At 39.3% G+C, this 144,179-nt stretch overlaps 1 protein-coding gene across 3 annotated transcripts; it reads left to right on the top strand.

Moving 5' to 3' along the window:
- Positions 1-70,793: 70,793 nt before the first annotated feature.
- On the top strand, positions 70,794-137,212 carry htr1fb (5-hydroxytryptamine (serotonin) receptor 1Fb). Of its 3 annotated transcripts, none has more exons than XM_069197623.1 (3): positions 70,794-71,025; positions 131,946-132,099; positions 133,757-137,212. In XM_069197623.1, the coding sequence occupies exon 3, from the start codon at positions 133,839-133,841 to the stop codon at positions 134,838-134,840; it is 1,002 nt and encodes a 333-aa protein (XP_069053724.1). In that variant the 5' UTR covers positions 70,794-71,025; positions 131,946-132,099; positions 133,757-133,838; the 3' UTR covers positions 134,841-137,212. The 3 variants fall into 3 exon arrangements, with proteins under 3 accessions (XP_069053724.1, XP_015216983.1, XP_015216984.1); XM_015361497.2 differs by having other exon boundaries at positions 133,739-137,212; XM_015361498.2 differs by having other exon boundaries at positions 131,946-132,129; positions 133,739-137,212.
- The last annotated feature ends 6,967 nt before the right edge of the window (positions 137,213-144,179 follow it).

Here is a 144,179-nt window from a genome sequence, read left to right as displayed (position 1 = left end):
GTATTTCAGAAAGGACACTGCTGTTGCTGTTTTAGCAGAAGTGAAGTGCTTTAGAAATGAAAGCATTACCAGTCGTTCGACTGCCACTCTGGTCTCTTTACTATGTGTGATGAAAGTGTCTGGTGAAATTCATGTTTCCCCTACTAAATGCCAGGAGTAGTTCATCGAATCCCCTGTCACGTCATTAATTCTCCCATGGAAGTACTCACATTGTAACACACATAAATCAAGGTCTGGAAAAATTGCCTTACCTTAATCGAACCATTGATGTATGTGGAATAGTTTGTATTCTAGTCTTTGTTCTGCATTTGTTCTGTTATGGAGTTTTAGGCATTTTAAGAATCACAAAACCTTAAGCAGCATCTAAGAAAGACTAGAAAAGGTAAAGAAAAACAAACATACAACACTAGGTTTTTCTTTTATTTTTACTACACTGTTTCTACTTCAGACGTTAAGAGCTCTTGCTGTGATAACACTGTCTGAAATGCCTCCTAATTAGTAATTTGCACGTCAAACTAATTTCTGTTCTGGATCATTAATTATGTCATTAAAGAACGTGAACACACTGAATTGATTTCTGCAAATGTTTAACATATAAATATGTAATTTTATTTTTTTATGTTGATTTTGTTGGAGTCATATGAATAGAGAGTGCTGTCGTTATACAGAGTTACATTTAATTAAAAAAGAAAGATTTGATCTAAAATTATTTATTGCCCTTCTGAGAGGTGTGTGTTTTTCAGAAAATCTTTTCTTTTTAGGAAATCAAAGCTCAGAGTATTATTCATGAAACTGGACCTAGTATGTTTGTAAAAAGGATTTGAAATTTAATTTTGAAAAGTGCAAATACTCTCCCATACAATGGTGATGAAAGCCATTTTTACTGTAGGTGACAACGCTTGACAATCGATATTTAATGACCATTTCTATCTATTAAATCAATCTTTTATTTGATACTGTACACCATCTTTCTTAACAGTTTGCCAGAAACATACATAATAGTTCACACTTTCTACATTCTAGAGTTATACATGTGAATACCTTTCTCGTGTATTCTGTTTCTTCTTATAAAAAACTGCAGAGTTTAAAAATACCCTCTCCAGCAGACAACAGTAGTGTCCTATCTGAGATTTAAACCCCACTCTTTACCTTTTAGAGTCAAGAACCTTAATTAGAAGTTAAGGTTTAACATTTCAAGAACTCACACTTCTTTTCCACATGTTTCCAAGTAGCTACTCTACTGTACTGTAATTTTCCTAAACACATGTTTTCTTATTTAAAAAATAAAGTAAGAAAGCCCAAAGCTTGTGAAAGAGATCAGGAACCATGCCTGGGCAGTTATAATTCCAACAAGAGATTAATATAAATTAAGAATTTGAAAGCTTCTGAAGAAGAAGGTCAATAAAGAGAAGATTAATTACTTTTCATACAGTAGGATAAAGGTCTGAAGCAGGAGTCAGAAAGACTGGTCTTTGGAGATCCATCATCTCCTAGTTTCATTCCAGGAAAGTTCTGAACCATGTTATTGAATCAATCAGTTTCCTAATTAGTAAATGTTAACGAGCTTTCCAGATCTCTTCTGATTGATCCATAAAATCTGGCGGATCATGCTTCTCCAGAAGCAGGGATATAGAAGCCTTGTTTAGACACAACAGTTTGATGAGAGTGCTCTGTTCAAAGCCATCAGCATGGTGGCTTTCAGGAATAAACTGAACTAAATAACGCGTTGTTTCTGGGAACCTTAAATCCTTTTTGCACTAAATTGGAAGAGAAACGAAGAACCCTAGCTTCCCTGTAACAGCTTAAAGCTACACATTCCTAGACTACAGGAGCAAAGTATCAGTTAAAGTAGCAAGAGCTTTTTATTAGGAAACTGGAATGTGTGTTCTGCATGCAGTCAGAAGGAGACCCCAGGATATTTCATTTCACAATCCAGCTATTCAAATACTGTGAACAAACACAGCTCCTTATGCTTGGCTACTAAGATCTCTATGTTAAAGTCCTTGAGATGCTTTGACATGGGAGGTGGGGGGACTTGAAGAAGCAGCAGACTATCGTAGACAGCACTGCAGCTTCAGCCTTCCCTTCTCCACCAGCAGGCAGTTTCATCTCAATAATGAATCAAGTGTCATTACATTATTATGAGTCATCAGGGTGAAGACATCTATAATCTAGGTAATTGGATAGATCGCAGTTTCTCAGACGGCAGGCAGTTTTTTTTCGTAATTATGATTGAAAACACAGAGAGATGGTTTAAACTTTGTCAGCTTTTGCCCCACAATTCCTTTACAAAAGGGGGGGTCTTACCTGGAGTTTTGTGTAAACTGAGAACTTCTGCATCACCAGTGGAGTAAAGGCCACCATGTTTCACATCTTGATGATTTTTATGTAAACCAGAGAGGCTTAAACATCCAACTGGGCAATTTCTTAATTTACTGCTTTATTTATCTTGGTAACACAATTGAGAACAAATTTGCATTTACAGCGACAGCTGGGGAACTACCTATTTCTACAGCAAGGCATTTACTGGAGTAATCTGAGTTTTGTATTTTGCACAGAGATGCAACCACAGTGTCACAGCTGGGATTTGAACCCATGGCCCTCCATTCCAGGGTCATACTCACTACTCAATGCTGCTAGGTCATCTATTTTACAGCAGCAATTGTAATTTATTCCCTGTCCTGGACTTATTTAGATCACTCAACATTTTTTTGAAGCGGGGTACTCTGTAAATTCATCCATTCAGCAACAGGGCAACATACTCCATCCAGAACAGGGCAACTATAAGTGTGGAGTCTCAAGTGGCTCTGCCAGTGGAGATTCTTGCTCAGAATGCATGTTCAAGTCTGAGACCCAAACAATGGTAGTTTAAGCCACTTGAGTCATGACCAATGGTCCATCTTATTATATTAAACACTGTAAAAACGACAGTCTTGTGAGCATAAACGTCAGTTCAGAGAGCAACTGAAGGGTGTGATAAATGTGCTAACTCCCAAAAAGTATATACATATTATGGGACAGTTTGATTCAGTCGTAACCTACTTTTATTTAATATGCAAAGGAATAACAACACTTATTCTTTCACATAATTAATAATGAAAGGAAATGGATATTTAAATTCAGTTAATACACTAATGTTGCCTGGACCTTATATTTATCTTGTACTGGGCTTGAGGAACAACACATATTTTTTTAGAATTCCGCAGTAGAAGATTTAGACCAAATGGCACAGTTCCATATTGAGAAAAACAATTACTGAAACAAGTCTGAATCATTTTTAAAACTAAATGGAAATAAGAAGAAACGATGTACAATCAATAATGGTCATTTTATTTCTTCCACATCGAAAGATATGCATGGTTTTGTGAAAATCCCAGAAGAAATACCATATATAGTCTTATGCTTCATGAGAGTTTTAGATCTGTCACACACAGTTGTCTTTTACAAGGTAAAATGGCAGCAAAACATAAATAATAAACATGCCAAATTTGAAAAAAGTGCACTCATTCTATTAAATGAATCATTATATACAAACCCATTCTAGTAGCATATTAGGTAATAAAGCAACAGCATAACATCAAATTTAGATTTTTTTGTGGGGACAAACATCTCACCAATGGTAAGGCAAAACAAATAATAGTACTAATAGAAATAATAAAACAGTAACATCACAGTTTCTCAATTCCTATTTTAGATTTTAGAACATATCAAATCAAGGTTATTGTCACAAACCGCTCACGAACACTTAGACATCACCACATACTCATGAGCAGTTCTCACCGTAAAAATGTCCATGCACTAATTAATCAATTATCATTCCACACGCTCTTCAATATTTATACCCTCTCACTCCACTCAGACTCTACTCACTATTGACCTCTTCCAAGTTCTTTCCTAGCTTTTCCCTTTGGATTAATACTCTAAATCTTATCATCTTTCTTGGCTCTTGAAATTCTTGCTCTGTCCCTGGACTACGACATCACTTTACATTTTTGGGATTTGGTAACTAATTTGGAACTTTTTGGAACCTTTTCCGGGATTACTCTACTGCAGCCTTGCATAGGGTCCAAACAAGCTGCCCTGCGGTTACCTCCTGAAAGTTATTAGTTAATATTTAACAGTTGAAAAATAATGGAAAACAAATGAACCAGCTAGATGACATCACATTTTGTTATTTACCTAAACTAGTGCATATTTACATTGACAGCTGAAGACAGATTCTTATCTCTGAGCGGATGGACTTAGTAAATCCAATGAAAGAATCATCCGGGGACTTGTGAATCTATTCAATTGATTCACTGAAGATGCTAATTCAAAGAGAATGAGTTGTTCACAAGCAGAGTATAATTTACCAGCATGATTTATGTTTAAGTGTGCAAGACCTTCAAGATTACTGCCCAGGTGTACATAACATGTGCACATAACAATAACTAGCTGCAGTTCCTTAAGGTGCAGGTACAGTAGCTGAGTGCCAACAAAGCTAAGCTGGCTGAGGTGGAGATGAGTTTGCCATAGCCAAGGCTATGGCGTATACTGACTTCTGTGATTTACCACAAGCCTGCATGCTTGCAGTTACTTCATCATTTAGATGCTCTGTTCCAATTGACAGTTACTCTTCTGTCAGACACTGTGCAGTTCTCAGCATGAAGGATGATGAATAGTTCAGCAGGCAAATGTCTTGGAGGTACCAGAGCTTGTACGGTAATTCATTTTCTGCTGCACAAGAACAGGGTGTTGTTGCCAAATAGGGGAGTCTTAAAACAATTGGCAGCTCTAAACTAAAATTAAAAGTTAAAAGACACCTCACTGATCTTGGAAACAAGGAAAAAGGTAGAAAAAAGGCATTGCATTTTGGTGAATAGCACCATGCACTTTAAATGATCAGATCAATTTGTTCCCCAGTTTCTCCGATTTTGATGAATGGAAATAAAATTATTGTAGCACTCTGCACTTGTGGAATCCTAATGATTTCCAGCTGCACACTGGCCTGGCTAATAAAGGGAAGAGGTTTATATGTGCTTTTTTTCAATATTCCTTTGGCCTCGGTAGAATTACTCATATAATTATTCAACAAAAGCTTAGAATAACTACCACCCACAGAAGCTAACAATGCTGTATAAATCATGCACATATGAGTACATTAATGGACATACAGTATGAAATCACATTTGCTAAAGGGATAATTCCCTTCAATCCTGCTAGTCAATCTTAGAAGACAGCTGCTTTCTGTGACCACCTGTCTCTCAAACAGCATTTACTGTAGGAACACCTGCACATCTACCCAGTGTAGGTGATGTGGGGTTTTATTTTTTGTAATAATCAGAAATTGTAACAGTAATTTGTGAGAGTACTTATCGACTTTTAGGTATCAATCAAACATAATTTATAGAACAAGTAATAGGTTTATTCCATGCTGAAAAAAAGAAGAGAGAAAACAACATTTCGGCCGTGGAGCCTTCTTCAGGTGTGTCAAGAACCACACCTGAAGAAGGCTCCACGGCGAAACGTTGTGTTTTCTCTCTTCTTTTTTTCAGCATAGAATAAACCTATTACTTGCTCCTTTGCAGCCTATGCATGCTGACGCATCTACCCACCTGAACTATAATAATTTATGGTTTCACACAGGGATTCTGAATGTACATGTATTAATATAACACCAAAAACATAACAGTATCAGTAATGATCTGCTGAGATGCAAATGGTTGATCGTTCACTCAGGTATTACAAAGATAAGAGTTAAGAAAATATTGACTATAACATGTTATCCTCTACCTTGAAGGTTTGATCAGTCTGATATAATTACATCACATTTATTTTCAGATACCAAGTAAATATTCTCTATAACCTTGAACTAACATCAAACATTTGTTGGAAAAATAGTTAAACTTTCTAGAATTATAATGTGAATAAAGAAGTTTTATACTCAGAGATCCATTGGCCAAACTTTCTTCATGAGTTTAAACTTCATGCTGGTCAGAAGGAGCTTGGCAGAACTCAGTTCTTCCCAGTTTTAGTTTGTTACTGAATATGGTTTGATATATAGTGTTGACATAAAATGAGTCCAACTGTATTATTTTGTTGATCAAGCAAAAAGTATGGTGGGTTCACAAACAGAAATTTTAGTCTATTTGAGAAAGAATACCTTGGGTAAAATTGTGTACTTTAGTAACTCACTCTCTCAGTCTGGCGTCTTGTAGAAAAGTTCAAGTCCTGAGTCAGATTGCTTGAAATCACATGGTTGGAAATGTCAGATTGCCAGTTTAGTTGGAAAGAGATGAGGAGCCAGTGAGTTAACCAATGAAAATGAGCCGGGTTACAGTTTTTAAGGCACGACATCACAAGCTGGTGATTGGTCAGTGTGCTAACGGGTATAGTTGTGGTATACCGCTCTGCAGACCCCCAAAGTTCCTTTGGGTGATGAGCAGTTACCCTGGCCCATGGTCTTGGGAAGAAAATAGACTATAGACTGACCAGAGCCCATCTGCACTATATACAATTAAAAAAAAGCTTTTATACAGCTTTACAATGTCTATTAACAGAGGGGCCTACTTAGCCAAGTTCTTCTGCATTTAGAGAGAGAAAGCTGCTTGGTCAAGGCATAGAAAGATTATAAGAAATCCCTACACTGGAAATTGAATTATTTTTTGGACTCCCTAAACTGTGTATGACAAGAACAAAGAAGCAGTGTGCATCACTCACGTAGCTGCCTGGAAAGAAAACTCCAGAGCAGTATTCTGGCTCTGATAACACCAGATGCATCTTGCAGAGCTCATATAACGTAGCAGTGAAAGGCCAGCACTTCACAACCAGGGATGTTGCTGTTGTAAATCAATTAAACAATGTCTCATTTTTTAGAAAGAAAAGACAGAGTTCAGTATTAAACATTTACAGTAGACTTCATCCTTAGCTACCACAGTTTAGCCTGTTATATCAGTTTAACAGACCAGTGAATATATTCTTTAAACACGTAATTAACAGTCAGTTGATCTGATCCTACCAGGTGTAAATAAAAACAGTTTTTTTCTCTTTTTCAGTAAATATTTGGAAATCCTTTTGCAGTATTTCATATTTATACAAACTGATAAAGCTCAGCACTTATTCCTACTCTTTAAAGGAAATACCCTGTAACAGAATATATAATAGATTTTTTGTAGTTTAAATAATAAAATTATAGACTTCATAAATGTTTTTTCAAATGTAGAAATAAAAAAACAAAATTTTGAATACCATATTCCCTTAGTTTAATGGACTAATGAGACAAACGTGTGTCCAAACACTATTATATATTATGATAAATATATACATTTTTATATATATATGCTTTATGGATTTTTGCCTCCTTTTTTTAATAATTACAATCAATTCAATCAATGAAATTTTTCTCCTATGTCTTTTTTGTCATGAATACACAAGATTAGTTCACTTGTTTCATGTGTCTTAAAAATACTATTTAAAATTCTCTAAAGCATATGAAACACAAACAAAACCCATTTTAAACAATTGATCTATACGGGACTATTGATATGAATGAATTTTAAACTTATGTGGTTGTTATTTCTTACTAGTATTATATTAGGTAATAAAGCAACAGCATAACATCAAATTTTGATTATTTTTGATGGAGACAAATGTCTCAACAATGGTAAGGAAAAAACAAATAATCAAGTACGAATAGAAAATAATGAAACAGTAACATCACAGTTTTTCAATTCCTATTTTAGATTTTAGAACACATCAAATCAAGGTTATTGTCATGATATTGTTTTCCTGTTATTGTAGGGTAAGTCTGGTATTTGACAGATTTTGTCTATTTAATCCACAATCTGTTACAGTGAAGTCCATTAGAGCGTTTATTAACATTGTAGCACATGAGGTGGGAAGGAGATCTGCAACCACATTTTGGTTGATTTCCACTCTCATATAATCAATTAATTTTAATGGTGTCATACTTAATTTTTGCTAAAAAAATATTCTTAATAGGTACAGAGCATGTGCAAAGTTATATTCATGATTGTAGGTAACGCACTATAAGGAGACCCATCCCTTTCCCAAGTACAGTAAATAAAGCACAATTTAAAACAGGAAAAAGTGTTTGTGTACCTTTTACTCAGAACTTAGAATGGTGTGCTGGAAAGCAGGTCTTCTGATTCTGAGTCTATTAAAATAAATATGGTCACTGCAATTCTGAAGATGGAGGCGAAACACCCATCCATTTTCTAACCGCTTCTTCCAATTCAGGGTTGTGGGAGAGCCAGACCCTATCTCAAAAAAGCAATGGGCACAAGGCAAGATACACTTTGAATGCAAAGCCAGTCCATGACAATGCAGATGCAGACACAAACAAACATACATAGACTCATACCAGTACCAGTTTTGTCAGAAGCCAATTAACATACAGTACCAGTGTGTCGTTGGTCTGTGGAAGGGAGCACCCAAGGAAACCCACAAGAACACAAAGAGAACATACAAATTCCATTCAGATAGCACCCCAGGTCCAGAATCGAACCCAAGGAACTAGTGCTGTGATGCTGCAATGCTAAAGTTACCCTGAATACTAATTATGAGCACTTTGATCAATTGTGACTTACAGTAAACTGTGAATACAAATAATCTACAAAAATGCACACATACTGTATTAATCTGATTTTATAAGAAATTTACATGTTTACAAGAATTGCAGTACCCATGTATACCAACAGTATGTGTGGGACTTTACAAGAAAAAACAAAACAAGCAAAAATGAGAGAAAAAAATCAAAATAACATTGTACAGGAATAAAAAAGAGATAGAACCGTGGAAAAAAGGAGAAAAAACAAAAGTAGAGTTAAAGTCATGGAGCCTTGAACATGGTAAAAGTCGAGCAGCTGGGCTTTGGACCATTTGAAGTTTGTTTAGGGAGCAGGTAGGGAGACCACTGTTAAGGCTTTTAGAGTGATGCTGCAAAGATGTGATGAGGGCACTGCAGCAATGTAATTAAGAAGAGACCTGATGCGGGCAGTGTTTCTGAGATTAAAGTATGAGTCTTTACAGGTGGATTTCATTTGTGCATTAAAACAGAGCTCAGGATCAAACAAGACCCCCATATTCCTCAGAGTAGGGCAAAATTCGACACAACTTTTTCCACGTTATAGGGAATTTTAATAAATGGGATGTATTGTTCCTGGGATTAACACACTTCCAACTCTTTTGTTGTCATATTTAAATGGACAGAATGTGAGCCAGCTGTTAGATTTCCTCAGATACTTTAATTATAAGAACTGTTCCTTGGAATTAAATGAGATTGTCTGTTTGAAGACTTTCACAGGCATTTAAGCCTAATTCCACACTGAAACATAGAAAGAAGAAACACAACAGGAAAGGCACGCAGGTAAGCAAGAGAGTCCACAGGAAGGGAGATATGGGGAAGAAGTGTGAAAAGATAAGTTCTAAAGTAATGGAGAGAATTTAAAAAGAAATGAGTCTTTCATTGAAAAGAGGGGAAGGTGTGATCCCAATCAAGGATTATCCTGGCTTCTGGCATCTTTCTGAAGCACGAGTCCTGAAACGCTTGTAAAACGATGCTGTTATAAAGGTCACTGAGATCATGATCAGCAGGGGCGAAATGGGGAATATTATCTTAGACAGATCTTTGATCGTACCTATTCTTACGTGTTCCCCGAAACAGTCATTAGAGTTTAGCTTAGCCTTGTTGTCATGATCATGATGCCTCTTCTTAAGGGCGCTCCGGCCCTTTCGTAATTTAGTTGATTTCATGCACCTGCACCCTGTTTTGTCCGTCTTTATTTAAGGCAGGCTTTCCCGCTATGCCGGGCTCAGCATTGGAATACGGATCCTGTTCCGGATTTTAACCATATTTGTCCAGTCACGGATTGGATCTCCCAGCTACCTGGACTTTGGATTGCACCCTGTTTTTCCTTTTTGGACTCCCACTGGACTTGTTCACCTACACCACGCCCCCTGGGCACCAGGAGTACAGCCGTCACACCCCATGTCTGTCTTCCCATCCTGCTCCTGCTGTGTTTCCCTAGAAGTCTTTTTCCAGTCACTTCTGGATTATACCATCTGCACAAGGTCCTAAACTATGCTTCGTGACACTTGTCTTGGAACATCTGAAACGTTTGAGAAAGTTTGAGACTGCAACCTTCATCTATTGTTTCTCTTCCCAGGTATTTTGTGAGACTGACACCATTGTTCCTGTTGCTAACTTGCATTTTCTCCTGTAGCAGTCGTATATAGTATTTCAGCGGCTACTTGATGGGCATAATTAACTAAAATGTTAAATAAAACAACAGGCACTGACAGCACAGCTGGATCTCATGAGAGTCTCAGAGCTCTTGTTCTTCAAGGGCTTCTGATAGATACTTTGAGTAACTTTCGTGAGTAATTTCTTCTATAACTGTGGGAGTCCCTTTGATAACACACTCATTAGAAATTATTGTTACTAATTATTTAAAAAATGATATAGTTCATCCAGTCAGTGTACTGTATCATTCTGTTCTTATTCTGTGTCTATTTTATCTTAATGTACTGTATTCTTTGGGCACAGTGTCACATTGGCTAAACTCAATCAGTTTAATAAAACTCTGCATTCCAAGTGAAAGAGAATGTGAGGTATCTGTGTGTTAGATTACTAAGGTATTTTCAATGTTTTATCATAATCTTATGTATTTCTTCTTGGACAAATGAATCAGAATAAGCTTGTGGCAGAATCTGAATTAAAATAAAACAGGAAGAACAGAGCCAGTGAGATGCAAATAATAGTAGAAAAAGCAAGGGCCTCTAAGAGCAAAGGTCTTTTGAGGGTCCAAAACTGGTTTTCTTAAAGTGAATCAGCAAGGCAGCCTGTCAGGACAAATCCTGCATACAGTACATAGTATCTGCCTAGTCCAGGGTAGAGGAGGGAGGTGTTATCAATGTGGTGTGTTGCACTTGCCAGTTGCAATCATTCTGTCTAAAACTGAACAGAAGTGAGTGATTCTAAAAATTCTCAAAGAACGTGAGCCTAAAAAAACTTAGATTTCCCTTCTTTTCTTTCAGCCTCACTTGATTGATATCTTCACAAATTTTTCACTCTGAGAAATTAAGAGTCAGCTTGCTAATATTGGTCCAGGAAATGTGGCATGTCATTAATCAATTGTGAGCTCAATATGCCAAGAAAGTCATAATTGCTGAAGGGCGAACATTCTCAACTGAGCATCGGATAATATTTATCAGATTATATTATATATGATATTAGATCAGATTATATAATATTAGATCAGATTATATTCCATTTTTTTGCTTTAAAAAGCCAGCTGTGGTACAATACCGGAGGTGCAATAGTAATAAACCTGAAACAAATAAAGGGAATCTTTAATCTTTGTAGCCTCCCAAATAAACTAGCAGTCAAAACATTCAGAAGCACAAAACCTGGACTGATTCACATGACTCATCAGTGCAGTGTAACCACATCTCGACTGTGCCTCCGCAATTTTTTGCTTTATTATTTTTGTGGGTTTTGCATTCATGAGGTTATCAAAAAATAAAACAAAAATGCTGTGTATTATGAAGTGAACCAACTCATTTCAAAAGCAACATGCTACCCAAGAAAGAACTATAAATTGGATGACAACTATAGAATGAAAAGGAATCTTTTCACTTTCGTGTTGAATTTTTAATAAATTGCTGTATCATCCATTTGATATTAAGTGCTATATTCCTGGCAAGGAGGATTTGGAACAGGTGTCGAGTAGGTTTGAATAACAATTGAAAAGGTTACTGTCAAAAACAGTTCTTTCTGGGCCCTATGCAGACGACACAATCCGGAAGTGAGTGAGGAAATGCTAGGAAAATGTCATGCAGGAGAGGGTATGGAGACAGGGGGCGTGTCCAAGGGGTGCAGGTGTCCAGAGACAGTGAATCCGGAGCGAACAATCCATAAGAAAACCCAAACAGGTAATCCAAGATGGAAGGTAGAGTCCAAAGCCAGGGGATCCATCCAGAGAACAAAACCATGAACCGGGTCGGGACCGGCGGGGCGGGGACTCAGGAACAGAGGGTTAAAAAAAATAACGGAGCCAGCCGCAGCAGGACCCTAGGCTCTCACAAAGCGGAATTCAATGAGGAACCTTGAGTGACGTCTGCGTCTGGCTTTTAAGGGGGAACGGAAATAGGAAACAGGTGCAGGTAATGGGGCAGAACAAGGAAGGGCTGGAGCGCCCTTAAGAGGAGGAGTAGCGATCGTGACAATTACGTGGTATCCTGTTGTACATATACAGTATATCCATTAGTGTTTTAAAAGTCACAGGTTGGAGATATATTAATTTTCACCTTGAATCTGAATTGAGATTTTTCTCTAATTCATTTACTGTGTGTTTTGTAACATAAAAAATGTTGTCCTCCTATTTGATTACTTTAAAGGGATGTAGTGCATATGTCAATATATCTAAACACCATGATATACCTAACAGGTGACCTTGAGAATTTCTAATTCCCCAATTATTTATACTTTGCCAATTCTCCTTGTAGTACTGTAGAGCAAATTGCAAATTACAAAAATGAATTAGCTGAAATTGAAACTTAACAATTGGTAAATAATGGTAATGAAATTAAACAAAAAAGGTTCTTTATTTAGGATGAAAAGAACAAAATTAGACTTTTAAGCATTGCCCATGGCTTTAAATGACACAGCATTTCCACAATGCCCATGCTGTGCAGTAATTCAGCAAGGCTGCATTTAGGAATCGATTTCAATTTAAGTGCAAACTGTAAGAAGTTTCATTTCTTATAATGGTAATACTTGTGCTCAATCATCTTTGCAAATTACACCATTTTCCCTATTAAAAACATAATGGCTGGCTTTTAGAGCAGTAGATTTTGTGAGCATATATTAACACATTAATTTCTTACATGTTTATATTGTAATGGCTTACTGTCATCTATCATTTCTCTTTTCATTTATTCATGTTCAGATTTTTTCGCATCTACAGTTATTCTATTAGATCTACTGTACTACAGTAAATCTGCATTTAAGTAAAATAATCTTTTAAAACAGTCACGCTCACAATATGAGCAGAGGGAGTGTCATTTCTGTGTTTACAACTGGGTGCCTAACCTGGACAAATTCAAATTTCATCTGAACCCTTGACTTTTTTCCTCCTGAAATCTACCACCAGTTCCTTTGTCTTTGTTACATTCAGTTCCAAGTGGTTCACCCCACACCACTCCACAAAGCTGCTGACCAGTCCTCTGTACTCCTCTTCCTGCTCACCCTTGATACATCCCACAATTGCAGAGTCATCTGAGAACTTCTGCAGGTGGCATGACTTTGAGTTGTACTTAAAGTCCGAAGTATAGAAGGTGAAGAGGAATGGAGAAAGAACTGTCCCTTGAGGTGCCCCTGTGTTACTCACTACCTGTTCAGACACACAGTTCTGAAGTATCAGAAAGGTTTTGCGGTGTGAAAAAAAGAACAAAGCCAAAGCCATCTTCTTTGGATTCAGAAAGAGTGTATTCAACAGCAACTCACAATTTATGGATTGTCAAGTGACTCAAAGTCTCGATTTAACTTTAATTTAAGCCATTATCCACCAGCAGCCTCACTACACTGCAGATCAGGCAAAGAAGTAAGAAATTACTTCACCAATTGAATGAATGAGGAGATTTGGGAAGCCAGATTGTATAATTACAATATAAAAGTAAGTGGAATTTAACCAGGACACTGGGGTTAACAAGCTAACTCTTACAAACAGTGCAATGGGATCTTAATTAACAAATCAGTCATGTCTCCATGTTAAATCACATCTGAAGAGCAGCATCTCCTGTATAATAGAGGAAGAAGAGGACCACCCACTGTCCACAAAAAGGACTTACAGGAGCAACTGTATTCCAGCCTGGAATAAAACTTTGTCTAACTTTGACAAGATTAGGTTGCAAGGTGATAATGTTGGTGTAGTACAATAGGGATGGCAAGTAAAAAGAAATATCAGTCTAGCAATTAAAACTATTAAACTACTCTTACTGGTTGAATAATGTGTTTTAATTATAGGATGATACATTATAAATGTATATGGTCAGTCCCTGAAAATCCCTGATTTACAGTAGGAATTAACAGAATAGTAATGTGGCAGAAGGTACTGGTACAGTATAATAAAATATGCATGACATAATTTTTGCTTCTGATCATGGTTTTTCAACACAGCTCCCTGCTACTGGTAAGAAGTAGAATTGAGAGCTAATTTCTTTGTCATTATTATGCAATTTGTATGCAAATGCCACAGCTTTCTTTACATTTCCATCAGCTAAATACTCATTTAGAAATCTGGGATTTACAGCCAAACCACTTCTGCAACTTTTTAAGGAACGGTTTTGCTCTAAATTGACTAACTCTATGGATATATAAGAGAATATGCTTGTGCTTGTAAGTGCATTGCAGATTAAAAGGAATGTACTGTGTCACTCACATTCGCCCTAATTTTATTTTGACTGAATTTATTTTTGACAAGCAGTGAATTCACAATGCTGTGTTATCCCACCTGTTTAGATCTTCTCCAGAGCTTTCCTGACTTATCTACTATAGCTCTTCTGCTGTGGTCTGTTTATCTGAATGCAGACAATCCTCACCGAATAAATATATTTTACTAAGGAACAAGGTTTATTTCATGCTGAAAAGTGATGTAAAGAAACATGTTGGACACCTTCAGGTGTTTGACACCCAAGGAAGGCTCCTCAGCCAAAATGTTTTTTTATTTTCTTCTCTTTTCAATGTGTAATAAACCTTTACTTGTTCCTTTGCAGCCTACACATGCTGACGCAGTGTCACGGACGTCCAAAGGGCCTAACCATGGGGAGCAGGAGAGCGGAAAAAGACCCATATGCGTAGCGGCGAGACGGGAAAAAGGCCCGGGCTCATTAGTGCAAAGAGTTCAGGAATGCCGTATAGAAACCTTTGCCCTCAGGGAGCGGACGTGGGGTGCCCTGGTGCTAGGCGGGTCTCAGGACATCCGAACATCAATGCTGAGCGAGGACAGAGTGCAAGACCCGGAAATACAGTGCCTTGCAAAAGTATTCGGCCCCCTTGAACTTTTCAACCTTTTGCCACATTTCAGGCTTCAAACATAAAGATATAAATTTTTTATTTTATGTGAAGAATCACCAACAAGTGGGACACAATTGTGAAGTGGAACGAAATCTATTGGATTTTTGAAACTTTTTTAACTAATAAAAAAATGAAAAGTGGGGCGTGCAAAATTATTCGGCCCCCTTGCGTTAATACTTTGTAGAGCCACCTTTTGCTGCGATTACAGCTGCAAGTCGCTTGGGGTATGTCTCTATCAGTTTTGCACATCGAGAGACTGAAATTCTTGCCCATTCTTCCTTGCAAAACAGCTCGAGCTCAGTGAGGTTGGATGGAGAGCGTTTGTGAACAGCAGTTTTCAGCTCTTTCCACAGATTCTCGATTGGATTCAGGTCTGGACTTTGACTTGGCCATTCAAACACCTGGATACGTTTATTTGTGAACCATTCCTTTGTAGATTTTGCTGTATGTTTGGGATCATTGTCTTGTTGGAAGATAAATCTCCGTCCCAGTTTCAGGTCTTTTGCAGACTCCAACAGGTTTTCATCCAGAATGGTCCTGTATTTGGCTGCATCCATCTTCCCCTCAATTTTAACCATCTTCCCTGTCCCTGCTGAAGAAAAGCAGGCCCAAACCATGATGCTGCCACCACCATGTTTGACAGTGGGGATGGTGTGTTGAGGGTGATGAGCTGTGTTGCTTTTACGCCAAACATATCGTTTTGCATTGTGGCCAAAAAGTTCGATTTTGGTTTCATCTGACCAGAGCACCTTCTTCCACATGTTTGGGGTGTCTCCCAGGTGGCTTGTGGCAAACTTTAGACGAGACTTTTTATGGATATCTTTGAGAAATGGCTTTCTTCTTGCCACTCTTCCATAAAGGCCAGATTTGTGCAGTGTAAGACTGATTGTTGTCCTATGGACAGACTCTCCCACCTCAGCTGTAGTTCTCTGCAGTTCATCCAGAGTGATCATGGGCCTCTTGGCTGCATCTCTGATTAGTCTTCTCCTTGTCTGAGCTGAAAGTTTAGAGGACGGCCAGGTCTTGGTAGATTTGCAGTGGTCTGATACTCCTTCCATTTCAAGATGATCGCTTGCACAGTGCTCCTTGGGATGTTTGAAGCTTGGGAAATCTTTTTGTATCCAAATCCGGCTTTAAACTTCTCCACAACAGTATTACGGACCTGCCTGGTGTGTTCCTTGGTCTTCATGATGCTCTCTGCGCTTTCAACAGAACCTTGAGACTATCACAGAGCAGGTGCATTTATACAGAGACTTGATTACACACAGGTGGATTCTATTTATCACCATCAGTCATTTAGGACAACATTGGATCATTCAGAGATCCTCGCTGAACTTCTGGAGTGAGTTTGCTGCACTGAAAGTAAAGGGGCCGAATAATTTTGCACGCCCCACTTTTCATTTTTTTATTAGTTAAAAAAGTTTCAAAAATCCAATAGATTTCGTTCCACTTCACAATTGTGTCCCACTTGTTGGTGATTCTTCACATAAAATAAAAAAATTATATCTTTATGTTTGAAGCCTGAAATGTGGCAAAAGGTTGAAAAGTTCAAGGGGGCCGAATACTTTCGCAAGGCACTGTATATAGCCCAAGGGAAAGAGAGGGACCGGAAGGACAGCAGACCAGAAACTAGGGACAACACAGAGAAGGAGCGCCCCCTGGCTGCAGAGGGCATGACACGCAGCTACCTATTCAAAATATTTGGTTAAGAAGTTTCTATTTAAAAATGATGTAATTTTAATAACATTCTTACTTTTATTAAAACTTTTTCCCATCTTTGTAGCCATCTTGTCTTTATATGCAACATGGGCTTTTATTTTCTCTGCTGGATTTTTGAAACTTCATTGTTGTTTACCTATGCAAATTTCCAGCCCACAAAACAGGAAACTGGTGCATCATATTCCTATGGGAACCCTTCACACTTCACACAACAACAACACAAGGTAATTACGTTATGCAATTGTAATCTGTATGATTAAAAAGGACTATAATTAACATTGTCAAAATTAAAATGTCAGCTTTTAGATTTACAAAATTAATTAAAAATACAGTAGCAAAGCACACTTAAGCTTTCAATATTGCTTAATGAGCAAATTACGAACTGGGTTAGGCTGTGGGTGTTTAATTCAATATCCTGTATTAGAAATAAAAGCCAGAGGATTTGCCTGGGCCAATAAAAACAGCAGAACGGTGTCATGCTGTCATTGTGATTACAGTCACTGTAAAGCCAGCCACTGAAAGGCCTTGTAAATACCTCAGCACTCTCCACAAACAAATACAACAGCTCTTCAATCAGAGTGAAAACGGTAAAGAAATTATACCAGTGTATGGGTTGGATATAAATTAGTATGACTCAGAGGTTGTCAGTTTACCAAGAAATTGGTTCTTAAGCTAAATCTGATGAGAACTGGGATTTGATTTTCTTCAGAAGTCCAAATAAAAAAACAATACAGTGTAGTTCTCATTTCTTTTCCTTAAAAGGTGTGGTTTGAATAACACTATAGCAAGAACTGATATAGCAAAGATTTGTGCATAGATTGTATGGATGGTTTAAATAATGCTTAAAAAATAGTTTTGCAGGAGGTCTCAGTCAAACATTATTGTTAAACTGCACAAAAAGATCAGTCAAGTAAGATCTCATGCAGTACATACAGTATGTCATGTCATTTGCCAAACCGCTTTATACCACATGGTGTCATGGGAAGCCGGAGCCTACCTGGCAAGCAACGAGTGCAAGGCAGGGTACACCCTGGACAGGGTGTCAGTCCATCGTGGGGCAAGTGCAAGTCATCATACATGGGGACAATTTGGAGGCCACGGTAAAGGCCAAGGGGGGAAATTTGAACCAGACACTGGGATAACTCCCTACTCTTATCGAGAAATACCTGGGGATCTTTAATGACCACTGAGAGTCAGGACCTTGATTTAACGTCTCATCCAAAAGACAGCGTCCACTACAGTATAGTGTCCCTGCCACAATACCGGGGCATTAGAACGCACACAGATCACAGGGAGGGCACCCCCCTCTGGTCCCACTAACACCACTTCCAGCAGCAACCATAGCTTTCCAAGAAGTCTCACATCTAGGCACTGACCAGACTCAACCCTGCTTAGCTACAGTGGGCTGCCAATTGAGAGCTGTAGGCCGATATGGCTGCTGGCTTGTCAGTACATATGTGTGTTTCATGTATTAAATCTAAATCGAGTCGATCCTTCTGATGAATCTTATCAGAAGATCACTTTTAAATTGTACAAATGAATGAATTTTGGATTGCTCAGGTCGTGTTAGTATCTTTACCATCTAATTTGCTGTTATGAATACAATGAAATGACTAACGAAGTGAACAATAGGATCAATTTCTACATATTGTATGTTCTCAGTTATACAGCCGATGCCAAGAGAAAAACTGCAGGTCTAAAAACAGTAAACTTACTTTACCTATAAAGTGTTAAATCAAATTTAATTTTGCAGCAGTTCATTTATTGACTTGTATGCCTAGAAACAGACAAAACGCATCAAAATAAACAAGCATCGGTCAAGCCTGAAGAGGGGGACAGAGATAAATTATTAAGCTCCATGTCTTGGTGTATTTATGTGTATCATGTGACGGGATGGAACAGTGGCAAATCGGTTAGCCTTGAGGCTCTGGGGCCCCATGTTCAATTCCAGATGCAGGGAGCAACATAAGTGGAGTTTTTACTTTCTCCTCATGCTCTCATGGGTTTGCTCCAGGTGCTCTGAATTTCTCCCACAATCCAGAGATATACTCTACTAGTAGGTTAACTTCTGGGAAAATTGGCCCTGGTGTGAGTGTGTCCGTGTGTGCCCTGCAACCACGCCTGGCATGGCCCTCTGTAACCACAAACTGGAAGAAGCAGTTAGGAAATGGATGAATGGATGTTGTGTGATATTTCTGTTTCTTATTTTACATAATCCCTAGGGCCATTTGTCATTTGCAAAAATATCCCTCCAGCATGCTGATAAATTAAGACATCATATTGCATGGCAGGATTATTCGAATCACTCTAGAACATACCACTAGACTCAAACTTTAATGTGTGAGAGGAGAAAAAAAATAACTTAAAGATCACAATCTTTGCAAGGGCAGGGGGATTAAAAATGGAATTCAATTTGGTACAGGAGCTTGCGAGAGAGATTTGGAAGGACAGGTTAACCGATAACACTTACAGAGAAAAACAAATCCAAAATTTCAGCCGTTTTTATGCTGAAGCAACAGCTTTCTGAAACTTTCAAAAACTATAGAGTTTTTGTGCCTGAATTATAATGCATTATATTACAGAGAGTGCTACTTTGTTGTGTTTCATTCAGTTACGTTGAATTTCATTCATTTTAATTTTTCCAAAAAGAAAATAATTAAATGTATTTTTAAGGCTGCTGGCCAACAAAAAGCTGTCTGAAATAATAAAAAAAAAGATTTGACAAGTCTATCCATCCTTTTTCATACAACTGTGGAAAACTGGTTATGGTTTTCAATGTTCTTAAATCTTGATATAACTATACTCACAGAGTATCCTCTATGCCTTAATTTGGCCTCTTATGGAGTAGTCATATTGTTCTGGTGAGATTTCTTGTTCCATGTGTTTTTGTAAGGGACAAATTCTTGTTCTCTTCCATCTGTGACTCAGGTCCCACTTTGCACAAAACTACTTATTTGGTCTCAGCTGTATAGTACAATTGACTATTATCCTGCTTACAAGAGGTATAATCTGCAATTTCAAAACTGATATCCTCTCCCGAGCTTGTTTCCATAATGTATTTTTTGTTCTTTCTGTTTTAACCTAATACTGTATGTGTGAGATTTCTTTTTATGTTACAAAACCAATAGTGAAACAAATAAAAATCCAACCAACTGGGATTTGTATACCCTAAAAAAGCAAAATATTAGTCAAACTAATGTAAAAAGTCACATACAATTTAGGTTATTTTAGTCACAAAATTAAAAAAGGAATGTTCATGTATTGTTAAAATGCACATTATTGTTGAAAACGTGTTTCATACCTGCATATACAAAAGTGAAAATGTAATAGATCAGGATTCAAGTTAAAAGATTGTTTCCCAGCTTTCATTCAGTAGTTTTAACAGTCAATCAGCTTGGCCATGTTGTCTTTTGGTCACATTGCATCTCATAGTACATCTATTTTGAATTTCAAATGTATCTCATACACAAGTGATTTCCTCTAAAATTATAAATAGAAAGGACACAAATGGAGGTACAACGCATAGAATATTCTGGACAGATACTGTAGAAATGTTTAACTGAATAAGGTAAGATTAAATTTAGGAAAGCAGAACTATGTTGAATTTTCTGGGGTTTTCTTACAATTGCATTAAGAAAGAAAAATATTGGATGTTGTCAAGCATATAAGAGTGGACATAAAATCAAAGAGGTGTACAAGAACTGGAAATCCACACCATGAAAGCTTCAAGAAACCAGCATAAAAAATCATCTCCAATCCCCACAACAACCAGTTCCCATCACATCCCAGGAAACAAGGTATTGATATGGTTGTGTTTTCAAAAGCCTTTCTTGCTAACAGTTCCTTTTTCTCAAAAACTACAGAATGGATTTCTTGAAATCACCACAAACCAAAAAAGAAGCCAATCATATCCTTGAGACACAGTTGATCTCCATGACAAACCCTTCTCTTTTCATCCCATGAAATGGAGCACTACCACATAGCTTTAACAATTCTGAGGCTCAAACACCACAGAGCATGCAGCTTAGAATCAGGTACTCTGTTGAATCTAACTCTAACACAAGTACGCTGCTGTAAAGAGCTTTTAATGACAGCACGTCTTTCCTTCAGAGTCATGCAAGCTTCAAACTGTCCTGAGAGCACATAGAGATTAGGAGCTCTCAGTTCGTTAGGAGTGTTCTGACGTGGTTCTTGAGGAATGTACAGTAGATCTCCAGTAATCAGATGTCTTGTAAATGTTTATTGAGAATGATAGGTTTTGGCTTAACCCACTTGGTTAAGGGGTAGCTGTAACGAACAGTTCTTTCCGGACCCTATGCGGATGACACAATCCGACGGAGTGGGGAAACGTCATGCAGGAATACGGGGCAGAAGACAGGGGGGCGTGTCCAAGGTGCGCTGGTGCACGGGGGAGGTGTGGCCGAGGCGAACAATCCGAGAGAGTAGTCCTAGGGAATATCCAAAACACACGAGTAAGTCCAAAACCAGGAGATCCATCAGAAGGAGGAATTAAAAACACGAAGGCCGGGTCGGAACCGGCAGAGAGGGAACGGGACCAGGCGCTTCCAGGTCCCGGACTCGCACGATATGGAAATCAGATGCAGAGCCCGGATGAGCGTCAGCGCCTGGCTTTTAAGGTGGGCTGGGAATGGGAAACAGGTGCACAGAATAGTCTTGAGTGAAAGGGCTGGAGCACCCTTAAGGAGGGGGAACTAATATCGTGACAGTAGCCTCCTGGCCAGAAGATGAGGAGGCTTGAACCCCATTCAAAGAAAGGAGTTAACCAAGGGGAGCTGCAGTGGAGATGGGGTGGTGGAGAGACACGATGCACAATTGGAGAACTGGTGTTTGCACGATATGTACAGTATGTTCCGTATAGCAAAAGTTGGTGATGATTGTGATTGGAAACAGCTGGGTGAGATTGGCTTTGTCTGTCGTTATCCTTCAAGAATTTCAGTAAGAACTTCTATTAAATGTGATTTAACATGAACTCAAATAGCACAGCCACCCATGCAGTGCACATCCAGCTATGCTGCCTCTGTTAGTTTCCAGGCCTGTCAACTAAATTAGTTCAGGTTCTTCATGTTCACAAACTGAGCTGATTGAATTGACCTGCATACTTTTAGAGGGTTAACATTCTCAAACATAAATGGCCATACCCTCAAATTACTTTCTTTTTACTAGATAATGAAACATTTCTTATCTTTACAAGAAGGAATTGGTTACTGTGGGATAGCTGTGTTGAGTAAAAGCATATACTCGGCAAAGTGTCCATTACCATAGATTAGAGAAAGCAGCTAACCATAGGTAAAAAGTGCTCCTGTTGATGAAACTGAACTTCAGGTTAGGCAGTTTGGAGTCTGGAATATAGACTACATCCAGGATAGTATCTGCTACTCCGGCAAGTTTCTTTTGCAATAACTTTTGCATTTAGAAGCCTACAAAGCACCTGTGTCCTAAATTGTTTTAGAGAAGAATCAGGTTAGATAGTGACCCCGCAGATAAGTGGTTAGGGGTCTGGACATCTGACAAGGGCTTCAGAATTGTACTTCTTGTTTGGTTTACTATGTTATATTCTCTGTCATCACACAATACAGGATGCAGTCATGCTGAAAGCTGAAATTATTTTTAATATACCAAACTTAACCTTTTAGAATCATTAATATTTCTTGTTATTCTTTCCTCTGTAGCCGAACTATTAACTCCAATAAAATTTATTGCCCAAAGGCTCAACTAAACTTCGTAGGCATTACTGTAAGTGTAATAGGTAGCAGTATAGCTAACCCTAGTCAGATGTCCCTGTTAGATTGATAATGATCAGTGCACCTGTCAGACACCTCGTAGATGCTTGTCGATATTAGATTAATTGACAAACTCATGTCTTTGCTATCTGAAATACCACGTGAAGTAATACGTACTAGTATTACTGTACTTACTAGTATAACAGTATTTTTGACGATCCCTCCCACCCTTCCTGCAACCTCTTTGCCCTCCTACCATCTGGTAAAAAGTATCGCAGTATACGGGTCAGCTCCACCAGACTCCGTAACAGCTTTTCTCCACAGACTGTCGGGTTCCTCAACACCCTGGTGCCTACTGCACCTACTCCAAATCTTGAAACTTAGTTCTTTTTTGCCTAATGTCAGGCATACTGTCTGATGTATTCTTTCCACAACTCTTTGCACAATCCTGTAAAATAAATTGCACTTTAGGTACCCTGTACCCTGTCAGAAATGTCTGTCTAAATTGTCTATAGCATTGTCTTGTCAGTGTGTTGTCTGTATTGGCACAGTAGACCTGGAGAATGATATCTCGCTCCTCTGGATTGGCTGGATTGACTAATAAACTTGAACTTGAAGTAATATTCTGGAAATTGTAGAATAATAAAGTGCAAAGTGTGCTATGCATCTAAGAGGGGACTTTGTCAAATGCCTCAAGGCAGCCAGTGTTTACCCAGCTTTCACAGGCAGTACTGTTAGTTGGTTATAGGGCTCACACCAGCTGGGGAGAATACACTATCACATCTTAAAACGTCTTAGCTGTGCCCCACTAAAGTGAAATCAATAGACGACACCCCCTTGAAGGACGATTGCACTGGATCAGAAGCTTCGCAAGACTGGTGAGTATTGGGATGGAAGTGCCAATGATTTCCACCCCAAGTGATGGGATGGAAATAAACTAGGCAGCTGCTGGAAGTGGTGCTGGTGGACAAGTAGGCAGTGCTCTTACCTCTGATTGTTACAGATCACAACAAATGAAGGCATTTGTGGACAACCCTCTTGCTCATGACTTGCAATTATTTGAGACCTGTAAAGACCTACAGAAGAATGGAGATACTGTTAACTGTTTTCCACAGGCTTTCTCACCCTGTCACAGTTAACACAGTAAGCAAGCAAATCTGTGACTGTTAGCTGGCAGAACTGTACAAACCAACTGAATTGATTCTTTACTTAAGATGCAGGGTTTACTTACATGCTTTTTCAGTTGTCAGAATGAAGAGAATACAATACATGGCACACTGCACAAAGTGAATTCATCTTGAATACAACAGACCTGTGCACACCAGTCACTTTCACTGAACACTGCTCACTATGTATTTCTGTTAGCTCCTTAATGGAGATTAATTTATTGTGCCAAAACATTTTATGCCTAACATACTCTGTTAAAAATAAACACTTCCATGTAATACAAGCTCAATTAATGTGCATACATACAGTTTACAGCACCTAATGCATTCCACCTAAAACGAGATGAGATATTTCTAGAACCTAGTATTTATACACATCACAATTAAGCTATTATATATGAAGTACACAGTAAGTGCTTTACCTGAAATGATATTGTAATTACTGCAATTGCTTTTAAAGTGCACTGTAATGAGAAACACTTATAGTAAAGTGGAACCCTTGGTGTTTATATAGAAGTCCTAAATCCTGGCCTGTTCAGAATGTCAGGAAAGGAAAGTGAATGAAAGGCTGCAAAGGGAAGCAGATAGCTGCCTAATGGAAAGAAGGTATTTCATTGCCTGCACTCTGCATTGGTGGCTAACACAGGCATGTGAAGTAGAAAATTGAAACATACTGTCTTCTTGGAAAGTGTGAGGTGAAAATAAGCTGGTAAATGATAATAGCGAGAACATACATAAGGGAGCAGATAAGGACTTGGAAAGTCTGGAAGATAATAGCTTCTCTCAGATGCCCTCCCAATGTTGGAGAGCTCTCATTAGCTGAAATTGATTGATTTGCTCACAGGTACCCATCCCAATGTGAAAGCCTTCCATTAACTTCAGGGAGGGCTGTTCTTGCTAGAATGAGACAAAGGTGAAGCCTTCCAGAGCAGTAGTTGAACTGCAATTAATGGCAACCTGCATCAGCTTTAAGATGCAGGAGCATCTATAATTTATTTTCATATTGTTACATTCAGCTGCCTTGCTGGAAGACAGTCCAGCACGTTCTCTTACTGAAACACAGGGTCCATATTCCCATCACAGATCAACCACTTCAGCAAAAACAAGGTCTTTTGAAGACATCTATAGCAGATCATCCCTGAGGATATGTCTTTGAAGTCTGAACTTTCACAGGTTGAGAAACAAAATCCAGGTTTATACAATGCCATTAAAAAGAAACCTTCTCAGCACATGGCTCAGCACATCCCTGTCTAGGATAAATCAATACAGCTTCACTGTTTTAATGTAAAACACTAAATTATATATGGACTTACTCAGCAATTCTTTGAAAATGGAGCCGAAATGGAAATAACCTCTCTACAGTATATCCTATTTCAGGCCATTACGGGGCACAAGGCAGGACCACACCCAGGACAGGATACCAGTCCATTTCAGGGGACACAAAGCAAGACTAAACCAGTCCATCACAGGGTAAAAGGCAGGACCAGACCCTAATGGACACCAGTCTATCATAGGACACACACAAAAGTAGAGATTTACCAATACCAATTACATTGTCAGTATGTCTCTGCTATATATAAGTAAACCAGAGCACCCAGAAAAAAGCCTACAGTACAGTATGTAGACAAAAGAATAACATGCAAACTCCACTTAGAAGCCACAGATTTAGAAGCAAAGAGCTAAGAGCACTAACTGGCATGCCATTAGCCACCTGCAATTCAGAATAAAATAAAAATAAAGAAAGTCCACAGGGTGAAATTGCAATTAAAATTGAATTAGTGCTGTTGCCACACTAATTCAGTGCTGTTGCCTCAGGCTCTTGTCTGCTTGGATTCTGTATGTTCTCTACATGTTACAATAGGCTTTATGTGGGGGCTCCTATTTCTCTCACCTCCTTAAGACATATGCCATAGGTTTGAATGCCTGCTTTCAAAATCATCCCTTTCCGTGTTCGATTTTCTTTGCCCATAAGAAAGGGAGCATGAAAGCTCACCTCAACTTGAGTACAAGATGAATACAATAGACAAGACAGGTCAAATTACCTCCTCTTAAGTATAACCTTACTTTAATGATTTAATCTTAAATAAAAAAAGGCATACAGAGATAATCAGTAATCGGGAAGTAATATCGGCCTTAGAAACTGTTTGGATGTCTTAGAAATGATTATAGTTTGGAGAATGCTTGTGTTAATCAGTGAAAAAACATTTTCTGCCTACAGTAGGTAAATTGCAATTGAATCTTAGATCTTAAGATATCTAAGACATACCCTATACAAACACTTAAAAGATTTAAGACATTTCAAACACGCATGGTTGTGAAATATAAAATTATATTTTCGTTGTATATTATGCATCAATAACTTAAACAGTGGTGATTGTGTAGTTGTCATCACAATGAGATATCAGTTATCAAGAGTAAACAAGAGAGAGTGAAAATGAACGTTTACGTTTTTTAGAGATAAGGATTAATATTAAGTGAGTAAGTCCACTAAAAGAATCCGAAAGTTGTGTGAAACCAATCTGAGAGTCTGTTGCAAAAGATATTTTGGCACAAAACCTGCTGGCCTCTGTCAGAAAGCTAAAGATGAAGAGGAATTTCACCTTCCAACATGATAACAACCCAAAGCACACTTCCACGTCAACCAGTGAATGGCTTCAGAAAAGGAAGATCAAAGTCTTGGAATGGCCCAGTCAGAGCCCACAGAGCCCAGACCTCAATCCCATAGAAAACCTGTGGAATGACCTCAACAGGGCTGTGCACAGGAGATCCCCTGGCAATATGAAGGAGCTTGAACTTTTTGCAAGTAAGAGTGGGATAAAATTGCAGAGTCCAGGTGTGCAAAGTTGATGGAGACTTATTCACAAAGAATTACTGCTGCAATATATGCAAAAGGTGCTTCCACAAAGTATTAGTTAGGGGGGTGCACACCTATGTGTTGTAGAGTGTTGTAGGTTTTTTAATTTCAATTATTTTTCTTAATAATTATCTATTTGTTTTTCTCTTGAATTTTGTTGGTTGGAAGGTCACATTAAAGATGGAAAAATGTCTGATATGATTTATCTTGATTTCTGGCTCTACATCACAAAACCTGCAATTTCAATAAGGGTGTGTAGAATTCTTATATCCATTGCACATGCCTTTCTGTCATTAAGATTAGACTACTGTAAAGCCTTACTGACAGAAATATCTTCCAATCACTACATGGGTTTCAGAATGTGGATTTATGCTGCTTGAATGCAAACAAGTGTTTTTCATCAGCAACTAACTCCTGTCCTCTGAAAATCTCTGGCACCTTAAAGTGGATTTTAAGCTTGTTCTGCTCATGCATAAGACACTGACAAACTAGCCCAGTTTTTATTTATCCTAAATAATTAAACTAGAGCATCAAGCTAAAATTTAAGATAAAGAATGTATGTTTTGAGTGTTGGCCACACTGAATCTGAATCTGAAGCTCTTCTTACTTACTTACCAAAGACCAGCATCTACTGTACAAAAAGGTTGAGGAAGCCTTCGTCTGCAACTCAGTGTGCGTATCTATTTGATATTCTGGGACTTTTGATACTTTAATCTGTCTTATCTTTTCTCTATATATTTTAAAGTACAATTTAGTTTTATGCTTAGTTTTATGAGATGTTGTGCTTTTCATTTCTCTGTCTTTTGATCACTGTTCCCACTGTTTTACTGTATGTGTGAGAAGTTGTTCAGCACTTTGAGTTGCTTTGCAAAGTGCCTATAACTATATTTATATAATTAATAGGATCTGAGACCTGCTCCTTTCCCCCTCACTGCAGCCTGTAACCAGTTAGAGGCAGTGAAGGGAAAATGACAGTGTGACAAAGGAGAACATGCAGAGTGAGAAAAGAGATGATGGAAATATAACATCATGACATTTTTATTGGAAACACAGCTGACCTGAAAAATCAAGTCTTCTCTGGCTATGCAGTATATTCAGAATTCACCTCAGCTTTCGTTTTTGCCTTGTAACAGAACATGTTCATCTTTAAGGTCGTTAATTTGTTTCCTAACATTGTGTGTCATTGCAGATGCAGTAACTCTACTGCCCAGGCATGAGATTGAAGGGAGAGGTCAGATTCTATATCCCACTGTCACGCTCTTAACGACAGATCTCTTGAATAAGTGATGAAGAATGAAGAATATTTGATAAAATATGATTATAAGTATCAAGGGAAGGTTGTATGCCTTTACTGGATCTGTGAGATTAAAATCCACCCAGGGGATTTTGTTGTCAAAATATGTTTACAGCAGCGCTTTGTACACTAATCACCAACTATAACTGCTACGCTATCCAGAATGAACCAAGACCTAGATTTCCTCAAGATTGTAACAGAAAAACTCTGAAACAATTGCAACAGAAAGATTTTGGAAAATGTAGCCACCATTCTAAAGGAACACTGCTGTATACTCAGATAAATACACACTAAGGTGTGGTAAACTGCAGTGAAAATGTGGTAATTCATGGATATACAGTATGTGATAAACTATTGCAAGCTGTGAGCATAAAAGAACCATGGTAAAACTCCCACATAGCACGCATAGTTAACATTTTAAATCTTTGGAAATTTGTATCAAACGATTATAGCAGTAAATTACAACTTCCTTCACAGAGGCTTAAGTGTGATCTGTGAAATTCTTGTCACAGCTGGGAAAAATGACAAAAACTGCCTTTGATGTATGTGGACAACCTGAGTGCCTGTCAATGTGTGATAAGACAACTCTATTCGTCTTGAGGGGAAAAAATGCCGTCAGCTCTTTATGAAGCTACTTTTCTGATGTTTCATTATATTAAATTATATTAGATTGGTACAGTAGTCGTGTGGCATGGTGGTGCAGTTATTCAGGACCATATGCAGATGGTATAATCCGGATGTAGTGGAGAAGGACACAGGGAGGAGACGACGAGGGTCAGGAGGTGTTGACAGACAGGGGGGACTGGCTGGTAGGCGGGCTTCTGGGGGTCCATCTCCCAGTGCTGAACCCGGAATAGCGAGAGTGCCAGGCTTAAGTAAGGAGGGGCAGGATTGGGGGCAGGTGGATGGAATCAGCAAAATGTGAAATAGCTCAAGAGGAGGGATTACGAGCGTGACAGTTTCTGTGTTACCTCTGCATTTGCGCGGATATCCTCTGTGTGTGCCCTGTGATGGCCTTGTGCCCATTGCTTGCCGGGATAGGCTCCAGCTCCTCCTGCAGCCGTGTACTGGATAAGCAGATGAGAAAATAGGTGGATTTTGTTGGTATTCAAGAAATGCATACGGACAGATTTAAGGTCGTTGGTGAAAATGTAAAGAACCCTATTGAATAATGTCTTGGGCTTCCGTGAGCAGGGAGGAAAGTTTGGACAGCATTCCTTGGAGCAGGGATGCCTTCTGCTGAGGTTATGATGAAGGGAATGGGGCTCAACATGAGCGAGGATTAAGTGTCACAGTTACTACACAGTGAGGCACGTGGGAGAATCAATGGAAAGGAGAAGAAGCATCTTGTCTAAGGGACAAGTGAAAACGCGATGGGATGCTAGCCACAGACTGCTACATGCGAATGGAGGCCTATCGTGCTGATCCCTGTGGAACGGTCCTCCATCGAATTTACAGGATTTAACTTCTTGCATCGCTTTAACTATGGCTTCAAGGCTGTAGTGTTTACCACAGAAAAATGTTTATTTATTTCTCCTAATTTGTGTTTTCTGCCACTGCAACAAATGTTCTTGCAACTGCCAGTGAAGGATCATCCTGATTGACATCAGTCTCTCCCTCTCTCCTGGCAATGGCTTAGTTCTGCTCTTTCTGACAAGGAGGAAACGTCAAGGATGTCACAACTTGCATTAATGGAAGCAACGTGATGAAGCACACTTAATAAACTACAAAAACAGTTCTTTTAAGGGAAAGCTGTCATACGGAACTGAAAAGAATGGAATGTGGAATCTACAGAAACATTTGCATTCGTTTTCTGACCATTAAAATACTTGCCAGTGCATTAGTTTCATAATGGATCCCAGGAGGCTGTCTCATTTGAAATTTACAGTCACTTTTCCTTTCCTTAACCAAGCACTCTTATACAGTATGACATGCGGATGCTGTTAAGTGTAGTCAGTAAGGTGATATATACTGTATTATTCCTTCCTGAGGGAAACATCAAACTGTATTTCTCTGCACAAATGCAGTTATATTTATTAATATGGATGACCTTATGAACCTGCAGAGCCATAGTGTCTAATGTGGCCTGTTTACATATTTGGTGTTTAATAACATCTTTGAAATACAAACAGATCTACTATAATAAAAGTGAATGGCTTACTTGAATTTAGAATGAACAATTCTGTTATGCCACTTACAGACCCTGAATTAAACTCATTTTGAGCTATTTTTAGATTGTATTAATTCAAGTTTTAAAAATGTAGTATTTAATAATAATAAACATGTTCATATCATACAGATAATTAATCTGAGTTCTCTAAAATTCATTCATTGATTATTTAAATCTCCATGGTATTCTGATCCCAAGAATAGTTTTAAGAAGCCATTCAGTAGTTAGGATAATTAGTATTTAATGTCAGGTTTGTTATGATCACATTCTTGATCCTTTCTGAGGCTAAGCGAAAGTTTTAAGTTAATTAAGCATTCAAAGTTTAGTTTTCAAAGTTTTCCAAGTTGAGTCAAAGTTTAACTGATGGACATCTTATTTAAATATTTTCTTTCCTCTATGTGAAAATGTTTTGTGGACAATTAAACTGTATAGTATTTGGCAGTATTTTTAACTAATTGTGTAGCTAAATTGAAAATAAGTGGTCCAAGGAATCTGAGGTCTTTGGTGATTGATATCGTATTTTGAATTAATCCAATCAGTCAGACCAAGTCAATTTCAAACATTAAGTACAGTAGGTTTGATCCATTTTATACTCTTTTTTACTGAAACAAACAGGTCTGCCAACAGGGCATGTTCTGAATTTTTTTATTAAATTATTTTTTAAAGAAATAATCATCCTGATTAAGAAATTTCAACCATTAAGGAATCTTTATTAATTAATTATTTTCTCAATTATGTTTCAGTGAATTTGGAGATAGGCAGTGGTATAGGAAATGAATGATGTTACTACATATTGTTTTGTTGTAATTTATGTTTAGATGTGCTTTTCAGTTTAAAATATCTAAAATATTTAGTTACAAAACAACGTAAATAATAAAAAGAAGCTTTTGCATTACTTGTTTAATGTTTTCTGCACATGAAGAGAGGGAAATAAACTTCTATACCATTTAGTGTATTATTATTCATTATTTCCAGTAAGTAAAAGGGGACATTTATAATTGACGTAAGGTTATGATATTTTTGCATTCTATTATTATATTCACATTTTCTTGAAAGTTTCTTGAAAAAAATATTATGGAATTAAAAATGATTAAAAATGTATAAAGGAGTTATACATGCATATGATAGAATTTTATTTAGCAGTTCTGAATCATGTTCCTGCAATATAAATTCAACATCTTGTCAATTACAGTACATTGACAGTGTTCATTTACTACATTATAATATAAACGTACAGTACTTGTAAAGTAAAATATTTGATAGCAAGTTAAAGGTGCTCAATATGTATAAATTTACAAAGATTCCAGCTTTTTAATGCACAAACGAATCTTACTTCATTTAAAAGCTTAATAGATACATATTATAAGATAAAGTGTGACATAAATCTTTGGGCATTTCAATTTATGTCTATGCTTATTTCAAGACTTATCCTCAGCCTCAGCAAAATCCTGAGCTATTTGTAATGTTTTTTCATGACAAGGACAGGTCTACAGAATATGTATCTCTAGATGTAAATACAGCTGATGCTGTATCATCAATCAATCACTCATCTGCAATCATCAATCTTGCAGAAACCTGAAGTCTACATTTTAACAGTCACACAGTGAAACAAAACTTGATCTAATTGTATCCATGCCATACTGTATACAGTGTAATATTGTTTGTCTAAAAGTCAAATTATATATATATATGCAATTTAATTGTTGCTGTTGCTATATTACTTAGTAATCTGCAGTATGCTTAAAAATGCACAATCTACAGTACTTATGTACCAAGCAGTGTCAAAAGCTTAAGTGAACTATGCACTTTATGTATTAACCATTCCTCTAGAAAGTGGTGCATTAAAAGCTGAACTAAGTAAATTGCTTGCTATGCAATTAAGTGGTTTATGAAATGTGATAAGCAAATGAAATGAATGTAATGTACACTGTTCATTGAGTTTCTGCATGGATACATTCTTCCAAGCATGTCTTGAGTCTGCTGCTGTAGAGGGGGAATTCCAATGCTGCAATCAGTACTTTAAAAACTGCAAAGCCTTGCAAACTAGTTCTCTAAATCTCCTCCAGTTGCTCAACTGAAGTACAGCCCTACAGCATTAGATAAGAGGAGCTCATCTTCTTCTCCCATGAAATCTGAATTTTTGGTGGATTCAGAATAGCTCACTTGTACAAAACAGTGAGGCAACTGTGAGGAACCTGCAGCATTTGAATGGAGTTCCCAGAAGGATCTCATTGGTGAGCAAAGAAGGAAGAGGCACAGTGAAACTGCATCGTGTCTCATGGCACACACACCTACACACACTCTCGCTGCAGGTGCTTGAAGGGGTCAGGAGGAGGAGTGTGACGAAGGCAGCCTCATTGACGTCAGAGGTCATGTAAACCTGCCTGATACCAATCAGCACAGGAGAAATCTAATTCCCCAGGATGGAAGAGCAAAAGAATGGAAATGAAAGAATGTAGATGAAAAAACACATCTTTAGTCCTACTGAATTTGTGTTAATAAATATTGTAATATTACGTCTAACCTTACATGAGGAGTGACTCTTGTTGTTCCTGTACAGTTGCATTAGTTATGTTTTAGCTTTAGAAATCTGAACACCGCTGGATCTATTTTCTCTTGGTTATAGATGAAGATTAATAAATGCTCAAGTTACTGTTTGTTTAATAAAATTTAAATGCCTTGAATTATCCACAGCTCTGTCACAATATATTTTTGTCCCTTTGATAGCTCAGTTGGTAGAGCAGAGGACTGTAGTAGAAACTGCTGGGAATCCTTACTATAGATCCCTGGTTCTGATCCAGCTCAAAGGGAGGCTTTCTTCTTTAGGGCAGAGAGGTGGCTCTGTGGCTAAGGATCTGTGCCTGTTGCTGGAAGGTTGCTGGTTCAAATCCTGCAGCTGGCAGAAAAAATCCTACTCTGTTGGGCTCCTGTGCAACACCCTTAAGCCCAGGGGTGCTGTACAATGGTTGACCCTGTGCTCTGACCCTAAGCTTCTCTCTCTGTCTGTGTCTCATGGAGAGCAAGTTGGGGTATGTGAAGACAAACTCCTAATACAAGAAATTGTATTTAGCTAATAAAGTTACAGTATCGTATATGGATTTTTGTTTTGTATCTATTATTGCCACTTCTTCACTACAGGAATCTGGGCTTTGTTATCGCTGCCAAAAAAAATTGTGTTGGGAAAAAGCCATGCAGTAAGATCCTCCATCATTGAAGAAGTCGATGTTTAAGTTGTTAAACCAAACTGAAAGAAAATTGTACAGCCTGAGACTCTGGGAAGAATCAGATCTTTTAGTGGCAAAACATTCAATAAAAAACCCTGCTTTGATTCTGTCCAGTGAGAGAGCATCTCCCTGCATGATTTTGTTCATTTCTTATACCAAATCAGCAGCAGAAAAGCTCAGAATCTTATTAAAACATTACGTGAGAGCTGTTACACACCATCAGGTGCCAAACCATGAGGTCATGGTCATACTGTTCCAGTTGAGTGCAGACAGGGGTCTTTTAAATGCTCAGACTCTTACAGTAATATCATTACATTTTCCAGCCGTTTTCATTTGATTTACTGTATATTTGTTATTCAGCTGAAACTCTAAAATTGTAAATAATAAAAAGCTGAGTGAAGTTTTGGCATTCATTGCAAAATCACAGGAAAATAAACAAGTTTGTACTGTTTAATGGTATAATTTAATTGCATTATATGTTTGTGTAAAAAAAAAAAAAGAAATTTAAGTTGTCTAAATCACTAGTTCAGCCAGAAGCATTAAGTGGCTTGCCAGCAGAGGGCAGACTGCTGAATTAGGCCTCATACCCATGTTTGTTTGGCTGATACAGTGCATATAGCCCATGTTTGCTTTCATGTTTTGTGAAATTGTAAGTAGACACCTTTGAGGTATATTTGGCCATGACTTGTGCAGAGAATAAGGTCTTCCTTATTTTTTAAAGATTCTGTAGCTTAGATTGTGGTGCTCAAGTTATCCATTGATTTGTTTTCAAGTATTCCCTGCAATACTGTTTCAGACCATGAAAGTAGTTACAAGTTGGTGCACTCGCCCCACAGCTACAACTCCACTCCCCCTTGATCATTGTCAAGACAGCTGATGCAGATCACCTGGCTATTGTGTGAACTCTCCCAGCAGCAGGTGCTCTGTAGGTATTTAAGCGCAGTCTCTCATCGGCAATCCGAAACTGAATTTCCATCACTTCACAGCTGAGCCATCTTCCAGCATCCAATCAGAGCCCTTCCTGTTCCAGGTTTCCAGGTCTCTTAGGCTCCACCTGGGAGCTCTGCCTATGTCTGTGCAGTGCTGTCCTGGGCTTCAGCAGGCTGCTGAGTGTGGACCGGTGGTTGGGATTCTGTTTTAGACACGGACCTCAGAAGATGATTCCCTCGTCTCTGTCGGAGGTGTGTCTTCCTATTCCTCACTGACCTTGCGTGGTGGCCAAGATGAGCATGCGCTGTCTGGTGACAGATACACCTATTGGATGACCGTTCAGACTGAGAGAACCCTGCCTGGCTTCAGGACCAGACCCTCGGCCCTGTGCTGCTCTGTCTTTGTTGGCTCTTCTCTATCCTACACCAGCCTTCCCTGCACTCCCCTCTTCCCCGTTTCTGTCCCTCAGTCCACCTGCCTCCATCCTGGGAGACGCCAGCGGGCTGTCTGCCACCCTGAGCCAGCCCTATGTCATACAGTCTGGCCACAGGGTCCAGTCCGACTCCCTGTGACTGTAGACTACAGACTGGTATGGACAGTATTGCCTCAGTATCGCCTGCCTTGCGCCTGAGGTGATGAGCAGACCACTCCTCATGGACTGTAACATTATTAGGTTCCCATGCCCCACCCCTGGGTCGGGGGGGGGGTTGTAACACAAGTACTTGATAATACTTTCCCAGTTCTTTGCTGTAAATGCATGGAAATACTTTCCCAGCGTATTTCCAATGGAGAATTACAACTATTTTCAAATGACAGTTTTCTAAATGGAAGTTATTAACTGAAGTTCGGGAGGAATACCAATGACAAATTAATCTCACACAGCTGTACATAATCATCATCATTAAAATTCTAGCACCTGACTTCAAATCTCTCTTCTTATTCATCTCAAGCATCCCTCCTCCATCTCATCTCATCTTGCAGGTGCTCCTTGATCCAAACTTAAAGTCTGAATGGGGTTTGAATCTCCTCGTCCTGTGGCCAAACCTTTCTCACTATGTATTGCAAGCATTCACAAAGCATTCAATCCCTGGATGTTGTTGTCCCTAGTGAAATAACTTTATTGTCAGTCTATTTGAAAGTACTTGAAATACAATACGTACAATGCATGGTGGTGCAGTGACTTGCATTGTGACCCTGAAATGGATGACATGGTTAGAAACTGGATGGATGATGGATGTATTTAACCCAGGTCTGCTTTGGAGTTGCATTTCTTTAGTTCTCCGAAAGCTGCAATTTGAAGGGTCTTCTTGCTTCACTAATCTTCACATTGGCAAGTGTCTATTCAATTAAGTCCATGAGCACAAAATCTTTACAAGCTGCAGTGTCTCAAAGGACAAGACACAAACTGTGACAGCACACTTTAAAAATAAATTTCCTTAAGTTAAATGTCTGTTTATCGGGTCATTAGGTTTTTGTAGTTTTGCAATTGCAAAATACTTTGAATACACTGCAGAGTAAATATATTCGCTAAGTCCTATGCAGTCTACATCATGTGGAGCAGCTTGCAATAAGTGGTTAAACATCACTTTTATCATCACGAGATGATAAAAATCTCTGGAGCTAATCTCATTATTTTATTTTTCATAAGATACTGTACATCTGCCAACTCGACGTGTGTATGTCATTTGTGAGCTGACAGAATTAGTATTAAACCTTTATATCGACTCTCAATTTAATCAGAGCTTGTGATTGTCTATAACTGAGATATGTCTTGGGAAAAAAATAGTGTCTCTCAAAACAGCTGAGTACAAAAATGAGTGGCAATACAGCACATAGCTAATGTGGCAGCTGGATTTACTCAATTCCCCCTACTACAGTCTTCTTAGCACTCTCCCAGGTGCAAAGACCTGGTAAAACAACTTGAACTGCAGATGGGTTGACCTCCTGAAACAAAAAGCAGGGCAGGCAATGGACAGAATTCTGAGAGCCGTTTTTGGTATTTTGCAGAAATGCCAGCGCCACAGCTGGAAATAACTTGAATTCAAGCTTCCAGGCAGACCCGCTAGACACTTCTTGCTGTTCAATTCAGTAATGCGCAGCTGGTTTAAAACAGCAGCCTTTGGTTCCTTCCAAAGAAAATCATGTTTTAAGGTTAAAACTGCAGCCTTTGAGGAATGTGTACAGCTAATGATTTTGTCTTTAATGGTGCTACCCAGAGCACCCATGATTTAGCTGTGTGCAATCAGAGAGCTGTCAGGAAACTGACCCAGATGCTCCCACTCTGACAGTAGTCTTCTTCTTTCCTGATTCAGGCTTCAATCATCACTGAAGACAATGTGAACTCAGCTCCTCACTACGGGAAAGCAATTCCACTTTAAGGATAAAAATAACAGCAGTGAAGGTTTATACTGTATATAAATAATATAATGATTAATGATTATATCCTGGACCAGAGACTTAACCTTGTATGTTAACAGAAGTACTGTATGCTGGAGAGCACGAATTAACTGCACCATCTGTTTTTCTGTGGTTGTGCAGGCTGTTATCATCCCACTGTACTTTATTTTCTACTGTGGTATCATGTCACTAACAGGGGACAGTAGTATCAATTCAACCCTTTTCTTCTCATTTGAATGCACTTTATCTGATTCATAAAGCATATTTGGTGACAGCAAAGTAGCTTTTACTGGCATGGAAAATACCACTCTCCCTGCTGACAGAGGTAATAACATTGGCGTCAGAACAAGAAGTCTGAATATGTTCTCTTCTTTTATCATTTCCTTAATTTGCTTTTCCTGCCTTTGTCAGTTTTTTTTTATCAGTTGCAGCTTAACGTGTTATTTGTGAGGTAAGCGATGTGCTAGTAATACAGAGAACAATTAAGGCATTTTGAATTATTTCTCTCTGCCGCATGAGTATTTAAGGCTCCTGAGTGATTTTAATTAGCATTGCATTTTCAATGTCAGTTGGTACTGTGCTGAGACTGTTTGCACTGGAAAGTAGGGGCTTTTGTTAGAAGAATATACTCTTCCAGGGCAAAGGTCACCAGCCCTGGGAGAGTTTTTGTACCATGGGTACTGTACATCAGGAGCTGGAGGAGGAATTACAGACAAGCCTAACGGGACTTTTCAGCTCACCAGTGCTTTTGTTTGACTGCTACAGTATTATTTGTTCAATGCCTCACATTGAATTAAATAGATGATCTGGATTTGATATTCAACTTATTATATGTATTCCGCAGGGGCTTTATGATTCAGAACAATTCTCTCTCAGTGTAGCAATGGGATCAACAAGAAAAACATCCGCTTCAATGCTTTATCCCTCTTGTACTTCACTGCCAAAAAAAAGATTTGATTGAATTTAGTAAAATTTATAATAAAAGAGTATGTGTACAGCAGGGTATTTGCCGGAGCAACGTGAGCACAGTATCTTGCTCCAGAGTACTCCTGAATTGGACCCAACCTGGATTAGAAACTCCAGCCTAAATCCCTACACACTCTTCCACATCGTTACTTAATGTGTAAGAAATATTGTTCAAGTCATACTGTATATCATATGTATGAACACAAGCTGAGATCAGTTCTATTTCATATTAACAAGTAGATGTATTGTCTTAATTGGGAAAATATTTTATTTTAAAGAGAGTCAGCCATTCAATCATTCATCCATCCATTTTCTAACCACCTTTGGCAGTACAGGGTCATGGGGGAGCCAGAGCCTATCCCAGCAAGCAATGGGCAAAAAGCAGGAAACACTCTGGATGGGACTCCATATTGCATGGCAAAAGCATCAATATTCAACACAAATTAACTTATGTTACACTGTCAGGTTAAAATAGATGTGTTTAATTTTATTAAGACTCAAGTTAAGTAAACATAAGTAAACATAAGCCCTTTCCCTTTCATTTACATTCTATTGCAATGTACTGTAATTGTTGTGGTAAATATGTCTGCCTTCTTCATATTATTTTCACATCAGCTGTAAGAGAGAAAGTAGCACAAGCAATCTGATATTGGGGGTCATTTCATTCTAATATTAAATGTATAAATTGAAGAGAAATTGAAGGTCCTTTTTATTGTGCAGAGAAAATATTTCCTTGTTTTAAAATTATTTCCTTACCTTGATCTTATGTTAAGAAGCAGACAAGTCAAGTCTTTTAAGATTTCAAAATGCTCCATTGGCATGGTATTCTGCACAAGGGGAGGACACTTGTGTGCTCCCATTCCTACTTTTTGCCCCATGCTTCTGTATAGCACAGAACTATTGGCCTTCACCTGAAGGTATCCCAGAACATACAGAAGACCTGGACTCACTGGTAATGATTCAATGCAAGATCTCACAATGTGAGGTGTAACTTGTTAAAACAGCTACAGTATTTGCCTTATAGCACAAAAAAAAAACTGCCAGGAATGTCTTAACTGTCATTGATTTGTCCAAAGATTAGTACCGTACCTAAAACAGAAAATTACCTGTGTAATAACTCCACATTTTAAAGGTATTATTATTGTTTTTATAAAGGTTTTTTAATCCATAGTTCTGCCTTTTTTTTGCTTTAGTTATCATCAGTCCAACATATACACACAAAGACTTTTTACAGTTTTGGAAGTATTTATGGAAAGTATACATGATAGAATTAGAAATTTTGTATAAATGAAAATTGTCTAAAGCAGTGCTGTGTGGAATTGGCACAATGGACAACCAATCACATTATGCCAGTCCAGCGCAGTGATTATACATTGTACAGTCCCTTGCAAAAGTGGTCAACCTCTTCAATTGAGCTTGCAATAAAATAATTGGGGAGACTTGGTAGAGTCTTATCTAAAAAACTCACAGCTGTAAAGGTGCTTCCATTAAGTATTGACTCAGGCGGGTGAATACTTTTACATTCAGTTCTTAGTTTTTGAGGTTCCTTAGTTTTTTGGTCATTTGAATGCACCCATAAAAGAATTACGTTTGAGAATCCACGTTTTGATTAAAAGTATTCACTTTACTCCTATCAGCTGATTGCAGCCAGACTTTACATTGCTTTCTGCATTTGCAAAGTGGCTGGCTAAAATGTAAAGGGTTTGTGAAGCTGGTACAACAGAGAATAGAAATGATAAAGAAGGAAAGACAAGACTATTCAAAAGTGATGTAATGTTGCAGGATAAAAGCTCTCTGTGATGGGCTTCGGACCAGTAGAAAATGACCTTGCTCCAAACATAGGTAATACTTGTTAATAGCAAGATGTACATTAGAGCAAAATGAACTGATCAAAATGTAAAAATTTGCAGCTACTCAGAAATGTTTCCTAAGAAGGGGCCAAAAACGAAAACAAAAAGAAACAAACCTGAAGATATGGTCAAATTGGCAGTTTATTTCAAGACAGACTGGAGAGAAATACAGCCATCAATGCAGAATAGCTGCCCTAGAGAGTGATCCATCAAGCCATTCCTTCGGCTGTTCATCTCATTGGTCAAGAATTCCTATTTCTACATGACAAAGCCCTCTGGCATACAACCCAAGAATGAAAAAGTCACTGGCAATATAAAAAGGATGATTGAAAAATTAACAATCAAAGCCATTAAAGAGTCCTGATGTCATCCAGGCCATGGTTGCTTACTGGACGAATGTTGAGAAAGTTAAACAGCAGCCAGACAACATGAAGAATTCGTGGAAAGCATTACAGGATGTTTGACACAATATTCTGGAGTCTCTGTGACTATGTTTGTTTGTGCAGGTCTACTTTATATAATTTGGATTCTATACACACTGTCTCTTCTCCTCCCCTTTTGACTTTTTCACATAATGGCACCTTTGGGACATGGACAGATCAGTCTCTGTCATTGTGCTGGGAAACTGTGTTATAAAGCATCATGATTTTGCACAGATTATAATAAATGAAAAGAGTGGTGTGCTCCTGTATCAAAATCTAGTATGTACCGCTCAATAATACATTTTAATGTATTTATCTAATGCAGTTTGATTCAGGTACTGCATAGAGTAAATAATGCTAATAGAACAAGAAAGCAAAGAAAAAGAAAAAGAAGAATCAATTTTATGTGTGGTATCTTTTATCAGACAGTATCTCCAAGAGCTTTACAAAAAACAATAGACCCACTTATTTTACAGTGTCTGGCTCTTCAGCAAAGCACATCAGAGACAAAAGATCACTTGAGCCTCCGATGATTGCAGTATTACTGTTAATTCACTTGGCTCATTTTTGTGTTGAGAGTGTTCTCACATTTGTGCCCATTTAAACACAGTGATCAGTGATTTGAAGCCTACAGCAGATTCCTTTACCAGTGCTTCATGCCGATGCTTGTATCCCTAGCAGTTTGTGCCAGTGGTGGAATTGTTTGTTTTAAAAGTCCAACAGATTCTGTGTTATTGGAGTGCTCTTCAATCCCATTACTCAAATACCATGAGTTGAAGCATTGCTGTGCTTGATGTAGTGATTATTGCACAGGCAAGGTCACTCGTTTAGCTTTCTTCTGACTTTAAGTCTTTCCAATATATTTAAAAAGGGGTTGAGATCAAACAGAAAATGTACAAATGTTATTCATGGTCAAACATGGCGGTAATTGGATATGTCTGCACTGACATTTCCAAAAAGGTTTATGTTAAAGTTGCAGGATCTTTAAAATGCCGAACCCACAATCCCTTAACTTTTGCTCTAAGATTATGATAATATTAAAACGATCTTTGAAATGATGATTGATGATGAATGACATATGTTGACTCTAAAGTGTCTGTCTATTTTGTAATCCATCTGTGTAGGAAATGGGCTTGCTAAATGTTTTATTATAAGAGGAGTAGAGAAAAAGAGCAGGACTTGACAAAGCATTCTTATTAAGAAGCAAAAGAAAAATTAGATTCAAACGAATTATGTTTAACCAGATTTTCTAGTTGTACTCTAAATATTACAGGCAACTCAGCACAGTAAGAGATAGTATTTTTAGACATTGAAAAAAAGTAACTAATTGTGTAACACAGGTAAATTAGCTTTTAAGCACCCAATAGCAGTCTTCTAATAGTATGGCTTCCATGATTTTTCACAAAGAACAAAACCAAGTTTTTCAACCAGTGGAAACTGTAAAACCTGCTTGGTGTCTATGAAGCTAATTTGAGACAGGCGGATCAGATGTTTCTTGAAGGAGGTGATGGACTGGGTTTCAGCATCATAGTTGAGTTACATGTTTCATACTACCACAGTCAGGAGTCCATATTGTTTTCTCTGTTCAAGGCTAAGTAGGTTCTTCTAACCTGTCAGAGTTAAACCACAAATGCATCTGGTTTTTCTGAATAATACATTGTTGAATCAAGGTGATCACAACTGACAACAATATTCTAATAAAGATTATTTTTCTTGTTCTTCTTCATAGTTATATATTATTATATGTTTTTGTTACCTACATGTAACACTCTTCATTTGCCTACATCAATTGGCAATGTGTTTGGATTAAGAATTTGTTATTAAATAGAAAACAAAGATTAGAGTTAAGGGGTGAATACTATAATTGGGGTAATGTAATTAGTGGGGTACCCAGAGCTCTGTATCAGGACCACTGCTCTTAATTTATATAAATGATCTACAGTCCAGAACAGTTAGCAAACAAGCCAAGCATGCAGATAATGCCAAATTAGGAAGACTGGCAAACACTGCAGAAGCAGTAAATGGAATTCAAAAAGATTTAGATTTTAGATGAAATTCATCACTAAGCAGACAACAGGTAGATGGCAATTAATGTAGACAAGTGCAGGGTTTTGCATGCAGGGAGTTAAACATAAACTATAAAAAAGGGGGAAGAAGAGGCTATGTATGAGAGATTTACAAACTGTGTTTATTTTACCATGTCATTTACATCCTCTAGATAATGTGTTGAAGTAATTATGAAGACAAACAAAATGAAAGGATATAAAGTTAACGGTATAGAATTGAAATCTATGGATGTTATGATAAAATTGTATAAACACACTAGTAAGGCCTTATTTAGAATATTGTGTACAATTTTGGTCACTGGTTAATGTTATAGAAAACCTACTGTATCAATGCTCTGGAATCAGTCCACAGAAAGTCACCAGGTGCATTCTGGGGTTTAAGAGAATGTCCTACACTGACAGGCTAAGGGAATTTCAACAGAGACTGTGAGGAGATCTGATACAACTATTCAAAGTCCTCAAAAACATTAACAAAGTCATTACCTAGCTCTTCTATGTGGTGAATGTACCCTAGATTTGTTGCATTAATGCCTAAAATATTGTTTTTACATGCATGTGAAAAATTGAGAAGTTGAATTTGAAAAGGTTTTAAGTCTTGTTTTCTTAAGTCAGTACTTCCACTATTTAGAGTTTTAATGAAGTATCTGTAGTCTGGGGAATTTTCTACAATGAAATTTGTGAAAAATAAAACCTATTAAAGCTTTATTTAAAAACATTTTTTGGCATTTAATTAGAACAGTAGATAAAGAAACAGCTATTCAGTTGTTCAACCTTGAAAACCACACAGAGCTGAATCTTAATGAACAATCTCCCATGAGAAAAAAGTTCATTCTCAGACAATTTTGTCTAGTTCACTGAGTAATAACTGCTGGGGACTGTTAGCTGTATTAGATTCCAGATGTTAAGATCCACACCTACTGTATCATATTACCCCTCCAAGCAGCTATCTGCATGCCTATAACACCCTTATAACCTCGTCCCCACCAGAGAGACACACACTCCAGCATCTGGCTGTTAATGAGCAGTTCTTCATTCCCTGCAACATGACAGAGGATCTCTTCCGTCTTCAAGGAGCTCATTAGAATAACACACTACGCAACAGCCAATTGTAGATGATTAAAGATAAATATATCAATTTGCATAGCCCGAGGCTTTGTGACTGTGTTGCTGAACAAAACTGTATTATTTATCAGGTTGAATTTGTGCTTGCTACAGTACGTCAGAGTTATGAGCTAAATTGTTGTGAGATTAGAGAATTGTTTCTCTTTGTTGCACAAATGGGTACCAAAACTGTAATATCTAACAAATGGGCTAGGTGACCTCAATGACCTTGTCTCATTTGTAACTTTTCTATGTTTTATGCTGGACTTTGTGAGATTCTTTCTCTCGGCCCTGATTTCGACAAGGACATGCAAGACAGGAGTGTTTAATAAGATATAGTATTATCTGGGTGATTGAAGAATGTACAGGTAACTGCAGAGAACCCCTGGACCCAGTTCCTTACCTTAGATGAACCTGTTTCAGAGGCCTGAGAGAAAGACTAGAGTATTAGAGGGGATATTCTAGACAGGTTGATTAATGGCTCCAAGGGAATGACGATACTCACGCCAGCCTTAGGTGTAACATACTCCATTGTATGAGTGCAGAAGACATACAGTACCTCCGTCTCTGAATCCACATAAGGCTGGTTAGCAGTGACTTGTTAGAACATTTACTCATTGATGTCACTACTAGCATAATAATGTAGATGACAGAGAGTCTATACCTTTGGTGTGATTTAGGTACTGGAAAAATATGGAAATGTTACCATTTAACCTTATTTAATATTATATTCCTCTTGTATAAATGGTTTGATTTTAAACAACAAAACAAGGGTGTGAAACCCCTAAAGGAACATCACAGGTGTTTGTTGAGCCTTCAAGGGAGTTTTGCATCTCTACAAACACCTTTTTTGTTTTCATTCTGAGAACATACACAGAGAAAATGTAAATGTGAATTACCTTATTGGGCAGTTTTGTATTACCTTAGACAGCAACTATTGTGTGACATAGAACTTTTTGTTTTAGGCAGACTGAGGTTGGAGAGAAGTCAGTGGAAATCTCTTTGAATTGTTGTTCTTCTTCAAGTGGCAAAAGACTTCTGTTACAGATTTCTTAGTGGAAATCTTGAAGCCGTTCACCTACAGTACTGAGCAAAAACACAAATTTCTATGTTTTTTCAAAGCAATGATCTGTGTGGATCGGTTAGTAATAAAATCGCAGTATTCCATAGCTCAAAACTGTCAGCTCTTTCATGGGTAGACAAAGAGAAAAAGATTGTATGTTTTCCCATGAACATCCTATACAATAAGTAAACCACATTATCTGACAGATTAACAACACCAGTTTCTCTACATATAACGACCAATTCACTGGGAAGTTCATTTTCAATTTAATTTATCTTGGATGATGCCAACCAACTGATGTAATGGGAAAAAATGTAAAGTGAATCACAAGGTGGGTATAGTAGCATATATCCTACTATAAGAAAGCTCCACCCTGACTGATCCAGAGGATCAAAAGAAATCCGACAGAATTCTTAACTTTTTGATGAACCCATGTCAATGAAAAAGGTGCAATGAGAAAATCTCAATTTGAATTTCATGAATGACGTTTGCACTCTAAAAACAAATGAAGATCACCCAATGATACGGGTACAAAGTCCTCATCCTATGTTAGAAAAAGTAATGGGCCACCATTGCAGAGGACAGGTAGTGTGTGAAACTCCTACTGATAATGTGTTGAAGAGAGCATCTCTGTTCTTCTAACTGTGAAAAGGCACCTGCTCCTCAGTGAAAGTTATTTTCAGTCCCAGTATACTGTGTGCTGTTTCCATTATCTCTGAATCTTTTCAAGTTGCAGTTACTCGTTGTAGTACATTGCAAAACCACTGCTTCTCTATATATACCTCATTTCCAATTTCCTCAAATTTTCTCTGGAACAAAAAGAAAATGCAGCAGTTGAGGTTTGCTTTTTTCTTTATGGAAATGTTTAAAGAAATTGTAAATGCACTTGGAAATGGAGAGCTAAAAAGCAATGTCGCCTTTCTCCCCTTGTGAAGTAATCAGTCAATACTGAGGACAATATTCCCATTAGGAACAGACTGAACTGCAGCCAAAGCAAATTGCTGTGTTAAAATATTATTCATACCTCTTGAAAGCATTCATACATTTTTAGGAGAATTTCTATTTGATGAGTTTGCTGCTGCCCTTCAATATTTGAACAAAGTACGTAGAAGATCTTTAAAAAAAAAAAACGGTTGAGCCATTGTTGTATACAGTTGTTTTTTCCTTTCTTTTGGAAGAGAGTGTGCACCGTTTCTTCCTTCGCTGTAGTTGGTGGCTCATTTGACAGCGATGATTAAGTGTTTACCATTTTCAAATCCCCACTGAGATCGAAATTCAGCTTCTTGAAAGTCGTATACATACAGTAGCACTGTCCAGATAATCAGATGTCCTGCCTAACATCTGGGCAACAGGACAGGCTTTGAAAGCCGACTAATTGCCTTCCAGCAGTTCATGCATATGCTCTAGAGTGCATTGTGCCGCTGATTGCTAATCAGTGTGTTCTAGTCATTGTGGACAAGGCAGAAGTCAATTGCTGCTTTTTTAGCTTCGCTAAATACAGTATTATGATTGCAGCTGAGATTCTGCCTACGTGCCAAGGTGAGGGATGTTAAATTGTGAAATTTAACAATTTAATTGTGCTGCCAGTTTTGCTCAGATGTTTTCCACACGTCATTAAAAATAATGTAATAATAAAGTAGAAGCAGAATGACAGGGAGCAAAGTGTCATTTTAATAGATCACACAATATGTGGAGAAACTACAGTAGTTTGACAACTTTGTTCAAATACCATATTCTCCAGCTGAAATAGGCAAAATCAGTTAATCGCTGGGACTGCATCCTTTTCTCCTGGAGCGTTTGTAATGGAGGCCGCAGGAAAATAAAAAAACACAGGTTTTGGGTCCTGGTTTGGGATTCTTTGAGGTGTTTCCCTGTTCTCCCTGTGTTTAACAGGGCTCTTAACAGCCCCTATGAAACTGGTATGATTTTCTCGTAGCTAGTCGCAAGTCGTAGGGGTGTCCGTGACAGTCAGCAGCCAATGAGTGCTCAACCGGAAGTACAATGCATACAATGGAACAAGTAATAGGTTTATTCCATGCTGAAAAGAGAAGAAAGAAAACACAACGTTTCGGCCGTGGAGCCTTCAGGACACCTTTCTTTCTTCTCTTTTCAGCATGGAATAAATCTATTACTTGTTCCTTTGCAGCCTGTGCATGCTGACGCAGCTACCCACCTGAACTACTAATGCATACAATGCCCAGAAACAGTGAAGAACAATGCGGTTGCAAGGAAAGAAGGAAAGCGAGTGTTTTGGACTGTGTAAATTGAGAAGAGGGCTCGTTCTACTTTGGAGCCAGCACAGATGTCTATTCAATGTTTCGTGTTTTTTGTTTGTTTACTTTTGTGCGGTGCTACTCCTCTTATTCCGGTGTGCTCCACATTGACTGGCTGCCAAAATGGCTCCCCCCAGCAGTACTTTCGTGGCACAATTTGAGATTTGGAGTCGTGATGAAAAGTCGTGAGGGAATCGTGTAGTCACCCCCTGCAATTCCTAGTCGTATAATCGGACACCCTCTAGGACAGAAAAGGTATCAAGATTCAGGAACTGCAGTCGTTAAATTTGACATGCTCCCTGACTAGAAGTCATGTCAAGTCATGTAGTGTGATACCGGCTTTAGGGTGTCTCCAGGTGGTTCAGTTTTCTCACACCTTCCAAAAACAAGTTAGTTTTGTTAACTGGTGTTATTAAAGTGTGAGTGCACTTTGCAATAGACTGCTAACCAAGACAGACTCTGGGTTTTTTAACTACCCTTAAAGGAATATATTTTTTTCTGTTGATGGATGAAAGAGCTCAATTTAGCTCAAGGGCAAAACGCATACCTGTCATGATTTGTAATCCCATAATTGTTTGCTTTTTTAATTTTGGAATTGTCTCTTTTATGTGGAAGTGTATTTCTCTGTTAAAATATTTTGCATTCACCAATGCCAAAAACAAAAAACCGAGTGAAATGAATCTTTGTCAGCTTTAATGACACACATTATTTCCTTGACTCTTGTCAAGCTGCAAACACATGATGGTGAATTCTCCCTGAGGAGAAATAAAGACAGCCACAAAGTGTGGGATTTGTGTTTTAAAATTAGCACCTGGGTTTACGTTGTTGCCTAATTCAGATAAGCTGACATTTGGAAGAGTCTGCACCTTTAACAAGCTATATGCCTGCACTTTCCACTTCACCCTGCTTTTTTTTCAGGATCTGAGGTGCCACCCAGAAACTATCCTAAATGATGCATTAGTCTCATACATTCTGAATGCAAATGCTTTAGCTTATTATTGTGCACAATCTACTAAGCAATGTCTATGGCTGCTGCTAACGTCCCTTCAGGGCCAAACATATCAAGAGGGATTTAAAAAACACTGCATGCAATGCAAAGAAAAATAGGAAAAAGCATAATAAGTAATGCATTTGAACAGTAAGGGTCACGCTGAGCAGACTGAATCCTCAGACGAACACAGTAGCATGTTTGATCATGTAGACAGGATTCCCAAATGGTTAGATTTGTACTAGCTCTAAGTTGTCTCAACAACTTAAATTGGCACTAAATTGGGTCTAAGTAGGTTCAGCAAAAAAATTACATCATAGGTATTAAGAGGAAACAAGTTCGCACTGTGTCTTTTACTCAATAAAGTCCAATTATTCTGTGTAACACTGTAAAGCCCTCCTGTTTTGCATTCCCTGGCTCAGGTTACAGAATTTTTCTGACATTACAAGAGAGCTTTATTCTAAGATAGCATGAAAAAAAAGTTATACTGAAATGAAAATAGGAGATTAGATGGAAAAATCAAGTAGGACACGCAGCACTTAAGATTAAATAGGAAAACTCTAAAACAAAACAGGGTAGCTCAAACCAAACTACTGTACAGTACTTTAAAATAGTTTAGAGGCACTGTCTTTGATATCTTTCATTGAGGTTTTCTGATCGTTGAAACATATTGGAAGGTAGATTATTGTTAAATAATGAAAATCTTTCGCAAGTGAAACAGCATAAACAGGTGACCTCTGGGGACTTGGAAAGGGAACTGAAGAGACAAACTGGTCCTGTTTTGTATGGAAATACCAAAGTGATAGGCTGTGAGTTTATAGATTCATGAATATGCAACAGTTTGAAATGTCAATCTGTTGGCAAAGCCAGTCAGGAGAAGCACTGGAGGGCTTGTGAAAAGTCAAGGGATTTATATACAATCCATATACTTTAAAAATACAATAAATTGTTTTATTTCAACAGAAACCAAAATATTTCCTTTCCCTGCAGTTTCAATAAGTAGCAATTTATTTGGAACCAGAGATTTGGTTTTACTCACTGTCAGTCTGTCTTTCTTGTGCTTTACCTGCTGAATGACTCTGAATAGTTTAACTTGGGGCCTTTCTAGACAGTAGGATAATGCATCTCAATACACAGTCAGAGAAATAATACAGAGTCCTTTGAAAAATGGGAAGTAATCCTTTAATTATTTTTATTGTTTATAAGCAGGCTCCATGGATTGTTACAGAAAACATCTGGCACACACCAGATGGCAAGAGCCTTGTTTCTGTTATGAGTGACTTTTCCATACAAACCTTAATAAAACCTTAACATTTCTAAATCACATCTTTCCAGCCAACAGTTGCTTGTTTCAAACTTTGGGAGTTTTTAATCTCACCCAGGTGAAGTCGACACCAGTTATTAACAAGGAAAGTAAGCTTGTTAACTTCCGCTAAAGTTTGACTACAGAATGTTTTTTTCTGAACAAAACACAACTATTTCTTACACAAAGTTGAGAAGAAATGTTTTTGCCATTTGATTATACACTGTATTACTGCTCGAAGCCTTTAATGTGCATGTGCATGAGTAGGGAGAGCCTAATGGATTATTTTCAAAATCTTTTCCGTGTAAAAAGCTTTACTCTTCATTCAAATAAATTCCGCCTGGGAAACGTGAATGTGTATTACAGAGCTAGGTGCAGTTTTTCATGTGTTTTATAAGTTGCAGATTGCAAGTGAACTCTAAGCACATATTTTGTAAACTGGTTGTTGAAGAACTTCTCTTCCCTTGCTCCAAATCATACTTCAGACATATCACATTTAACATCATCTGCTGTGGGATACACAGCACAGCTGTGATTTACTAGTCAGGATCAATAACATCAATCTTGCAACTGAAGATAAATCATGAGGGTATGATTAAAACAGTCCTCAGGTTTTTTTTTAAATAAATAAACAAAAGTCTGTGGTGGTAACAATAATAATAACTACCAGATAGAAACTCTAAGGGAAAAATCTTTTGACTCATATACGAGTACAAAGGGCAATACATGCCAAACTGATACAGTAAGTGAAAAAATGATGACATGCCTCAGCTTCTGTTCAAATACATTCCTGAGGCATGAAGAATTAGTGTTATTATCTAACATTCACTGTGTCGTAAAGATTTTGATCTTTGAATTGCAAAAAATTTTTTCGCATTGGTTGTTCTTTGATTCACCCTGATCAAAGATCAAGCCTCCAGTCGTGCTCTATGAGCAAAAAGATGTTTTCTTCTTTGAAGTCCAGGACTTGGTGGAAAACTCTTCAATCCTTTCCTAGTTTTTATTTATCTCCAGTATGACTCTCATATCAATTTAGAGATGTGCTCAGTTGATGTCTGGAAATGGGCATTAGTTGAATGCATCTGAAAAGCTTAAATCTAATAAATATACTGTAAGTAGTTTATCTAGAATTCAAACCAACAGTGTTAGGCGTGGTGTTGTGTTTGTCAGTGGAGCTGCCTCACAGCTTTCAGTTCCTCGATTCAGACTGGAGTAAACCTCTCTATTATCTTCAATGTAGTTTTACATGTAGTTTACAAACAGGTCTGATTTTCTCGTAGCGAGTCGCCAGTTGAAGGGTTGGGCAGTGAGTCAGATGTATACTTGTGAGATAATGTGCCCATTATAGCGCAATACTAATTTGTTTACAATATTTGTTTTAAAGGTGTTTTATATTTTTAACTGTGTTTTATTTCTGTAAATTTGTTCTATATTTATAAAGAAGAATTATATTTTTGAAGATGTTTATTTATGGAAAACAGTCCCTGTGTTACATTTTCAAGATGTTTACACGCTTGTTCTCCATGTTGTTTGTTTACTTTTGTGCGGAGCTCTTCATTATTCCGGTGTGCTACACGTCGATTGGCTGCCAAAATGAGGCGACCTCTTGGTACTTTCGCGGTGCAATACGTAATTTGGAACCGTGATGAAAAGCTGTGAGGGAATCGTGTAATTAGTCCCCCCCTGCAATTCCTAATCATTTAATGTGACACCCTCAAGGACAGAAAAGGCAGTGAGATTCAGCAACTGCAGTCTTTAAATTTGACATGCTCTCTGACTAGAAGTCGTGTCGAGTCCTGTAGTGTAACTAAAAGGGCAATTAAACATCTACTTTTGTGAAGCTGCAAACCTGCCTCCTGTCTCTTCTCTGTCAGTGTCATCTCCACTGAACTGGGTTTGACAACAATCACATTGCTGTCAGTTAGCGGGATCTATCCACCCTCCTTCCAACTGAAGTCAGCACGGAAGACTGCTGAGACAACACTTTCCCTCACACAGACCGGCTGAAACAAAGGGCCAAAATTGCTGAATTACTTGAAAGCCTTAAACAGTGAAATTACTCCTCGAAAAGTAAAAAGTACAACAGTGGTCCACATCATTACAAGTGAGAGATTTGTCAAATGTACTAAAGTGTAAGAAATGAAAAAAAACGAGGCGAAGTCTAAACGTCCAAAAACCAGGAAATGCAGGAGGAGATGAAACAAAACACAGTTAAAAGCCAGAATGGGATCCAGTGCAAGGACTGGGAATTAAAAAAGGGATCCTGGACTCGGCTGGTTCAGAATACCGATAGGAGGCCTATGCCCTCTAGCTGCAGACATAGGGCGACTCGGTGGTACTGTAGGCGGGCCTCCGGGCATCCGTCTTCCAATGCAGAGAGCAGAACAGAGTGAGCATCTGGCTTAAAGGTGGGCTGGAACGGGGAGCAGGTGCGAAAAATCAACTAAAATGTGAAAGACCGGGAGCTCCTTAAGAGGGAGGGATTACAATCATGACACTGCCAGGAGCCAAACTGTCAGGCCTGCACACAATAAGGTCAAAGCTCCATCCAGAGGCCACAGAACACAAGAAAAGTGCTGAGCCGATATCTCAGAGTGACACCAGAACCGCACAGCAAGGAAACGAATGGGGACCAGTGTAGGAGGGACACCACTGGCTCCCAGGTAGTCTCCAGGGACATAAACATAGGCCTTTTTGTGCACAACCTGCAGCCCACATACACAGTAGACACTGAGTTGTATTATCACCTTCCAGATAGATTTGAGGGAGCACCATGCAGAGCCTTAGTGGACCCTGATTCAACATCGACAATTGTACACCTGCCCTTTTAGGTGCAGCTGCACCCCACGAACTTGAGTACAGCCACAGGAGAAGGGAACCAGCAATTTAAAGAACTGGTCTGGGTCCCTGCCCATTCAGGAGATCACCGAGGTTGAACTACCTTTGGGGTAGTTAGACATCTGGAAAGGGTCCATTCATCTGCTAGGGGGCTGAATATGCATCTCTAGCACTGTATGGCACCCAGAATTTCTTCCACTTCAGGGCCTCCCGCAACTACTCCACTGCCAAATAATTTTTCATGCTCACATCAATGCAGGCACAGCAGAGAAACCCATGGCAGTCCAGAAAGCCAAAGGAACTTCAAAGGTGAGCTCTTTAGTCTCTTCCCAACACAGGCAGCACCCAGGACACCTCCAGAGCCAGACTAGCAGTCAGCATGCTATGTCCCCACCAAGTTTTCCACTTGGCCATAGCTCTGGAGAAGGAGCTGCACCACACTACAGCAAGGTAGGTGCCGTGGGACAAGCTCAGGATGAAGATATGCCACCTCTGTAAGACACCACTAGGTGGAACCAAGGCCAGGAAATGAGGACAGCAGTGATCTGATCTGTGTGCGAAAGACATGTGAGTGGTGTGATGAAAAAGCAAGGTGAGCACCTCTGGGATCTCTTACAGCAGTTTCAGCATGCTTTCACATTGGCTCCACAGGACCTAGACTGCACCAGCTTCTTCCGCCACCACATTGAAGCCCATGACACACACCCCACGCCGACTGAAACCAGACCGCAGGCAGCTGAACAGGGCCTCGTATAGGAAGCAGGAACCATTGAACTGTTGGACAGCCCGTGAAGGTCTCCCATTGTGATGGACCACAAGAAGGATGGAGCATAGTGCTTCTGTGTGGACTATCAGAAGCTGACCATCGTCACATTGAAAGATTACTTCCCTCTGCCACGAATTGACAAGTCCCTCAATTACCTAGCTAGTTGCTTGTGGTTCTCATCACTGGATCTCCACAATGGCTACTGGTACAGTACATTGAGCTGATACATGATGCACTCCCAAAAATTGTCTTCTTGACTGGACAAGGACTCTGGTAACTCTTCAACTTCTGTAATGCTCCCTCCATGTTTGAGCAGCTGCTGGAGAAGGTCCTAGAATCCATTACCCAGACACAGTGCCTTGTCTACCTGGATGACGTAATGGTGCATGTCAGCTCCTTCAACTGCACTCTTCACATCCTACTCCTGGTCCTCTAGCAAGTAAGCACAGCAGAACTGAAGCTGCACTCGAAGTGACATTTACTGCAGAGGGAGGTCTCCTTCTTAGGTCCCCACGGCCGAACAGATGGTATTACCACCCAGAAAGACAAGGTCAGTGGGTGGGAATTGGCCGGCACCCCTGAAACCTGAAACAACTCAGAACCTTCTGTCAGAACAACTCAGAAGCACTTTTGTCATGTTACCATTGCATTCTGGCTGGCTTCGCTACCACTGCCACCCCACTTCACAAGCTCCCCAGGAAAGTTGTATTGTTCGAACGAAATGTGATGATACAGGGGGCCTTCAACATTTTGAAGAAAGCCTTGTGTGATGCTCCAGTACTAGCCACCCCAGGATATAGTTCATCCTTGAAACAGATGCCAGTGATGAAGGACTCTGAGCCATACTGTCGCAGAACACAGATGAGGGAGAGAGAGTCATTGCGTACTACAGCCAGACACTGATGCCCACAGAATGCAACTACTGTGTGTCCTGCCAAGGACTCCTGGCTGCTGTGGATGAACACAAATACTTCTATCACCGCATCTGCGGGCTTCCCTTCATCCTTTCCCGATTATCGTCTTTTCAGTGCAAAATAGTTGATTCAGTTATTTTCCTGCTACTTAGAAAACGTGAATATTGCAGTATGCAGAAACTGTTGTGTGATAGAGCTTGAAATTATAACGAAAACTATTCGCTGCATAGTGTGCAGTGAGGTTGCCAGGGGGATTGAGCACACCGTGCCCTGGAGTCATTGTGCACTTAAGATAAACAATTTGTTTTTAAAGCTAGCCACAAGGTTTCATCCATGAAACTCAGACTCATCCACGAAAATCAAACCATCAAATCAGAGCAGACAAAAAGTATTTTCGCCCCAGTAAAACTCTTTTCAAAGAAACCGTCATAATACTGTAGGGAGCATCGACACAAAAATACATGTACAGCACATTTAATACATTTTCTCCAGCAAAACAGAAAACTTCACAACTAACTTTATATCAAATGAAACAAGACAACCAGAGCTTCATAGAGCCTTCTCCCGATCCAAAATGTAGCAAAGCAATCAATTACAATAACACTATTTATCCAAAGTCAATCGATAATTGATCAATTATCCAGCAAAACAAGGTAAATTATTCTTACCTTGTTTGACATGAAGAAACAATCAAAAACATATCCATATTAGGTGATTTTTTTACTGCCTATCAGCAAAAAAAGCCTCTCTAGCAGTGCCTAGAGGCTTTCTGTAGTAATTGCAATAGCTATTATGCCTTTTTAGTATTTTTTGTATTTTTAATAAAATGTCTGGTTATTCGAACTATATCATTTCAAGAACCTGTCTTCACAAAAAAAATATGTAGAATTTGTTTTTATTATTATTCAATTTGTCTCAAATTTGTATCCAAGCTATTGGATACATAGGGCAAGATCTACAAACTTGATATTTTATGTCAATTTGAGATTTCGATGCTTTAAAGCTTGCACTTTAAAGTAGCAATTAATATTAGTTAAAATCATAAACATAAATTGATTATTTAAATAAAAACTGAAAAGTCATAAAGCATAAGTGGCCTCTGTGCAATGAGAGAGGGTCATAAGACTTCAGAATAAAAACACATACAGGTATCTATGTCGGGTTCCTCGTTACAATAACTTTTTTATTCAAAGCTGTAATTGTCAAAATGAGCACTGTTATACCGTATGTGTAGGAGACTCTCAACGCAACATGCAAAGAAGATGGGCAAAAGGAAATATACAATCCTTGATGGAAGCACCTTTGGCAGAAGTGATGGCAGATATGAAAATTTTACCCAATTTCAGTCAATAGTTTTGTATATGCATCAGATTTGTGCAGTAAATATCTTTGGATATGTATCAGATTTGTGCAATAGGGTGGTGTAATTTTGTCCATTCTCCCTGGCAGAATTTCTCCACTTCTGACTAGTTTGTCGGAGACAGTTGATTATATGCCATCATCAAACTTTTTTTTTTATTTCTATTCAAATGTGGACTTTGATTAGCCCTCTCAGAGACATTCTTGTCAGACCATTGGCTTTGTGCTTTGGTTCATTTTCCTGCTGGAATATTAAAAAATGTGACCCAATTTCAGTTTCCTAAGTGACTCCAGTGAGATTTTCTCATGCTGATGAGAAACGTGCTCGTACATTGATGTTTTACCACCATGCTTAACTGTTGGGATGGTACTGACTGCGTGATGTTCTGAGTTGGTTCAGATTCAAATCTTGGCATTAATACCAAAAGGCGTAATCACAGTAAATTCTGCCATACAGTTTGTCTTCGTTATTCCTCATTTTTCTGTAAAGACTTCTGTCCTGCTTCTCCCCCATACACAGCAGCTTTCCATAGGAAGTGAGACGTTGGTGTTGCATGAACACTTTACGAATATTTCAGAGTCACTGTTGGCTACACAATGGTATCGTTCACCATTTTTCTGCTGTATGTGGGTGACATAATGATGTGCATTTCATTTCTTAATTATGGACTTTTTCTGGATCCGTGCCTCTGTGCTGCTTTGTTTGAAAGCTGATTTGTCTTCACGGTGGATACAATGTATCATTTAATGAGTTGTTGTTTTGGTTTTTATCTCTATTTGAAAAAAAATACCCAGAAATCAGTTAAGCCAGTTTGACAGAGATTATATCACTAAATGTGTGACCTTTCAATGTATTTTTTGCACCCGAACTTCCTGTATGTAGCGCTGCAGTAGCAAAATTCTTGCATACTTACTGTATGCAACTGGGAAATTTTTAATTCTATTTAAAACTGAAATCTATTTACACTCTTTCAACATTTTTTCACTTTATATTTCAATCTTTGGATGTCATTGTCCCTAGTGAAATAATATGTGAATTTCAAAATGCACACTTCCCTGTGAATTGCTGAAAACGTGGCAAGTGACTGCTTTCAGACTACGATTTATTTACGATTTATCTTAGCAAACAAAAAAATCAAATGACTGTTGTTTTAAAAGTCTGGGATGTTCTTAAACTTTGCATTAAAGCATGAGCCAGTGAATAAAAAGCATATCAACAGTCAGCTATGTTCAATGCTGAAATTATATAACACTAAAACAAGATATTTCATATTATATGCTGGGATTATATTAATACCTTGGCTTTACAGTCCTTTTCCTGTGAGTCTGGTCTGTATTCAAAGCAGAAGTGTGTGTGTGTGGGGGGGGGTTAGTGATGAATCAAAGAGCCTAGGAAAATCAAATTTGTTGACTGATGGTCAGGTAAAGAAGAGAGAAAAATGTCTCATGTTTGAATTACTATTGTTCTGTTTATTTAATCTGGATTAATCTACCATTGCTGGTGTTCCAGGAGTGGCAGATGGCATGTCAGCTCCCAGGCTTGCCTTTTATCTTTATTAATAATCACCAAATTCGCAGCATGACTAAGACAGCGCCCACCCAGCAGATGCAATTTCTTTGTCTCTGTGAGTGCACTGAACCCTCAAAGTGCATCCGCACCTGGGAGGATCCTGGCCTGTTCTTTGTCATCTGGAAATCCCTGCTATATTCAGAGAAATTAAGGGGGCAGAAGTGAGGGAAGTGGGATAGGGAGTCAGCAGAATTATAGGAATTGATCTGGTGCCTGGCTCAACAGGCACCTAAAAATAACAAATTTCAGCATTAAATCACACAGCACCTTTCATAAGCACCAATCAAAAGCTCGTAAAATATACCTTAAATATTGCTTTCCAGTTCCCTCTCTGGTGATGTGTGTTCTTTGCAAATCAAAGTGTCTGTTTTATACAGTCAGTTGAATTTTGTATGCCTCTCTAGACTTTCTCTACCAGTACTCTCTAGAAAAGTAAATTATTTCATATAGATCTATACCTTAAAAATCAATTATCCTTTTTTTTAACATAGCTTCATTTTCCGTCGTCTTGAAGTTCAGGTTAACAGTTCTCTTCCCTTTGTAGTGGATCTGAATTCAAAGGGTTGCTATAGTTGCCAGGCTCTGCTAAGGCTGTCCACAAAACACTTACATATCAAAATCAGCGCAGGCCAGTGGGTGAGCAGGATGCTTTCTTTTTCATTCAAACGTGTGATAAATTTAGCATTTGTGAAAGGTGTGACAAAAATCACGTGTTTTAGTGAGATATTAGGTGACAAGCCACAGCACATTGTCTCAGACGGGCCCAGTTCCTGTGCTGGAGAATCTGCTGAATGAAGCCAAATGTTTATTGCCACAGTCAAAAAACCAGGGAACCTTTCACCACAAAGTCACTTTGATTTTTTTTTCACAGCCGACATCCCTCAAACTTTTGCAAGAATCCTTAGATTCATTTTGAAAAACAAAGAAAGCTCCCATAAGCAGAATGTCTTCTGTCTTTGAAATATTTTCCTTTCATTTCATCATGTTGCTTAAATTGAATTAAAATGAAAACAATACTGAATCATCACTATTCCTATATTTCACCCTCACCAAGATTCACCACCCAGAGTAGCTTTATTGATACTTTGATTATTTTTTTCCTTCCGATAATTTTGTGTGGTTTAGCAGTAAAGGTCAGGACCTTGTGTGTTTAATGCCATGCATAATTAAACAGAACATATTGTCGAGAATTCCAGTTCACTACACACTTAATATTTTGATATGTATCCTAGGTCTGTTACATTGTCCATTACTATAAAAATGGTAACACAAGACACATACTTTCCCTTTGTGGCATGACGCGGGGGCGTGCCCAGTGTGGAGGCAGAGCCCTGGAGGAAGGGCGATGTCTCGCCTCTGTAGTCCCAGCTGTGCCTTTTAAATGATGAGCCACAGCTGGACAGGTCCTATAAAGGCACACTGGACACCACCGACAGGATGAGCAGGGCCATTCCCGGAAGGGGCAGTTTTTATACTGACAGTCCCAGATGGGACTGCGCCCATTTGAGGTGTTCTTTTTTGCATTTTGTCTGTCCCATTGTGAATCTTACATGCCCTGCTCTACCAAACTGGACCCCGTTAAATAGGGTAAGCCCAGCCTGGAGGTCACGAGGCACAGTGGTACACATGGTTTTTACATTTTTGTTTCTTTTTTCACCTCTTTTTGTGTTATTTTTGGCCCCTGCTAACCTCACACAGGTGCTTCTGTCCCCTCACGAGGGGCGTTGACTTTTTACCGGTGCTTTCCGCGGCTCTTGCAACTCCACACAGTCACACCTTCTTCAAAGGTTTTGTGTCACTATTTGAAAGGAGCATTTAACTATGTAGCTACAGGTTGGTCATTTCTCTGAGGTGGTTGAGTAAACGTCTCATTATCTTGTAACATTTCAAGACAAGAGAGTTGTGTGGACATGCAAGTTATCTTTTTTAATATGTTATTAGCTGTACATACTAGTAAGCTATGTAGAAATATGCTCAACATGCTACAATTTATCATTACCATTAGTTACCTCATGGAATGTTGTTAATGAAACAGAGCTATAGAGATAGATAGATAAGACTTTATTGATCCCGAAGGGAAATTGATGTGTCACAGCAGCCCAAGACAAGCAAAAAACAGACATCAGAATAGACTAAACATTATAATACGTACAGTAATACAAAATAAATATAAAATACAGTAAATAAATACAAATAAATCAGGTAAGTGATGGTTCATGATTCCATATAAAAACACAGGTATGTCAAAGGATCTATCACCAAACACAATTTCCATGTTCCACATGAGGGTTTCTATTTTACATACAGTACACCATTTTATATACAGTAGGTAATTTCTCCATCTCTAAGTGTCACGAACATTACTAGGAACACTTGTACATTACAGATGAATTTAATTAAGGAAACACAGGTTCTTTAGGGCTAAAGAGCATTCAGATATCTGTTCCAAATAGTCACTGAACTATTTAATGCAACACACTTGCTTCATTGATAATAATTAAATGTTCCATAAGCTGATGATTTAATGAATTTTATCTGTGAAACATGTTAAATAAGGACTTTCCAGGTTGGAAGTCTCAGAGTAGCACAGGTTTGAAACTTAGGAACAGATTAATTCAACCCAGAAGAGAGTTTTGTGTTTCGTACAGTATGTGATTTGCTTTAGAACACCAACTAGGACATGCTGTTGGGAATACAGATAGGATATAGAGGGAACAAGAAGGAAGCAGAAAATCATAATTTGTGCTTCTTCATTTCTATACTAATAACTACACAACAGAGGGACACGCTGAGAAAACCAAAACTCTGGTCCCATGACATTGGGGATTTAAACTCTCTGGAAACTCGGAGAAAGATACTTCAGTGAGACACCTCTGTCACATTAGGGGCTTACACCTGCCATTTACAGTAAAACACTGACTCCCATCATATTCTTACAGAATGGCAATCATAAGAACTTAAGAAAAACTGCAAAATGAGTCGGCCTTAAGACCTTAATCCTCAAGGAATTTGAAATCTTCTAGCGAGTCCCTGATTATCTTCATTGTCTCATTGTTTCACCTGTGCAAGACAAAAAAAGACTCAGTTCTTTCAGTCTGTCAGTAGAAGAAGGACTTTACTTTAAGTCTGTGAATGTGTCTGTTCCCTCTTCTGTGGAATAACTATACAGTATCAATAGAGGATTTTTGTACTGTATTATGTAGGTGTCCAAAATTGAGAACAGTATTCTAAATTAGATCTAACTTTGTTCACTTTGTTCACTTTGTTCAGTTTTAATACCAACATTCTGTTTATCCTTTTTATTGCTGCTCCAGAGTGTCTCAAAGTTATACAGTACATAGGCACTTAGGTCTCAGACGAGCCAAAGCCAGTCTGTATGGAACACGTGCTCTTTAAGGTAGGCTCCACCCAAGATCAGGCCAGCATGCACCAACATGGTTTTGGAGGAGCACCTAAGACACCTACAGTAAGAGTTGGGAGCATCAGCTGCTGAGACCAGGTCCAAAATGGGGTCCATTCCTCCATTCCTCTCCCACTGCCTGAGATCTCCCTAGAGAGCATGATCAAGGGCAGAGTACCCGGATGGAGCCTGGGGAATGGAATCCCAAGAATAAAGGAAAGCTCTGCTGGGAAGCTGGAAGGCAGCCCTGGAAGGAATGAAAAAAGAGAAAAGTGTGAAGGCGTGAAAAGTAAAAGAGGAGAGAGTTACCCAGGTCTGGGACTGCGGATTGTTCTGGGGTGCAAGAGAGGTTGGAAGAGAGGTCCAACAAGAAGGCCGGGGAGGAGACTCATGCTGGGGCACCAATGCCAGACACTCATCCCAGGAAGGTGCACCAATACCAGACTGTATGGAACATGCGATCTTTGGGGAGGGGGAGGGGTTCTCCTCCCGAGACCAGGCCCGTGTGTGCTCTCAGGGTTTCGAAGGCACACCTAAGGCTAAGCCAAGAGTGAACTGTTGAGACTGGGTTCGAAGCTGGGACCTCCTGTTCTTCTCGCGGTGGAGACCTCCTATCACCCTGGATAGCACAGTCATGGGCTCAGAGCCCAGGGCCCGCCAGAGAGGGGTGCAGGGTTCCAAGGTGGATTGAGCCTCCCAGAGTGAGGCGGCTGTAGAATCAGCCCAAGGGAGCCAGTCAGAGGGAAAGGAGTATGAAGACAGCACTGTATATGCATGATTAATGATGAAGTGCCACAATGGAGGAAAAGAGATAATGGAATAATTGAAGTCCTGATTAGTGCTGATGGAGGATGGGTTGAAAGGAGATCTGGTCACAGCGGTGAGCCCTGGAAAATCAGGAGCCCTCGTGAGAACACTCCGGTCTCCCGGGGCAACCGCGGGGTCGAGCGATGCTGCAGGACGGCAGATGTAACAGTGAAATTTGAAAAATAAGTCCTTTCTCTTTCATTGCTGAACATTTTCCCATTTTTATCTCCAAGACATTTGACTTTGTCCTTAACAGTTCTTTTGCAGTCGCAGTACTAAGAAGTATAATTTATTTTCGTCTTGCAATGTATTCTTGTCTGTCCCTCTTGGCCTTTCTAATATCATTTTGTTTTTCCTATGCTAGTAATTTCTTATTGGTTATTTGTAACTTCTTGTTTCTTTTTTTTACCTGGATCCTATTCTTTTTTAACCTTCCTTTTTTCTTTTAAATGTCACTATAGCTTTTTTCTCTATTTATTTATTCATTTATTTATTAAACTGTGTGATTCAAGTCTTTGATTTGTGTGCTTCTGGGTATACATCTGTTCCTTTTCACAATTTACTTAGTACTTCCTGTCTTTTCATCACTTTCCTGGGGCAATAAACAGAGCACACCAAAAGTCATATCATTTCATAGAAATAGTGTCAAAACACAATATGTTAAATCTTAAATCATAAGCATTTTATATGTGGAAAAATGTTTTTGGCATTAGAGCCCAAGATAAATGAGAAAATATAATCAGTTCTCATTTTTTTTGTTACCAAATCCATTACCTGCTGATGCTTTCCTGAAACTCCAGGCTAGAACCTAATGATCTCAGGGAGTTCAAAAGTGACACAACGCTGCTCCCCTTTCCTCTGTAGGAATCAGATCATTCAATTAACACACTGGAAGGCTGGAGTATTTCTTATTCATCTCAGTTGGAAATAATTAAACTCAGCCGGTGTTAGAGTGGAGTCTTTGCTAATGGCGAGCCATGCGGGAATGAAAAGCTAGATTCCAGTAACAAAGACCTAGACTGTGCAGTCACTGAAGTATCTTTTTCATTGAACAAATTAACTTTATAAGCCATAATGTTTACAGTGTGGTTTAATTGCATTATTTTTAGAACATATTTTCTATGGGTTACTTATGAATTCTGTGTAAGACATCTTCATTGGCAAGTCTAAGCTTTATGTGTCATATGCAGTGTTAAACATGGACTTTTGGGTGGCATAGTGGTGTGACAAGCAGTACCTCTGCAACACATATCCCAGCTTCGATTTTGGTTGAGGTGTACTGTACATGTTCTCCTCTTGTTCATATAGGTTTTCATCTGTTCATCTGCACCAGTTACCTCCCATTATTCAAAGCATGGCTTGGTTAATTGGTGACTAAATTGTTCTTGTCGTGTGTGTATGTCCACCCTTAAATGAACTGGTATGAACCCATACAGGGTTTTGTCCTCTGCCTCGAGTTCTGTGGTTATGGGTTATGGGTGCTGCGTTTCTTACCCAGTCCTTACCACGACCTGGTTTTCTGGCAATAAATGGGTGGATACATCAAGGTAGGCTATTAATAAAATTCTAGCAGAAGCCTTTAGACCTAAAACGTGGTCAACAGACAAAATTAAATGTAAAAACAAGCTAAAAGAAAAGCTTATGTACGAAGTATACATTGTCTGAGTCTGCCTTCTATTCTGAAAATATCCCTTTTCTTTGTCACTATGCCCATATTCTGAAATCTCTCCAGGGACAGCAGGTGGATACAGATGTCTCCCTGATCCCATAAAAGCATAAAATAAATCTCTCAATCTAATCAAGTTATCCTGTGTTTGAGCCCGTCTATCCTTGTTTGAGCACCCTGATCTATCAGAGCGTAAACAGTCTGGTGCTCTTGCTCTAATCAGCAACTGACACTTATGAAAGACACCAAAAAGTACAGATTAAGACCTAAAATGTATGTTTAACCCTGCGATGGACTGGCATCCCATTCAGGGCGTATCCTGCCTTATGCCTATTGCTTGTTGGGATAGGTTCAGCAGTTAGAAAATTCAAAACTCTGACTAACATATAAAGGTCCCTTCATATTGTTGATATTGTGTTATGTTGTATATGTTGGTAAGTAACTGTACTTTTTCATCGTCACATTTTTATCCCAGAAACAGTACATGGAATTTTCTAACTATTAAGACTCCCAAACTCCAAATCACCAAAGGATTCACTTTAATTTGTCATCAGTGTTCCTCCATAGATGTTGTCATATGACAGACCCTTGTGTACAATCTGTCTTTGGGACACAAGAAGCACTTTTTCAGATGGTTTCAGAGACAGGTTGCACTATTCTAAATAAGGATATTTATTCCTTTCTCTTAAAGTAGTCTTTCTAAATGAAAACGTATGTTTTGGCCTCTTGCAACAGCAGAAATAGATCAGGGTGGCTGGTCTCGTGGCAGCTGAAAACTTTTGGTTTTGCCCTAGGTGTCACTGCATTCTCTACTCTGTCCTGTCTTGACATGATTTATATGGAGCTCTGTAGAGCTTGGATCAGTGGTTTTTGTGCAGAGACGGTGGAGGCCTTTAGTGTTGCTGAAAATGTGGTCAAATCCTTGTTGCGTGGTACTCCTGTTGGGAGGTCTTCTCTTCGGGGGCAGACCATCCACTGTTCTGAACAATAAGGTTGCCTGCTGTCATGTCGGTAATCAGTAACTCTTATCTTGGCCCCTTGCAGCAGCAGAAATAGACCAGGTTGTCTGGTCTCACTGTTGCTGTTCCACTGGATGCCCTTGCATTCCCTTGGCATCAGTGAATATTACCCTGTCTTGACATGATTTATATGGAGCTCTCTGTTTGCCAGAGGGGAGAGTGGAAACTTGATGTGCTGCTCCTGCACTGATCAGTTTTGTATTGTGCAGTACTTTGTACTTTTAGCTGTCTTGACTTTGTTTTAGGACTCCAGCTTCCTCTTCCTTTCTTGTTTTCTCATTGTCCCTGCAGTGTAAATGTGCAAAATATGCTAATTCTTCTACCACTGATGTGTGAACCCAATTGATTGACACTGATGTGTGGCACCGACTGCAGAGTGAATAGTATATGTGTATAACCAGTCCATTGATAAGAACATAAAATTACCTACCAAGGGAACACCAGTGCCTCAGCAACAGGATAGTGAATCTTTATGTTTTTTGCTTCATTTTTAATTTATTTTTTGTTCAGTGGTGTATGGTATTATGATAGTTTGCTTTGAAATGTTAACTCTGTTTACATAGCTGTGTTTTGTAACATTTAAAATGTCAGATACAGATACATACTTTTCCAGCAGATATGATCTATTTATTTATTTACCTTAATAAAACAAATTAATTTTCTTCCAGGCATTTGCAAATCCAATTTAAATGCCAATTTTTCATTAGAGGGATGACCTTCACGTCCTAAAACACACATTCACTACATCAACTGTTCTGCAACCTGTTGTTATGGTAATGAGACTTGTTAACTTGATTCTGCATCTTCTTTTGGCCATTCCTATTCAGCAGCACATAGTGAACAGGGCAGCAGAGTCCTGTTATCAGCAATTCTGGAAAGGTCTCTTTTAGAATCACAAGTGATGTGCTCATCACGTCTCTTACATCTGAGTACCTGCAGATACTCTAACAGGTGTGGGCTGAGACATTGAGTGTGGGCTGAACTCATGGAGCACATGAGGGCATCCCTCTGACATCTGCTATACAGATAAAAAGGAGGATGAATCCAGTGATACACATCTTTGAATGAGTGTGGAGAAATGGGATCCCAGCCTTCACAAATAAATTGCTTTTCTGCACAGGTGCTGTTTAAACAAATCCCATGTGTGTGGTTTGTTAATGCTGTGGTTCAGGAATCTGCAAAATATGCTCAGTACCTTTTTTGCTGTTCCTTGTAGTAATTCTGTATATATGGCTTCGGAATTGTAAAGGTACTGAGGAATTTGTTTTCCCTTTCCCTTTCCCAAACTTCCTTTGGGAGTTGATATTCATTGTGGTCCAGACGGAGAGGTGTCTTGCACTCTTGAAATAGGCAGGATGTTGTGTATAACCAATGACAAAAACAAAAACCTAAATAAAAAACATAGCACTGGCTTCTTCAGTCCATTTCTGTCTGACCTGATGGATAATCCGCTCAGTATTAAAACAAAAGAAAGACCAAACCTGTCACAGTCCAAATTGTAAATCCAGAATCATACCTGGTCCATCATGGAGTTCATCACCATAAATCCCTGTGTCCTCAATACTGATTCTACTTTTTATATTTCTCTTCTTTGCCCTGTCTCTTCCTTTCATGCTGTGGACTATTGACAATCTGCTGTAATGGTTGCCGGTTGAGGCTCCCATGGAAAGAGTAATTTAAGACCCTATGGGAGGCAGCAAATTTGGACAGGAATAGGTAATGGAGTTGAGTGAAGAGACACAAGGTTTACTGGAGCTCACAGTGATGATAGGGATGTCCATGCAGAAGTGAAGGGTAGGTATCCATTGCAACAAACCCAGGGAGGTCCACAGGAGAATCAGGAAACAGTCAATATTTCCATTATCTGGAAATGTATCTGGAGACAAAACAGGAACAGACAGACACACACACACAAAACAAGAACCAAGACAAGAACTGGGCTTCGTCCCAGACCCTGGGCTCAGAAGGACAGGGTGATTGGCCTATGCCCTCAGACTTCCCTGTGAAGCCTGGTGGTAGATGGGCCATGAGACAACCATTTTCCAAACCTTAAAACGTAAATAAGAGACTTATCTTGACACACCAGGAAGTAATAATTAAAAGGACTATCTAGAGAGGATTAGAGCGCCCTCTGGAGGAGTGGATGTCGACCGAGACAGGACAATTGACAATCTACTTAGTGTCAAAGCTGTTGCTGAATCAGTAAGAAATCAGCAGTCATAATTAGCCAATGAGGTTGATATCATATCAATCACCACATCTTGAGGTGCAAGTACTGCTGTTCCAGAATCCTTTAGAATATGTGTTTGGAAACTTGTGACTAGTTCATTTTTCTAACGAGTTCATTTTTGTCCCTTTCAATTAAACTGAGTCCCTTTAATGCATATTGTCCAATAGATCTGTCAGTCTTTTCTTTGTTCAGGCTGCATGAACTACGTGGTGACAAGATTATATCACTAGTAGTAATGAAAATAAATGTTTTCAGCAAAACACAGATTTTATATGTTGGTCATTGTTTAATTCGAATCTGTGTCAATTAATAACAGAATGTGTTTGATATTGCCTATTATTATTCATTTTAGCCTGGTATATATACTGTAGATATAAGTATATACTGTATATGCAGAAGGCCAGGTAGGTAAAAGCCATTTTAGTCACAATGGTGATTAATTACTTAGTTATTATATAATTGTTGTAGCATGCACATTTGCATGTAGTTGTTGGTTGTATATAAGGGGTTTCGTAGTGGTATATGTTTATTTGTTTTGGCCTGTGTGTGTTGATGAAATTTTTGCCACTATAAACGCAAAGTGAATTTGTGGTATTGTGAATTTTCATGTGCTCAGGCTCTGTGAGCCACCTGGTTTTGGGCGTGTCAGACATTTCCTGTTTTTTTAACAGTATATAAAATTAAAAAAACAAGAACCTTTTCTCCTTCACCAAAAAACACAAATGAAAAAAATATATATATATTATAACTTTTAAGTAATGTTTACATTTGGTCAAGCAGAAATTCTTCAATAGTGTTGTGCAGTATTGAAGCAGGAGCCATCAATAGCGTTTTTATTCTTGCCTTCCTTGAGATCAACAGCTCTGCAGATAATCATGACTATAAACACTGTGATATACTGCTTGTACATCAACCATGATGTATTGCCTGGGTCTGCCAAGCACTTAACTTCTGAGTGATTAATACATGTTAATTATGTCTGCAAACATGAAAACAGGCTCTTCCTGTCTTCAGCTAATTGTTCTGCATTTATCATTTTATTAGTTTAAAGATCAATGTTGGGCTTTTTAATCTCCCCAAAACTATGTGTTTTACGTTAGGAACAACAAATCACATACAGTACTGTATCCTGTCATGAGAAGGTGAAGAAAAGCATATAAACTTAAAAACTGAATTGCACAAAAACATGCAGAAAGATTAAAAAAAAACACAACAAACAAACTGTCATTTCTGGAAATGTAAAATGGGGTGTATTCAGTTTCAGCACTGTGGTTCTATTCTCCTGATGGTTTGCCTAGGTATTTATATGAGACACTACTGCTTTACAGAGCCACAGTCAGGCCATGCAAATTTGTTTTGGGGAGTGGCTCCAGTCTGATGGATTTATTAGGAAGTTATCACTTTGTCAGAGTGCTCATAATAATTTTTTTTCCTCTTACATCTAACATTGTTTCAGATGATGCTCTTAGATAAGGGTCATACAAGATTTTGGTGTAGCAAAACTATGCATTTGGAAAAAGAAAGAGGAAAAGCAAGCTTATATTTCAGAGCAATCCTATCTGATCGAAACCCCCAGAAAAAGCAGTTATTGCTGAAAAACAATGGAGCTGATCTCAGGTCCAGGCATGAATGTCTATTACCACATTGTGCAAGGGCTGTAGAGACCATTATAGAAGCTCACACATTTTATGTGCAGGTGAGGATATAACATAAGCCAAGTATGAAGCTTTTTGGATTGTTATTGATCAGAAAATGAATTCATGCCAAAGGAATGAGAAAGGGACACAGGTTTGTTGTCTTCCACAGCATGAGCACTGTGGAAGAATACCCTCCTATGTGTACAGTGATTTGAGATCATTTGAAGTGCCAAGTACTATATAATAATAAAATCTGGTTGATCTGCATTAATAGTGTCTCCCAGCCAGTGTGATGAGTAATATTGCAACAAAGCACTGTCTTGATGGTGGAAGTTGAATACAGTGTCATCCCCTGCCTCTAAAATAGTCACCAAACATGGTCTATTTTTTATACAAAACTGGCAAATAAAACCCATGCATGCATGCAGACACACATATCCCACTGTGAGGATGTTCTGTCTCATCTGTGCTGCTATTAGAGGTGTTAAACTTGGTAGCAATTTTGGACAACCACCTTCTGTACCTTTGAGTCATTGTTGAACATTTGTTGTGTTGTTAATTTTCCCAGTAGGGCTAAGCTAATTGCAAACAAACAGAATCATGCATGATACACCAGTGCTGCAACCTGCTTCCCTACCCTCAGAAACATGTGGGTTTCAAAGCTGGTCACTTTGTAATCACAGCAAACTGAAGGAGTACATTGTATGTGGGAGTACTCATGAGCTCAGAAAACCATGCAGCGAAGCTGAGATAGATATTGCTCTCACTCAAAATCATATTAGCAGTTTATCTAACTATATTAGTCACTATGAGTATTAGATTAGCCATCCATATTTAATAACTACTTAGAGCAATACACATTGACCAAACCCTTTCCTAATGGACAGGTGCGAGGCAGGATATACCCTGGACAGAACACCAGTCCATCACAAGGTTGGACTGGTGTCACAAGGTTCCCTCACACATACTGTATGGGGGACAATTCAGAGATACTAATTAACAAAGACAATAAATCTTTGGAGTGTGATAGAAAACTAGGGCACCTAGGGTTAAAATCCATACAGCTAAAGAAAAACTGGCAAACTTCATGCAGAAGGTGCCCCAGGAGGGAATCAAAACCAAGAGCTAGCAGCTCTGAAGCTACCATGCTCACTGCAATGCAACCCCGACATGACATTGTATTTAAGATAACTTATAGTCCTACATGTTTACAGAGTACCACTTCCACAGCTTCTCATTTTTCCAACAACTACTGTCTTGACTATTGACATTCATCAGCTCAATGAGAGATACTGTATTTTAGGTTAATAACAGGTGGCTGATTCTGATACGCTAGAGACCTTCAGGTTTGCTGCTGTTTTTGTGATGTATTTTTTGATGTTGGGACAGCCATAGGCACATTTATTGGTGCACTGTGACTCAGTCTGGTCACCTAATTGGTACCAAGAATCAACAATGGAACCTAGCCCGCATGAATCAGAGAGGTGCTCAAGCACCCAAGAAAAACCCAAATGGAAACAAATGGTTGATGTTTAAATAGGTGCTGAATGCCGGCATTGAAACCAGGTACTGCAAGGCAGTACTGTTGACAACCCCAGCACTGTGACACCCAGTCAGAAGCTTCATTCAGTTTAAGGCAATTTGGTTTCTGACTTTTTGTTTGGCCTCATGTAGCTGAGACGAGAAACTACATCATTCCTCCAGTCATCTACTGCTTCAGATAAACCCTTTATAAGATTCAAATTTGTGTATCTAAACAGGTGCTGTGTGTGTGTTTTTTTAACTAAACATCCATATGTATAGTGCAGTGACAGATGTTTAGAAAACAGTAATCCAAAAGAATGCATTCCGGTGATTAAAAGGGGAATATCATTACAAAGGGAAATGAGGCTTTTGCATAAGCATGATACTCCAGGTCTTGGAACCTTGAAATTTTAACAGGCAGACTTGTCTTTTCTCACAAATGAGCTCAATAATACTCTGTCTCAGAGCTTAGTCATGCCCAGCTTTTTCTAGCATCTCCCAAATTTTTAGGAGACATTGATTGATCTAACATGATTTTTTAGGAAAATGTACATAACTGAACACCAGATTATACAATACATGCACATGAAAAGTATATAATTAAAATAACAGGTGGTGCATGTTTAGTAAAGGAAGTTTCCTATTGCCTCTTTTTGAGTATAATTATTTTTTCAAGTCAAGCTCTCTCAATATGCTTCTACCTTCACTATTGAGGTTTAACAAGGAATTGTGATAGACCACACTGAGATCCACTTGTAGCATGTCAGGGTACAACCACCTCCAGTCATAAACCCACAGGAACATGGGCGCTGCACACATCCATCATCCAGCTCAGACCTGAAGTGCTGACTGAGGCAGTGCTGTAGGCTGACCTGATTGTCTGTGAAACTTGTGGGCTAAATCACCCAGCATCTGGATGGCTGAATAGAAACAACAGGAGAATCTCATAGACAGGGCTTTTCAGAAGGTGAAATTAAGCTTAATCCTCATCTTCATATTGTAGAACAGAGTTAATAAGAGCATGAGAAAGGTTAGAAACCAGAAGAGGCTATTTAACCCGTTTGGCCCATTTGGTAGTAATTAGCGGATTGATTTGAGGATCTCATCCAGCTGTTTCTTGAAAGAAGCCAGGAAATCAGCTTCAACAACACGGCTGGGCAGTTTGTTCCCCTCTCCCACCTCCCTTTGGGTAAGGACGCGCCGCCTGTTCTCAGATTTAAATCCACCTCGACTTCGTTTCCACTTGGGTCCTTAGGTTTGTGTTTCACTGCTCTTTGTGAAATGAATTCAAAGACATGGAAGGAATGGTCAGTTGCAGTCCTTGAGAACGGAAACCGACATCTTCACTTCAGTCCATCTCACAGCTGAGTAATGTCACCAAATTTATTACTTGGAAAAGATGTATGGTCACCTGTTTTTTTTTAAGTCTTAATCAGTTTCTAAGAGAAAAGTGACAATAAAACATACAGGACTCCTGTCCTCAAAGACTGGTAGTGACCACATAGCCTAAGGTAAACCCCCATGCAGTTAGGAACATGCACCTCAGATGCATTTGGACCAGTTTTATCCAGAACATCCTGAATACACTCATTACACTGAGTCAGTTCTGGTAATAGTCAGAACCAGAAGACTGTGATGACTATTCCACAGTAGTTGAAGACTGTCAATTGCAGTTGACTGTGGTTATTACACTCTGATGAGTGATGCTGTGGACTGCCTCTGTTCTCTGAAACAGATTTCCTTGGTGACTGCAGTGCTGTACAAGCTTGGCATGCACCTGTGCCTCTTAGGAAGGCTTGTGAATTTATCCAGACCACATTATTTTAGGCTACTATCAATGTATGCTCCCTTTGTTTCCAACTCCTTAGTCACAAGTTGCCCATTATGATTTGATTTGCATGTTATTTTCTGTTTGAAAATCCTAAACAAATAAGATAAACCAATACACAAACTTTGTTCAGCCCATATACAATACTACACAAATTGACAAAATCTTACAGAGGAGCCCAGCATAGTTTAAACAGATCTGCATAAAAAAGCTTTTCATTTGTCATTCCGTTCATGGACTATTCTGCTAGAATTAGGGTTTCTGCCGTTTGTAGTAGTATGATGATAATAAAGAATCAACAGGAAAGTTACACTTATAGGTACAGCATTTTCAATGTCACAATGTTTTTTAAACAGAAATATAATGTATTAAGAATGTATTAGAAGTGATTAGAGTGGGAGACGGCGCATGGTTTCTCCTCTCTAGTATGAGACACTGTGCTTAGAGACGGGAAATCAATTCTGTGGAATCTTTATGTTATTGGTTGAAACTGTTGCAAGGATCGCGCATTGTTCAGGGCTGCCGCTGTTGTCCTTGATATTGTGAGCCTGTCAATCAAGGGGCCGGTGAGTTTTGCTGAGCTCAATCTGGATAAGGGGAGGTAGAAGGGGCGCGTTCACAGCGCTAAACGATCAAGTGGCTCCTCCGGCTGCGCAAGTGCGGGGCTCATTTGAGCCACAAGCGCCTACGGATCTCTCTCACAATCTAACGGGGGAAGTGTCAGCAGCCGAACTGTCGATTGATGCCCGGAATGTAAAGACTGGAGTCAGAGCAGCGGAGAAGCGCTTCCCCGTGACGAGCTGTGCCAATTGAAACTTGTTAGCTTCAGGTGGATTATAGGACAGAATGACTTTTGCCAAGCAAGTAAGTTATTTGCACGGTTTTTTTCAGCATGAAGAATATAATATCGTGATCTAACAATATGCGTGAGTGAAGAGTGCATCCATCTTTAGACAATACAGTATATTTGCATTAGGATCTCTTTTTTCTACAAGTAAGTGCTTCTTCACTTTTTATTAAGTAACAGTAAATAAAACTAATTTTATCACAGAAAAAATAGATAAATAGCTGTGTCACATGAAAAAATGCTTTGGCAGGCCAAAGCTTTACACTTCGAGAAGTTAAAATAAAGCTTCCATTCAATGTGTAGAGTCACACTTCGTCAATATAGTGTAGAAACGGGTTCGAGGGTGTTTCGTATTTAATGTTTACAAATCCGGCTTACTTTCTGTAGTTACCTAAACGTAGATCACAAATAGACGTGGAGTTCCTGAACGTACATTTACATGTTAACTGGGTCCAAGCTGTTGTTACGTGTTATACAGTACAATGCCAAAGCTCCGGAGCTCTTCGATGGTGATTCGCGCAGGTACCCTTCAGTCTCAGGGAGATCATAAGCATGTGCCGATGCCATAGAGTAGCTTCAGTCGCCCGCAGTTGCAGAGTTTGAAAGGATCACAAGGATCTTCTCACTAGAGTGTAAATTCTCAATTATTCTCATATCTGGCTTTTCAACATTATGCGTGCAGTTAATTATACTTTTAAATAAAAGCTTGCGACCTGAAATATTTCTGTGCTCCTTCTGCAGGACATTGATTTTATGCCCTCCCTTCTACGACTTCGGTACTCGGAGGAGTTGGAAGTTCTAGCTCGTAATATGTTATTAGTGGCTACTCCTTCTGCCTAGCGGGATGCGTGTAATCAGATTCTGGGCAAATCTAGTTACAGCGATCTTCTGAGGCATCGCTTTTAATTTGTTGTTTTATTTGCAATTTGTCTTAATGGCTGGACCTTGTTGATTTAAAACGTGTAGTTCCTCAGTGTCAACTACAGTTGAACAATTGAAAAAAAAGGTGCGCACGCTTTATTATTAATTCGACACAGACCCAGAGCCATATTGACAGGGTAACTTGGACATTCAACGTGTTGTAACAACATACTGTGCCGTACTTGCCTGTTAAATACCTGGGGAATGAAGCAGATTCCAGTCAGATTCTTTCCACAATCTATTGAGTAGTGGCATACAGTATATGTTTTTTTCTTTATTATGTTGAGATACCATGCAAACACCTTGTAACATCGCTGCGGTTATACGGGTGTTTAAAAGAAAGGTAAAAGTTTGAAATAAGACGTGCCTTTAAAACGTTGGTTGGAATGTTCTGCTCGGCTTACTACGGCGATAGATCATACTACCTCTGTCTGTTATCGATACATTGCAAAGGATGCAATGCAAACAGGTGTCGCAATGTGTTTTATACAGTACTTTAAACCAAAACATTACTAGAAAGAAACATGCAACAGTTCGAATTTGACAAGGAGTATCGATTAAATTATGTGCACAGTGTTGGGCTATGCACAGGAATAGCACAGCCCTATGCGCTCTGAACTAGCTGTCTTCATCGGAGCCATGTGTAGTTTTGGACCGGACCGGTTTTGGACCGGTTTTGGATAGGAGACCTCCTGGGAAAAACTAAGGTTGCTGCTGGAAGAGGTGTTAGTGGGGCCAGCAGGGGGTGCTCACCCTGCGGTCTATGTGGGGTCCTAATGCCCCAGTATAGTGACGGGGACACTATACTGTAAACAGGCACCGTCCTTCGGATGAGACGTAAAACCGAGGTCCTGACTCTCTGTGGTCATTAAAAAATCCCAGAGCGTTTCTCGAAAAGAGTAGGGGTGTAACCCCGGCGTCCTGGCCAAAATTTCCCATTGGCCCTTACCAATCATGGCCTCCTAATAATCCCCATCTATGAATTGGCTACATTACTCTGCCCTCCTCCCCACTAATAGCTGGTGTGTAGTGAGCGTTCTGGCGCACTATGGTTGCCGTTGCATCATCCAGGTGGATGCTGCACATTGGTGGTGGTGGAGGGGAGTCCCCATTACCTGTAAAGCTCTTTTGAGTGGAGTGTTCAATTATCACAATTCAATCATACGAGCACAACTTATTGATCATTCATAAAATGCATGTTGTTTTGTCAAATGTATGGCAGTTGCTAAATGAAACAGTTCTGCAAATGACCAACATGCCCACATGCACTTACTGGACATTTATGGTAATGTCCATCTCTTTTTCCACAGTTATTCATGGTTGCTCAAAACCGATTATTTAGCATCACCAGATTAGCACACATCCAGCTGTGGAACCAGATAATAAAAATACATCCAAGACATAATAGGCCATAATAGAGTGGGCAAGCAGTCAGTGTTAGACAACTGTTTGAAGATCTCACTGCTTTTAGAGTTTGATGCCAATGTTAATTAACACTGAAAGAAGCCCTGTATCAGCTCCAGGAGGTTATTTTGTAAGACGTATGCAAATACTATTAACAGAGGCTAATGATTTCTGTGGCTGTTGGTAGGGTGAGAATGTCAGTGAGATGCAACCCAGACAGAGGATTAACCTTCTGTCTCATAACCACTTTTGTGTTTTTATACTTTGCTGGTGGGGAATCTGTATTAATGCTCAGCTCCTTTGTCTTTAGCAGGTTAGATCTAGCAGACTAGACACTGACTAACTTCAGGAATACCACCTTCTTTCTAGAGATAATCTGTGTCTCTGTCAGGATAATCTTAGGATCACCTGTTTCAACAATGTAAGACGTTAATGTGTTTGGCGATGTTATGGGTCACACTGTGCTTTTCTTGGGTACTATTTATTTGGATTTGTAATTTGTTTCTGTGTTTGTATTTCATGAGGGTTAAACCAAAGAAAGCATGATCTTCTAGCAAAATGTACTATACTGTATATGGAGAAAATTGCTTTGAGAAAATAACATTTCTTGTTATTTTCTAACGAGAGAAGTTTCATTCACGTTTCATAGTTTCATATGCTTCATTTCAGTTCCATTGGATCATGAAAGAGACTCTCCAGTAGTTATCCTCTGATCTTACCATCCTTATGTTTAAGTCAGAATTGCAATGTCAGTGGATTTTGGGATGTAGAGCTCAGCCTGGAGGAGTCCCTGTGGTATCTTTCTATGAAGAAATAGTTAAAACAGATGATATCCCTGTCTTTTGATCACTGGAATGGGAAAAATCATGTACCAGCTCAAGAACCGCTCTGCAGTTGCTGTTTGGGACTTTGAGAATGCAGATTGTGATTAGGTATTTTTTCACGCTTTGTCTCTTTGCGTATTAACAGCAAAGCTTGTTTAAATCTGCTTGTCTTTCTTCAACGGAGTGTATCGTTCCTGTAAATGAACCGCATGAAAGCTGACTGCACATACATTAAGATGCAACAGACCATCATGTGAAAGGCTCTTATTTAAAATGCAGAATGCATGCTGGGACTTTTTAGTAGGGTGAGGGCGTGGATCACTGTGCGAGGTCTAAGAAATGCCAGTTTTGGCAGTGCAATCTCTTAATCTTGCAGAAAAGAGTAAACAAAAAAAAAATAATCAAAACAAGCAAAATCAAAGACAGTCAGATAAAACAACTGTCAGCACTATAACCTTATCTCTATCCTAACAGACGTTCTAACCTGTCAGAGAACAGCACAGTTGAAACAATATGCATACGAAGGTTGTTAGTCTTCAGTTTAAATAATGTGATATTTTTTTTTTATTTTGAAAGATACTGTAAAAGACTCTAGTCGAGGAAGAAAGTTTTGAACACTTTCCGTTTAACTTCCTTTTGTATTTAAATACTCAGAGATCCAACAGTACAGTCTAAGCTCCTTACTTGAGCTGTCAGGGTGGATGAAATGCTCTGACACATTAAAGTAGGTAGTTGAGACCTTTTTTGTTAAAGGACCTTTGAAAGATATGAAATTCCAGGACCTTGTTTTCATTCCCTCAATCGGTTTCATGAGAAAAGAGAGTGCTCAGAGTGGGCTAGTCATTCTTCCTTTGGTTGGCCAGTCTGGTTCTGACTCTAAATGTTATTTAGAGTAAAACTACATCTGTAGACGCATGAAGAGATCACTTTTCAGCTCTTTAAAGCCATGGAGGTCCATTTGCATCACACTGGTGGCACCTACTATCACAGAAAATGACTTTTTCAAGGCTTTCCTCTGTGCAAGACCCCTGTCCTAATTCACATGGTAGCAGAATGACCTGCAATGAGTAATACCTTAAAGTAGAGTTGAATAAAATGTTGAAAGCAGTGAAAGAGTGGCATTTAATTAATGCAGCCCAGATGTTTGCATAAGTGACAGCAAATTTGATAATTGAGTGAACATTAAATATGACTCTTTGGTGGTGGTGATCCCTCAGTCCTCTCTTAATAATCCAGGGCAGGGGCTTAGAATCCATTTTCAATTGAGGGATGGATTGTAGATCACTGGTCATCCAAGGGAGAAATTACAGACCATCATTAAAAATACATTTTGGATGAAAGATTTCCATGGGGGTTATATGAAATAACTTGTTTCCTGAAAGTTTGTTGTGTGGGAAACAGAGAAAATCAATGATAATGTTGTTTGTCTGGGGCTCCATCTGTGTAAGTGAGGGAGGGGGGATGTAACTCACAGGAATCTACACAGCTCATTAAAATAGATTTAAGGACCAATGTCTGTACACATTCTCTCTTTTCAATGCAATGTGCCCTGCTTTACATAGTAATTGTAAATTAGTGCAAATAAAAAGATGGTATAAGCAAGAAGGTACCATGATAATGATGGTAATGTCCTCTAGTAATATATTGTGTCATTTCCACAGCAGCCTTTAGGAGGGTAAATAGGAAAATAATTACAAATATATATAAAACCTGTAAATTTGTGATGTTCTAAAGATCAAGTGCCGTACAGTACATAGCCTTCTAGTGAGGTTTATTCTATTCAATCTTCCAAAAAAATTACTTAAATCTGTTTCTGGTTTGTGAACATATGTGTTTCTCTTTGCCAATAGAAACAGGAAGAATGTGGGTGGGACTGAATGGAGTTTGATGAAGCAATTGCGTGTTCTTATGAGGCAGAAGTGATAATGGCAAATAAGTCAAAATGCATCCAACCATTTTCTTTTCACTTAATCCAATACAAGGTCATGAGGGAGCCAGAGCCTATGCTGGAAAACAAGACATTATGAACACCCTGGACAGGACGCCAGTCCATCAGAGGCCATACACAGACACAGAAACATACTCACACCAGGGCCAATTGTCACAGTACTGTAGCTAATTAATCTACCAGTATGTCTTTGGATAAACCCACATGATCATGAGAAGGACATAGAAATTCCATGCAGACAGCACACTAGGAGTTAAACCCAGAGTCCCAGCACTGCAAGACAGCAATGCTAACCACTGTGCCACTATGCCTGACCACTCAAAATACAGCATATCCGCATTTAATTCTTATAAATTAAAATATGTTTTCTTTCCCATTTCTAAAGCTTTAGAGAACTATACTTTTTTGCGGTTCATGCTTGCTGTATGACACATTTCACCTGTTTTCAATGAAAGCACTGAAATATGTAAAGCCACACCCAGCCAGAAAATATTGGGTTTTTTTCAACACTTGTTGAGGTAGATAGAACGAGACCATACTGATGTAGATGAGGCATTTTTGATGTCACTTGAAGTCGGGCACAAAAGCAGGTTTAAGGAGCTTTCGGGTGGTGAAAGCAACTAGGTGCTTTCTGTTTGTGTTTTTAGATTTAGCCAGTGGCTTAACTTCGTGAACCTCCGTTGGTTCCACACACACACACAGCTTGTTCAAACGGCAGCAGGTACTAGCACGCTTGGAAATACAGATGCAATGAGATGTGAGACTCACTGAAAAGCTGGTCTTGAAAAGCAGTGTTCACTGTGACAGCACTCTCAATCTACCTGGTCAACTGTTTTATTCCACAAACATGTTACATTTTGCATTTGGTAAAAGTGATGGACAAAATCATTAGTGGTATTTAAATAAGATATACTTTGAAGGAAAGTCCAATTAATATGCATCTTATGTTGAGAATTGATTTTACAACAGTAGTTTTTATCTGTTGCTGTATAATGAGCCTTTATGAAATGAACAGTGCTGTTACTGTATATATTGTAAGATATGATATACAATATCTTACAATATGAAAAAGAATGTTAAGTTGAATATAAGGCCATGCATGTTTCTCTTCATTACATATATATATATAAATTCAAAGAATGTACATCAATAATACTTGCTTGTCACAGTGTCAGTAATACTATTGATATTTTGTAATGATAACAATATATGAGTGTTTTTACAAGCCAAAAGAAATAGAAATATTAAAAGCTGGCCATGTTCATGTTATTGTCTTGGGTGACGCAGTGGAGCAATGGTTAGCCTTTCTACCTTGCAATGCTGTTGCCCTGGGGTGCTATCTGTGTGGAGTTTGTATTTTTTCTCTGTGTTCATGTGAGCTTCCTCCAGGTGCTTATGTCTATGTGTGCCCTGTGATGGACTGGTATCGGGTTCAGGATATTTTCTGCCTTGTGCGCAGGATAAGCTCCAGCTTCCACTTAATGCTGAATTCGAAGTAATGGTTAGAAAATGGATGGATGTAAATTATCTCGTTAGGTTGAATTCTAAATTTACTATACAGTAGCACTGTACTTGACTTTTGTAATGTCATTGTTTATAGTTCAGTACCTGCTTTCTTTCTATGACAACCCAGAAAAAAGATTCAGCTAAATAAAGATGATACTTTTCAGACAATGTACAGGCATGTGTACCTGAATCTTTGTCCTTACCAGCCTCTAGATAGCAGAGATGGTATTTTATCTAAATCAGGTATTTTTTAGGTTGAGGGCCATTACCAACCAGCTTATTGTAGGAGGGTAATGTTATTTTAATCCCAATATTCCAATTTTTCAGCACATTTTAACTGATTTGCTCAGGAAAAAAAAAACGTATTCATGGCCATAACATTTTGTTTTTCATTTGATCCTCTGCTTTCGCCCCGTCCGACTGCTCACTGGTACTGGAAAAAGTGAATTCACTGAATGTGTTAGGAAATGTTGATATCTATTTAGGTTAGGTTTGCAAGTGTGGACTTAAAGGATCATGCAGAAATTTGGAGCATTACTGTTAAAGCAAACCTTATTTTGAAACATAATTTTGCCCTTATTGCAGCAGCCACCCTCTTGCTGAATGCATTTAAGATCTGTCTCCTGCAAGTTAATAATCTAATTCAGTCAAGGCCCAATATTAAGCAAAACAGCAGAAAGCAAAGATTTAAAAATTCTGTGAAGGTGTTGGATTCAGTGTTTCATAAATTGGGCTGCCTATTACCCGTGTGAGGTACAGAAAATGCAGTAATTGAAAAACGAAGATATTAATCACAGGTGCCACAGAAGCACATTGGTTAAGCATTGCTAATGTACCTTGCAGTGCTGGGGCCCTGGGTTCAATTTCTGTGGTGAGTCTGGTGGTGTGTCCAAAGACATGCGTGTAGATTAATTGATTTCTGGAAAAATTGGTCCTGGTGTAATATTTGTGTGTGCCGTGCAATGGACTGGCATCCTTTCCGGGGTGTATCCTGCCTTGTGCCTGTTGCTTGCCAGGATATGCTCCAGCCCCTTTACCAGCTTTACCAGTATTGGATGAAGTGGTTAAAAAATAGATGGATTGACATTTAACGAAGCGAGTCTCATCTTACAGTGGAACATTGTAAACAGACCTTTCTTGAATTGAGCAACTTCTGATAGACTGAATCATGTTTAACACTGGGAAATATTTGGAAATCTCTTTAAAATAGCATTAGATTCTCTTCACCAATATACTGGACTGTTAGATTCCCTTCACAAGCAACCTTTCACCAGCGTCGTTGTTTTCCTGATTCAGCCAAAGAGGTTTCAAATAATATGACTTGGTATTATAAAAATAAACAGTATATATTTTTAACTTAACCATTTATTTGCACACAACATATAAAATAGATATGTTGAAAGCTTTCCACTAGTGGGTTTTGTGAACTATTCAAATGTAATGCTCAGAAGGTAGGCAGATGCCTTTGGGAAATCGAACCTTGGTCACCAGCTCCAAAAGTTATTTAATCATCAAATGGTCCCGATGCAATTAGTAAGGAGGAATCTCCCTCCCACAATCATACGGGCTATACATTCAAGTTCAAGTTTATTGTCATTATTCTCATATACAGGTGTATGGTATAATTAAATCCTATTTAGCTAGCTCTCAGATGGTAAGCAGTACAAAAAAAAACCAACAACAATACAATTGTATAAGAAAAGAACGACGGAGACAGCAGGCAATGTGCAAAACAATGACGGGTAACAGGTAATGTGCAAAACAAGATCAAATGTGCAAAATCATACATTAACAGAATGAAGTAAAGGATAGAAAATTATGGGGATTGAACTTCTTAACATGTGAGGTAGAGGTATATTTCAATGTGCGTTTGAGTTTTGATAAAGAGAGAAGGCACTGTGAGGGTTCAGATGGTAGGTGAGTCCAGTAGTCCGAGCCCGAATTCTCCAGTACCGTCTGTAGTTGGGGTATGTGGGGGTCTTTGATGATGCTTAAAGCTTTCCTCAAGCACCGGCTGTCATAAATGAACCAGAACCAAGGTATGGAATCTGATGTGAGCCAGAAACTGGTGTAGAGAGACAAGGTTTATATTGTAGTCATGATCAATCCATTTACGCACACTGCACTCAACCTGTGTATTAGAACATGTTTTATACATGTTCTTATTAGAACATGTTTTAGAACATGTTTAGAACATTAGAAACTGTTTTATACATGTTCTAATACACAGGTTGAGTGCAGCGTGCGTAAATGGATTGATCATGACTACAATATAAACCTTGTCTCTCCACTCCAGTTTCTAGCTCACATCAGATTCCATACCTTGGTTCTGGCCTGCAGGGCTTCCAAGCAGACTGAACCACCCTACCTCACGACCGCTGTCAGGGCCTCTGTGCCTACTAGGGGGACTGTGGGGCACTGGGATCTGTCCTTTCTGATTGTTCTCTGTGCTGCCCTCTAGTGGAAAAATGATCTACCTCCCACAGTCATTCTCATGGTCACTCGCCATCTTCAGTAAGAAACTGAAATCTTGTCTCTTAGGATACTGTATACCTGATCCCTGAGGCCCGTAACTGACCATGGATTACTGTCAAGCAACTCATTCATACTGTGCAGCCTCCTGCACTTGTTTACTGTGGTTTTATTGTTGTTTTATGCTACTAGCACCCTTTGCACCTTCACCTGTTTTGATTGTAAATCACTTTCGATAAAAGTGTCTGCCAGATAAGAAGAAATGTAAAAGTGGACTTCTTGTCCAAGATTTTTAAGGTTTTTCCTTTTCTTGCATTTCTCTGGGTACATATCTCTTGTCATCTTTCATAGTTCCTCTCCCTGAAATTATAAAATTCACAAGTGGAGAATAAGATTGATGTTCAAGTTGACATGTACTGTACTGTATCATTGCCTGAGAAAAGGGTGGGATGATTTCTGCTTCGACTCCTTGAGGTAGCCAAGAGGCTTTTGACTGAGCGTGCTTCCAGTGTTTCTGCCTTATTAGAAAATGAAGAAAAATCAATAGGGTAAGCCTCCAGAGATAAAAAGATACAGGATTGCTTTTTAGTAATAAACCTGCAACTGTCATGTCAGATACTCTGATGATGGGAAGAGCAGATGTCATATTTGATATTTAAAGAAGTATTTCTCTGTAGATGTGCATGAGAATACAGGAATTGTTGCACCCTGATCTGACAGTGCTTGTTTTGTTGAGTGAAAAGCTTTTGCCAAAAGGCTTATGGTTGTTGCCAGTAGTGACAAATGAACCCAACTCTACTTGAAAGCCTTTAACAGAAAAAGGTGGCAGTTTTTATTTTTTATCTTATATATATATTTTAAATTCCACTGGCAGAGCCTGCAATTCAATGATGTATTCTCTTTACAAAATGGAAAAATCACCTTGTGTATAGAGTGTGAAAGCTCTTGTTGGTATCATAACATAAAAAATAGCTTGATTTGCAGTCAGGAAACAATGTGCAGTAATTATTTTGAAGGTGCCTAACAGTAAGGTTTTGGGTATTACTTAAGGGATGAAGTATTTCAAGTAGGTAGCTTCGTCAGCATGCGTAGGTTGCAACGGAACAAGTAAAGGTTTATTCCTTGCTGAAAAGAGAAGAAAAGAAATACATCGTTTCAGCTGTGGAGCCTTATTCAGGTGTTCGGTTGTTCGGACTCTTAAACCAGAGTCCTTCTGGTTTAAGTTGTTTCTGAGCAGTCATTCGCTCAATTGCCCTAATAAGGTATTTCTTTCTTTTCCCTCGGCTTGAAGTAGATGGTAATTTAATTACACATGTGAAATGTACAGAATTCTGCCTCAGTAACTAGTAATTGAGCTTCAATCAATTGCACCAGGATTAGAGGGGCTACCCTAACAAAATCCATGTCAGCCAGCATGACCTTCTCAGTGGGTGACAGTTGGCAATAAGATTTCTGTCTTTCCCCAGAGAAGTGACATTGTCTGGGCTCTTCTGAGAGACATTAACAAGTCTGCCACTAGTCAGCTCTCTGAAAGTATCTGTGTGATTACTGAGCTTCGTCTCCCCAGTACACTGCAGTCAAGGCTTTGGCTTAGAGACTGTGTACTGAGAAGCTTCTCTCTCCCTGTGTACTCAAAAAGACATATTTGTTGTTTTTTCAACCTCATTCTTTGGAAAAATAAGAATTAACAAACAGTTAATAAACTGAAATATATTAAATTTACTGTTATATATATTATGGTGACGTGGTGCTTAGCATTGCTGTCTTGCAATGCTGGGGATCTGTGTTCAATTACAGACTGGGGTGCTATCTTTGTAGAGTTTGTTTGGTTTCCCCATATTCACATGGGTTCCTTCTCAGATCTCTGGTTTCCTCCCACAGTCCAAAATTTTCTGGGAAAATTGGCCCCGGTGTGGATGTGCGCATATCTGTGTATGCCCTGCGATGGTCTGACGTCCTGTCCAGGGTGTGCTCTACCTTGCTCCCATTGCTTGCTGGGATAGACCCTGGCTCCCCTGCAACCCTGAATTGGAAGACGCTATTAGAAATTGGATGACTACATGAAATCGATTAATTATTAATAATGGCATCCACTGTAACAAACTGGTGAGAGAAGCTTAAGTACTTTACTCTTGTGTGTAGAAACCTATTGTAACCTCTGTATTCTATACAGGGTAGCGTAGAATGATGATCTTCAGATTGGTTTGACATGGGAGGCTAGTTTAATCTTATTTAAAAAGCAACACAGCAAGTGCTGTCTATCCTTTTGTGAGAGTGTTGACTATGGCAGGTTCATAACTGTGAGAACTGAGCTTGTATAACACTTATCTGTCATTTCAAATATCGAGGCAGCCACTGAAACTTCCGGGTGCTTGCAAAATGCAGATTATTTGCATACGGACACAAGAACTGTTTCATGAACAATACTTCATGTCTAGTCATTTGTTTACTTTCTAGAGGCTTTAGAACTGTTTCCATTAGTGAAGAAGCTCTATTTCTACCAAAGCAAAGCTACACGAATGGAGTGGGTGACAGTAATAGTTTCAGAAGTTGTTTGCAATGTGTCATAATAACCTCCAGTCTTATATTTATGTCTTATCTAACTTTTTTGTATAAGAATTGTATATATTTTGAAATGGAAATTGAGAAGTTCTAGGCAGAAATGAATTAATCCCACAGCTCTTGTTAAATATCACTTGGGAAACTTAGGAATAGAAACGTTTTTAATGACGTAGTATGTTTAGAATGACAAAAGTTGTTGGGCAGTGAGAAATCATTTTGAGTGTTAGGTTTTTGTTCTAAAAAAATCTAAACTAACGTTTTATTTTGAGATTAACTGTAAAGAATGCATTGTAAGCAGTGGATGATTTTTTCCTTCCCAAAGACTTCAAAAGTTCGCTTAAAAGCTGTGTGCGATTTGTGTGTTGAGAGTTTCTGGGGAACCCTCTTGTCTGCCATGATAGAACTGATGTCAGACTGTCTCCTGTGAGCACTAAGAGAGAGTTCTAACTTCACCTTTTCGACTCTTTCTGTCTCTTTCTGAGAGGGGGAGGAGGAGGTGTTAGCAGGGACCGTGATAAAGCTGCCTGCTGAAGTGTGACTTCTTTGGTATTGACAAGATGGAGAAATACCAGTTGGGCTGGCAAGCGAACCTCCCTTCAGGCTTTTAGAACCAGTCAAGTTAGTGTACTTTCAAGAGAGTACATTCTCAATGGCGTTCCTTTCCTTAGGGGTGTAACCGTTAGAGCAGCTTTTCTGTCTGAGTCCATGGAAAGCCTGCATCAAATGCAGTGAGCTGATGAAAGCAAAACTGTCAAGCAAGAGGTGAAACAGTACTGGCCTGCCCTAAAATTTCCTCGCTTTGCAATTTCCACAGTACCTCGGGAAGCAAAAAACCTGTGATCTTGATCCACCAGCCCGCACAGGGGATAACCCCGAAAGCGAACAAGGGGGATACTTCTTAGGAATGGCAGGAGATCACACACATGCATCACATGTATTTATGCACCGAGCCAAGCTCTCTATAACCCCCCTGCTGGGCAGATGCCATTGGCACTGCTGTCTGTCCCTCAATTTATTTTAGTGTTGATAAGGAGAAGCATAGCTTATTCCAGATTTGAATGTAAGAAGGAATTCAGGTTGCATTTTCTTGCAGGAATGCTGGTGCAAGTGACCTGTGTTTCATAACATCCTGTATTTCCTTCTTCTCTTTTCATGACATCAGGAAGAAGAAGTGTCTTGTAGTGAACAGGTCAAGTCCAGACTGACACTGAGATCACTGTGTTCACTTCTTCATTCCCCTTTTTATCTCTTTTAATCACATCCTTTCTACAACAGCCAAACATGCTACACATGCTCGTTCTGTTCCCAGTAAACATATAATAAATATAGCAGCTGAACGTTATTTCCTATTTAACATAACCTGTTCCTATGCAGACCTACAAAAGTCCTCACTCCGTGCCTTAGTTCAGTTCTCCATAGTATTTTAAAATCCACCTGAATAATGAGGCACCACTCAGACTTGTCAGAAATTCCAAACAATGCTTATTTCACAATCATTCAAAGTGTGAATAATCTAGTATGAGATAGAGATTGGCAATTCTTACCCCTTTCGTCATAATTTGTTCATTTTTAGTTAGGATTTAAGAAGATATTTGTGAACCTGAATGATAATGTGATAATGGTACTTTATTAGCCCCACACAATTTCTTGCATTAGGAATTCATCTTTTCACATACCATAGCTTGCTCTCCATGAGACACAGACAGGGAGAGAAGCTTGGGGTCAGAGCACAGGGTCAGCCATTATACAGGACCCCTGGAGCAGTTGGGGTTAAGCACCTTGCTCAGCCTTTTGCTTCTCGGCAAAGGATAGTAGGATTACTCTGCTGGCTGTGGGATTTGAACCAGCAACCTTCCAGTCACAGGGGCAGATCCTTAACCACAGAGCCACCACTCCACTAATTTTTATTTTATATGACCACTGTGCCCGCACTATTTTTTTTTGAGTGGACTAGTTTCGAGGAATGGTTTAAACGGAAACATGGAGAAATGACCCACTTGTAGTAGAGGATGCCAGAATCCAATAAATAATAAAAAAGAATTAAGAGAAAGCAGTAAATATTTACCATTTTCTTTCAATCAACTATGTGAAACTTTATCATGCCCAGAGTCTCAATGTACAGTATTTCTCTATTTTGCCAACTGGGTGGTCAGTTTATTAGGTGCTTGGTTAGATTCTGGTTAAGGCTTGCCTGATGGATAAAGGAATTCATTTCAGTTCCTTCTTTTCTTCATAAAAAATAGAAAAAAATAATGGTTCTGATTATTTCGGCCAAGGGCTACAGTTAACATTCACGTGGGACTCCTTTTTATCGACATAAGCTCAATGAAGAACCTCATGTATCATAGTAGCTTTTACAAGGCTTGCAGTCAGCAGGCTTCCAAGGGGTTTACTGTATTTTTGAGAGGACTGATTGTGCCTCTGTTTCGGGAAAGTCTGTAAAACTATTGACAGGTCTTTCTTTTACAAGTGGGGGAAGAGCAATGAGGAAACCTACCCTGTAGGGAACGACAGAATGAAACCGCAAAAACTCATCGGGCTTATCGCCATATGTGTGTTCCTTTGTGTCCTTCCCAGCACGTTATTCTGCCTTCCATACCGCCCTTCGAGCTGGTTAACGTGGGTGCCTTTAACAATAAGGAAGTTGGAAGTAATTAGCTAAAGCAGGTTTTTTTTTTTCTCTGATGATAGTCCTGACCTCGCCTTTTGCTGTTTTTATAGTTTATGTCCCATTCATCTTAGCAAACGAAGGTGGCTCCCAGAGAGAGTGGACATTAAGGGAGATGCGCTGCCCTGCCTGAATTATGACTTGCTGCATGATGACTCGCTGCCTGTGGCCAATCTCTTTGTCACACAGAACTAGAAGAGTGGCAATGCGAGCAGACTTTGTTGGACCTGCCCCCCTCCTCTCTGCTCAGCAGGTTTTCATTAGCCACAGGGGAAGAAAGCACTCTTACCTCTCAGCTTTAATAACATTGATGAAATCAGTTTTATTAGTATTTATAAATCACCACACAGCAATGGTGTTAAAAGCTTAATGTGTTCAGTGCTTAAAAGCAGTCCCATAAGGGACAGACATGCCTTGAGTCGGAGGAGTACGGTTTTGCCTGTGCACTTTCTCAGTATGTTCTTAAAAAAACCTCAGATATGTGAAAAGTCATGGCCTTTGAAAATATAAAGCAGTTGAGAACAACTGTCTTCTCTGCAGATGATACTATATATTGATTATTCCTTATTATGCATTATTTATGCAGGAGAATGGCACAGTATTGTTTTGTATTCCATGCCGTTGCTCTGTTTTATTAAATTAAGCCACCAACAAAATGACAAGCTTTTTAACACAAACGTTTTGTTAATGCATGAAACAAAAATGTGCTTCACTTAATTACAAAACAACGCTGATTAGCATTGCAAAGAATTACTGGCTATTATAACTACCTGCACTGGACAGTACAGAAACAGTGGACTTGAATCTCATATCAGGTCTTCATGATCATTTCAACCTATTCTCAGATCTGAAGTCGTCAGTCACAGAAAGAAAAAGCAGAAGTTAAAACTCTAGGTGTTCCTTTTCTGTATAAAAGACACTCAGAATGTTGATTCACCCACATGTTCCATTACATAGTTGGTCTAATTATTTAATTAGCTGGACAATTGTATTACTTCTAACTCTTAGGTGATTTACCAACTACCATACTTTTAATTAAGTCAATATCTGGAGAACTCAATAATAAACAATCTTAAGAACAATTCTATTGTATATATGTCTAATTCAGAAAATAATTAGGCTCATTTTTTTAATTGACTTCTCTGCTTGGAAGAGAAACCAGTATGTTCACAACAGTTGCTTGTTTCTCAAGGGGATTTACAGAAACTTTTTTTTTCCTTCAGTTAAAATAAAAAGGTGCCGATACTTTGACTGAACAATTCACAAAAGCAGCTAGGCTGCTGAAAAACAGAGGATTTGTGTGGTGTGTACTGATCTTTGTACCACAGTTGTTGTGCAGAAGCAATTATACAGGTTCACCTCCACCTCCAAGTGAAATTCAAAAGGTACCATATCTGCACATGATAATGCTGCATAGGACCCCCATGGGTTTTGATTGCATGTAATTCATTTACAATTACAACTTGAAGGGTAACTCACTGTAACATTTTAAATAATTCAATACTTCCAAAAAATGCTACATAAATAGATAAAGAGGAAATATTATATTTTGCTTTGAAATGTTGGTTATACATTGGAGCTTTGAACAATGACACCCTAATTGCAAATCTCCCATAGATATGATCTGGAAGACCTTAAAAACCTTTAATGTCTATTATTCTCTAGTCATTGAAGCAATAGTAATAACATTAAAATGGTCCACGAAAGCATTTATTTGTGATTGTGGTATTCTGGTTTCTTCACCAGGAATACATCCTATAATTTAAAAATCTTGCTCATTATTCTTGAGGTCACATCCTTCAGAGTAATTGATTTTTTTTCAAGATTTATGAAGAAGTCCTTTTGCATCACATGATTCTTTCCAATGAGAGTAAGGTGCCTGTCGTTCTGGGAATCTGGGAATAATTGGAATTTGTTCAGACATGCTCTTCTCTTCTGTGTTGCCACAGAGCTGTGAAAACTTGCAGAAGCAAAGCAAAATGTCCCATAATTATTATTCATTTTCCAAGCTAAAGATTTATAGATAACTTTCATAGTGTCTTTAAGAATTTGCCATTAGTGACAGTGGTTAAAATATTCATGCAGTTGTCTTATGCGTAACAATTATTTCCTACACGTGAGAGAAGACAAAATAATGCCTCTTTCTGTGAAAAATGAAAAGTGGTTTGTTGTTTAATACATGCTGTGCTGAGGAAGTAAGTTTTTTGCATGCTTGATTTGTAATGATTTTATATAATGTATATTATTCACATTAGTATTGACTTTTAGCAGTCATCGTGAGCATTTAACTGTTCCACAAACAGGAAGCATAATCAGCTATTACAGTAGGTAAGTCATTCAGCAAGTCTGAGGATAATGGATCATCATGACGAACTTGCTTTCATCCGAATACTTTCCACAGGAAAAACAGAGTAAACTTGCAAAAAATGTTGAGACTTTGCTCCACGAAGACAGAAGGAGAAAGAAAATGAAAATGCATCTTGATAAGTGTCAGTTAATTTTCCTGTAGTAGTTCATTTTACTTAGTTGGTAACCACTGACCACCCTAGGGACTGGCAGGTTTGTATTTTAGGAAGGTTAGAGTTAGAGATCCTGGCTACTTTTGGGGTACAAAAACTGGCTTCATCAACCATGTGCTTTTAAGAACTGGAGGAAATATTAACATTAATCTTACAAATGGTCCATCTAGCATATCTGATTGCTTTGATCTAATTGATCAAATGGTCTCTCATTCAGTTATTATTTTAAGGATCTCAGACTACAGCCTCAACAACATGTCTGGACAGCTATAAAACAAAATAAAATTTGAAAAATTCCTGACAGTAAATGTCCTAAACATAGGTACAACAATTCTATAACTTACTCAAATCCAGCATGTACTGCAGAAGACGTAAGACAACATAAAAAGTAACATGTACTGTAACATACGGCCTCCAGCTGTGTTTACTATAGGTCTGAAAAGAAAAGAAAAGAAAAACCTTGAGAAGAAATTTCTTTACAGAAAGCCTGAGAGAACTGACAGTGAAACTGTAACGAACAGTTCTTTCCAGACCCTATGCGGACGACACAGTCCGACGGAGTGGGGAGACACTGGGGAAACGTCATGCAGGAAAACGGGGCTGAAGACAGGGGGGCGTGTCCAAGGTGCGCTTGTGCACGGGGGAGGTGTGGCCGAGGCGAACAATCCGAGAGTAGTCCTTAGGGAATATCCAAAGCACAAGGGTAAGTCCAAAACCAGGAGATCCATCAGAGGAAGGAATTAAAAACCACGAAGGCCGGGTCGGAACCGGCGGAGAGGGAACAGGAACGGGAACGGGAACGGGAACCGAGATTAAAACCTTAACGGGACCAGGTGCTTCCAGGTCCCGGACTCGCACGATATGGAAATCAGATGCAGAGCCCCGAAGAGCGTCAGCGCCTGGCTTTTAAGGTGGGCTGGGAATAGGGAGCAAGTGCATAGAATAAAGTCTTGAGTGATAGGGCTGGAGCACCCTTAAGGAGGGGGAACTAATATGGTGACAGAAACCTAAAAAAAAACATTAAAAAAAATCTCCCAAATGTTCCATCAAGAAATACTATATAATGTACCTACCCTGATCTCTGATCTCTTACAGGACACTGAACACACAAATCAAAAATTTATTCAAGGAATACACAACATCCACTTACAGCACATCTTAGCCAACAGCGAGCCCTGGATGATTATTTAAATTGTCCAATGACTTACAATGCTTTGCCCAGCAACGGCCAGCTACAAACGTCCAAGCATACTATTACACCTCAGTTCATCATCACTCCTGCTTGCATGAAATTTAGAGCCCTTTTCAGGTACTACTCGCTACTCCAGTGAGTTACGTTAAATTCCTCTACCAGAGACAGAAAGAAGTGACCTTATCTAAGCTGATGCTCTGTGGGAAAATAAAAGTGCCTCATATTTAGTGCCAGAGTATAATGTGCTCTACATATGTTTGTTTTGTTTAGCCTGAGATCATCATTTCAAGGACAAACCACAATTTGTCAGCCACGCAATCTGAACCCTTGTGATCTGGAAGGGAGCAATGAAGACAGTACTTGCTAGACGTGCAGGGTTATGCTTCTAGCTATTGTAGGTGTTTTCCAGGAGCTGACTGCAGAACAGACTACTGCTGTAGGCATATGTAGTGTTAATTTAGTAACATAGTGACATAGCACAGTTTAGCTGAAAGTAATAAGGACTATATATACATATACTGTATGTCATACACAAGTGAAACCTATTGCAGATCTGCAATGACAGAGGGAAATTTCATGTTTAACACAAATGTTAAAACCTAAGGCCGGAGAAATATGTTGTAGCTTCATATCTTGTAAGGATCACTTTAAACAAAGTGAGAAACATGCCTTAGACACCAATTTTTTCATTCTTTTTCTAATTCATTCACTATCTAATTGCGAACATCATTGAATTCTTTGCGGTCTTGGATATTTAAGTGTCTATTACTTAATTTTTTTTACTTTAATTAGTGCCAAAGAGATCCCTGATGCAATTCAAGTCACAGTCTTCACGCGAACAATTTGCAACAAAATGATCTTTCTGCCACTCTGCGGCTATCACCTCTGGCTGTTCATTAATTTGGTCGCTGATCCTATCGAGCTAATCAAAGCTGTGTATCTCAGCTCTCTCCCAAGATAATACTGAGGGTCTCTTGACAAGGATAGAAAGGAGGGCTACTTTGACTGGGCATTAATAGAGAGTTTGATGTTGAAGTTAGCTGTGATCAAGTGGAACAGAGGGAATGCAATCTCTGCCTAAAGTTTTTAAGTAAGACATGGCAAAGGAATATTTCAATTGTTACTTAGGTGGCTGTTGTGTGCTGTAGAATGAGCACACATTTGATTTTAGAAAGCATAGTCATTCTAATTCAAAGTCTCGTAGAGAACATAAGTACATTGTTTAGCCTGAGACTAATTAAAATAAAACTATTGCACAGTGCTGGCACTTACTGCCAGATCTTTCTCTACTTTTTGCTGCCTTTTATGTTGCTCGTTATTTTCCCATTCTGACAGTGCTGAGTAGTGCCCGTCATCACAGAACAATAGGCTCCCCTCATGAATTCAGAGGTTACCAGGTTACCGTTTCCAAACCCAAGCGTTCAGTGGTCATCAGGGAAGTTCATGCCAATCTTTTTTTTTATTATTTATTGTATTGCATTCGATTAAATAAATGAAACCGAGAATAATTTTATCTAGCCATTTTGAATGAGGGAATTAGTCAGAAAGGTCACCCGTATTTGTGTACTGTGTATATGTCATTACAGTGAAGTTCAAAACAGACAAGTTGCGCTATGCTCTGTCGGAGCCCTGTGTTGAGCACCATGGAAAATGAAGAGAAGCCCATAGAAGGGCAGTAACACAGCCCCCTCCTTAATACATTTCCTTTTTGGAAGAGTGAAGATAATTGTTTGAGCCTAGAGCAATGAAGGTTTTGGCAACGCTGACTAGAAACCAATTTCTACAGCAACTGAAATGCATCCACATCAGTATAAAAGGTCTGGATTTGAAGGTGCGTTTGGGAATTGAATACATTGAAATTTAGTAACTTTAACACCTGACTATTGCCGTAAATAATGGTTTATCAAGTTATTTGTTACACAGTGACTTGAATGCTTCAAGGACTGACGTGGATCCCTTTGCAAGAGCTGGGAGATCAAAATAATTGCTGTTAATTAAACAGACAAGCAATACAAATCAAGGGCTGCTGATGGGCAGCGGTGTTCCAGTACAGCCTTTTAAACACAAGTGGGACTTCAGTAATTATGCACAGTAACTTACTAAAAAAAGCTAAGATGAATTATTCTAGAGAATGCCGTCAGAACAAGTTGCAACATGCTGTTTGCTTTTCACTCTCGAATTATTAAACACACCTGCATAACGCTCAGATCTCCTCCTGCCCTGTAGCCCAGCTGATATCTGGCTGACTCGTGATAATTCTGATGGTTCAGTCTGCAAACACCAGTGAAACAATAACGAATAATTGCAGTTAACTGTGGCCAATTTATATTTCCTAGAAAAGGAGCTAAAGTACTTTCAGTGGACATAAAAAGTCTACCCTTATTGAAATTGCAGGTTTTTGAGATTTAAAGCCAGAAATCAAGTTAAATCATGTCATACATTTTTCCATCTTTAATGTGACCTTCCAGCCAACAAAATTCAAGAGAAAAACAAATAGATAATGATTAGGAAAATAACTGAAATAAAAAAAGACTTACAACACCCTGGTTGCATAAGTGTGCACACCCTTTTATAATGGGGGCTGTAGCTGTGTTCAGAGTTAACCAATCACATTCAAAACCATGTCCAAAAGTAAATAGCATATAACTGCCGTCAATGAAAATGATTATGAAATAAAATAAATAATAATAATAAAAATCAGCTGTCCCTATAGGATTACCTCGCAACATTCGTGGTGGCATCCTACTGGGATAGCCATGGTCTGCAAGGAGCTGACAAAACATCTACGGGATCTTATTGTTGAAAGGTACCGATTAGGAGAGGGGTATAAAAGAATATCAAAGGCATTGGATGTACCATGGAGCACTGTGAAGACTCTTGTCAATAAGTGGAGAAAATGTGGCACCACAGGGACATTGCAAAGATCAGGACAACCCTGTGCACAGCCCTCTTCAGGTCATTCCACACTTTGGGGCGACAGAGTGGTTAGAATTGCTGCCTCTGCTGTGCTGGGACCCTGAGGTCAGTTCCAGTCCTGGGGTGCTATCTGTATGGAGTCTGTATGTCCCTCCCACTGTTTGTGTGGGCTCCAGTTTCTTCCCACAGTTCAGAGACATGCTGGTAGGTTAGTTGCCTTCTGGAAACATTGGATTGTCCAGAATGTGTCCTGCCTTGTGCCCTTTGCTTGCCACTATAGGCTCTGGCTCTCCCACGACCCTGAATTGGACAAAACGGATAGAAAATGGATGGATGACAAATGCTTTCCTGATTATTCCTTTAAAGGTAACCATGCTGTTAGTGTTAAAGTGTTCCACCCCTAAAATGTTACGGTACCTTCTCTTTTACTGATGTTTTAAATATGGATAAGAAAGGTGTAGCACGCTGCCACACTGTGGATATGACTGTATCAGTGCCTGGTCTCACGACCCTAAGTTTTGTGAAGAGCTTTTCTTTTAGGGGAATAACAGGATTTCAGTAAACAAGGTTTGGCTGTTGTAACGGAACAGATTAATCTGGACTGCAAGAGGTGGCGTAGAAGCTCACCAGAGACGAAGAGAAATACTCCACACTCCTCATGAAGAAATCGACCTCACCGGAAGGCAAGCAGAGTTCTCTCTATAACAGAGAGGAACAGATGACAGAAGTTGTCTTGTCTGAACCTGGAGTCGACCGGTAAAGTCTCAATACAAGAACAAAAAGGTTATCTGGTTATAGAATGATGGAAAGTCAATGAGGTTCTTTCAATTACAGACTGCTGCTATGTCAGGCAAGAAAATATTGCAGGTTTGATGCATGTCCCTGACCAAACGGAGTCATTTAGTGTTGTTACACTGGGAAAGTAAAATTGCTGTAGGCTACAGGACCAAAGAGAAGTTTTAAACATCAGGGTTAGATCTCAGCTAATTAGCTATTATCCTGCTTATAGGAAGAATACAGTTTTATCTTTCTCCTTTTCTTTGCGTTCTTCAGACCTCTCTACCTACAGTAAGTAGGAGGATCTTCTACACTGTGTATATAGGGCCTGCTGATGAGAGTGGGAACCAAGTTTCACCTGCCTTCAAATCCAAGGATAAACTTAGATGGATCAAGAAGTCTTTGGAACAAGATGCCTGTTTTCTAACCTTAGCAGTTATTGTGCCCTTTCGTAAGAGTAATATCCATAAGGACCTGTCGAACTGTGCCACTGCATTGTTTACCATTTCTACCAGAAAGCATTTGACTCACCACAGCAGAGACTATTTAGCCTGTCTCTCTGCATTAAGCATAGGCAGCAGTGCTACTCCTGCCAGGTACACAGATGGCAGAGAGCTGTGTAAATTACACTTTAGGCTCTGCGTATGGGACCTAGTTTTCCAAACACTAGTTTAAAGTGGTTATTTGAAAGCAGAACAATTAGGGTAATAAACTAGAAGGACAAACAAAGGTGTTGTAATCTTAGTTCATGCATTAAGTACATTTGTTGAAAATCATGTAAAGGATGTTGACTGGAATGACGAGAATGCTTTCAAATCTTCAAACAAGAGGAGGCCGTTTGGCCCATCTGGACTGTTTGGTTGTTAGTCGTTAATTGATCCCAGCGGTTCATCTTTTATTGGCTTTAACAACATGGCTGTGGTGCTTGTTCCATACTCCCACCATCCTTTGGGTAAAGAAGTACAACCTCTTCTCAGTTTTTAATGCATTTCCCCATAGGTTTCTGCCTCATGTTTCCGTGTCCATTCTGAAAAAAACAGCTGCATTGACTTTGTCAGCAACCTTTGAATACTTGTATCAAATCCTTTTCCATTTTTTTTCTTCAGGACGAATAAAACTCAGTTCCTTCAGCCTGTGACATTCCATTAAGGCACTGAATGTATGTTTTGCTCTTCTCCGGACTGATTCCAGAGCAGCAATATCTTTTCACCTGTTTGAAAGTGCCAGACTGACATACATATTAAGCCTACATATATAAATATATAAATTATAAATGGTCACAAGTTACACTAGTGCCTCTCATCTCTCAGTACTCTGCTTTTAGGTTCTTCATACTGTTGAGGAACCAAGAAAACTGGTAACAAAGTTTTTATTTATGTCAGAGAAAAATAAAACTTTGGGCCACTGCTTTGATAGCATTGGGAGACCCCTTATATGTTGATGTGGTATTATTGATATGAAGGGTGAGAGGCATTATTTCATAAATACTGGAAGGAATATCTTCATTCAGCTTTCACATTTATCTGTCATCTGAATGTCAGGCTCTGGCACAGAGGAAGATTAATTTAAATTTTCTTTGTGGAGCTTTTTCAGAGATGTTTCATTTTAGTGAGATTGATATGATTCTCATTATTATTCAGATTATGATTTTTTTTTGTTTTATTTCTCTTTGTTTAATCTGACCCAGCCGACGGTGTTCTTCAAAGAGTCTCCAAAATTTTAACAGTCACTCTGGGATTTTACAGTTTCCTCCCCCTTTTACCAATCTAATTATTGTCCAACAGACAATTCTTCTACTTTGTGCTCAGGGACTAAATCCTGAACCTCTTACGCTTCAAACAGAGATCAAAGCAGACAGCATTTATTTAGATTCAGTATGCTGGACAGGAAAAGACATTTGTGTCATTTATTTGGAAGATCACAAGAAACAATCTATTTAGAACAGTCAACCCAAAGCCCTATGATTAAACAGTTCATTTTACAGTACAAGATGTGTAAGAAACAAAAGAAAGTGGTGTGCTTTCTTCTCGTTACGGGCCTCAACAAATAACAAGGAGCAATTAGGGATACAATGAATCAAATGTTACATTCAATTACAGCTTAATAATGACTACATAAAAAGCAATACGAGTTACAAGTAGAGTTTCACTTCTGCCTCTGTGCAGATGTTGGTAAGGTGCAGCTCGCTTCTGTGTGTTTATAATTTGACTCCCAGTAGTGCTGTATTATATTGTGATATTTTATTTGCTCCTGGGCCATATTGGGAAATTGCATTGAATCTGCCTGAATGGAAACGATGGCTTGTGGTTATAACCGGCCACGGCATTAGGAGGCTCATTCAAGCCTTAGTCACATCGTATTCTCCCTGCACTGGCATATCCAGTCCCAGCTCTGACAGCCACTTCATGCTGGAAGAGAATCAAACACTTACGGCTCAGGTAAAAAACAATAGGAAGTAGGATACAGATGCTAAGCAATTCTCAGTGCACATTACTGAAGGAAAAAAAGAATGGATTCTCTGTGACAAACAAATCAGAATCACTCACTTGTTAAATTGTTGTCATATGTTAGAGCGGGCAGAAGACACGTCTAAAGATTAATATTGACTGCAGAGTCATTTCTGAAAATGAGTAGTTACAACCTTACAGAGACTTATAGCCATACTAGGCACATCCAAAAGCACATTGATCACATAGAGTACACCCCAAAGTGCTAGCTTTTAGGATAGGTACTGCATGAGTGCATCTATGACAGAGAAAGCCCCACTGGAAACAGTGGAGTGGTGTTGTGCACATTCTGTAGTTGAGTTTGTAATGAACTGGCTGCTGTTATGCCACAAATTTCTGATGCTGACAGCCATGGTTTTCTGACAGGCAGGAATTCAAGTGCAGGGACTCGGCGATCTTTGGTGGCTGGCGGTGAAAGTCAAAGCTGGAGGAGCTCAGGACTCGGCGGAGACAGCCGAGGATGAACAGAGACGGTGTTGAGTCGTGGCGGCCCAGAGTCAGGTTGAGAGGAAGGCGATCACTGCAGATGGACAGACAGTTGAGGGGATCACTGGAGCGGTGCTGTTCGGGACTTTGGAGGTCAGGGATCAGGTTGTTAGGTTGCAGGTTCCAGACTTCAGTTTTCAGGTTTTGGGCTCATAGGTCAGTTCTAAGCATAGCACTACTATGTGTATCTCAATGTCAGAACACCACTCCAGGGGCACAATAGGATTAAAATAGGGTTTATAGTTGAATGATTAATTGGAAGGTTGATTGGACAATCAAGTGGATTGATAAATGGCCCAAACATGTCCTGATGTGTTCATTAATGAGAATGTAGTAGGATCATGAGACAACCAAGGACTGTAAGCTATAACCCATCTGGGCATGACTGCTGGTTCTTTGACTCGATTTTTATCTGAAGAGAGAGTACTGATTGAAACAGGATCCCAATCAGTGCTTCCACCCAGCATACCTTGTTTTCCCCCTCTTATGAAGATAAATAAGACAGATCTTAGATGAAAACAGAAGGTCATTCAGAGAGGCTAGACTCTTTATGATTGAAATAGTTACACTAAGTGGTAGGTAAAACTGTCCCTTGGCACACCAAATGAACAAAGGGCATTAAACTGGAAATGTAAGTAGTTCAAGTAGGTAGCTGCGTCAGCATGCGTAGGCTGCAAAGTAACAAGTAATAGGTTTATTCCATGCTGAAAACAGAAGAAAGAAACACAATGTTTTGACTGTGGAGCCTTGTTCGGGTGTGTCTGCCCCTCTGGAAACCCAAACCCACCTCTGTTACACCCAAAGAAGACTGCCTCAGCCTCATTCCTCTTTTCAGCATGTAATAAACCTTTACTTGTTCCTTAAACTGGAAATCCCTAGGGGCAAAGCTGTATTAAAACCAGTTTTGAAGTCTGGATTTTTGAGTACGATGGTACCAGTTTTGCCATCTTACAAGTACACAAAGCCTCACACAGTGCAATCGACCCCCCTCCAATTTAATAAAAATAAGATAAACTGCTGGATATTTCCATACCAGAGTTAACACTTATTATTTCCAGTTGCTTGCCAATTATATCATCAACCTTTTTGTTCGGATCATCATCAAGGTTATTGTTTTATTTGTTAGTTTCAATTAGTGTTTCTATTCAAGTTGAGGCTCAGTCATTAATTGCATAGGTGGAGAGCAGTGAAAAAGGAATTTCTCTCTGAGTGGTTTAAAACCGCAGCAGCTGTGATATAGTCACTCAGCTTGTTACCTGATGTCAAGTTCAGCACTTTGGAATTGTTTTTGCTTAGTTTGTACCAGTGCCAATACTGTAACAGCCACTTAATGCTTAGCACATCATACAGAAAGAAGTAAAGTTTTATAATTTATGCAGAACTTCATCAGAATTTATAACGGTCTTCCTACAAGTATTGTTTACCAGATAAATGCATTTGATTTCAATGCAGATGTGTTCCTGTTTATATTATTTGAAATGTTTTGTATCCTCGTTTACCAATGGATAAATAGAAAATACTTTGGCCTTTTACCTGTTGACCTACTACAGAGAAATTTAAAACACAGTAAAACCTACATTAACAGAATGATTTAAGACTTCGGTGGAACACTTTTGAGTGACATTATTACAGCAAAGTGTGTGTTAGAAATATTAGATTGCATCTGAAATAGTCAAAGAAACCACAGAATAAATGCCGGATATCAGGTATGTGCTGAGGTTTGAACAGTTGCTGAAAGTACTGCTTCAGTTTATTAATAAATACCAGGGAGATAAAAAGAGTTTTATTGTCATTTGTGAAAATAAACACTATATACTGAAAGGCATTAGAAACAAAATAAATTATATTCATTCCAATACACATTTGTTGTATTTTTAATTCCTCACTATTATATAAATATATTAATATACTGTATGCATGACATTTATTGAATTTCAAGGAATCTTTTCCATATTGTATATAGAAATACTTCTAAAAGTGTTAAAGAAAGTCAGTAATGCAAACTACATAGAATTTATTGACTGTAATAAATCTGAATTTACCAGCACACTCTTTATGTCACCTAAACTTTTTGTTAAAAACTGCTTTTGTTATTCCATCTTGCTCAATAATACAGTACACCATAAAAATAGAAAATTGCTTAGAGCCTTTTAGGTCACAGTACTGGAAACACACCACTTATGTTATTAACCCTCACTTTCGGTCATTTTTTAAAGAAGTGTTAACACAGACAGAGCTTGGTCCTCATCCAAAGCATCACTTTAATTGTGAAGAGCTTCAGAAGTCCACCCCCTTTCACCAGCACAGCCTTTGTAAAGCTATTTTAATACTAATTGTGCTCCTGTGGCTTGTGCCGGACCGGAATCAATTGCTTAATTCCTAGCTGATCAGCTTTTAGGAGTAGCTGAAAAGGAAAATGTGTGGCCACTTTATTAGAACACTCAATATCACAATGGTGGCATGTTATTAAGGTGGGCCCAACCTGTTCTGCATTAGTCATTTTTGTCAGCCTGTCAACTTGGACAAGTCTGTCATTTATTTGATTTGATATTAAGAGACACAAGCCTCTTTCCTGATGCTCATTTTCCCTTTGTTTTGTGGTTATAAATGTTCTGTATTGAGTGATGTCTTCTTGCCTGACTTGCTTGACTATTTAAGATCCCAGAGCACCTGCTTGATTGAGTGAGTTAAACTTAGAGGAGGAAGAGTCAAGCCAGGAGAAGTCCACTTTCTAGTTCTAGCAATAGTATTGCAATGGTCCAACTTTGGATCTCAATACAGAACTGGTTACTTCCCATAACAGCCAATTTTATGATTGCCACATATTTTAATACTTGGGGATCTTAGGATTGATTGTAGTTTTATGTTTAATGCATGGATATTAATTGCTAAAGCTTTTATTTACAAGTTACAACATGTAAATATGTTAAATGGTTTTAAGCATACTCTTAAACATTATCACATGTTTAAAAAGACTATTATGGGTGATAATGAGACAAGAGTTTGCTAATTGGTTTACTCAGTCTGATGGATGGGGAAGTAATGAGTAATTTTGGTAATTGTTTTGGATAGATGAATATTGACTAATGGACTTTTTGTCTGAGTGTCTCTTTTCTTTTTTCTCATCTTTTAGGCATTGTTTATGCCTCACGTTTGTGTGAATCTCTTGTGACTAACTTGAGTTTGGAAATAATTATGCAAACATAAAAAACTATTTGTTTTCTAGCTAGGAATTGTTGTAGCTTGTATTTGTCTTTGTATACCCTGAAGGGAAAGTAAATTACTGTTTGTTTGACTAATTTACAACCGTTAGACTACTAGCTGGATAGCAGGATAAGATCCCCAGATGAATAAGGAGTTTTTGGACCAAGTGGCTTCCTCTTGTCACCTTTTTTATTCATCTGTCTTCTAATTGTTTAACCAGTACAAGGTCAAAGGGAAGCTGGAACTTATCCCGACAAACAACCTGTACAAGGGACGGTGTCACGGATGTCAGAAAGGGCATGCCGTGAAATATCAGGAGAACAAAAAAGACCTGGTGCTAGGCAAGGCATCCGAACCTTCCGAACCCTCAATGCTGAGCGAGGAGGAAAGGGAGCTCGGAAATATATAGCCCCACACAAAGACAAACTGGAAGGACAAGCAAAGCACAGGGAAACTAAGAACAGGACAGAGTAGGAGCGCCCTCTAACTGAAGAGGGCATGACACAGGGTGGACCCTAGACAGGACCCCAGACTAGAACTAGGCTAGATTAGGAGGGAACCTACAAGAACAATGGGAGAACGTTCAAAGTCCATGCTGATAGCACCCGGTAATTAAACCCAGGGACCAAACGCTGCAACACATCTCATCCAACCACTACACCAAAGTGGCGCCCTACCTTTTTATGTTCTTAATTATTCATAGCGCCTTCCCAATTCATTGAAGAAGGAATACCATAAGATATCTGTCTGCACTCTTACCTTCGTATTTGATTAAATAACAGCAAATGGACTACAGCCACAAATACTTTAAGCCGAATGTCTGTATACCATCACAAGGGAGGTATAATCCATAGAGCACAGAGGAGTGTCAAAACATAAACATCAGAGGTAAGAAACTGTCTGGTCTTGCACTCCTTCCTTCCTTAATTGCAAAGAACAACAGCAGATGGAGGAGAGAGAGATTTTATCCAGCAGGCTGTGTGTACTCTTCTCAGCTCATGAGTGTAGGGCCTTATCTTCCTTATCTTGGGATCTAGCCTGTACTTAGATTTTTTCATTTAGTTTTGTTTAATTAATGGGGTATGGATTTAATTGTTCCTGGTTTAACTGCCAAAGAAAAATAAGCAGGAAAAGAAAAATTAGTAAGATTATAAGGCTTTCAGTGCCACCAAATTAGGTATTGAAAAAGACGACCACACCCACTGCCTTTGATATTTCTTCTAATGAAGATTTACCAGTGATGAGAGACTATCGCAAGCACTAAGATAATTGACAAAACATTCCTGAAGTTGGGTGTGCAGATTTTGTTTCTCCCTGTGTAAAAACATTTTGCATGCCATGCAGGAAGTTCAGTTGGCCTGTTGTTCAATTGCCAGCAACTATATCACTCTCCAACTCACAACTGGAAGCCCACTGAAGCTAAGCAGGAGTGAGTCTGGCCATTACCTGGAGACCTCCTAGGAAAGCTAAGGTTCCTGCTGGAAGAGGTATTAGAGGCGCAAATAGGGGACACTTACCCTTCCGTCTGTGTGGGTCCTAATGCCCCAGTATAGTGACAGGGACAGTATACAGCAAAAAGGCGCCGTCATGCGGATGAAACGTAAAAACGAGGTCCTGACTCTCCATGGTCATTAAAAATCCCAGGGTTTTTCTCGAAAAGAGTAGGGGTGTTACCCCTGTGTCCTGGCCAGATTTCCCCCCGCCCTCCTAATAATCACTATCATGAATTGGCTTCATCACTCTATTCTCCTCCACACTAACAGCTGATGTGTTCTGGTGCACTATGGCTGCTGCCGCATCATCCAGGCAGGTGCTACACATTGGTGGTTGTAGAGGTGAGTCCTAATTATCTCTAAAGTGCTTTGAGTGGAGTGTCCAGAAAAGTATATAATTGTAAGGAATTCATTCATAGAACAGTTAGAGGAGAAGGAAATCTGAGACAGTACTCAAGGCACACATTCATTCTGCTGAAAAGTGGGCATAAGTATGCAGCAGGTTACATAGTCATGCTGAAGTGGCTCATTCTTTACAATCTTTGAAAACCTGGTCAGTTGAAACTCAGTGCTAAATTGCTAGATAAACACAGCTGGGATGAATGGCGTTCTCAGATGCTGTTACTCTTTACAGTAAAATCTGTGCTTGTTTCATAAAAGTGCAGAAAAGTCATGGAGCTGTGTGCTGTCTCTCTCTTTAGGCATAAAACGTGATTAAGAAAATATTCTTAAATTGTAAATTGGAATTGAAACAGAATTCTCTTGCATCGCTTTTTCAGTTTCAGATCTTCACTTAAGATGCATATATGCTCTCTAGTTTTCTCTTAATCTGTTATATTATAGTCATAGTGATATTGGCTATCTTCATTTATTTGACAGTATCTCATTGATTTTAGAAATTTAACAGAGAGGAGATTTGGTCCATCTAGCCTGCTTGGTACTTGGTTTAATTGGTTCGGGGATTGCACCTTTTCATGAAAGAGGCCAGGGTTTCATTTTCATCAGTATGTCTGGGTAACTTGTTCCACACTCCCACAACCCTTTGTTTAAAGGTGTGCCTCATGGTCTTGGATGATATTACTATATAATATTGAAGTTCACTCAATTAACTTTCTCAATGCCTTTGAGGGTTTTGAATATTCAGAATAGGTTCCCTCATTGTCTTCTCTGTTCAAGACTAAAAAGCTCAGCTCTCCTCATCTGTAAGTGTAGGACATTCCGTTAATACCAGAAATCATGGTGCTTAACTGACTCTAAAGAAACAATAAAAAGTTGCACATAGTATTCTAAATACCATTTCTCCTCTTCCTCCTTTGCATTCTTCATATCCTATTGATACTTAGAATTACTGATAACATACAGTAGTATAGGCACCCTAAAAATAGTTGAACTTTAAAGTGTTTTTTATTAGCCCATCAGTGAGTTATTTGTTGTTGAAACTTGTTGTTCATTCCACATTGTGCAAAAACCAGGTAGACACAATGCGCTGAGGAAATACACCTTCATAAAAACACACTTAATGTATTACTGTTTCCAGTCAGGCCCACGTTGTGCCCTATACAAGGTTGTATATCAGGTTGCTGTGACCTTTACTGTATGGATCTGAAAATGGATGGATGGATACAGGAATAGACAGATGATGGATAAATAGATACAGGGATGGGGATATAGAGGGTTGGATAGATGGATGGATACAAGAATGGATGGATGGATACAAGGTTGGAGTAATAGATGCAGGGATGGAGAGATAGAGGGATGGGCAGATGAAAGGATGGATGGATACAGGAATGGACAGATATATGGAGTAATGGATACAGGAATAGACAGATGATGGATAAATAGATACAGGGATGGGGATATAGAGGGTTGGGTAGATGGATGGATACAGGAATGGATAGAAGCATGGATGGATACGAGGATGGATGGATGGATACAAGGTTGCAGTCAAGGATACAGGGATGGAGAGATAGAAGGATGGGCAGATGAAAGGATGGATGGATACAGGAATGGACACTTGGATGGAATAATGGATACAGGGATGGAGGGATGGACAGATGGATAGATGCAAAAATGGATGGATGGGTGGAGAAATGAATACAGGGGTGGTGAGATGGGCAGATAAAAGGATGGCTGGATACAGAAAGGAGTAAAAGCTTGGATGGATACAAGGATGGAGGGATGGAGAAATGAGTGGACTTACAGATGGATGGATGGACATGCTGTGTTATTAGGGTTGATTTTTTGGAATGATCATGGTTTTGATCTTGGGTGTATTGCCCACTACATACATCTGTCTTTTAAAAGCTTTTCTGGACATCTCATTTGGTCCTCTTAAAATAAATCTGATCAATGATAAAAAAAACACTCTAGGCCAAATTGTGAAGCTGCAGGAATGAAATGCAAGTTCAAGGGGCAGAGCGGTTACCTGCAAACTCTGTTTGATTAAAAGTAGAGCAAAAGTAAAAACTAGTTCTCCTTTTTCCAATAATAGAATTTTATTTGTTTTTAGTCATGGGATCACATGACTATAAATGTGCACTGAACATGCAGAACTCTATATAATGTATATGTAATAAACTGTCAATGCAGTTTAAAAGCACAAGAGCAAGCTTTTTTTAAGCCTAGATTCAGTCTTGATTATTTTTAGAAGTTACATTTATATGTGATAATAGAAATGTTTACCATCAGAGATATTGAAATTAAGTAGAAATATTGACCACTCAGCACAGCTTTATGGATGTACAGTATCCAATAACTTCACATAATGGCCTTGCTAGATACTGTAGGTCCTGTATACTGTACCCTGAAAATTACCTGCTCATTGCTAAGGAAATTAAAAGCAAATATTTTAATTAATAAAAGAAAGAGCATTTTGAGTTGTGTGAGATGCTGTGAATGCAGATTGGGAGATAACAAGTTCATAATCAGTGAATATTATTCAGACTGCCATCTTTAGTACACAAACTAAAACCCCAGAGTGGACTGCTTCTGTTACTGAATCACTTGAAAAAATCAGGATTGATCATTTTTCTGGGGGCCGGGCTCCTTTTCAGTGCCTGCCAAATGAAATTTCTTCACAGAGTCCCCCCAAAATACTGAGACTGTCTTAATTACTGCACAGGGAATATGTTTCATGGTCCCAGTACGGAATAACTGTGAAGGCTGATTATTATGCATCAGTTATGAGGCAGATTGAAAACATTAGTAATTATACACTTAACTTTGGCTTTGTGTAATTTTTCTTATCCAAATGCAATTAAAGCTTGACAGAAGTGATAGTGTCTCCAGGCTCTTCTCATATTTCTTTTGTTGCTTTTTGCTTCCTGACTCAAAAGGGCAGAAACATCGCGTGAATGTATATCCCTGTAGTTCCTTTCATTTGATGTTTTTTTTTCTCTCTCACACTTTTTTTTAGCGAATGTGAATGGCCTGTTGTAAAACCCCAGTATTTAGAGATTCAGCACTGCACGGGTCACTGAATGACACCCGTCTGAGCTGTACCCCTGCTGTTAGAGACTTAGTTTCTCCAGAATCTTATTCCTACAGCCATTAAAATGCTCAGTGAGCCTGAGGTGAGGAGCACAATCAACAGGTGCCTTGAGGCAGTCTGCTCTGTCATTAATAATTTTAACATTGACTAGAATCGTCTGACCTCTGTATGGCACAGTCCTTATCTTGATATGCAAAAGAGCTGAGGAGGCTGATTTGAAACGTATACAGTATCTACGGTACATGGAATAATTACTGCATGGGCAAAAGGCTCACATTAGCTGCGTGAATCTGCAGCATTTCGTTAAATTCAGAACTGTTGTAATTTGGTTCTCCACACTTTGATGCTGTTATTATTATATTATATTTGAAGAGAGTAGAAACGTTCATTACGTACCAAAATGTATATACGTCAAACCATTCAAGGTTACGTGACTTCAAATCATTATTTTAAGGGAATTTGAAGACATTTTTAACTGAGTTTGCATATGCGCTAATATATTCTGATTTTGCACATGTCCTTATGCACATCCATGGGGTTTGCTTAGAAAAAAGGGAACTGTAAAAGAAAGGATAGGATTTTCCAACTTGCGTTTTACCTCATCACCAGTCGAGGCTTATTTTGTACTTGGGACTCACAGCTGCCATGGTGTGTTGCATGGTGCCATTATCCACAGAAAGAGAGCGCAGACAAGAATGGAATCTAACTGCTCTGAGAAGCAAAGGGAATCCACAGCATTCTTCTGAAGCCATTGACAACTATTACACGTTTTCTGCCGAGCCACCAGTGTTGTGGAACAAAGGGCCTGTATGGCATGATTGCAAAAACAGCCTATTAGGATTATGATGACAATCACTCAACAGTGTTGAAATAATCTATAGTGTGCCTTTTGTATGAAAATGAATGCCTGTAACTGTTGTTATAGAAAATGGCTCTGAGGGTATGAGGCCATTTTAGCTGGTAAGGGCTCAGAGAGGTATTCAAAGATAGAAATGCTATTTTTCCCTTTTTCAGAAAGTGGGGAAGATTTGCTTTACTGACAGTCTGCGTTGCGTTTATTGACATTTATTGCATTTATTGACAGACATTACCATCCATGACTGAGCTAAAAATACTAGTCTGCTTTTCCCACCATGTATTACAAAACAGACGACTTTCATAGCTGTATGTTTTAATGAACCCGGTGCCGGCCAGAGGAGGATAGGCTCCCCCTTTTGAGCCTTGGTTCCTACTTTTGTCTGAGGGAGTTTTTCTTTGCCACTGTCATCTTAGGCTTGCTCACTGGGGGTTCAGGCCCAGAAAGCTGTAAAGCTACTTTATGTCCATTGTAAAAAGCGCTATCCAAATAAAACTGAATTGAACGTAATAGAATTTTTATAAATAATAAGTAATGTTTTTTAGAGTGCTTAGTATTTTGTTGGAGATGCTATGTTATTATTGTACAATGTAATATCATACAGTATGTATGATGTATATTGTTATGAACTATGTGTTCACTTTCTGTCAATCTATTTATAAAACAGTTTTTTTTCCCGCATTATTCCACTGACTTAAAATGTTCTTAAGAGCACACTGTAGGAACAAACAATCCCATGTCAAGTTCTTAAATGCAGAAGACAAATCAGTGAAAGGAGGGCTAATAACTGAATGTTGCTTTCTATTTCTGTAAAAGAAAACCTAATATTTCTCAATAGGAACATCTTGGTATTTAATCATTATGAAGAACTTTGTTGAGCACCGGGAAATGAAAACCATAATACCTAAGGCATGACTGTCACTAAAATCAGTTGTGTCCCCCTGCTAATAATTAGCTGTCAATAATTTGCTATTACAATACTAAACACAGGCAGTCAATGTCACATATTGGTTGTATTTGAAGACCTTTGTGTTAGGCAAGAAGACAAAGCACTAGAAATGAGCTAAGCAGTTTTATCCTGGCCATCAGCTGTTCAAGTACTAAAAAAGGCAAAACAAATGCTGCTATATGATCAAAAGTGTAGAATTCAAATCAATATTGTACATTACAGTAGTTAGGCCTCATTTAGAGTACTGCATACAATTGTGGCCACCACAATACAAAAATGATATATTCTGAAGCTAAAGGGAATGTTTTACATTGCTGGAGAAACTATACAGACTTGAATACAGAAGACTACATGGGGACTTGATACAGGCATTCAGAATCCTCAAAAGCACTGACAAAGTCCACTTAGGGGAGTTTGTCAGAATGAACTTCGAAACATGAACCAAAAGACACGAATGGAAACTCTTCACCCAAAAGGTTGTGGGTGTGTAGAACAAGCTACATAACCATGTGGTTGAAGCTAAAAGCCTGGCTTCCTTCATGAGACCACTGAGTAATATCCTGGGATCAATAAGCTACTAACTACAGGATATAGGTTGATTGGATGCGTCTTGTTTTCAACCTTTCTTATGTTTTTATGTTGATAAAAATGAAAAAAAAAATAAGAAAAAGAAAAATGCTAAGCGAGTTTTCGATTAAATTACTATCCAAAGCTTTTGACATCCTGCTGCAATTAATTATCATTATAGAATAGTGCATCTCAGCAGGCAGGAAAGGAATGCTTTTAGCAGAAGATACTTCTTGTTCAGCATCACATTGCTATTACAGGAACGGAAATATTAAAATAGAGAGGGATTTAAAAACAGGTTTTTTTTCTCTGTTGACGTTATCGGGCAAGATCAAGTAAAGGCTATTTTGTCACTGGAAACATGCTGTATACATGGCGATGGGTTGAAATGCACGAAACATCAGACAAATAAAGGAATGATACATTTTTCTGTTTAGACTAGTTTAGCTCTTTCTAAAGTTTAGTCCAGCTTCTTTCTAAATTTCACCAAAAATGATCTAAACTTGTTTGCTGGGGGAGAGAGTGTTCAGCATCTCTCTGCTTGAATTATGTTTGAACAAAGGTTCTTTACACTTCATTTTAAATTTTAGATTTTTTCATGGCATACTGTGACTAAAAGAATAAATGAAAATACAAATAAACAACATACCCAACCCTGAGGGAAATGTGCAGCCATTTCCTGTTCTGTTCCTTTTAATTCTCTGTTGTCAGTATCCTCACAAAAGCAATTTCCAAGGTTCAGAGTTGAGGTATTTCTCTATATTCCAGCATTGTGCTGGAAGCTTGTAACTGTGTACCTGCAGGGCTGATTGAATAGTTTTCTAGAGCAGGGAGAAGACACTATTGCAAGTGTAGAAATGTTTATCATCCAGACCTTCTCTTGACACTTCATTGGCAGTGTGCTTTCAGTTCTCCACCTCTCAATTCTATCTTATTTTATAATATATATATTTATTCAACCTTAGTGCCCCATCTGAGCATAGAGCTTCTCATCTCCCTCTTTGTTACCTTGGAAACCAAGCTTTCTTTATACATTTCCCTGATAACCTGAATATAGATCACACCTGTGTTTGCTACCTAATTACAGTTTGCAAGGAAGGCAGGAATAAGGCTCAGGTGACAGGACAGTCTGTATTCAGTGGCTCCAGCATGAGATTTTTCATGCAGTAAAGTTGCCGTAAAACATCAAACTGACTCAATGGATAACTCTCTTGATGAGAGTTATACTGTATCCAGGGCTGTCTTTTATTTCAAAGAATAGCCACACAACCTACAACCACCCCTTTTATAATCATTGATGCATGAAGAAGCATAAACTGAAAGCTCTTTGCGCTGTGAAGCCAGCTATATGGCTTTGGTGTCTGCAACCATGGTTATTGTCCTATAATGCTTTGAAATAGAAATGGAAAATTATTTCTACTGGTATTTTACACCACCCAATGCATTGTACTGTAAATATCTGATGAATTATATATATGTTCTCAGTTTAATATCTAATACAAATGGTAATGCACAATAGTGTGAAATTGTCCCATGAGGACAGCAGCCACAGGAAATTTGTTTTTAATTCAGTGATGTGAGCTGAATACATGGACAAAAAAACTACATTTCCCAATGTGCTTCACACAATAAAGAATTCCATTAAGTAATACCCACCTATATCCATGCTGTACATCAAATACAGTATAGTATTAGCCTCATTCTTTAAGTCTGCTTTCATCCTAATAATTACTTAAAATGTTGTTTTGCAAGCAATCATTATAGTCATAATAAAATATTTTGAGCAGTACATATTGTACTGTACCACACCAGCAATAGCAATATTAACAACTTAAATATATATTGAGATAAATATAGCACAGATTTGTTTCAGCTGTATATTGTTTCAGCAGTATATGAAAAACATTTAAAACTTTAATTTGTCCTTTTTTGTCTTTTTACAGATTTACTTTTAAATATATGTTTTAACACCACTATTTATATATTTTTTTAATTAAATTCTGAAATAAAATTTTCTGTCTACATAATGTTTATACAGTTACTTATAATTTTGTATACTATACTGTATAAACAGGGCATAAGCACAGTTGTCATGCCCAGTATATGTCACAATTGTAGTCCCTCCTCCTTAAGGGCGATCCGGCTCTTTCACTTCGGACCTGATTTTGTGCACCTTGTTCCAGCCTCCTTCCAGCCCCCTTTAAAACCTTTAAAAGCCAGACGACTACTCAGTTCGGGGCTCTACATTGGTTTCCGCATCACGCCAGCCCGGGACCTGGATGCGCCTGGCTCCGTTATGGTTTTAAGTTTCTGTTTCTGTTCCTGTTCCCATTCCGACCCGGTTCCCGTTTTTAAGCGTCAGTTTCGGATGGACCGCCTGGCTTTGGACCTTTTGCTTTCGTCCTGGATTTCGCATTGGACTCTGCTTTGGATTGTTTGCCTCGGCCACACCTCCCCCGACCACCAACACTTCATGGACACACCCCCCCGTCTTCATCCCTGCTTCCTGCATGCCTTTTTTCCCTCGTGTATTCTCATTCAACCACGGATTGTGTCGTCCGCATAGGGTCCAGAAAGAATGCTTTCGTTACAGTACACCTGCGCTCTACTTCTGCCCTGTTCCTAGTTCCCTGCGATTATTCATGTCTTTCTGGTGCGTCTTGTTGTGTAGCCTATTTACTTCCTGTTTCTGCTCTGCTCCTCGCTCAGCATTGAGGTTCGGATGTCCTGAGACCCGCCTAGCACCAGGTCACTCCTTCTGTCCATGGCCTGGGGGCATTGGTTTCTGTCATGCATTTCCTGAACAGCTGAGCCCGGGCTTACCCCCGTTCTGCCGCTACGCTTACGAGTCTTTATTGCTCTCCTGTCATTCCACGGTTCGTCCCCTTCTTCATCTGTGACAACAGTTCCTTCACTGAATGGTCACTAAACCAGTTGGTTATCCTGCCCTCTCTACACCCTTTAAATTGTAGGAAAGTCAGTATAGAGCAATAGTTGACAATTGACCTTAAAATTCAAGTTTTGATGCGTGTCTTTCTTCTTTAACCCTTCCTTAGTGTACTTCATAATGCTTTCACATAACCAATAGAAAGACAATTTCTGGAACTTTCCTGTAGAGATAAGATAAGATCACTTTATTAGCCATATACAATTTCTTGTATTAGCAATGTGTCTTTTTACATATCCCAACTTGCTCTAAATAGGACAAACAGATAGGTAGAGAAGCTTGGGGTCAGAGTGCAGGGTCAGCCATTTATACAGCGCCCCTGGAGCAGCTGGGGTTAAGGGCCTTGCTCAGGGGTAGAGTAGAGTAGGATTCCTCTGCCAGCCGCGGGGTACAAACCGAAAACCTTCCAGCCACAGGTGCAGATCCTTAGCCACAGAGCCACAGAATATTTTATAACTTGATGCTGCTTTTCATTAGGGATTTTAATTTGTATTTGTTTTACCTAGAATATAGTACACACAGACATTGAATGTCTGCATTTTTTAGGTATAGGTGTTGCAACGTATACTTCAGAATTAGACACCAGAAAAGGGTGACTTTTAGGCAAACGACTTAAATGGGTAAAATTTCCTCATAAGAATAATGTAAAATAGGAAGGACAGGAAGCACAAGAATGTTGTCTTAGCCTATGAAACTCAATGGGTAATTTTCTTCCATAAAAAAACAATACAATATGGTGAGGAAAGGGACTACAGTATAGGTTGAGTTACTGTATATATATTTTTTTCATGTGTAGTGACCCCTATATATGTATAGTACAGGTAGTGGTTCCAAACCACTAATTGAAAATTAAGTGATTTTTTTTATTAGCAGTTAACAGCTTTTTATTATCATAATAAAATATTTTACGTAGCTAAAACACAATAGTAAATCATATTTATATGACATTTATAAAACATTTTACCCTGACCTGGCACACATTTCTTTAGCAATTGCTTTAGTGTAAAGAAGAAAGTTAAACAACCACATTGTCTGAGATGCTGGACAAAACGTTCTGACGATCACGGCTATAAAAAGGTATCTGCATCTGCCCTTATCCATTTTATCCTGAAAATATTTTGTTTACACTAGTGCCTTTCATACGGTATTATTTAAGTTTTTGTATTAATTAAGGTTTTAAAGATATTAAACTTCAGCTACAGATTTTACACTTTTCATTTCACAGGACCTCAGAGCGAGTTCAGATTTGTGAGAAAAGTTTAAAATTTAGACATACCAAAATACAAGTAACCCACTAATTCAGTCAATAAAAAAACAGGAGCCAGTGGCTATTATGCAATTATTCCCATTGTTATCCAGCAATGTGAGCCAGAGCTTGTGTTAGCACTCACCAGAGAGTAGAAAAAGAAACACAACACACGTGCCAAGACTTCAGAATGACTTCAGTTAATGAAAATGTCCTCATTTCCTGACCCTCCAGCATTCTATCTCAGAGATACTAGGACATACAGTATTTTTGTACTTGGGTCTTATTTATGGATCCAAATTCATTTGTTTTTGCTTTTGTAGCAGTCTAAGAATTCCTTGACTTTTTGACTTCCCTTTCTTCACACAATTTATAAGAATAAATCTTGTAAATGTTCTGAAGTATATACCATAGCATCCAGATTTTAGAATTGCGAGAGGCGTGTGACCAAATTTCACTTTTGCAAACAGCAGTCCATTGGGCATTCCTGTGTTTTAAATGCATCTTTAGATTTGCGAGCCCTTGTGTATTCCCCTGAACAGGCACCTGTTCCATTTTGTTCCTGTGCTATTTCAGCTTCATGGATTTACACATTCATACATGTCCACATTGTGTGAACAAAACATTTTTTAAATTCCTCCCTCAGAAGCAATGTTATTATTGAAGGTCTTCTCTGCCATCAGTGTTTGAATGGGGTGTCCTTGCCCTGTGTGGGTTGAGAACAGTGCTGCTGCTCTGCAGCTGCCATGAAAAAGAGTTCAGCAAGGAGGTTAACATCGGTCATAGTTCTGGGACCTCCACAGTACAGAGTGAAGCAGAGGTAGCCATGGGCTCAGCAGTTAATTACTCTGCCACCTGGGGCTCATAGCTGACTGGATGCTGATGAGATGAGAGTAACAAGGCATCACGCTAATGTCCTCTCTCATCAGGGCCTCCTGATTTCTAAATAAGAGCAGAGCAGTCAGCTCTGTTGACAAAAACATGGCAAAACTCAAATCAAGACAAATTCTTTTTCTTTTTCACTATTGAGAGAGCACTATTTAGAGAGCATTTTTCTTTCGTTGACAAACTTAAAACTCATCTTTTAAAGTTACAGGACCATATATCATAATGCCTTCTGTACATTTTTTTTGTCTTTTTACTTTTAAGAATTTTCATTCCAAAGCTTTTCAAAATTCAGCTGAGGAAAGGCAAATGTGTGGAAGTGTGACTTTAAGATGCTACAGCGGTGTCCAGTCACAAGAGCACATTTCATTAAAGACCAGTATTTACTAGTATTGTTGACTAGTGAGAACAAGACTTGTTTTTGCTTGTTGATTTTCTCTTATTGCACAAGACGGCCTGTGACAATACCCTTAATAACCCTAACATTCAGACCCTAGTATTTGCTAAAGAACTGCTCTGAATTTTTATACTCATCCAGCCACCATTAGGCTTATCCTCCATTCTTTTCAAATGGACCCTTTCATTTGTCGGACATTGTTTAGTGGCTAAAAATGCTCCAATGTTTCTTTGAGCTGCAAGAAAAACAGATATCAGATTGGAGGAGTGACTACCATTCATATCCACTCACCTTTACACAGCTCTACCAGAAAGCCTCATTCAAACACAGGATACAACCATGAAAGCCTTGGTTTAATGATAAAAAGCAGCTTTTGATCAGCATATTTGCACAAAAGTATTTTTCAGATTAATTAAACAAACGCATCACATTGTCACAGTAGTATGTCTGACCTCTCTTCCTACCAGGACAGCACATTTCTGCAAGTAAATAACTTGCAGCAAAAATGAAAAAAAAAAATGTAAAAATGTATTTGACAGCAGATTTGTTGGTATGTTGTTTTGCTGTAATGGATGAAGCAGGGGGGAAAACAAATTTCCTGTCTTTTGTAATGCATGAAAGTGCAAATAAACCTTGAGAAGAAAGACATTACAACTGATTGAATCCATTTACTCGTTGATTCCACTTCTCCTTCAACATGCTTTTCTGTATGAAAACTTTTCAAAGCTAAAATGGCAACTGAATTTCCCCCGAAAGCTAAGAATACAAAATAAATGGATGGTGTATTAGAATATGCATGTCTTCCAATAAGAATGTATTGCGTGCACAGGAGTTTCCTGCTTGGAAGATTAATTAATTATGTATCTGTCACGATCGCTCCTCCTCCTCCTCTTAAGGGTGCTCCAGCCCTTCCTTGTTCTACCTCATTCCTCACACCTGTTCCTTATTCTAGCCCCTCTTTAGTTCTACCTTAAAAGCCAGACGTAGTCGTTACTCGAGGTTCCTCATTGAATCCCGTTTCGTGAGAGCCTGGGTCCTGCAGCGTCTGGCTCCGTTATGATTTTAACTTTCTGTTCCTGATTCCCCCCGCCGGTTCCGACCCGGTTCCTGTTCCTTATCCCCCCAGATGGATCGCCTGGCCATGGACTTTTGCCTCTGTTTTTGATTATTTGCTATATGGATTGTTTGCCCCGGACTCACTTCCCCTGGACACCTGCACTCCTTGGACACCCGCCCTGTCTCCATACCCTCTCCTGCATGACTTTTTGCATGACCCCAATGTGTTTCCTCACAAATCCGGATTGTGTCGTCTGCATAGGGCCCGGAAAGAATTGTTCGTGACAGTATCTACACTATGTGGCCTCTTTTGAAAGTAACTGCCTAACTGTGGAAATCTACCCTTGCCAGTAGGTTTTCCTTCTATTTTTTCTTTCTTGAGCATTGGAACAACTGTTGCTTTGGATGTCTCACCCTTTAAAAAATATCTCCCAACCCAAGACAAGATTTGTAGTGGCTTTTCTGGCAGAGAACAGAGGTGACAGGGCCAACAGTTTTGGTTCCCATGCCAACAAAGTAATCTAAATATTAAAGCATCTTATCTTGTTAACAGTCCTATAATCTTGTTTTTGTCCACCTTGGTACATATCCATCCACCCATTTTCTAACTGCTTCATCCAATTCAGGGTTGCGAGGGAGCTGGAGGCTATCCTGGCAGGCAAAAAGCTCAAGGTAGGATACACCCTGGATAGGATGACACACAGACATATACACTCTCACACTCAGGGCCAATTCTCCCAACCAATTAGCCTACCAGCATATCTTTGGACAATGGGAGGAAACTGGAGCACCCAGAGGAAACCTACACGAACACAAGGAGAACATACAAACTCTACACAGATATCACCCAGGTCAAGAATTGAACTTAGTGGCCTCACCTTGTGGCCTCCCTTGGTAAATATCTGTGTTTGCAAGTATTCACTGCCGTTAAGGTCATCTGGTACATAGCTTAATTTTTAAACAGTTCTTCCATAAAAGTGTGTAGTGTTTTGTTTTTTTTCATTACTGTCCAAAAACAATCTGTCCTAACACCATTGAATTAGAACCAGCATCCTCCTCATTGTTCCATATAACAGGGCTCTGCTTATTGAATGTAGCCCAGATTTAATCTAACCTGCATTGCAGACGAACCAGGTGCCTGGCTCATCCCTGTAAATGTGCAATCCTTTTAATTTGATTTGTAATTCTATTTTCCATGTTCACAGAGTGCAGCATGATTTATAAACTGCAGGATGTGTCCGTTCTGTCTTTTTTTTTGTGCCTGGATTTAATGTGAGTCCCTAGCTGGTAGACACCGGCATTGCTGAATAAATCAGTACAGAGTGAAACCAGGCAAGTTCGGAGATACTAGCGCACAGTGTGTGACTCTCCAAAGATCAATTAACAACACTGGTGGTTTCAGCAATACAGCTATGGACACAGGAGCTTAATATGAGTCCAGCCAGGACTTTACATTGAGGTTTCTGTAATGTCTGCAATGGACAGGCGTCCCATCCAATATGTACTTATTGCTTGCCAACTCCCTCTTGTCGCTGTATTGGATAAAATGGTTAGAAAACCCTTGGTTTCTATGATGTGTTCAGTTACTGTTGTTACATTCTTGTCACAATTGCTACTCCTCCTCTTAAGGGCACTCCAGCTCTTCCTCTTTTGCCTTATTCCCCACACCTGTCCCTTGGTCCAGCCTCCTTCCTGTCCCCCTTTAAAAGCCAGACGCAGTCGCCAATCATGACTCTGCATCTGATTTCCGCATCGTGCGAGCCCGGGATCTGGATTCGTCTGGCTCTGTTAAGCTTTAAACTGCTCCTGTTCCTGGTCCCCCGCCGGTTCCGACCCGGCACATGTTTTTAATCTCTTGTTTTGGATGGATCACCTGGCCATGGACTTTTGCTTTCGTTTGGATTCTCCTCTGGACTTTTTCTAGGATTGTTTGCCTCGGCCACACCTCCCTGGATCACCAGCACTCCATGGACATGCCCCCCTGTTTTCATCCCCATAATTCATCCTGCATGAATTTTTCCCCAGTGTTTCCTCACTTCTTCGGATTGTGTCGTCCGCATAGGGTCCGGAAAGAACTGTTTCATTGCAATTCTTCATTAAACTCCTACTCTTAAAATGAATGGTTGTAAAAAGCAACAGCATTAATTCATGTAACTTATTTATGCAGTCGCTGATTCTTAATGGGATTTTATCACGGCCTGTAGTGGGCTGAAAAGCATAAACAGGACAACTGCCTTGATGGCAGCCAGATTAGCAGGTCTGCTGCCACAGAGGTGTGTTTCAAAGAGATGATATAGCTTCTGTATCCGGGTGTTACACACAACCCTGTTACAATTACAACACATTGAAAGGTTTAATACAGGAAAAGAAGCCTCTTGCCAGAGCCCTACCCCCTGGTTCCCAGTAATGTATGTGAAACAAATTTCTATTCATGGCCCACAGTCCGGATGTTCTGAATACCATTAGTCACACACTGTAACCTAGTAGCTGAAAACTTTCTCCTAGTTTTCTTCTGATTTGAATCCTTGGACCTGTGTTCACGAACGGCATTTCCAATTTAAATTATATCAAGAAAAGGAAATGACTAACACTCGGGGAAACCTCTTTTAAATTGTGATTATTATCAGAACTGGAGATGTTGTTCAAAGTGTCATGAAGCCAGTCTCATGACACATTGGGGCTGTCTCTTGAATGTACAATCTGTGGGCAAGGCAGAAACTGAAATAATAGAGAACATTAGATGCCCATGCATTTCTCTGTGTACTGTGTTTCCTCTATAATATAAGAAAAGTTATTTCAATAAGATATTGTTCACTTCTTTGCAGAAGTTTTTACAGAAGTTGACGATATCTTTTTGAAACGCTGCTGTGGTAGAAACCCCACTCACTTGCTCCTTAAAGCTGCAAGGTCCAATCTATGCCATTGTCATGCCACATTACCAAGGTGAGATGTAAATCAACATTACTTTTTGGACTCATTTTTTTTACCTTCCATTAAGAATCTCTCACTGCATCTCAGTTTTGTTTTAAGCTAATAGGATTGATAATTAGCACCACATTAAACTTTCAACCTGCAAAGCTGCTTTTAAGAAAACTGAATCTCTGAAATTGTCAAGTGACCTTGTTTCATACATGGGATTGAATGAGCTGCCAGCAGAATTTCTGTTTAATTTCCTTCCATTTAGCAGAAGGCATTTAAAATGAAAGAACATCCTACATGCAGAAGGGCAATTACCTTTTACAAATATTTTGTTATGCATGGATACATTCTGAATTTTTGTGAATCGTTTTTGTTTTTAAATCAAGGACGCTACTCTTTGGAAGGGATTTGTATGTTTACTTTTGTGGCATCATGTTATGAAACAAGTACTTCGAAAGCAGCTCACTAAGTGCATGCAGAAATAGGAGGTAAGTATGTCAGGCGCTGAATAAGGCCAGTGTTATGTCACCTCTGTGAAACGACTTCATGCTTAGCTAATGCTTAAACTAAAGGAGGGAAACGTCCAGCATTTTTTTAATAAGTACTTCTTAATGAGCAAACAATTCATTTATAAAAGGTTCTTTGACTTCTTCTTTTGAAGTAATAAAATCAATTAAACTACTTAAAGGCCAAAAAATAAATGAAAAATAAAAGCAGGCCTTTGTGAAAAGAAGGTCCCCATCCCTGAGTTTTACATGCCTCTTAATTGAAATCTAATACAGTGGCTGTGGTCCACTTTGCAGAAAAATAGGGCAGATAATAGGCAATGCCTGGGAATTTTCCTTCCAGTAGACTTTCATTTGTCTGAGCTGTGGTGTGAAAGGAGGAACAAGGACCTTTTTCATGACCCATTATATACAGTATCAACTCTCTGTGAGTTCAGCCTCAAAGCCAGGATTACTAAATAGTTATGAAAGAAGCTAACATGCATGTATGCACAGCATTTGGAAACTATATTCTTTTTCTAACACTCTGAGTACATTTATATTGCCTTACCTGTGCAATGCTAATGTAATGATTGATGCAGTCTTTACGAAAGATACTGAGCTAGCTATGAAAGTGGAACAAAATATGTTTAACGGTAAGATTTAAAGGTTTCTGTTCAGGATCCTTCTTCAGATTTCTGAGAGAGAAATGAGCCAAAGTGGTGGGTAGGGAAGACAAACCAATCAACCAACCAGTCAAACAATCGGTTTTATTCTTTCATAGCACCTTTCAATTCAAAGCATTCTCAAGGCACTTTCAATAATTTATAGATATAAATGAGTGCAGTAAACACATGCATTTTCAGTTTGGTCAGGAAGAGTATTCCAAGGACATGGGCCTGCTGCTGAAAAGGCTCGGTCCCTTAATGTACAATGTAAAGTTCTTGGAATATTTTAGAGCCCAGAACAGGTGGAGGAGAAAGGGGGCCCATGAGATGGAACTCCAAGCAGAACATTCCAGAAAAAACAGGCCAGAATTCCAGGGAAAATTAACCAAGAAGATGGGCCACCAAGTATTTCAAAGCATCAAAGTGAAGGTCAAGGTTTAGAATACCTGGTTTTACCTTTCTCATCATTATACGGACCTTTCCTGTCTGCATACTTTCACAGGGACACAAAGATGCCTAAATCAGAAAGACATCAGAACCAAAAATTTAACTCAGTTTACAGTTTCCACCATTACTCAACATTGATTTATTGGCATGCACGTACAATGCACTATACTGGCAGCAGTATTTCCATCTTACAGCCTGATCTCACCAGATCTCAGAAGCTACAGTATGAAAAGCTGGGCCTTGTCGGTACTGGGGTTGGAGGCCTCCAAGGAAGACCAGATTTAGTGACAGGCTGTCAGTCAGTGCTTGTCTGGGAGGTCGCAGCTGCACAGAATCAGTGCCTTGATGAGCTGCAGCTGTGGTCCACCCTACTTAAATGACTGTTAGAAGTAAAACCTGTTAGGCTGGGCCCAACAAGGTGTTGAAACGGGCTTGGCAAAAATTAGAGTCAATGAGCCAAGATATGTGGCAATCAAGACAATTTATTTGATGACAGCGCTGAAGAGAACAAACAGAGCTGAAACTGAGGAAACAGCTGAGGCAGGCAGAGTAGAGGCTGAGGTCTGAGGTGATGAAGAAATGATTAGTGGCAACGATGACTGAGGAACTGGAAACTGAGGATTAAGAAACACTGAGAAATACTTCTGAGAACCTGAAACTGAGACAAACTCAAGGCAGTGTTAGTGACTCTCTTTCCTTGGCCTGAGGAATGGGTCCTCAGGGCTTAAATTCTGTGCGAGGTTCTTTAATTGGCCTGATAGGCCTGGCCTGATCTCGTAGAGGATGGCCCCAATGAGTCTCCAGCATGTGTGGAATGCGCATTGGTAATTGGTGGAGCTATTGCTGCGGTGCTGGAGCTTGTCGGGGTGTAACACAACACAAAAAACAGAAACTATATTTGGTGGAAAGCTCTCCTGATACTGGAAGAATCAACATGGTGGAGAAGCATGGGCTGTAACCACTGAAGAAGCAGTTGGCGAGAGCGGTGGAACATTTTAGTTTTTGCACTCGACAGAGAAGCTTCATGAAGCCAGGGAGTGCTGTCAGCTGCTGATACTTAGAAGATATAAGACAGCCTGGTAAACAGTGGGGGTTTCTGGCTGGAGTCAGTGCCTTTGTGGACATTAAACTGAGGTCCTGACTACTTGGACATTAGAGCTCATGTGGCACTTCTTAAAAGAGTAGGGATGTTAATCATGGTTTCTGATTAAACTCTCTCCACTCGTATACTCTGATTTTCGTATAGTCTCCCCTGAGTCAATTGGAGCAGTTTTTCACTTTGCCTGATCTACTGTGTAGTGTTGAGCTGCAGCACATCCATAATGAAAGAAGTAGGTTCCCCTACCTCATCCCACATATAATCCATTGAGATCCATTGGAACAAAAGGCATTGTACACTGTAAGTGCAAGGACTTATTATTACTATTCTCCTGCAATATGGTTAGGTAATGTTCTCTGGATGGTGTTCAGTGCTATGAAAAGGTGCTGAAGTCCACTGACTGATTAGCCAGTCATTTCTGAATACTTTTAATTTATTGCTTACCTTGAGGCTGTCCCTGATTGCCAGTAAAATATTATTCATAATGTGGATTTATTTCCATGCATATGTATAGTTATATTTTTGCAGCAGCAACAACAAAAATGAATGCATTTTTTCATCAAATTATTTTTGATTGTTTTTGACTGTCTTGCAACATGCAAAGTACAGTATATCATTGTGATTATATACAGTAGAATGATGATTTCTGTCCATATGTTTCTCCTTCCATCTGAATGGTTCAGGTGGAGCTCCAGTTAGGGTAATGTCGTGGCAACCTCTAGTGGTCAGAAAGAGAGGCACGGGTTTTTGTGTGTATTCCCAGGATTTGTGAGAAGCAGACAATATTTATGACACAAACCAAGAGAATGGCAGCTGTGGGGAAACAGCTTGAGTAAGAGCTGGAAGTCTTGTGTGTACAAATTCACAACAATCTCAAGTATAGGTCCAGGTTTGTGGAGAGATGTCAATATCTGTGCATTAGATACCATGGAGAAGAGTAACAACTTTGCACAGAGGTGTGAGATTTATTTTATGTTTACCCAATGTCTTAATCTTTTGTACCTATTTTTCATTACTTTCCCATTCACCTTCTCCCTTTTCACTAATAGCAGTCCATTCATTAGGCATTGTGGTATAAAAAAAACAGATTCTTCAGACCCTTTCCTGCCACATTATTCTGCTCTTCAGAATTTTCTACTTTTGTGGAATAGGTATTTGAAAGTAGTTTTTTTGCCTGATTTATTGATTTTAGGTTTGATCATCCTGTAACTTCCTGTCAAGAGGAAGAAACAGGTTCCCTTGCCTCTTTATAAAGAGGCAGGGGAACTTGCCATTCCATTCACATTGGTCTGCTGTTGAAAAGCCCTGAAACCCTCAAAATAAAAGTAAAATTTCTGAGTAAACCATTTATTGTGGGTAGCTGAACATTTGGCTATGTTTTGGCTACACTTGGATATTACTGCTGATGCCACAAAACTATAACCCTCAATTACGTCTCCCATGTACCTGTATTCATAATTTTCATACATAAACACTTAACTCAGAGTAATATATGCTGAGTCATTTCACGTGCAATGTAGATGCACATTGATCTAGGGTAGTTTAGTAATGGTCAGTCATTGTTAGTGAGCAGACTCACTAATTTAGCAATTGGCCAGGGTTTCAGTTATGGCACAGTTAGAAGGGTTACATAAGAGGAAAGGCTATTTGGCTAGTTCACAACATTCAGGCTACATCAGCACAGCATACCTACCCCATGATTACTGCAGTCATTCAGAACGATTGACAGCCACATTCAGATTAATAGCTTGTAAGGTTTGTGCTTCACCTACACTAGGGAGCTTTCAGAGTGACAGCTGATTTTGTAGTAAGAATGTTTCACAAAGGCTTCAGGACGCGAGACTGGAACTTCATTCTTTAGATAACGCTGCCATGAAATAGGAACCTCCTTCTCTCCAGAGAAATGAGAGCGCACAACCCAGAAAGCAAGGTCGCTCTGTCACTTTGTTCCTTGAGTTTCCTCAGGAGCAAGAACAGCCACAACAAATTAATAAAACTAAACAGAGGTAATGCAGAGAAAGGGGAAAAATGCCTTCATGAAGTGTTCCGAGAGAAAACGTAAGAGACATACAAAGGTCAAACAAAGCAGTTTTTAAAAAGGAATCCATGGGGGTCAAGTACCAGCAAGAGCTCAGCTTGAAACGTAACTACCATGGATCATTAAAAATGATTTTCCTAGTGACATTTTCATATTTCAGTTTTTAGGGATGTTAGCTGAAAATTCGTGAGGAGTCCAGTGTTGAACACGGTTTGCTGTCAGGAAGTCGAGTCCTTCTTTGTCAATTCTATTTTCTATTATTTTATTATAATTTCTATTGTAACCTACAAGGCTCCCAGTGTGAAGTCAGGAAGACTGCCAGTGGAGTAATACTTTAAGGTTGTTCTGAAGAATATTCCACTACTAAATAGTATCTCAGGCAATTTTTTTCTGTGGCTCTTTTTCTGTATTTTGCCACTTCTTGTGTAAGTGTCATATCTAGTTTTCTTCAGTCTGTCAGCTCTTCTTGAGGGAAAAAAACATTTTATCAAGCCCATCAGCAAATCTAATTACATCACTGTATATTGTATTTAGCTTGATTTACCCTTAAAACCAACCGGAATGTGTTACCCATTAACCCTTTAATTTGTGACCTGTCAAATAGTAAAAGAAAAAATTAAGAAAAAAACTTTGAACCTTTTGCTTTGTTTCATTTTTCCATTACCAAATCAATTACAGTATTTCAGTGAATTTCTGAAATAAAAATTGTATTAATATTAATCTTTGTATTAATTAGGATTAATTGGCATTAGTAATCTTTCATAGTGGAGTTACATAAAATAGCATAATTTTATTGTCTCATTTTAGTGCAGTTGAAATGGTTTTCTTCTGAATGCTCATAATACTTAAAATCCCAAAGTTGCATAACTGCCCCAGTTATAATGATATGAAGTTGTTTGTTTTAATGGCAGTTAAACAGCAATTACAGCAAATAATCACTTTTGCAAAAGATAAAGCTTTTTGCTGTTTGTAATTAGTGCTCCACGGTTTAAAACTAGGGTAAAAATCCAAGAGTACATTCTGGAGAGCCTTGATTTGAAAGAACTGAATTAGAAAACACCAGCTCTTCTGGTGTGCTGAGTAGATTGTTTTATCCTGGCTTGTTCTAGCTGTCTGACATTGGGAACAAGATAAAAATCAAAGAAGTGAAATGTTACATCAAAGCCCTGGCCTGCAGGCCTCCTGTGCAGAAGAAAATCACTGAAGAAAAAATACAATTCTAATGTTCACTCATTTTCATATCAGTCAGATTTGTCATCAGGGTTACATTTTGATGTATGGCTTGTACAGTATAGTTCTCCCTATTTTACTTTTCTTTATTTTATCTTTCTTTAATGTTTGAGTACACATTTCTTGAACTTGTGAATCAGTGTTTTCCAAAACAAAAGGGCATTATCCCACAGGAAGTAAAGGAGTCCTTCATACTGTACATGTTTCGTTTCAAATTCCTATACTCTCTACATGATAACAAAAGCTTAAAGGATTTCAGTTTACAGTCAAATAGCTGGCTATACACTTGTAGGGGTTTTGTGAATTTACTGGCACAACATTTACAGTAGTTGTAACAGTAAATTGCGCGAGTTTACTTTGGCTATTAGGAAACAATCAGTAAAATATGATAAATAAAAACAATGAGTACATAAAAGCATTCAAAATATCAAGATACATAAAAAGGATACTACGTTTAGTATACCATTGATTACACTAACTTCCTAATATGTCTCAGTAACATAATCAACATTCCAACACTCTTACGTATGGCTACTAAAATGAATTAAAATTATATTAACGTATTAATATGACAGTTTTATTCTCGAGTGGGTGAATATTGAATTATACTCATCCTCAACCATTGATTCATAACTCCCTCGCAGAAGGATGGGGAACAGCTGACTGGGTCCGTTACGGTGCTGACCAATCCGTGCTCTGCTGGCTCGGTGCCGCTCCAGTCCTGCGGCAGCTTGAGGTACCAGGGAGAGAGGGATCCTGCCGTAGCCTCGTGCTGACAGTCGATTCCCTCAAATGGATTGTCCTGGTCAGTGTTGAGCTAAACTGGGATAAAATCTGTGCACAGAGTGGTGACTGCTCAGTCAGGGTGAGTCACACAAAAAGGGGAGAAACTCGGTTCACTCCTGGTGTAGAAGCTACTGCTGAATAATGGTATATTTAGCTGTATCGACGGAAGTCCAATCGTATTGCTCCAGTGATCAAGAAGGTGCACAGTGGAAGCTAGCGGGTTGCAAGGTCCTGCTGCAGGTTAGACCTCAGGCAGGATTCTGCCTTTACCTACGGGTTCATCCACTAACTCTGTGCTCCGGGGAAGTCCTAAAAAGCTAGACAACAGGTGCGGCAGGCACGTGGTTGTGTTGTCTGTCAGCCAAGTTGGTTTGGTGGAGAGAAGCAGAGTAGATGCACCGCTTTTTAACTGGGGAAAATACAGTTGGTGATTGGTCAAGAAGTCACTAGGTGAAGCGGGTTCCCATGCCCTGCAGGTCCCTGATTGGTTGGCCATCTTCTTGGATGGCTTGACCGTGGCCTGTGACTTTTAGGATAATCTCCAGATGTGCCTACAGTATCTCCCTGTGCCAGACATCCAGGCACCAGCAGTGGATATCCATCTGAAAGGAAGTATTGACACTGGATCTAGACAGTCCCAGGAAATATCCTTATCCAAAAGACAAACTCATCTTCCATACTTGCCCACACTCAAGTAAAGATAGAAAATAGAAAATCACTTGATAATCCTGTGGCTGAGATCACAAAAGGCCTCTTTTGCTACATTCCTGTGACAGCAACAGGCTGTCTAGTCCAGGCACACATAGACTGTTAGAAATACTTAATATCACTTAACTTTAAGTGAAACAATAGCCCTTGTCTCTACACTCTGTGTTTACCAAGTCATCTTTCCTTCATTCATTTTTGCCTTTGAAAAAATGCAGATTCCGGAATGATGAGCAGTTTTTCATGTGTTTGAGCAAGGGGTTTCTGCAGACAGAAAAATATATTTTAGAAATGTCTTAATGGTAAATGAATATTAATTCAAATGTAATTGCTGTGAACATTTATAAATTCTTCTTTTTCCCCAATCTCGGCATGTGGCGTCGGTACAATGCTCCTTTTCAAACTGGGAGCTGTGTTTTGAGAAAGTAGTAATTTTCTAAACATTACGAAATGTTCTGTTTTTGTATGGGGCCTTCCCAGTATTTCAGGAGTTCTTCCCTCTAGATGGAATAAGGGTCAGAATGACACTGAGGACCTGTCTGCTTTTGTTAGATCAGAGTACTGTAATGGTTTGTCATCTGCATAGATTGCACTAGTTCCTTTTGCCCATATCTTTCCTTTAGCAGGTCTTTGCTTATGGATTATCCTATTGCCCTGTACTGTCACAATATTACAATGATACTATGGGTCCAGATCCTTTTTGGAGGCCACTCTTACAGACATCTGTAATGTAATGTTTCTAAGTTTGTATAGTTTATGATGCCTCAAGTTTCATTAAAAAGGAAAAGCAAGAGGAAAAGATTATCTTATTGGAGCTAATAAATGCTAACAAAAGGCATTTCAGTGAAAGAATTAGCTTTATCACTTATTTTCCATCATAGACTATCTTGTCAGATAAGCACTGTTTAAATGTTTTTGCTAACATGTTGACGAAGCCAAGAGCAAATGCTTTTTGTTTTTCAGAAATATTCTAATGAATAGAATGGCATGTCAAAGTGGTAAACCCTTGATAAAATGTTACAAGTTTTTACAACATTAAATTTAACAGACCTGAAAGTTATTTCAAGAGCTCCACATTCATACATACTCTCTCTTTTGATTTATTTTATTCTCAATGGCCTATTTTAGTCGACATTTCTGGTAAACAGCTCTGATAAACAAAATATACTGAATAGAACCTGACAGTATTTCTATGGCAACGCTTTCCACAGATGAAAAGAAAAATGAATAGAGAAAAGAGGGTTTGAAAGGAAAAAAAAGTATGTTTTTGCGACTTAAGTAGTTCAGAACCTTTTTAAATTAGTTTTCAAGCCATCTTAGGAAGTATTAACATTCAAATGAATCCATAATAGAAAATAATTAAATGAAAATATGTAGCTTGATTCAGACAAAAAGACAGCCCATGTAGCAAGAAGAAAAAAAGGTAGTTTCCTGAGCTTAGGCTACTGTCCAGATATCCTTCTGAAGAAGAATATTGTTGTAATTGTTTTGAGTGATGAAGGAACTCGAGTTTGAGAGAATGTTGGTTGTATATCTTTACATTGATCACCGTAAAATCACAGAGCATTTAAGCAACATGGCAGGGAAGTGAGCTTCACAGCATGCAGCTCAGGGATAGAGCACAAAACTGTGACTTGCCACATTTAGCCCAAGCTATGTTTCTTTGGAGTAGGTAGAAGCCTTAATGTCCTTTCAGTTCAGCTGTGTGATGGTGTGGTCTTACAGCGAGATGTGTTCTGCAAGGTCATGAATAGTACAGTATGTTATAAAAGCAAAGTGAATTCATGAGCTGAGGTCTTTAGGGTAACCAGGGGGTGCCTTTGAATTTCATTAAGTAGAACCATATAGGGCAGGGGTGGCCAAACCTAGTTGTGCAGAGCCACAGTTCGGAAGGTTTCTTAAGTTCTTCTTAAAGCATTTGAGGCAATTTCCTTTTGCCAACTGAGCAAGCTCTCAAATCCAAGTCAGCCATTCCAGGTTTAATGGAACCAGTTCACCTGCTAAATACATTAAAATACATGAGTTCCAGGTTTTCATGAATGGATCATTTAAGGCCAACCCTGTCTGACCTTCTGGACTGTAGTTCCTCAGAACCAGCTACTGAAACAGGTTCATAAATCCAGTCCTCGAGAGTCACAATCTGGAAGGTTTTTGGAGTATTTTTAAATTAGCAACTACCGAAGACCTTGAGTTAGACTGATCCAATTAAGTTAATTATTATTAGCTCTATTCCCTAAGGCCTGAGGTGAAACGAAGGACGTTTATTCATCACAGACTGGATGTACTTGGCTACTTGCTAGTGTGAGGGTGCAGAGTAACTACAGTACATGGCCACAGAAAATCCCACTTATTCACTACTTCACAAAATAACCAGTCCATCTTAAATAGGGGACTACACAGTATGCAATACAGTGTATGTAACTGTACAGGATGTTTTTGGAGTCATAGTCACCTTCCCACTGTACTGGAAGTTAAATTTTCTGGAAGAAGAGCTCTCCTGTTCAGGCGCATATTTACATAGCAAAAAGATCATGTGAAATAAGTACAGTTATTTAATTCTATATTGATAGCTGCCTAATAACACTCTTCAGATTTTAATCCATTGTGTCAATCTAATTTACACAACATACAGTATATTTGAGACTTACGAGAAAAGGATGTTAAACTTTATGCCAATTCTATTAGGTAAGAAATTATGAAAAAATCAATCCTGTTCTAAACCTGTAATCTTTGAGAAGCTGTTTTTGTAGAACATAATGAGTCTCTGCTTTACACAGATAAATGCATCCAATATTGACATGCTTCACCAGAGAAAAGTGTTTTTTTATTCATGTTTTTTCTGCCTCTTGTGCTGAAGCTCCATTCCTCTGTGTTCTATTAATTTCCCTTTCTCAAATCATTTATTCTTTAGCAAAATGTACAGTACTCCTTCATTGGAATTCTTGGATGAAGCCCATTGGTGTTTAGGAAGCTAAAGCATCTGGAGAGGTAAAAAACATTAGAGACAGAAAGTTTCTCTAGTCTGTCAAGGTACTGTACTTGTATTACCTGGGAGTAATTTAGCTGCTTAAATACTAGGTCATAAGTCTATAGCTTCACTTCTTTTACCTGGTGTTAAAAAAAAATAAAAGCTAGATTTGGACCTTTATAACAACATTGTTCATCAATGTAACAGACAGCAGTTTTTTGTAATGATTAAAACTGCGCTGTTGACATGCCTTGAGGTTGGGAGCTGTGATTTGAGTTGCTGCAGGGCCTGAATGTACCAGCTTCTGACTGGTATCCCGTCTTCCAAACTCACTTTGTATCCCCAATATCTTCTTTTACATTATTATCTTGAACATATCTTCCGTAGAGTAAAATAAATCTCAGATTTGCAAATGCGGGACTTAATACCTTAAGGGGAAATTAGGGGTTTGGTTCCTCAGCTCACAAAACAAGTATTTCCTTAGCACTGTTTTTGTTATGACTGTTAAAGTATTTCAGAAACAGTTTTACTATTTACTGGTAGTTAAGTATTTTAAATTAAACTCAATGCAGTAAACGTAAAGCATTGCTTTCCCCCTATAATTCAAATTATTGCATTTGCAAATAAATTAGACCATTGTTATATCAAAGCTGACCAAAGTGCATTGTGTAATTTTATAATTGTGTACTCAGGTTTATTTTCAGAATGCATTGTCCTAATATCCCCCTGATCAGGACTATGTCATTTCATTTCCTAATGATGTACCAAAAACTGCTCCTCAGCTCCCCTTTATTTAGATTTTATCTTGTCCTAAAGTCATGGCTTATTTCTGACTCGTGGTTGAATTTGAAGAAGCAAAAGATAAGAAGCAAGGAGAGTTCATTGCAAAGTGAAGTAGATTATTGTGCCTGAATGAAGCTGTCAAGGATGTCTGAAAGGACGAACCGTGGAATGGCAGGAGAGCGATAAAGACCCTATGCGTAGCGGCGAGACGGGGGTTAGCCCGGGCTCAGCTGTTCAGGAAATGCCGTAGTGGACGTGGGGCGACCTAGTGCTAGGCAGGTTTCAGGACATCCGAACCTAAATGCTGAGCGAGGAGGAGAGCAGAAGCAGGAAGTAAAGACACGAATATTCACAGGGAACTAGGAACAGGAGAGAAGTAGAGCGCCCTCTAGGTGTACTGAGTATGACAGAAGCCATCCAGAAAATAATTTCAAACAACCAAAAAGAGGCTTATCGAAAACATTTTTAAAGGCTTGCCATGATATCAGTGCGCACACGTTTTGGCAATAATCAGAAATGAGATTCGTTTTGCTGCTCATTTAGACAACACATTGGTTTCTGATTGACAGAATCTGTCTGCTGTTTTGCCTCAGATTTATACTCTGTTCTGTTTTAGCATAAAGGAAGCAGAAGGCCTGACTACACCTACTGTATCTGGGAGAGTGTTAGAGTAGCACTGAAAAACTGGAGGGTAGACAAAACAAATTATTTCACAAGTCTGAAGTTTTCTTAAAGATTACTTTCATTAATATGAATCACTGTAGGAAGCATTCAGAAAGCACTCCCTCTTCTCTCTTTGATTGTCATGCACCTAATATTGTGATAGCTTTTAAAATACTATGAAAATCCATCAGGCATTTTGCTTTTCTTTCGCTTTTCTTCTTTCGATTCGATTTGCACATCAGTCAAGCTTATTTTGCAAATGACACGTATTCAAGGGCCTGTATTACTTAGTACACTGGTTTGCTGACTGATGCCCTGTAGGGAAAACTAGAGATCGATTCAGTGTTGAAACGATAAAAAATGCAGCGTTTCAGCTCCCATGCCACCTACAGGACAACAGAGTGGGAGAGCAGAGACACAGCGCAGGTTGGGTTAGGAAAAACAAAATAAACACAAGGTACCCACAAGTACAAGCCCAACAGCACACTTCTACATGGACCTGAACTAGAAAGAAGACATAAATAGCCTTAGACTTGATCCGCTCCTCCAGCACACAATGAACAACTGATCTCCCCTGAGATCTCCCCCTAGAGTCTGCTACCCAGGTCCCCATCAGTTCGGCCCCATTTTCAAGCCCCTACCCATTCTCACAAGTGGGTTTGTCTTCCCTGTCCCCCGCCTTTGTCCCATGTCTCTGCTCTCTCCCACAAACCTGAAGATGTTCCACAGAGGAAGCATTGTGTTCCTGCTTTTTTCTTTTCATTGTGGAATTATTCTCTGAGCCTCTTAATCCCGTTATAACCCACACAAAACTGAGGGGAGATAGTTTGAGTGCTTTCCTTTCCCCCCTCATCTGCTTAAGCTAAGAAAATCACTCCGTATTACGGTAAAAATAAAATCCTCTCTAAACAGCTTATTTGTAAATGAAACATTCTTAAAGTAACTTAATATTGTTACTATCTGCATCGTTGCAAAGAGATAACTGGAACGTTACAGATTTATGAATAACGTTCAAGAAACTCAGACATCATAAGCAACATATTGTGATAGTGTCGGTAGTGTTAGAAGGCTGCCTGAACACCGGCAGACCGTGTGTTATCTTCCCTGCGGTGTGCCGGTGTGTAGTCGTCTGCAGAGGTTTCGGTTCTCTGGTACTGGAGAGAAATCTTTCTCAGATCGGAGAAATTAGTTTGTGCCGCCGATGAGAGAAACACATTCGGTTCTGGCGTGAACGCTGTCTGCGGGCGCGTTGGGATCTTTAAAGCGCTTAGCGTCAGCTGTGGAAGCTGCACATTCCCACGCGCCGCGGAGGGGCGCGTGCAGTGGGAGGTGTGTTCCACTGTCACAAATATTAATCGCGTAATGAATTACCATATTAGTACGAGAAATTAAAGTTGTAATTGTTTTGAGCCTTCAAAATGTATTCAAAGATATGCTGTTAACTTTGATTCTCATACTGACAGATTGACTGAACTCAAACTTTGGGTTTTGCACATTGATGGCAAGCCAACTGTTGTGAAAAGCACAATACTTGTCTTCCCAATGGTCGAGGACTTAGCCCAATGCCACGGTTAGCTAGCGTGTGAGTCTGAGCACAGTTTTATAAGGGGTGGGAATATCTGTATCTCTATAATAATAGCACTGTCATAGCTTGAGTTCACATTCCAAGGCAACATACTTTGAAACCACTTCAAGGCTTGAGTTCTCAATGTCCATGTGTTTATGGTGAAGACATAAGGGACTAACAGCATAAAGATCTATTGTATTCTAATCTATGCTTTAAAGGGGTGTTTTCCCACGTTTATTAAATGTTGTACCTGCAGGAGTTGGAGGAGCCACGGCGAACACCCAAGTCGACATTCCGTCTGAGGGAGCAGAGATACCGGTGTGAAGTCAGCGAAAACTGGCAAAAAAAATAACAAAAAATGGAAAAAGAAAAATACACTGCATGGGACAGTGGTATCCAGGCTGGACTGTCCCTATTTAACAGTGTCCAGCCTGGGGGGGGAAAAAGGCGAGGCCAAAAACAACAGAAACTGAACCTGTCCTGGTGGAGATACTGTACACAATGGGACAGGGGAGGAAAGGTTTAGCCTGTCCCAGTGTAGATAAACGGCAGGACAGGAGAAAAGAAAAAGAAAATAAAATGAAGTAAAAATGACGGCTTAATGCTCGTATCACAATCCCCCTCCGGGACTGTCGATGGAACGCTCTCCCCTTGCGGGGGTTTGCTTATCCCTCCGACAGGGTGCTCAGTGTGTTCTTTAAAAGCCCCCACAGCTGTGGCTCGTCCTAAATTAGCCAGGGAGCTGTGGTTGTTAAGGCAACGCATTGTCGCCCTTAATCCAGGGCTCTGCCTCCACACTGAACAAACTCCCATTTAATGCCACAATGTCTACATATCGACTTTTCCAAGTGCAGACCATCTCTATGTTTTTTTACACCTTTCATAGCTGACACAGGAAAGGTGTTTTAGTTAGACATAAAATGTGTACTTCAGCGGAAATGAGGTTTCTCCATAGGGTTCCTGGGTTTACTCTCGGTGACAGGGCGAGGAGTTCGGCAGTCTAGGAGGTCCTTGGTGTAAAGCCACTGCTCCTCTGGATCAAGTGGAGCCAGTTGAGGTGGCTCAGGTATCTGATGAGGATCCCCCCCGGGCCTCTCGCTGGAGTTGTACCCACTCAATTTGATTTTAAGTGCAACCCACTGGGAAGAGACCCTGAGGCACACCCAGGACACACTGGAGGGATTATATCTCCCAGCTGGTCTGGGAGCAGCTGGGAATCTCCCAGAAGGAGATGTTGCTAGGGAATTCTGGTCTGCCCTGCTCAGCCTGTCACCACCACGGCCCTCACCAGCAGTAAGTGGCTTTAGAAAATGATGATGACTAAATGGGTAATGCAAGTACCTTAGATTTTATGCCACTTATGGTTGTGACATTACACTTATATTTCTGCTTTACCTCCCAGCACAGAAATACAATTGTTCCATATTTAGTACAAGGCACTGAAAGTGTTTTTTAAGTTGATGTCGTGCCTACCACAGTGATGAGCTCCACATATTTATTACTATCAAAAACCAAAGGGTTGGCATCATAATCTCTCAGGTTTAGATTTGAACTAGTGCTTTTGAATGTGACCCCTCCATGCTATGTTGTTTGCTTTCTGCTTCACAGTGCTACATCTGGTCACAATTCTTGTGTGAGATTTTTCCCCTTCAATATGAATTGCATTGGATAAGTCAGTAAACAGCCTCACTCTGCATTTGGCGAGCATTTGTGGGATTGATCTGGCACAGCTCCTGCACTGTACAGTTAATCAGAAATGCCACCATGTTTGAGTCTCAGCCAGTACCCCCTATGTGAGAGCTCTTGTTTACCTCGCATTGTGAAACAAAACTGTTACAGGTTTTCTAAGAGTGAAGTAGTACATTATTTTAAGGCAGGTGTGCACATGAAATATTGACTATGTGCAGTGGCTTCCCTTTTACATTTGAGCCTGTCTTGTAAAGGTACAGAGCCCTTTCTGATAACTTATTAAAAACAAATTTATAAATAAATGTCATTAAACCCATATTTTATGACAATCGGGTACTGTTAATGTGTTTCCATTCATGTGAAATTAGATGTGGTTACTTACATTCTACATATTTACTATACAGTATACTGTATGAAAATTAGCAGCCCGGATAGCTGTTTTGCCCTTGTCGTGGCCATATCTTATATTTACGACAGAAGCGGACGTATACTGTAGGTATAATTTTGTAGAAGACGTTACAGTCTATGTAGATCTTTAACTTGTTATTAAAAATAAAATAAATATCTAAACACCCAGCACAGATTGTAAGGTCTCTCTCAAAGCTGGATAGATTGACACATTAATAGAGAAGCAATGTAGCAGCAGCCAGTTACGAAGAGGTGAAAAAGAGAATTGCCTCTGGCTGTCCTCTGCCCACATTCGAACCATGGCGTTGATTGCAGGCATGGAAGTGCGCACTTATTCCATCCGACAGGAGAGAAGGATGGAGAGAAGATGTAAGGCTTAACTACCTTCTATGCATAATAAAATGAGGGCTTTATTCTGGTGCAGCGGCACAATGAATGTGCCAGTGGGCTCTTTTGTCTTTGTCCGCTGGTCTCGGGGATCCCAATTTCCTTTTCAAAGACACAGAGATGAGCTTTTTTGTTTCTGTGCATTTGACAACAGTCTCTTTGATCGGCAAAATATCAGGGGTGATGGCATTAGTCTTTTCTCCTTTCATGCAAATCCGGCTCTGTCATATGGCACATCATGCAGTCTTCCTCCTGACATGCACTTCCTTTTTTCTCCCTCCTGCTCTCTCTTTCTGCCTCTAGGTGAAGATTTTACCCCTGATGACGATCATCGGGGTGCAGGTAGCCCCACGTCATGATTGACCTAATTGAAAGAGACAGGGGTAGCCTGGGATTCAGATCAGGAAAGGAAGGCTCCTCTACATATGTTTGTATTCAATGAGAAGAACCCGTAAAGGTATGAATGACCAAATTCCTTCAAATTCAGGTATTTATCTTTTTTTTTGTAATCATTGAGGTAATTACCAGCAAAATATATTTGTCAAGTTTTCCAGGAGGACTGTACAGGGAAACATTCTATAAAGACTAGTGCTGTTGTGCAACTACAAACTGCACCCGCCTGTGCATTTCAGTGTGTGGAGTCCTGGTCTGGTTTATCCCTGAGGTCTGGGGATGCTTAACATTATTGTTACCCAAAGGGATTCTGCTGGGCTTATGTGTGGAAGACATGAGAGGAGAAGAATATTAGTCAAACGTTGTGTGCAATTACTGCGAGTTGTGGGACTGTGCTTGATTCATCTGAGATTGTAAAGCCCTGGGAGAACTGGACCTTATTCTGTCCCTTCAGGGGATCAACATCTCTCCACTATGAAATCTCAGATAGTTAAAAACACCCCCAGGAACACAGTGAGGTATATATCTCTGATTAGTTTTAACACAGAAGCACCTGGCAGCAGTGGGATTCAAACCCACACCCCCAAAGAGACTGGAGCCTTAATCCTGCACCTGAGACCACTTGGCCAGGCTACAGGGCCTAAAGTGCGACTCCCTGTTCCATGAGCTCCTGCTCCGCAGTTTCAGAGCTGGGACAGGGAAATGGCATGGGAAAAAGCAAGTGGTAAGGATTGGAGGGATTCTTTCATTGCGCAAATCTGGCCCCATCATCCACTTGCACGGATTAATAGTGGACAATCAGCTGTTTCGGAAAGTTTTTTTGATGATAGTTTGATATTTTAGAATATTATGATTATTGATTATTGATTATTGATTATTGATTGATTATGAGAGTAGCCATGGTAGCTGAGATGGCAAGGGCATCTACTGTAGCTCCTGACTGGAAAGTCCTGGGTTCAATCCCAGGTAGGGGCAAGCGATGTAGCTTGCTCTAATTCCTTCCAGACGGCTCCCAGGTCCACTCAGCCTGCTTTCCAAATGAGTACTGGGGTTTAATCCCTCCAGGTGTTATAGGCCGGCTGGAGCATGCTGCTGACCACATCACCTCCACCTCCAGTGTTGGATGGTCCAGATAAATGGTGGCCCATTCCCACATGGGCCTTTATGGCCTGGAAAGGGGACTGACCTACTTTACCTACTGATAGTGAGATGTTTTCTTTGAAATAAAGTTTATTTTACATTTTCTTTGTTGTCATTGGATTTAAGGAGTGAAATAGGCTAGACCCATCTGTGGATGTGTTTAAGTGTTTATATTTTATAGTTAGATCCTCTCCCCATTTCAGTGATTTGTGCTAGCCCAGCTGCGGTGCATTCATTATTTTAATGCAGTCAGGGCTTGCTAAGAGTACTAAAGTCATAGCACACCCAGAAAGAGGCAGAGCTAATCTGTGGCAGTCTGAATTTGTCCAAAGAAAATGGCAGGACAAACTGTACAGCTGTAGCTCGTTTCTCACACAGTTCAGTGTGCATTGCCATAGTGATCCAGGCCACCACTTGACTAAAGCCACTGTCATTTGCAGACCAATCTGTTTTTATCAGAGGTTTAGATTAATGCTCTTTTCATTGAAGCTAATTTGTTTCATATTTTTGCTGTTTCTTTGTTCTCATGGACGGTGGGGATTTTCTTCACCGGTCTCCCTCAGCATGGATTTGTGCAACAGCACCAATGGCACTGCTGAAGTGGTCAATAAAGGCCCCACCAGCAAGATCCTGATATCCCTGACTCTGTCCCTGCTGGCGTTGATGACCACGGCCATCAACTCTCTGGTGATCACAGCCATCATCGTCACCAGGAAGCTGCACCATCCTGCCAACTATTTGATTTGTTCATTGGCCGTCACTGACTTTCTGGTGGCCATCCTTGTGATGCCCTTCAGCATCGTCTACATAATGAAAGAGACCTGGATCATGGGCCAAGTGGTGTGTAACATCTGGCTGAGCGTCGACATCACTTGTTGCACCTGCTCCATCCTGCACCTGGCTGCCATAGCCCTGGACCGCTACCGGGCCATCACAGATGCAGTGGAATACTCCCGCAAAAGGACACCCAAGCGTGCTGCCATCATGATCTCGGTGGTATGGACCATCTCCATCTTCATCTCAATGCCCCCACTGTTCTGGAGGCACCAGAACGAAAACAAGGATGATGAATGCCTCATCAAGCACAACCACATCGCCTTCACCATCTACTCCACTTTTGGGGCCTTCTACATCCCCCTTGCCCTCATTCTTATCCTGTACTACAAGATCTACAGGGCAGCCAAGACCCTGTACCACAAGAGGAGCGTCAGCCGCATTACCAAGGAGGAGATGAATGGCAACATGCTGCCGGAGTGCATGGATAAGCGCTCAAAGAGCAATCCTGCCCTGTGCCCTCCAGAGAAGTCCTACTCTGAGCCTTCTACTGAAGGGGAGCGCATGCACATCACCATCAAGAGCCCCAAGAGTGAATCCCACCGGGAAAAGTCCTGGAGGAGACAAAAGATTTCCAGCACCAGGGAAAAGAAAGCAGCCACCACTCTGGGCTTAATCTTGGGGGCTTTTGTGATTTGTTGGCTGCCTTTCTTTCTCAAGGAACTCATCGTCAACGTCTGCTCTGTGTGCAGTGTGTCCTTAGAAGTGGCTGACTTCCTGACATGGCTGGGGTACCTAAATTCTCTTATTAACCCCCTCATCTACACCATCTTCAATGAGGATTTCAAAAAGGCTTTCCAAAAGCTCATCAAGTGCAGACATTACCTTTGATGGAGAGAGGACGAGCAGTGAAGGACTTTGAGTAGAAGAACCAAACCTCATTTAAATGGTCCAAGAGGAAAACTGACACTGGGGGGCATAGATCTCAGTAATGTGAGTTACATTACAATGACACTACATCTTAATGAATGTGGACCCTCTATTTTCCCATGGATCTCAAGACTATTTCTGTATTATTTTTTAATTTGATTTGTGAGGTTCCTTTGTCACCATATTTATGACAACGATCTACACCACTGCTTGTGGTTTATTGCTTTAAATATTTTGGATCTAGTTTCCTTTTGATTTGTAGGGTCTTTTTCTTTATTTGATATGAATGAATGGTGAATGCTGAAGAGTTTTGGCAAAGGGTTACAGGGGAGAAGATGTGCTTGTCAGACGACACTTTGGTAATAATTATGACCATTGGTAGAACACTGTTCTCATTTCATACCATTAGAAGGCTTACTGTTTGAAATGAAGACACTATACCTGTTTCTGTGGTTTCATATCCAGAGATTACCTTAAATATATCCACAGCTTTGTTATCTTTTAAGACGCAGTTCTCTGTGTTCCTTCTAAAGCTGCCATCAGGTAAGCATTGCAGAGATCAACAAGACGATCAGTCAGTTTAAATCTGCTTTTCTGTCTGAATGCTGTGAAACTAATGGAGTCTATTAACCAAGCATTTTCTCCCATTTTTTTATTAGCAAATATCAAAACAACAAGCGCACAGCACCCTTTTAACTCAATGTGTGAAGTATCAAGTTCCAGTCCCTTACGTCTAATGGGTGTTGACACTTCCTAAGAGAGAATTAACAAGGGAAGATGGAGGAGATGTAAGAACTGATGAGTAGCAGTAGAGCCTGTGTGGTGTCTTTTTTGAAACCTGAGTATTTCTGTAGATTTTTATTCATATTATTGAGTGCAAAAAAATCTGAGCCAGAACAATACATTATTTATTCTTTATACCAGCTTATAAAAGGATTTCATTGCACTGCATGATGCTTTCTTGCACAGCGGCACAGAGCGATAATATCTTGTAAATTAGGAACAGAATCCTGTACAGTTGGAGTGCTCTGTGGAATGTGTATGTTGTGATTTGTCCCTGCTGAGGAATCACCTTGAGGGTACACGGGATATACAGCCTAGTCAAGTGCAGAGTAGGGAAAGGGAGTCATATAAAAACTAAAGCATGTCCATGATTGAGAGCCAAACTACAGATGCGCAATCAACTTATCATTACCATTTTATTTAATCCTTAGCATCTTTTAATCAGTATTCATGATAGAAAATACCAATATCTGATATTCTGAATATTATTCAAGAATAGCCTATTCGTGACATTTCATATTTAGGGGAACCGACATAGTGAAGAGGAAAAATCATTCTTTACACAATTGCACTGAGGAGCCGAGGAGTGCAATCAATTCATACAATTAAATCCAATTAACCTCATTTGTCAAGGCATCACTGCATTGCAACTTCGTTTTATTATGCATTACTCTTTGTGCTTAATTACATTAATTTTGACAGGCAGTAACTGGGTTTTGACAGGCAGCCCATTTCGTGTCCACTCATTTTCAGATTTCCCCCCAGTGTACTGTATGAATGTGTCACTCATGGATTTAAGCTACACATCCATTACCACAACTGGGTTTTCAGGAATCATGGTTTAAATTGTGCCTGTAGGAGAAATGCACTGATGATTGCTAGCATTGTACATTTTTTATATGTTGCCATAGACACCTCAATATTGTATTTGCAGCTAATTATTTTATTGCACAAAGCCTTTTCATTTCATTTTTGGATTGGAAGCACTTTAAGAGTAGCAACAATCTACGTGCTTTTTCAACTGTTTTCAAGAACAATTTTTTTTTTACCTGCTTTGGATTTACTGTAAATGTTATTAAGCGTAAGCATATTAAGCATAATATTATTATAAGCATATTACAAGTATAATAATAATATTATTATGCTTATTGATCCAACAAGAGAAATAAAAGGCTGTCAGCTTAAGATGCCGCCAAAGTTTTGTTTCAGGTTCCATGGGGCTGATGTGACTGTGTGGCAATATGGGAAGTGTTTTCCTTGCAAATCCCGAATTCACGACAATTAGGAAAATTAGATGAGGCCAGCAGTCACCGACCTTCAAACCTTCAAAGGAAGAGATGTCTTCTTCTTTGCACAAGAAAGATGGCTTCTCTTTCAAAAGGTACAACAAAAATTTAAGGATTGTACTGTAAAATGTCACAAAATCATATATAAGTTGTATACAGTATATAAATAGAAGGAAATGGGAAATCGTGTATATGTATTGTAAAAAATATTTTTCTTGGTCATCCAGATTCTTTATACAATAAATGGAGCAAATATTGCTTTTTTCTGTTATTGTTTTCTTTCTCAGCACACAGGCCTGTTTTCAGCTGCTCACAGGATCCACTATCATCACACATATTCTCCCTGTTTGTTTTTTCAGACATGCCAAGAAACATTGTATTTGGACTGGAAGCACCATCGCTCAGTGCTGGGCAATACATTTAAAACCATTATGGTTGCTTTGAGGTCTAGCCCTTTGTATTTGTAAATTCATCCATCCATTTGCTAACCACTTTATCCAATACAGGGTTGCAGGGGAGCCAGACTTATCCCAGCAAGCAACAGGGCGCAAGGGCAAGGCAGGGTTCACCTTGGATGGGACAACAGTCCATCGCAGGACACACACAAACACTCACACCAGGTCCACTTTTCTTAGAAGCCAGTTATCCTACTATTATGTCTTAGGACTGTGGGGACTGTGGGGAAAAACTGGTACACCCAGAGAAATCCCAAATGAACACAACATACAAACTGTACGCAGGCATTACCCCAATAATTAAACCCAGGGCCCCAGCACTGCGAGATAGCAATGCTAACCACTGCACCGCTGTCTTGACCTTGGAGAGTAATATGAATGATAAGTTCAATGTACTGAATATACTGTATTTGCTTTTTTGGGTAATTCTATACATACAATTAATCATATTCGATAATATTACATATTATAAACACTTTATATACAGTACCTTCTGTTCTTGGGGTGGGTTGGCTTCAGTTTTTTTTTCTCTCAGTTGAAAAATGCATGCTCAATTGCATTTAAATCTTTTTTCTCCTGACAAACGCCTGTGTGGCACTGGCCATATGTTTTCAGTCATTGTCATGCTGTGTGGTGAAGTGCTACTCAATAGAAATTGAAGCATTTTCTTCATAAGCAGACATAATGTTTCTGTACATTACAGAATTAATTCCTCTTCTGCCAACATTGGTTACATCAATTACAATAAAGAGCAGCAAGACACCTTCAGTGTCACCTATGTATCCCCAGACCTTGGCATTACCTCAGAGATGAGCCGGGAGAGTTATAGAACAAAGTTTCATGGATAGAAGAAAACATGATAAACCTTTACCAAAACTGATTTAGAGGTTAAAGTTTGAAAGAAGAAGGAATCACAGGTGCTCCAAAGAACCTCATCTCCATTGAGCTTCACAGTTGAGGTGCTGTTCAGTATCAGGAGACTGTCAAATACTTATAACATGAGGAACATATTGTTAATGGTGATTTTTGAAACCAGGACATGGTAGTCATTCAGAATTAATTAATTGTAACTGTAGCTGTTAAGGGTTACATGTCTGATTTTCAAAGCAATGATTAACTGTGACCCATTGCATTTTTCTTTCAATCAGCTTCTAATCATGGTAAGTTCAATTTTTTAAGTATTTTCTTCAACACTAATAATTTTATTGTTAAAATGACAGTTTTGCTTATTACAGAAGAAACAGAGGAAAAGAACCAGACTGAAACTGTTTTTTTCATTTTCTATTTTGAAATGTTGAGTGTGTTGCAAGATTGGCATGACGAGAGTGAGATGTTATGAAAATCCTGTAATAGTGCATATTCATTGTATTCATTATTCATTAGCTGGGAAATCAATCTTGAGCAGTTTGTACAGAAGTCACAGTCTGCCTCTTTACTGCTGCGACTTGTGTAACATACCAGAGAATGAACAGTATGAAACACTCTTCCCTCAGTCACTGCAGAACACAGATTCTCAATTCCTCAAACCCAAGGTATTCATCTCTTGACCTGATGGGCTCATATATTTTTAAATACTAAAGAGTGGGTGTGCAAAAACAGTGAACTCCAAAAGGCCTCAAGCTATTCTTCTCTGAAGGTCTTCAATACACATTTTCCTGCTGCCCTGCTGAACCTAATGTTAACAAAACCGAAATTCTGCCATTTTAGACTCTTAATGTACATATATTGTAAACTAAAAATTGTAAAAGTCCTGAAGAAACTATATAAAAAGACACAGTTTCCAACACAGGAGAATGAATCACTGATGCTGGGGACAAGTAATAGTTGAGAAACGCTGAGCTGTTCTTCCTATTGACACTCTTTGTGCCATAGGTTCAAATTTATATTCTTTTAAGTTATCTGTGCTTACCAATGGATCCTTTTTAAATATATTAATCACACAAATACCATAAATGTGTCGTGATTAGAGTCTATTCATTGACTCAAGACTGGAAATGTCTAGTTGATGTGAGACACGTTAAAAATGGGAAAATGCTAATGCAAAAGGTGTTAATGTAAGAAAGTCATTTAGCTGCTATGGATGCTTATTATCAAAGTGTTTAAAGAAAAAAGAAGATAACAAGAGCTCCCGGTAGTCTAATCACAAATAAATGCAGCTGAAATGAACAATATGATCATGGCACCTTGGCATATCTGCGTTTATCACATGAATAAAAGTTGTTTAAATTTAAGACCTTCAACAAAATGGCATGACAGAATCCTATGTAGCAGGAATTGAGGTGACATTACTGGTGACAAGGTATAATTGCCTGCTGCGTGTCATGTCAGTTTCAGATGATCCTCTGGACAGGTGCTTCTTTAAGGCACAGAAGAGATGAAAATCACTGGGTACCAGGTTGGGGCTGTGAGGTAGATGGTCCAGCAGCTCCAGGCTGTAGCACCACTGATCTTTTTGTGAAGGCCTGGAATACACAGAGACACAGAGAGGGTGATTGGGGAGTGGCACACTATGGGCACACTGCCCAGGGTAAAGAGGCCTTTCATTGCAGAGACAGCAGGTGTCACACATTTGTCTTTTTTAATCATGCCTTCAATGTGGCCTGGAAAAGACACCTGAGTGCCCAGGTCCCTGCTCCTCATGAACATCTTGTTAGGAATCCCTGGTGAGAAGATACACGGATCCTGTGCAGACGCAGGCACGGGTGATAGATGAGGCAGGCGAACAAACCAGAGCGAGAGGCAAGGTCGTAGTCAAAAGGCGAAAGGCAAGTCGTAATCCAGGAAGTTCACCGGTAGCAGACAGTCCGAGTCGAGAGGCGAGGTGCAAAGTCGAAAAGGCAGAAGGGGAATCCAAAAACCAGAATAAACGAGGTACGGGGAAAAACGCCAGGTAGCGCTCTCAAGGAGTAGACTCAATACCGAGCAGTGGGAAGCAGGTGAAGATGGTTTAAATAGCAGTGCGCACCGCAATGAGTGTGCGCAGGTGGTTTAACTCGTGCGGCGGCGTTTGTTAATAATCACCCGCTGCTGGGTCTGATTAGCTCGCTTACGCTTTGCTCTTGACTGCCTGGTGGTCGTGACACATCTATCCTGTTGTAATTGAAAGGTGTTGTACCACATCCACAACTGTTTCTGTGACTTTGTACTGGTGTTGTATCACATCCAGGAGGTAGCAATAGATTTCTGGGCATTTTGCTCATTGAAATATCATGTGCAGCTCAGAATCTGGCCATGCCTATTTAAGATAAGCCTAATTTAAATTTACAGTCGATGAATGGTCATGTGGCAGACCCCTGTGAGTTTGAGATGAAGTAGACAATAGTATTACCATCTTTAACTATAAAACCCACTGTGCGAACTCAAAATTGTTGTTGGAAATTCACAGGATCTTGATCTTGAACTGATCGGTGATTCAAAATGTATTTACAAATAATTAAAGATAGCTTCGCCAACTGTCACTTGATTTGGAATAGCTGACTGTGTGACTTCCATCTCGGCTTGAAGCTGCAAACCATGCAGTAGCATACAGGAGATGTGGACATACAGGCTGACTCTCACAGCTGGCTCTAAACACAAGGTACATGGCACAGTCCTGTACTTCACAGAGAGGTGTGTTTCTCCCTGCAAGACCAGAGGGGGCGCTATGAGTGGAGAAAGTTGTGGCCAACAAATCCCACCCTCCCCTGTGTGTTGCTTGGGGAATTCTGCTCAGTCAGCTAGTGATGTGACCCAGGCTCGAACCTGTGATCAGGGAGCATAATCTGCATTGGACAAGTACCTCCACTGTTACAGCCACTCAGCAGGCCCCTGGTAACTCATTTTGACTAACTTACCATGTAAAAACAAGGCTCATGAAATATATTTTGTTGTAGATATCAGCCCTTGCCATGTGCAGTATTAACGTGACAGGCAGACTTGGGCCCCTTTATAAATATCTGTTGTGGCCAGTGGGCTTGGCAGAAGCTGCCATGTTCATTGAAAATCACTGACAAGCTTCTTCTTCAATGTGACTTTGACCCCTTTGTCTTTTTACATCATTCTCTCTCATATTTAGGAACAGACATTCTTGGCAACCTTATGACCACATGTTCCTTTTGTGAACCATGGGAGTTCAAATGTTGTTTGACCTACAGTATGTAAAAATATTTCAAGGTCAGAGCAGGGCCTTCCTTTAGACAACTGAGGGTGTGTCCCAGACAAGGTGAAACATGCAGTGTTGTATATGTTACAGCAAGAATGTTAAAGCCAAAAACCTTCACAAAATCTCTAAATATCTCCATACATTCTTACTGTATCAAACAGGTTTCAGGTGTTTTTGTTTCTAATCCCCTTTCCTGCAGTTATTTTTTTTTTAAAAACGTGTCTGGGTTTGTGCCCAGACAGCATATGAAATGCAAGAACACAATCTGCCTGGCACTAGATTCAATTCACACTTTTGGTTCTGGCTGTCTGCTGTGGAAGAAATCTGTTGCATCCGCTGTTTTTTTTATATATATAACATTATTGTGAGGTTGTTGAGTCGCTGGTGAAGTAGGGGGGATTAATGGATTAATGGTGAAGTGTTTTTCCACTGACAAGGTGCTGAGAGAAGAGGAGTTTGTTATTCAAGCTCTGTGATGCCTCTTACTTTCCTCCTGTCCTTTTGTGTGGACCTGCGTGGTTTAACAGATCACTGCAGCCACAAGCACTGTGACCCAGACTGCAAGAAACAGGCTCCCCCTGAGACACTGCAGGGGGCAGCTTAAGGCTCAAGACACTTCTTTTCCAAGTTCCTTAATGTAATTTATTCTTCTGGAGGGTGGGGGGGAACCAAATTGTAAAAAAAGACTAAATAAACCTCACAGACACGTCCTTGAATTCCTAGTCAGTTACAACAGCTCAACTGTGTCGGTAAAGCCTTTTCTCAGCTTAAAACAGTTGAAACCCTTTTTCTAGAGGAAAACTGTGTGTTATTATCTGCATAACTCCACTGCTGAGTTAACTCACACTTGGCTGGAGGAATTCCCCTCATACCTATCCAGTACCTCAATCACAGACTGTTGTGCTAAGTCTTACTGCTCAGTGCTGTCCTTCCAGTATCATGGCCACCCACCCCTGTGATCCAGTGGCACCCTAACCACAATTCAAATGGCAAAGGTGACTGAATACTGAGCACGGTAGACCTGGAACCACCCTTCGGATTATAAATCCCACCCATCCTACTACTGATCTGGAGGAGAGAAATACAGTCAAAAAGTAGGAGAAAAAGAAATATAAGAGGCTCACAAACTATAGTATGCAAAAGAAGTTCTCTGGGGAATGGAGTCATTTGACCTGGTTTTCTCCAGAGGTGACATTGAATTAATGTGCCCTTTATCTCAGATCCAGTCAAGAGAAAGGGGCTTTGTGTCATCTTCCAATAATGCATCCAGAAAAGCTCTGTTTGAAACTTGATGGTCCAGTGGTGCCCTTTAACTGTGCTTTCTGCTTTGCACTGCTTCTTCTTTGAGGTTGAATTAAAAAAGGCAGCCTTTCAACGAAGTTAATTAAGGGTATTAATGTATATTGGAAAGTCCATCTTTAGGTGAGACAGAGCCACCTGTTGGAGGGAAAGCAATACTGTACGTTCTGATACTTTTTTTTTCTTTAAATGTTAAGTATTACGTGGGATGTTTTTGTTTTTCTTTATAATGACGTTTCTGGATTTTATCTTCAGCCTTCTTCAATAGCTCATAAGTGAAAAAGCTTACTGTGCCCCTGTTGTTTCTTCGCTATAAACATATTATATATATTATTGTATTATAATTCAAGTAACTGCTGTAGTTATGAAGAAGAGCAGACTTAAATAAGATTCAACTATTGTTTATGTAATTTTATATTTCAAACTGCTCTCCTGTCACCCCAGTTACTTTACTGATTTGAGCCTGTATCTACCTATAGCTTGTACATACAGATGCTCTCCTGAAATGGCTCACATATGGTTATCTTCGGTTTCTCCTCATAACACTACCAATGAAAAAAAACACTGGTTTCTTAAACTGTAGACTCTTCAGGGAAAGCTAAAAGGAAGTATTTCAGTAGAGGTATAATTCTGATATCCTTTATGACTCATCCACTTCCCCTAAGAGCAATTACGTAGGGAATCAAACATCAGCAACAAAACATGATAGATCTCCTGAAATGAAGCCTAGTTCATACTAGGAGAATTATTCAAATAACTCTTTGCTCAGGCCAGATTTAGGAACTTCATTGTTCTGTTATTAATAGTAAATGTCTGATGGGACAGGAAATCCAGATGAAACTATTAAGAACTACTGTATGTCATACTTTGTGTAAATGGTGTATTTTGACGGTCTTGTTTGTGTCTCATCACTTGGTCAAATGAAACTCTCACAACATGATAGAAAGTCTACAGCATGTTCACATGCAATGTATGACCAGTTTTAAAAGTTGCCCAAAGCAGAAAAAAAGATAGTGTACAGATAAGGTTATACTGCATATCTGCCGTTGAGTAATAACAAGGGGAATTTTCTTAAAATTCCCAAGAGACAGATTATTTAAGAAGTTCTTGTTCCTGGGAATTTTAAGAAAATTCCCCTCATTAATATTTTTTTATTTAGGCTGAAGACTCTCACAGCTGAATGTGATGGATGTGAATGTTTTTTTTCATTTAACTTAATGCAAAGCAGTGTGCTCTTTTGCTACTGTGAGAGGTAAGATATTGCAGACTCACTTTTCATCCGAGCCCTTTAATGTCATGAGTTGAGCTTGTCTATTTAGGGCAGTCTGGGGTGAAA

Source organism: Lepisosteus oculatus, chromosome 13, assembly GCF_040954835.1.
Source record: "Lepisosteus oculatus isolate fLepOcu1 chromosome 13, fLepOcu1.hap2, whole genome shotgun sequence".
In the NCBI taxonomy this organism is placed as follows: Eukaryota; Metazoa; Chordata; class Actinopteri; order Semionotiformes; family Lepisosteidae; genus Lepisosteus; species Lepisosteus oculatus.
Note: the sequence above shows the minus strand (reverse complement) of the source record. Positions and strands in the feature narration are given on the sequence as shown.

Excerpts from the sequence above, each read along its gene's own strand:
- htr1fb (XM_015361497.2), top strand. The coding sequence starts at position 133,740 with ATGGATTTGTGCAACAGCACCAATGGCACTGCTGAAGTGGTCAATAAA.